At 45.2% G+C, this 138,087-nt stretch overlaps 16 protein-coding genes and 1 long non-coding RNA gene across 25 annotated transcripts; 7 read left to right on the top strand and 10 right to left on the bottom strand.

Moving 5' to 3' along the window:
• The first annotated feature begins 19,664 nt into the window (after positions 1–19,664).
• LOC4331386 (AAA-ATPase At2g46620) lies at positions 19,665–21,492 on the top strand. Its single transcript, XM_015772919.2, has one exon. The coding sequence runs from the start codon at positions 19,742–19,744 to the stop codon at positions 21,311–21,313; it is 1,572 nt and encodes a 523-aa protein (XP_015628405.1). The 5' UTR covers positions 19,665–19,741; the 3' UTR covers positions 21,314–21,492.
• Positions 21,493–25,110: 3,618 nt separating this feature from the next.
• On the bottom strand, positions 25,111–34,341 carry LOC4331385 (uncharacterized). Of its 6 annotated transcripts, none has more exons than XR_010739983.1 (22): positions 34,002–34,341; positions 32,963–33,217; positions 32,768–32,892; positions 32,630–32,674; positions 32,107–32,188; positions 31,579–31,647; positions 31,293–31,463; positions 31,140–31,205; positions 30,335–30,403; positions 30,137–30,205; positions 29,678–29,745; positions 29,149–29,430; positions 28,510–28,643; positions 28,232–28,326; positions 28,094–28,138; positions 27,924–28,013; positions 27,296–27,397; positions 27,139–27,190; positions 27,024–27,064; positions 26,817–26,881; positions 25,983–26,034; positions 25,111–25,717 (listed from the first exon to the last, which is right to left on the bottom strand). XR_010739983.1 is itself a non-coding variant. In XM_066308537.1 (22 exons), exons 2-22 carry the CDS (start codon positions 33,284–33,286, stop codon positions 25,646–25,648), a joined length of 2,088 nt encoding a protein of 695 aa, XP_066164634.1. In that variant the 5' UTR covers positions 33,287–33,307; positions 34,002–34,341; the 3' UTR covers positions 25,111–25,645. The 6 variants fall into 6 exon arrangements, 3 of the variants coding, with proteins under 3 accessions (XP_066164634.1, XP_015631563.1, XP_015631564.1); XR_010739982.1 differs by having other exon boundaries at positions 26,703–26,881; positions 27,924–27,983; XR_010739984.1 differs by having other exon boundaries at positions 29,687–29,745.
• A 1,935-nt stretch (positions 34,342–36,276) lies between these two features.
• On the top strand, positions 36,277–39,012 carry LOC4331384 (uncharacterized). Its single transcript, XM_015776080.3, has 4 exons — positions 36,277–36,530; positions 36,650–36,725; positions 36,836–36,962; positions 38,594–39,012. Exons 1-4 carry the CDS (start codon positions 36,417–36,419, stop codon positions 38,778–38,780), a joined length of 504 nt encoding a protein of 167 aa, XP_015631566.1. The 5' UTR covers positions 36,277–36,416; the 3' UTR covers positions 38,781–39,012.
• Positions 39,013–39,901: 889 nt separating this feature from the next.
• LOC4331383 (uncharacterized) lies at positions 39,902–40,841 on the bottom strand. Its single transcript, XM_015773949.3, has one exon. It carries the CDS (start codon positions 40,778–40,780, stop codon positions 40,064–40,066), a length of 717 nt encoding a protein of 238 aa, XP_015629435.1. The 5' UTR covers positions 40,781–40,841; the 3' UTR covers positions 39,902–40,063.
• Positions 40,842–42,689: 1,848 nt separating this feature from the next.
• On the bottom strand, positions 42,690–49,107 carry LOC4331382 (kinesin-like protein KIN-14E). Of its 2 annotated transcripts, NM_001417163.1 has the most exons (21): positions 48,711–49,107; positions 47,567–47,865; positions 47,305–47,476; positions 47,152–47,225; positions 46,903–47,080; positions 46,712–46,821; positions 46,517–46,616; positions 46,347–46,433; positions 46,057–46,233; positions 45,618–45,891; positions 45,376–45,537; positions 45,073–45,288; positions 44,957–44,994; positions 44,636–44,799; positions 44,399–44,524; positions 44,198–44,323; positions 44,043–44,096; positions 43,887–43,949; positions 43,752–43,814; positions 43,597–43,659; positions 42,690–43,506 (listed from the first exon to the last, which is right to left on the bottom strand). In NM_001417163.1, the coding sequence occupies exons 1-21, from the start codon at positions 48,928–48,930 to the stop codon at positions 43,006–43,008; spliced, it is 3,267 nt and encodes a 1,088-aa protein (NP_001404092.1). In that variant the 5' UTR covers positions 48,931–49,107; the 3' UTR covers positions 42,690–43,005. The 2 variants fall into 2 exon arrangements, with proteins under 2 accessions (NP_001404092.1, NP_001404093.1); NM_001417164.1 differs by lacking the exon at positions 43,752–43,814 and having other exon boundaries at positions 42,824–43,506.
• A 3,363-nt stretch (positions 49,108–52,470) lies between these two features.
• Positions 52,471–53,317, bottom strand: LOC4331381 (protein S40-7). The gene has a single exon (XM_015773849.3). It carries the CDS (start codon positions 53,206–53,208, stop codon positions 52,615–52,617), a length of 594 nt encoding a protein of 197 aa, XP_015629335.1. The 5' UTR covers positions 53,209–53,317; the 3' UTR covers positions 52,471–52,614.
• A 4,090-nt stretch (positions 53,318–57,407) lies between these two features.
• On the bottom strand, positions 57,408–62,961 carry LOC4331380 (protein HLB1). The gene is made up of 14 exons (XM_015777794.3): positions 62,535–62,961; positions 61,381–61,500; positions 61,217–61,286; positions 60,927–61,037; positions 60,619–60,702; positions 59,968–60,018; positions 59,775–59,804; positions 59,612–59,674; positions 59,439–59,504; positions 59,222–59,338; positions 58,747–58,782; positions 58,232–58,351; positions 57,924–58,094; positions 57,408–57,755 (listed from the first exon to the last, which is right to left on the bottom strand). Exons 1-14 carry the CDS (start codon positions 62,831–62,833, stop codon positions 57,645–57,647), a joined length of 1,449 nt encoding a protein of 482 aa, XP_015633280.1. The 5' UTR covers positions 62,834–62,961; the 3' UTR covers positions 57,408–57,644.
• Positions 62,962–63,195: 234 nt separating this feature from the next.
• On the top strand, positions 63,196–67,630 carry LOC4331379 (heat shock 70 kDa protein, mitochondrial). Its single transcript, XM_015776732.3, has 6 exons — positions 63,196–63,323; positions 64,408–64,481; positions 64,791–64,869; positions 64,948–65,517; positions 65,627–66,247; positions 66,682–67,630. The coding sequence occupies exons 1-6, from the start codon at positions 63,261–63,263 to the stop codon at positions 67,303–67,305; spliced, it is 2,031 nt and encodes a 676-aa protein (XP_015632218.1). The 5' UTR covers positions 63,196–63,260; the 3' UTR covers positions 67,306–67,630.
• A 9,872-nt stretch (positions 67,631–77,502) lies between these two features.
• Positions 77,503–89,572, bottom strand: LOC136355707 (uncharacterized). The gene is made up of 8 exons (XR_010739981.1): positions 89,337–89,572; positions 88,438–88,537; positions 87,551–87,708; positions 86,446–86,578; positions 85,236–85,330; positions 84,694–84,923; positions 83,273–83,379; positions 77,503–77,682 (listed from the first exon to the last, which is right to left on the bottom strand). It is a non-coding gene; the product is annotated as an uncharacterized lncRNA (long non-coding RNA).
• On the top strand, positions 78,130–82,371 carry LOC4331378 (trihelix transcription factor GTL1). Its single transcript, XM_015772592.3, has 3 exons — positions 78,130–78,945; positions 79,646–81,170; positions 81,305–82,371. Exons 1-3 carry the CDS (start codon positions 78,644–78,646, stop codon positions 81,668–81,670), a joined length of 2,193 nt encoding a protein of 730 aa, XP_015628078.1. The 5' UTR covers positions 78,130–78,643; the 3' UTR covers positions 81,671–82,371.
• A 1,667-nt stretch (positions 89,573–91,239) lies between the features above and the next one.
• Positions 91,240–94,093, bottom strand: LOC4331377 (uncharacterized). The gene is made up of 3 exons (XM_015773948.3): positions 92,741–94,093; positions 92,578–92,650; positions 91,240–91,610 (listed from the first exon to the last, which is right to left on the bottom strand). Exons 1-3 carry the CDS (start codon positions 93,991–93,993, stop codon positions 91,605–91,607), a joined length of 1,332 nt encoding a protein of 443 aa, XP_015629434.1. The 5' UTR covers positions 93,994–94,093; the 3' UTR covers positions 91,240–91,604.
• A 512-nt stretch (positions 94,094–94,605) lies between these two features.
• LOC4331376 (thymidine kinase-like) lies at positions 94,606–98,211 on the bottom strand. Of its 2 annotated transcripts, none has more exons than NM_001402022.1 (4): positions 97,650–98,211; positions 96,654–96,798; positions 95,447–95,568; positions 94,606–95,079 (listed from the first exon to the last, which is right to left on the bottom strand). In NM_001402022.1, exons 1-4 carry the CDS (start codon positions 97,952–97,954, stop codon positions 94,821–94,823), a joined length of 831 nt encoding a protein of 276 aa, NP_001388951.1. In that variant the 5' UTR covers positions 97,955–98,211; the 3' UTR covers positions 94,606–94,820. The 2 variants fall into 2 exon arrangements, with proteins under 2 accessions (NP_001388951.1, NP_001388950.1); NM_001402021.1 differs by having other exon boundaries at positions 94,629–95,079; positions 96,654–96,801.
• Positions 98,212–100,073: 1,862 nt separating this feature from the next.
• Positions 100,074–101,849, top strand: LOC4331375 (salt tolerance receptor-like cytoplasmic kinase 1). The gene is made up of 2 exons (XM_015773503.3): positions 100,074–100,635; positions 100,729–101,849. The coding sequence occupies exons 1-2, from the start codon at positions 100,257–100,259 to the stop codon at positions 101,379–101,381; spliced, it is 1,032 nt and encodes a 343-aa protein (XP_015628989.1). The 5' UTR covers positions 100,074–100,256; the 3' UTR covers positions 101,382–101,849.
• A 4,425-nt stretch (positions 101,850–106,274) lies between these two features.
• Positions 106,275–108,181, top strand: LOC9270922 (cytochrome P450 84A1). The gene is made up of 2 exons (XM_026024141.2): positions 106,275–107,316; positions 107,392–108,181. The coding sequence occupies exons 1-2, from the start codon at positions 106,390–106,392 to the stop codon at positions 108,022–108,024; spliced, it is 1,560 nt and encodes a 519-aa protein (XP_025879926.1). The 5' UTR covers positions 106,275–106,389; the 3' UTR covers positions 108,025–108,181.
• Positions 108,182–109,169: 988 nt separating this feature from the next.
• On the top strand, positions 109,170–113,279 carry LOC4331373 (transmembrane and coiled-coil domain-containing protein 4). The gene is made up of 15 exons (NM_001417162.1): positions 109,170–109,494; positions 109,582–109,663; positions 109,854–110,282; positions 110,428–110,593; positions 110,696–110,848; positions 111,188–111,285; positions 111,400–111,491; positions 111,613–111,683; positions 111,756–111,891; positions 112,135–112,194; positions 112,273–112,355; positions 112,453–112,529; positions 112,671–112,741; positions 112,831–112,888; positions 112,973–113,279. The coding sequence occupies exons 1-15, from the start codon at positions 109,235–109,237 to the stop codon at positions 113,120–113,122; spliced, it is 1,986 nt and encodes a 661-aa protein (NP_001404091.1). The 5' UTR covers positions 109,170–109,234; the 3' UTR covers positions 113,123–113,279.
• Positions 113,280–113,459: 180 nt separating this feature from the next.
• Positions 113,460–122,292, bottom strand: LOC4331372 (zinc finger CCCH domain-containing protein 44). 2 transcript variants are annotated; one of them, NM_001417160.1, is made up of 12 exons: positions 121,727–122,292; positions 121,546–121,625; positions 120,780–120,964; positions 119,419–120,376; positions 119,221–119,348; positions 118,729–118,788; positions 118,576–118,626; positions 118,402–118,472; positions 117,918–118,063; positions 115,032–117,749; positions 114,796–114,932; positions 113,460–114,710 (listed from the first exon to the last, which is right to left on the bottom strand). In NM_001417160.1, the coding sequence occupies exons 1-12, from the start codon at positions 122,119–122,121 to the stop codon at positions 114,213–114,215; spliced, it is 5,427 nt and encodes a 1,808-aa protein (NP_001404089.1). In that variant the 5' UTR covers positions 122,122–122,292; the 3' UTR covers positions 113,460–114,212. The 2 variants fall into 2 exon arrangements, with proteins under 2 accessions (NP_001404089.1, NP_001404090.1); NM_001417161.1 differs by having other exon boundaries at positions 114,796–114,929.
• Positions 122,293–125,772: 3,480 nt separating this feature from the next.
• LOC4331370 (AP-2 complex subunit alpha-2) lies at positions 125,773–136,431 on the bottom strand. Its single transcript, XM_015776334.3, has 27 exons — positions 136,070–136,431; positions 134,780–134,911; positions 134,529–134,654; positions 133,857–133,919; positions 133,678–133,775; positions 133,399–133,606; positions 132,809–132,880; positions 132,631–132,723; positions 132,341–132,442; positions 132,074–132,171; positions 131,599–131,680; positions 131,377–131,465; positions 130,674–130,779; positions 130,529–130,594; positions 130,106–130,212; positions 129,918–130,022; positions 129,712–129,832; positions 129,328–129,513; positions 128,950–129,249; positions 128,772–128,852; positions 128,514–128,678; positions 128,356–128,442; positions 128,138–128,263; positions 127,909–127,989; positions 127,751–127,822; positions 126,451–126,530; positions 125,773–126,363 (listed from the first exon to the last, which is right to left on the bottom strand). The coding sequence occupies exons 1-27, from the start codon at positions 136,199–136,201 to the stop codon at positions 126,216–126,218; spliced, it is 3,126 nt and encodes a 1,041-aa protein (XP_015631820.1). The 5' UTR covers positions 136,202–136,431; the 3' UTR covers positions 125,773–126,215.
• Between the last annotated feature and the right edge of the window lie 1,656 nt (positions 136,432–138,087).

Raw genomic sequence — 138,087 nt, 5'->3', positions numbered from 1 at the left:
TCCATTCTGCTTCTTCTTCCCCCCTTGCCCCTGCTCAATGTTCAGTGGAATGCCAAACAGCTGCTGCACTTGTGCATGCCATCCAGGAGTCTCTGTCCTGCCCGTCACGGCATGCCCCCGTAATGGGAGGGCCAAGATCATAGCCACATCCTGTAGAGTGATGGTCATCTCACCACTGGGGAGGTGGAAGCTGTGTGTCTCAGGCCTCCATCTGTCCACAAGTGCTGTCAACGCAGGAGCGTTGAACACTGGCATTCCTCTGCTCACGACCAAGGCCACCCCGAGCAACCCGGCAGCCCTTAGGTACGGGATGTACCTATCGTCGAACACTAGGGGAGCATGAGCTCTGACTCGGAGCGGTTGAAGTACCTGCATTAGCAATTGTAAATCAATTAGTTAATATAATGTCAAATACACGCTACCGATACTTATTGACGGAGCGTGGGGCTCCTCACCGGGAGACCGCGTAGGCCCCCCTTTGCCGGTTCGGCCGGGGACTCAGGGTGAGATTCTAAGCTCTCTGTATGTGGAAGGTTCGCGAGACAGGAAACACACAAGACACGGGCGATGTATACAGGTTCGGGCCGCTGAGAAGCGTAATACCCTACTCCTGTGTTTTGGGAGATCTGTGTATGAAGGAGCTACAAAGTATGAGCCAGCCGCTCCCTTGTTCTGGGTTCCCTATCTGGAAAAATCAGTCCCCTCTCTCAGTGGGCTAGGTCCTCCTTTTATATCTTAAGGGGATACCACATGCACCATTTCTCTCTTTTTTGTGGGGACTTACCCTACCTTTTCATAAATGGACGGAGATTTGTATAGTTGCCGTCCGAGTCATCTTCTGATGAGACGACCCACAACTACCTCCACTTTCGCCGGGAGCAGGTGCGACGTGGAATCGTGGCTGTCTGCTGACGACATGACCGGTGTCAGACCCGTCACGTCGGTCATTCTTGTGCACCACGTGTCAGCTTAGCAATCTACATGTTCGCCCTTCTTCACACAACATCTTGCCTGTAATGGTTAGGATGAAGCCTGGCATATATCTGACCAGGACTAACGTGCCATCTCTGGGAGGTAACACGCTAGCTCCAGCTGGGGACGAGCGCCTAGAAGCCCTCGTCCTGACGGGATGGGGCGAGGCGTGCGTCAGATCGCCTGTCGCCACCTAACCCGCGATCTGACCGGTCTGTGACTGGTCATAGACCGGATAAACGAGTGCACTGCACTGTGTTACATGCGGCGTGACACGCTCAGCCAAACCGCAATAAATGTGGTTAGGTGAGCCCCACTGTGCTCACCTAACCCATACACGCGGAGCAAAAACCCACGAGGGGTCGGGGTGCCTCGGCCCTCGGGGCCGAGGCGGGTGTGGCCCGACCCCCTCGGGGGGACTAAGAGGAGGGCGAACACATCACCCTCGGGCCCGACGTCCCTCGGGGGTGCCAGGCCACGTGTGCGATTGTGTCTGCCTCAAACCTCTAGTCATGATACTCCTGATCCCATGTTACCGACAGTAGCCCCCGGCGTTATGCCAGGGCGATCGCCCTCTTTAAGGGAAACGGTCGGGCGTGACGCCACTCCTAAGGCCTGGTGACAGGTGGGACCGGTCTCCACAATTGGGCAGAAACCCAACGGTCACAAACCACGCACATCGGCAATGGTAACTCGGCTGTCAACAATGAGCAGTCTCTTCAAGACTGCCACATTACTTGAGTAGCACACGAATCTTGACATGGCGATTCGTTTCGTCTGGAGATATGGTAACGTCGCTTCGGTCGGCGAGCGTAATTAACGCGCGCACGATATGATCTATCTCGACTGCCACAACCGCATATCCACCTCATGCGCCGCAAGCGGGCGAATGGGATTAGTGGAAGCGTGGGCGCGAGAAACGAGGGGGCGAAATAGTGGGCGCGAGAAGCGAGGAGCCGGGCACAGCGTTGGCAAGAGTATAAAGGCACTGAGGAAGGGATCTGTTTCCTTCCTTTCGCCATTATTCCCCTTGTCTTCGCCGCTTGCGCCCTAACTCCTTCTTTCCTGTGCCCTACCTTCGCCACACGCGCTCGCTCTTAATCTTCTCTTTCTCCGGCGCCATGGCACGGGGCTCCGCTCTGCTTGATGGTAGCGTGCTGCCGCCTTCCCGCATCGTGAGTGAGAGGCAGGCTGGGCTGTCGCGCCGCTTCATGCCGGAATCTGCCACCGGCCGGGAGATAGTCACGCTGGGCGAGGGACGCCCGGCGCCAGACTACCCGGGGCGGTCCGTCTTCTTTCTCCCCTTTGCAATGGCAGGGCTGGTTCCGCCATTTTCTTCTTTCTTCATGGATGTTCTGGAGTTCTACGATCTCCAGATGGCGCACCTCACCCCCAACGCGGTGATGACATTGGCCATCTTCGCGCATCTGTGCGAGATGTTCATTGGGGTGCGCCCATCTCTTCGGCTGTTCCGGTGGTTCTTCACCGTGCAGTCGGTGTCGCCGCCATCGGTAGTCGGTGGCTGCTACTTCCAGCCACGGGGGCCGGTGCTGAACCGCTACATCCCCTGCGCCCTCCGCAAGAAGTGGGACGACTGGAAGAGCGACTGGTTCTACACTCCCCTCGCCGACGAAGCGCGCCTCCGACTTCCGAGCCAGCCCCCGGCGCAGGCCTCCAGCTGGCGGGCGCCGGTAGATCTGGGGGATGGCTATGACGCCGTCCTCGACCGCCTGGCGGGCCTGCGATCCCAGGGGCTCACAGGGGCCATGGTGTACGGCGACTACCTCTGTCGTCGGATTGCGCCGCTCCAGCGACGCGCTCGGGGCGCCTGGGAGTACACCGGGTCCGAAGACTTCACAAGGACCCACCAGGGAGTGAGATGGGACTGGGCTCCTGAGGACTTCAAGATATTGGTCCAACGGGTGCTGAATCTCAACTCCGTAGAGGCGGCCCTCATTCCCCGAGGAATCCTCCCCCTCTGCAGCGATCCAGACCGCGCCTCCATCCTGACCATTATGATGGCGGTTGGGGCCTCAGAGGAGCGAGCTCCAAAGGGCCACGACGGCGCGGGCGGGAGCCGCAGGGGGGAACAATCTACCCCGAGAGGGGGTCGTGCTTCTGGGTCCCGCGACAGGGGCCCGGGGAGCAGCCGCCCTGCCGACGCCCGGGGGAAGAGGAAGCAGGGAGGAACACCTCCCCCATCTCCTCCCCGAGGGGGCGGGGCGGCGCGTGCCAGCAGCAGGCGCCCGGAGGGGGCCGCGCCAACATCGCAGCCCGAGGGGGAGCGCAAGAAGAAGCGGCCCCGTAAGATGGGGGAGACAGAACCATCTCGGGGAAACCTCATTTCCCCTCCAAAGTGGTCGTTTAACCGACCTCCTCGCAGGTTCATCTCTCACCCATCGTGGCTGTATTCATTCTCTCAACGCGAGTTTTCACTCACCCACCTTGTTCGTCTTCTGGTTTTTTTTCTTTTGTTTCAGCGAGATCCCGTCGCGTCCCTCCCGCCATTCCAAGTCCGGCCAGTCTGAGGCCGAGGATCCGGCGGCCGCAGAGGCCCTCAGGCGGGAATCTGACCGGCGAGAGGCCGTGGATCGCCTACGGGAAGCCAAGGAGGCCGCCCAGGAGGCCGCCCGGGCTCGCCAGGCCGAGGAAACCGCTCGGGAGGAGGCCGCCCGGGCCCGCCAGGCCGGGGAAGCCGCTCGGGAGGAGGCCGGATTTCGCCAGGACGAGGCGATGGCGACTTCCGAGGCAACTCGTGACGAGGCCGCGGGCGCGTCGCTTGGGCCCACTCCCTCGGGCGACGCTCAGGCGACAACTTCCGGGGCAGCTGGCGACGAGGCTGCGGGCGCGTCGCTTGGGCCCACTCCCTCGGGCGACGCTCAGGACCAAACGGGTCCGGGGGACATCCCCGAGTCCGGCACTTCCATCGGCGGCCCGAGCCGCGTGGCATCCTCTCCAAGGCGGCTCTTCCCCACGCCTTCTATCGCCCCACTGAACGCAGAGCCCCTTCTGCAGGCCTTGGCCGCCGCAAACACCACGGTGTTGGATGGGTTAAGTGCCCAGGTAGAGGTCCTACAGGCAGAGCGGGCGGAGCTCGACGCCGCGTGGGCGCGTGTCGAAGAGGGGCGACGCTCGGTGGAGGCCATGGTGGAGGTGGGCCGTAAGGCTCACCGCCGACACGTCTCGGAGCTTGAAACTCGTAAGAAGGTGCTGGCGGAGATCGCCAAGGAAGTGGAGGAGGAGCGGGGGGCTGCCCTCATTGCCACCACCGTGATGAACGAGGCGCAGGACACCCTCCGCCTTCAATACGGGAGCTGGGAGGCGGAGCTAGGGAAGAAGCTCGACGCCGCCCAGGGGGTGCTTGACGCTGCCGCTGCCCGAGAACAGCGGGCGGCGGAGACCGAAGCGGCGTCCCGGCGGCGTGAAGAGGCCCTTGAGGCGCGCGCCATGGCGCTGGAAGAGCGCGCCTGCGTCGTGGAGAGGGATCTGGCGGACCGCGAGGCCGCCGTCACCATCCGGGAAGCAACGCTGGCGGCGCACGAGGCTACCTGCGCCGAAGAAGAGTTCACGCTCCGCCTCCGCGAGGACGCGCTCACTGAGCGGGAGCGAGCTCTCGAGGGGGCCGAGGCCGCGGCGCAACAGCTGGCGGTCAGCCTGTCCCTCCGCGAGGCAGCGCAGGAGGAGCAGGCGCGTCGCAATCTGGAAGGTGCCCGCGCCGAGAGGGCCGTACTGAACCAACGGGCCGCTGAGCTCGAGGCCCGGGCGAAGGAGCTGGACGCGAGGGCGCGCAGCGGCGGGGCGGCCACGGGCGAAAGCGACTTAGCCGCCCGCCTCGCAGCTGCCGAACGCACCATCGCCGATCTGCAGGGCGCGCTGGACTCGTCCGCCGGGGAGGTCGAAGCCCTCCGCTTGGCAGGCGAGGTAGGGCCCAGCATGCTTTGGGACGCCGTCTCCCGCCTAGATCGCGCCGGTCGGCAAGTGGGCCTCTGGAGAGGGCGGACCGTAAAGTATGCCGCCAACCAGGGAGGCCTCGCCCAGCGCCTCTCGAAGATGGCCGGGGCTCTCCAACGGCTCCCCGAGGAGCTCGAGAAGACAATTAAGTCATCCTCGAGGGACCTCGCCCAAGGAGCGGTGGAGCTCGTCCTGGCGAGTTACCAGGCCAGGGACCCCAATTTCTCTCCATGGATGGCGTTGGATGAGTTCCCTCCTGGGACCGAGGACCGCGCACGCGCGCAGGTCCGGGATGCCGCCGACCATATCGTCGACAGCTTCGAGGGCTCGGCCCCTCGGCTCGCGTTCGCCCCCAACTCCGACGAGGAGGGCAATGCCGGTGGTGCAGACGACAGTGACGACGAGGCCGGCGATCCAGGCGCATCGGATTGAGCCCCCAGACCCCCGCCATTCTTCAGTTTTTTCTTCTTTTCTTTCTTCTAAGGCCTTCGGGCCTCTTTTTTGTATAGATCAACTTAATCTGTAATCAAAAATGAAGAAATTTTTGTGTTAATTTCATCTTGCTGTGAGTATGAGATGAGGATGATCTGTGCCGTGGTCCTTTTGTGTCTTAGCTTGAATAAGGGCTTGTGCCCAGGTTCTGGTCCTCAAAAGGCGCGGGTCGGGGCTAGTGCCTGGGGAGATCCACATGTCGAGACTGGCTAGGCCGGGAACGTGGTGACCGAGGGTTATGGGTGACCCGATTGTGGGTTTTTGCCGATTCCCCCCCGGAGTTCACCACGCCTCGGGGCACGGCTCGGTTCTAGGCCCCGTTTGGCGATTTTAGCCGACCCGAGCCTCCGAGGGCAGGATTGAGGACGAGTGACCTATTTCAAGTCAAGATTTTTCAAAAGGAAAAAACAGCACAGATACAGCCTTTAGGAAATTGAAACTGCTTTTATTGAAGTACTGAGAAAAAAAAAAGGAAATAAGAATGTGCATGTGTGGCAGCCCCCGGCCAACCCTACACGCCCGAGGGGGTGCGGGGTTGGCCCGAGCCCAAAACCTGACACCCGACCCCCCCCTCAGGGGTAGAAGCGACGAAGGTGTTCGATGTTCCACGGGTTAGGCAGCTCAGTGCCGTCGCCCGTGGCCAGCCGTATGGAGCCCGGCCGGGGGACGCCGACCACTCGATACGGACCCTCCCACATTGGTGAAAGCTTGCTCAATCCAGCACGCGTTTGGACGCGGCGTAGGACGAGGTCGTCGACGCAGAGTGATCGGGCCCGGACGTGACGCTGATGGTAGCGCCGCAGGCTCTGCTGGTAGCGCGCGGCTCGGAGGGCCGCGCGCCGCCTTCGCTCTTCCAAGTAGTCGAGGTCATCTCTGCGAAGCTGATCTTGATCAGCCTCGCAATACATGGTAGCCCGAGGAGACCTCAGAGTGAGCTCGGATGGGAGAACCGCTTCCGCGCCGTAGACGAGGAAGAAAGGCGTTTCCCCGGTTGCTCGGCTTGGTGTAGTTCGGTTTGCCCAGAGCACTGCTGGCAACTCCTCGATCCATGAATCGCCGTGCTTCTTGAGTATGTTGAAGGTCTTGGTTTTAAGGCCTTTGAGGATTTCCGCATTGGCGCGCTCCACTTGGCCATTGCTTCTGGGGTGGGCAGGTGAGGCGAAGCAGAGCTTGATGCCCATGTCTTCGCAGTAGTCGCCGAAGAGTTCACTAGTGAATTGGGTGCCATTATCCGTAATAATACGGTTAGGCACTCCAAACCGGGCCGTGATGCCCTTAATGAATTTAAGTGCGGAGTGCTTATCGATCTTGACGACCGGATAAGCCTCGGGCCACTTAGTGAACCTGTCGATCGCGACATACAGATACTCAAACCCACCTGGGGCCCGCCTAAACGGTCCCAGGATATCGAGTCCCCAGACAGCAAACGGCCACGAAAGTGGTATGGTCTGCAGGGCCTGGGCCAGCTGATGGATTTGCTTGGCGTGGAATTGACACGCTCTACATCGCCGGACCAGGTCGACCGCATCATTAAGAGCTGTCGGCCAATAGATATCCTGGCGAAAAGCTTTACCAACCAAGGTGCGCGAGGCGGAGTGGGCTCCGCATTCTCCTTCATGGATATCGGCAAGAAGCACAACGCCTTGTTCCCGAGGAATGCACTTCAGGAGGATTCCATTAGCCGCGCGCCGATAGAGGGTCCCTTCTACCAGCACGTAGCGTTTGGAGATGCGATGGACGCGTTCACTCCCTTCGCGGTCCTCGGGTAGAGTCTTATCTGTGAGGTATGCTTGGATCTCGGCGATCCAAGCAATCAATCTAAGGGAGTTGGGAGCACTCCCCTCGGGTCCCGAGGCCTGGACTCCGACGGGCCTCGGGGGCCGGTCAGGCGCATCCGTCTCCCCTAAGGGGTCGGGTCGCGCCGACGGCTGGGTAAGCCTTTCTTCAAAGGCACCCGGTGGGGTCTGGGCTCGCGAGGACGCGAGCCGTGAGAGTTCGTCGGCAATCATGTTATCCCGTCTGGGCACATGCCGAAGCTCAATCCCGTCAAAATGGCGCTCCATACGCCGTACTTGGCGCACGTAGGCGTCCATCTGCGGGTCAGAGCACCGGTACTCCTTACAGACTTGGTTAACGACCAGCTGGGAGTCGCCTAACACCAGGAGGCGGCGGATCCCCAGTCCAGCTGCCACTCTTAGTCCGGCAAGGAGTCCCTCGTATTCTGCCATATTATTGGTCGCTCGAAAGTCGAGGCGGACCAAGTATCTGAGGACGTCTCCGCTCGGAGAGGTCAACGTGACCCCCGCACCGGCGCCCTGAAGAAACAGGGATCCGTCGAACTGCATCACCCAGTGGACGGTGTGAGGCAGCTGCGAGGGGTCCGTGCTGGCCTCGGGGATCGAGATGGGCTCGGGAGCCGGGGTCCACTCTGCCACAAAATCGGCGAGGGCCTGGCTCTTGATAGCGTGGCGTGGTTCAAAGTGCAAATCGAACTCAGAAAGTTCGATTGCCCATTTCACCACCCGTCCTGTACCCTCTCGATTATGCAAGATTTGACCGAGGGGGTAAGACGTAACTACTGTGACCCGATGCGCCTGGAAATAATGGCGCAGTTTCCTCGAGGCAATCAGAATAGCGCAAAGCATCTTCTGGGCCTGAGGGTATCGGGTTTTGGCGTCCCGGAGGGCCTCACTAACAAAGTAGACGGGCCGCTGCACCTTTCGGTGGGGCCGATCCTCTTCGCTAGGGGCCGCATCCCTGGGGCACTCTTCGTCCAAGCAGCCTCGCGGGGCGCACTTGTCTTCTGTGCTGATGACCTCGGGGTCGGAGGATAACAGGGGCGGCCTTCCCATAGTGGCTTCGGGGCCGTCCTGGGGGTCGGGGGCTCCTGGCGTCGTCGGACAAGCGGGCAAAGGGCCAACTCCGGTCGTCAGGGGCCTTAGGCCTCCGTTCGGCTCGGGGGCCTCTTCTCCCTGCTCTTTCCCGGGTCGAGTCAGCACAGGGTTAGCCTCGGGGTCAAAGGGCGATAGGTGCGGCCTTCCCACAGTGGCCTCAGGGCCTTCCTGGGGGTCGGGGGCTCCTAGCACCGTCTGACAAGCGCGCAGAGGGTCAACTCCGGTCGTCGGGGGCCCTGGGCCACCGTTCAGCTCGGGAGCCTCTCCTCCCTGCTCTCTCCCGGGCCAAGTCGGCACAGGGTGGGGAGGCGTGAAATGAGAATTGTCCTCATCGCGCTCCACAACCAATGCCGCACTAACTACTTGCGGGGTCGCCGCTAAGTAGAGTAACAAGGGCTCGTCTGGCTCCGGGGCGACCAGAACTGGGGGAGAGCTTAGACATGCCTTCAACTGAGTGAGGGCATTTTCGGCTTCCTCCGTCCAGGTAAACGGTCCGGAGCGTTTGAGAAGCTTAAATAAGGGTAACGCCTTCTCTCCCAGCCTCGATATGAACCGACTTAGGGCGGCCATGCAACCGGTGACGCATTGCACATCCCTAAGTTTGCTGGGGGGGCGCATCCGCTCTATAGCCCGTATCTTCTCGGGGTTGGCCTCAATGCCTCGGGCAGAGACCAAGAACCCGAGAAGCTTGCCCGCAGGTACACCGAACACACACTTATCGGGGTTTAGTTTTATGCGGGCGGAGCGGAGACTCTCAAAAGTTTCCGCTAGATCTGAGAGTAAAGTTTCCTGGTTGCGCGTCTTTACAATCAAGTCATCGACATAAGCCTCAACATTACGTCCTAATTGGCTACCCAAAGAAATTCGAGTAGTACGTTGAAAAGTAGGACCTGCATTTTTTAACCCGAAGGGCATTGTCGTATAACAATAGGTTCCTATGGGGGTAATGAACGCAGTTTTTTCCTCATCCTCCCTAGCCATGCGAATCTGATGGTAACCAGAGTATGCATCTAGAAAACACAAAAGGTCGCACCCCGCAGTGGAGTCGACAATCTGATCTATGCGAGGCAGGGGGTAAGGATCCTTAGGACATGCCTTGTTAAGGTCGGTGTAGTCGATGCACATCCGAAGCTTGCCGTTCGCCTTGGGAACGACCACCGGGTTCGCCAGCCACTCCGGATGGAAGACCTCACGGATGAATCCGGCCTCCAGAAGTCGCGCCACCTCCTCGCGGATGAAGGCTTGACGTTCCGGGGCCTGCCGCCGCACTTTCTGCCGGACCGGCCTTGCACCCGGCCGCACGGCGAGACGGTGCTCAATCACCTCCCTGGGGACCCCGGGCATATCCGCCGGTCTCCATGCGAAGACGTCAGCGTTTGCCCGCAGGAAGGAGACGAGCGCGTCTTCCTATTTGCCGTCCAGAAGACCACCGATCCGTGTGGTCTTGGACGGGCCGTCGCCCAGGGCAACCTCCTTGACCGGGACCTCGTCGCCTGTGATCATCCGCTGCCTCGGGGTGGCGGGGGCGGAGGCGCCAAGCCTCTCGTCGCCACCCTCGGGCTTGGACGCAGCGACGAGGTGGTCCGCGCGCTGCTCCAGACAAGCGAGCGCGACTTTGAGGTCGCCATGGACAGAGATGGGGCCACCGGGGCCCGGCATCTTCATCTGTAGGTAGGCGTAGTGGACCGCCGCCATGAACTTCACCAACGCGGGCCTCCCCAGGACCGCGTTGTAGGGCAGACTGAGGTCCGCCACATCGAAGTTCACCCGCTCCGTGCGGAAGTTGGCGGATCCACCGAAGGTGACCGGTAGGTCGATGTGACCTAACGGCCACGTGTGCCCCGGCGTCACACCGATAATTGGCTGGGACGGCCGGAGCACCATCCCCGGGGCCTTGATGGCGTCAAAGGCCGCAGGGGAAAGGATGTTGAGGGCCGCTCCCCCATCAATGAGGATACGCCCCAACTTCACGTTGCAAACGGTGGGAGAAACCACCATCGCAATCTGCCCTCCCCGGGCAACGCACGGTGGGTGGTCGGTCTGGTCGAAGGTGAGGGCAACCTCCGACCACCGCGCCCGACACGTCGCCTCATGAGTAGGGGCCGCGGCCAGAAGCTCTCGCTTCATGGCCTTGAAGCTCCGGCGAGAAACGTGAGCACACGCTCCCCCATCGACGGTGGCAATGGTGGCCCCAGGCTCTTGGAAACCTAGGTCATCATCGCCGTCATCGATGTCCTCGGCGGGGGCCTTCTGCTTGGCCTCACTTCGCCGATTACCGGAAGGAAACGCCGGGGATTTGCCCTCTCGGCGCTCCTGCCTCCTCTCCTCCTCCCACTTCCTCGTCCGCTCAGCCAAACTTTTGACTGCACGGCAGTCCGCGAGGTCGTGAAGGGAAGTGTTGTGGACGGTGCACCACTTGCCGGTTGGGCGCTCCCTGTTGGGAGCGCCGGCCTCGTTCTTTTTGCCTCCCGCAGGCCTCCCCTTTCGGGTGGCCCGCGAAGCGCCCTCGACGGCGAGGACATGACCCTCGTCGTCGGTATGGGCTGACCTCTTCTTCCTCCTCCTGTCACGCCGCCCTATCTGAGCGGCGGATCCGGGGGCGGCCGAAGCTGCCACACCGGAACCGGAGGGGTTCCAGGTCCATGCCTCCTCCTTACGAGCCACTCGGTCCGCGAGCTGAAAAAGCTCCGCGGTAGTCTGGGGCTCTTTGGAGGCGATCTTTTCGAGCATGCGGTTGTGCCGCACACCCCCCCTGAACGCGTAAATCACCGCGTGTGCAGGGATGCATGGTATGGTGTTGCGGACTTGACAGAACCGCTGAATGTACGAGCGAAGTGACTCATCATCCCTTCGCTGTACTGCGTGCAAGTCCGCTTCCTCACCTGGGCGCGGATATGTGCCTTGGAAGTTCATGGTGAACTGTTGGCACAAATCCTCCCAAGAGTGGACAGACGCGGGTGGCAAGTTCATTAGCCAACCCCGCGCCTGTCCTTTCAGGGCCATGGGAAAGAAATTCGCCATGACCCTGTCGTCACCCCCGGCGGCCTCGATCCCGGTCGTGTAGACCTGGAGAAACTCGGCGGGGTTGACGCTCCCGTCATATTTTTCGGCGATGGTGGGCCGGAACCTTGGGGGCCAACGGACATTCCGAAGGCTCGCCACAAAGGCTCTACAGCCGACACCACCAACCGGGGGCACGGAGGGCTGATCCCCGCGTCCGTGGTGAGGTGACACTCCGGACGAGGAGGCGCCCTCCGTTGCGTGGGGAGCACGTCGGCCATTACGCCGGCGCTCGATACTGATGCGGGCATCCGGTTCCCCACGCAGATCTTCCCGGGTCGGAGGCGTTGACGAAGGAGTGGCGGCCGAATGGCGAACAGCGGCTGCCGCTCGCCGCGCCCTCCGTCTTGACGACGCGGAGCCGGTGGTAGCAGCACCAGAGGCCTTGGTGGCGGAGGACCGCCCACCAGCATCTAGGCGCTGCCGTGCAGTCATGACCAATTTGGCCACATCGTCCAGCCAACGTTGGGCTGGAGACTCCGGGTCATGGGCGACGGGCGGGTGACGTAGGAGCGCGCCCGCAGCTTGGAGCGCGCCCTGGGGCGTGCTGCCGTCGCCGTAGACGAGGAGGCGACGCTCCCCATCTCGCCGCCCTTCTCCACCTCCTGTGGGCGTCGAAGTCGCGGATCCTTCGGCCCTCTCGAGCGCCTTCTCCCGCCTAGGACTTTGGCGTGGAGGGGGCGGTGGAGTACGAGCTCGACGGCGTGGGTTTGGCTCCCCGTCGTCACCGCTCATACTCGGGGAGAGGTCGTGCGCCTTTGCCGGCTCGGCCATTGGGCTGAACAGGAAAAGCTTGGCGCACACGAAAGAGTGCGAGAGCTCAGAAAATCCCTCGCAGAGCCCCCTACCTGGCGCGCCAGATGACGGAGCGTGGGGCTCCTCACCGGGAGACCGCGTAGGCCCCCCTTTGCCGGTTCGGCCGGGGACTCAGGGTGAGATTCTAAGCTCTCTATATGTGGAAGGTTCGCGAGACAGGAAACACACAAGACACGGGCGATGTATACAGGTTCGGGCCGCTGAGAAGCGTAATACCCTACTCCTGTGTTTTGGGAGATCTGTGTATGAAGGAGCTACAAAGTATGAGCCAGCCGCTCCCTTGTTCTGGGTTCCCTATCTGGAAAAATCAGTCCCCTCTCTCAGTGGGCTAGGTCCTCCTTTTATATCTTAAGGGGATACCACATGCACCATTTCTCTCTTTTTTGTGGGGACTTACCCCACCTTTTCATAAATGGACGGAGATTTGTATAGTTGCCGTCCGAGTCATCTTCTGATGAGACGGCCCACAACTACCTCCACTTTCGCCGGGAGCAGGTGCGACGTGGAATCGTGGCTGTCTGCTGACGACATGACCGGTGTCAGACCCGTCACGTCGGTCATTCTTGTCCACCACGTGTCAGCTTAGCAATCTACATGTTCGCCCTTCTTCACACAACATCTTGCCTGTAATGGTTAGGATGAAGCCTGGCATATATCTGACCAGGACTAACGTGCCATCTCTGGGAGGTAACACGCTAGCTCCAGCTGGGGACGAGCGCCTAGAAGCCCTCGTCCTGACGGGATGGGGCGAGGCGTGCGTCAGATCGCCTGTCGCCACCTAACCCGCGATCTGACCGGTCTGTGACTGGTCACAGACCGGATAAACGAGTGCACTGCACTGTGTTACATGCGGCGTGACACGCTCAGCCAAACCGCAATAAATGTGGTTAGGTGAGCCCCACTGTGCTCACCTAACCCATACACGCGGAGCAAAAACCCACGAGGGGTCGGGGTGCCTCGGCCCTCGGGGCCGAGGCGGGTGCGGCCCGACCCCCTCGGGGGGACTAAGAGGAGGGCGAACACATCACCCTCGGGCCCGATGTCCCTCGGGGGTGCCAGGCCACGTGTGCGATTGTGTCTGCCTCAAACCTCTAGTCATGATACTCCTGATCTCATGTTACCGACACTTATGCACAAGTGAATCAATGCCGATTCATACCCTCCCCGCCTCGATCGCAGCCCCACGATGACGGGCCTCGTAGTACGCCTCCAAGGCTGGGTAAGTCGGCGGTTGTCCCTCCTCAGCCATCCTATATGAAAAAGTAATAAATTCACCGTTAGTTACCAATGTGACATATATTAAAAGAAAATGAATGCAAGAACATGAGTAGGACAACTATGTTCCTTACCTACCCGTGATATCCTCCACGTACCACTAGACCTCTTAGTTGCATGGACCTTCCATTTGCACCGTGGGTTTTCACATTTAACAGTGTACCTCCTATTTGCGGCAGAATTGACAACACGGTATGGACGATGGTGCACGATGGCGTACTCCTGGAGCCATAGCTTCAATGCGACCATGGATGGGAACTCTAAACCCTTTCTGAGACCATCCACCTGGAATGGTTCTGGCAACTGATCTAGGTTGATGCCGCCATCTAGTAGTGCACCATGGGCATGTGTTAGGTCCCTAAACTCAGGAATGTCCGGCTTTCTCCTAAACACCTTCTCAAACGCACGACATTCCTCTAATGCTAACTTGTCATTATTAGTAAGTGGAGGGAATGGACGGTCATCATCAGAGTCTTCAGCAAATTCAACATCATATTGCTCAACACTTGCCTCCTCGTCAACATCATCTCTATTGACTTCTACTGAGACAGAATCGTGACCACCACTCAATTCGACATCAAAGTAATCATCTGTATTCATATATTGGCCTGCTACTTCTGTCGGGTATTCAGGGTTGACTCCGTACGACGACCAATGAACACTCGCCGACAAATGTTCACTTAGATCAAGCCCCTCTTGTACTAACTCCCTTTTCATCACCCTCGCTGCATCCACATCATCAGTACCGCAATGTCTCTTTGATGGTCCTGCCTCCCATAAATCATTTCCAAGCAAAGGTCTCTTCTTCTCTCCTTCCCCCTCCAAGTCTTCTCGTACCAACTCAGTCTTACTTGCACCCCCTCCACGACGAGAATAATGTCACAAAATTCTTCTCAACGTAATGATAAGAAGGAGATTTGTTTAGATCCAAATTTTCTACGGTACGAACTAACTTTGATGCAAACACCTCTAGAGATCTAAACTGAGACTCTTTTACCAAATCAAAGTAAACTTCCCATTCCAACTGACCTATCACATTTAATATATACTTATGCCCTTGACCAACATCGTATCTCCCATAAAAACGAATCTCCACATTATCCTCGGTCCATCCAAGAACTTCTTTCACTCGTGACTTTAGTTCATCTAGAGTTGGGTGGGTGGGAAACAAAATGGTCTTCAATGACATATCCTCAAACTCAACATGTGCACCAACATAAGGTTCCACCACTCTACCACCGTAGTAAACACGAACAAGTCTATCCATCTACACCAAAAAATCAAATGTAACTTTGCAACAAAAATTAAATCTTCATTCCTAAACGTAGTCCAAACCGACATATTATAACCAATGCACAACTTAAATTGTCCCAAAGCTACTACTCCAAAAAAATATTTAATCCACCTACAACTATCAATAAGTTTACTAGTGCATTACACATCGAAATATTACAAATACTCCGTCATACAACCCAAACCTCCGTCATGCCTCAACCATAATTTTTCATCCATCCATCCAACCAAACCATCCAAAAATTAACATTACCACATATATGGTTAAAAAAATCATGACACCAATGAGTACATTGCAAACATGTAGCACTACAACAAGCCAATCCTAAGAACAAATGCTAAAAATCATAAATTTGGGTAAAAAAGGGGTTCTAGGGTTACCCACCGATCTACAAATTCAACCAATAAAAACGAAAAAAAAAGAGGGGGGAATGAAGGAGTCTACCTTTCTCTTCGATTTCCACAAAAAATCCCGCGAAAAACGGCTTTAAATTGAGTGGATTTGAGGTGGAGAGGTGAGGGGGAGAGAGAGGGGAAGAACTCCTGCGCTGCTGCTCGGGCTGGGACTTGGCGAAAATGGGAGTGGGGAGGAGAAAGGTGGTGGGGCCCACGGGGTTTAAGGGTCGGCCCACAGAGGAGGGGCGCGCCAGCCGTGCTGGCGCCGTGGTATGAGGGGCGGCGCCAGTGTGGCTGGCGCCCCCATTCTGCCCAGTCAGCACCTCCACGACAGCCCTAGTGCCACGGTGGCACGGGCACGGCGCCAGTGTGGCTGGCGCCGCCATGTTGGGGTACGGCGCCAGCCACTCTGGCACCCCAAAAAGGACCATTTCCGGTTTAAGTTTTCCCAGGAGTCTATTTGTAAAATAAGTTTTCAAAAAGGACCAAATTGTAAAAATTTTAGATTCCAACACAGCAATGTAAAAGTCCAAGCATTGGCTTTTATTCTAGATGAGAAAACGAATGGCGTGTTAAGAGATGTTTTGTCTTGATAACAACTCCTGTTAATGTTGTCGACATATTTAGTCAATCGATGGCTTAGTTTCCTATTCGTAGAGGTCGCAGTTGTAATTGGCGCTTTCATGACTAGAAACAGGCCGGCGCCGCGACGAAGGTTCTAATTTGATTTCTGACCCTTTTTTTTCTGATCGAAACGCCGTTGATCGATCACTTTGCTTTATCTGACCACGCGCACGACCTGCACGGCAAAGCTCCTGCCTATAGCTGTTTATTATTCCCTGTGTGTCGAGTTCCAGTCCAAACACGCGAGCGAGAAAATTCCCTTGCTCTGACTCGTGGCAAGGAATTCACGAGTGTCGATGATCATTTCGTTGTCACGGCGTACGTTAATCTGGAAGAGAATACCGTAACTCTGTAAGAGACGAGAGTACATGCTACGGGAGTGTTTGAGAGCAGAGGAAAAGGTGAGATCGAGAAAGATATGTAAAACGAGCTAATCTATTAGCATATGAATAATAGAGTATTAGTGTATAATTAATAGAGTAGTTTGAAAAGCGTGCACGTGAAAAACGACTTACTACCGAACGCAGCCCCGGCAGGTACTCCAAAGTATCAGTAGCATGTATACATCGCCTGACCGACCACCGCCGTGTAATGACTACTGTAATGAATTGAGGCACAGTTAGCAAAAGAGCTCAATATATACATCGGGTATGGACGGAGACGTGGTACGTACTGTATACAAGTTATAAGACTGCTTGTGCGCAAAACGCCATGGCTGGCAGTTAAGGCCGTGCAGCTCCCGCGGAGATGGCCAGCAAAAACGCGCGTTGACACGCAGCAGCAGCAGAAGCAGGAGGAGGTACGTACGCTGATGGGGGGTGGTGAATGATGGTCCCGATCGATCGAGGCGAGGCGGACATGCGTAAATCCGCCCCGATTCCCCGTGATCGTATCGCGCGGCGGATACGTAGTACGGTGCAGTGCAGGTGGCGGCGAAAGCGACCCGAATTCAGCGTGGCGGATGCCGGATGGGACATCGCGCGCAGTGCATATACGGCTGAATTGTTTCGCGTTGACATGCAGATGCAGGTGATCGATGCGGTGCGACTTCGTCGTCGAGATCGATCGGTGTGGGCTTGGGCTTGTCGGTTCGATCGCTTTGCATCATGCTGTACCCCAACCAGGGTTCCCTTTTACCATTTTCGGTGCGACACCGTGGTAACCCGAAAACTGCATGATAACCACGAGACATAACTGATTTTAAAAACTAAAAAGATCACAATACATGATAACCACGATAATCATATGATAACCACGTGGTTTTGTAAACCTGACACCAACTGGAAGCTTAAGTAACTAATTTGGATCGCACCCCGATTCCGGCCGAGTCCGATTGATATGGTCCAGAGAGAGACGCCGCCGTGCGAGCGTGACCACCACCACTGCATGCGTCGCATGATTGGTGCGTGGTTCCGTCGAAAATGTCAGCAGAGGAATGCTCGCCGAGATCCAACTTCTCACAAGCAGAGCAACCCTCCTCCATGCTGTGTTGACCGTCGAGTCGATATATAGTACACACAAGAAAATGTTCGGATCCCTTGTGGTTTCGATCGTTTTCACCACTTGCTTTCTGTGAGACTGTGACGGCGGCAATCCTGTTCTTTTGAGATCTTTTACATTGCTCCAACTAAATTGCCTCCATGAGGTAAGAGCCCATAATAAATCCTAACTGTTCAATACTAGTTATATGTTAATTGACGTTTTGGACAAGATTAAGATTAAACTTTTACAACTTTGACCATCAATAACTTTAAAAATATTTAGTTTAAAGAAACTAGAAAAAACATATATAGATTTGTCTTTCAAAACACTATAATAAAAGTAAACATGTATTTATTTATTGTATATATTATAATAGAAAATTAATTAAGGTTAAAGTTATATCTTGTAGAGCGTGTCATTGTCCAAAGCGTCAATTAAAATGAAACCGAAGGGAGTAAACATCTTTTTTATCTAATAAAATATACTGTCTCCTTATTAATAAATCGGAGCTACTCCAACAATCATTGTCCTTCCTAATTAATCACCCATGACCCATTCATCCGTAACCTAGCTACCAAAAATCAAGGAAGAACCAAACATTCTGAGTTTCCATATTCCAAATATCTAAGTGAAAACAGAGAAAAACTATATTGTTAGAACTAAATATAAATGTAAAAATAAGTTTTCTAAATTGGCAGTGTATTCTAAAGCCTCAAACTGAGGCTATGTGAAGCATAACCTGTATCTATTTTAAAGTTTTTGAACCTGTTTTTTAAAAAAACAACTGAAACTTTGTTTTTCAAATTATAATTTGGATACTCAAATTTCAATTTGAAATCGGAACATGTCTTTTATATTTAATATTATTTCGAATTTTATATTCAGTTAAATAAATATTAAGATATTCCTTATTAGGCTGTAATAATTATCTTTAATAAAATTTGCATGGCAATAAATTATGTCTCCTATGAGGTATAAGACCAATATTAGCCATGGGATCATGGAACAATGGACGATGCATAGTAAATTGGTGTAGGATAAAAAAGTCCGTTTGTTTTTTGTTGCACTCATGCGGTTGCTTATAAGCTTATTAACATCATATAATCCCAGGTGCTTTCGAGAAGAAAAAAACATCATATAAATCCCAGGTGAGGTAAGGTTACGTGTGTGGTGGTTTGTAATGTAGCGTTTTCACCTTGCGAGAGGTTGCAGTGTGATGCAACACAAATATATATTTTTAAAACATTTTCTGGCAAGTGTGCTGCTCAGGAAATCTTCTCTTTTCTCCATCCCGTGCTGCCGTGCAACGTATGTCAACGGACGGTGTCAAGACAAAGATTAATTAGATTATGACATGCCCATACCCGATACCAAGAGGCACTCGCTTGACCTCTTTAATCGACTTGTCTTTTCTCACTTGTCCTATACTGCAATTTACGCAAGATGGAAGGTCGTTGTAACGTCCATTGTACTTGATTTTCAGTGCTGTTTGCAGAAAGCCGGGTCGATAAAATGGCTGATTTCTCTCTTAAGGATAAAAAGAAGCTAGTAAATACTATATAATGGAAAGGAATCGATGTTAATTTTGTTACAGTATAAGAGGACGGTAAGCAAATGTTCTGAAGAGTCGAACGCGAGACTGCCATTTGCACCGTGCGCGGTCTCTTGATCTCTCTTTTTCATGTCGTTAATTTCGTCAATAGATTATGACACCCGTGCCATTTCAGCGTTGACAGCTGCCGACATGTGCCATTTGGTTGTACCAGTTTAATTTCGCAGCTGGTTGGCAGCTGTAAATTTTGCTGTCACCATAAAGTCCAACCGAATAACTGATCGAAACTACAATATGGAGACATCTCACATCCTCTTGTAGAGGGGTAGAAATGCACGGCCAACTCAGAACATCCGTGCAGCCTCAACGAGAGGCGCCGCTGCTGCACCGGAGAGAATTCAGTAGTGTGTGGTTTTGTTGCATTTAACTACTCCAAAGACTAATCCTCTCTTGCATGCAATTAGTACAATTAAGTCAATAGTGATTCAGGCAACAGCTAGCTAGCAGATATAAAGACGGTTCTCTGTTCTTGGCTGTTTTCTTCCAACCGTCTCATCCCGCTGTTATGCTAATCCAGGAATAGACCGAAATTAATTAAGGCAGTAATCACCCAGATGTGAAAAAGAAACCAACTGTTCCAACTTCCAAGTGGTCTGTTTTGGATCGAACAGTGATTGGATCATGAGCTATGACCCTTTGAAAACTTAATCATTAAAAATAATTAAAAAAGAAAAAAAACACAAGTGTCAAGGAATTCAGATTTGGCGCCTCTTTTCATCGCCATCTTTGACCGCGCAAACGCCGTCGTTCGCGAACTCCCCCCTCTTAAAGCCCCCAACCCCCTCGTCTCGCCACTCGCCACGACGCGACGCGACGCGACACGGGAGCAAGCAGCGCGCGCGCGCTACTCCGAACCGAAGGCCCACGCGGCGCCATGCTGCTGGGTGCCATGAGCGGCGGCGGCGTCGTCGTCGCCGTCGCCGTCGCCTACGCCGCCCTGGCCGTGGTGGCGCTGCGGATGGCGCTGTCGTACAAGTCGGCGCTGTACGCGGTGCGGCGGCTGTGGCGGTGGGCCGACGAGTGGGCGCAGGCGTACCAGTACCACGAGGTGCCACGCTTCGCGTGCGACGGCGGCGGCGCCGAGAACCCGCTGTTCCGCAAGGCGGCGCAGTACGTGGCGGTGCTGCCGTCGCTCGAGGACGCCGACGCCGCCTCCGTGCTGTCGTCCGCGTCGAGGACCAACGGCGGCTTCTCCCTGCAGCTTGGGCCAGGCCACACCGCGCGCGACGCCTTCCTCGGCGCGCGCCTCGCGTGGACAAACCGGGGCGACGTGCTGGTTCTGCGCGTGCGCCGCCATGACCGGACGCGCGTGCTGCGGCCCTACCTGCAGCACGTCGAGTCCGTTGCCGATGAGATGGAGCTCCGGCGACGCGAGCTGCGGCTGTTCGCCAACACCGGCGTGGACGGGAGCACCGGGACGCCGAGGTGGGCGTCGGCGCCGTTCACCCACCCGGCGACGCTTGACACGGTGGCCATGGACCCCGACCTCAAGGCTCGCGTCCGCGCCGACCTCGAGAACTTCCTCAAGGGCCGCGCCTACTACCACCGCCTCGGGCGGGTGTGGCGCCGGAGCTACCTCCTCTACGGCCCGCTGGGCACCGGCAAGTCGACCTTCGCGGCGGCCATGGCTCGGTTCTTGGGCTACGACATCTACGACGTCGATCTCTCCCGCGCCGGCAGCGACGACCTCCGCGCGCTGCTCCTGCACACCACCCCGCGGTCCCTCATCCTCGTGGAGGACCTCGACCGGTTCCTCCAGGGCGGCGGGGCCGGGGACGCGGAGGCGAGGGCGGCGAGGGTGCTGAGCTTCATGGACGGCGTCGCGTCGTGCTGTGGCGAGGAGCGGGTGATGGTGTTCACGATGCGCGGCGGCAAGGAGGGCGTGGACGCGGCGGTGGTGCGGCCGGGGAGGCTGGACGTGCACATCCACTTCACGCTCTGCGACTTCGAGGCGTTCAAGGCGCTGGCCAGCAACTACCTCGGCCTCAAGGACCACAAGCTGTACCCGCAGGTGGAGGAGAGCTTCCATGGCGGCGCGCGCCTCAGCCCCGCCGAGCTCGGCGAGATCATGCTCGCCAACCGCTCGTCGCCGAGCCGCGCGCTGCGCAACGTCATCACGAAGCTCCAGCACGTGTCCGGGGCGGCGGCGGCGCCGCGGCCGCCGCACAGGCGGAACACGAGCTGGTCCGGCGCGGGCGGGCCATGGGAGGAGCAGGCCGCGCGCGCCAGCGCGGACGCGGCGGACGGCGGCGAGGAGGCGATCACGGCGACGGCGGCGTGCGGGGTGTTCGCGAAGGACGCGCCGATGAGGGAGTTCAAGAAGCTGTACGGGCTGATCAAGATCAGGAGCCGGAAGGAGGGCTCCAGCGGGTTCATGCCCTTGCACGGCGGCGAAGCGCCGTCGCCGGCAAACGGGCGGGGCAGCGAGCACGACAAGGAGCGGTGATTAATTAGGCGATGGTAGTAGACCCCGTCAAACAAGAAAAATATTTTTGATTTTTTGTCCGTGCTTTTTTACTTCGTGTTAGGCTAGTAGGAGTACTACGTAGTTGTAGTTAGTTCACTTTTTAATTGTGGATGGAAGAAATCAAACACGAAATGGAGGATGATAATGGGATTGGGTGATGTACAATTGTACATGAGGATTGTTTGGTTTTAACAGGGTATAAAACAAAAGAGATGGGCAAGTTGAAATTCTTGAAAATTGCATGTGAAATATGTCTAGTTGGAATGCAAACTCCCAACTCCCAAAGTGCTCGCAATCGCGGCACCCGCGCGGCTCCGGCGTAGTCAGCTCTGTCCTGGCGCGCGGGAGACAGCGACTCGTCGTCGGCGTCCAGCCAGGGCGAGCGGCAGCAGCTATCATGGAGTGCGTGCCATTTGAAATTAGGCCCTCTTTATTTCCCAAAACAAAAATTTTCATGCTGTCATATCGAATATTTGGACACATATATGTAGTATTAAATATAGACGAAAAAAAATAATTACACAGATTATATGTAAATTGTGAGATGAATCTTTTAAACCTAATTACGTCATGATTTGATAATGTGGGACTATAGTAAACATTTGCTAATGACAGATTAATTAGGTTTAATAAATTCATTTTCCTGGCGGAATCTGTAATTTGCTTTGTTTTAATGCTTCAAATGTATATCCATATATCCGATGTGATAATTAAAACCAAAAATTTTCCTCAACCAAAAAATAGTGCGTCTCCAGCCAAGCCAACCAAGCCAGCGCCCTGCTGCTATAGCTTACAAGGTGATAGCTGCGGCTGCGGGCAACGCTATGTCGCTCGCCAACCAGGTCCAGGTCGGGGGATGATGGGTGGGCGTCCCACTACTGCACCTGCTAAACACTATTGTGCCAATCTTGGCCAGCTTGTTGCTTGTTAGGCACAGGCGCCGCCGTTTATATGATGAGACCTTTTATAGTGTTTGCATTTCTAAAATGGCATAGATCTAATGGCTCATAATAAAAGATACCTTATGAAAGGTATCAGAGATAGAAAGGTACTAAGGATTAAAAGGTAATTGATAATAGGGCAATTATGTTTAACAACGTATGGACGTACCGAAAGGTACGGTGTAAGTGGATTTGAAGGTACCACAAGGTACCGCGCAAGTAGTTTTTAAAGGCAACGTAAAATATGATTTATGTGGTGGGGACAAAAATTACATTCTCTTCTATTCGGTTTCCAATCTTCGGCGTTCTGTTTGCGTCGGTTTCCAAACTTTGGTCCGATTTACGTGGTACATATCATATTCGCATGATCTTGATAATTATTTCCAATTAGTCATTAATTTACATAGCAATTTGGTGATCCATCGTTTGATGAATGTAATCAAAGATCAAAAGGACAACAAAATGAGAAGATTTACGCACCTAACAAGAACAAAACAAGTTCAATGAGAAAGATTTGCGAAAAAAACTAAACCAATCGTCTGACAGATCGAGACCGTGCGGCCGCTTCTAGCTCCGGCGAACATAGGCAGTCCTGGACCACTTCCTCCGGGTCCTCTTCTTCCGCCGCCCCTCCCTCCAACCACCGCCTCCGGCCACACGTCCACCGCCGGCCCTCAATTCTCCACCTTTCAACTTATCAAAGAACACGTAAACCTTACATACGAACAGAACGTATCTAAGAACGATGCAACGCAACAGGCTACGAGCTAATTCCTTCGATACCTTCTCATACCTTTTCATATGTGTAAAAGACACATTTGTCATTCTAATATCATCATATTTACATTAATGCCACCTATTACAATATTTTCTTTCCATACCTTGCCCCTCGCAGATCAACGGCTCACGTCGCCCCACCTCCTTGTACCTCGCAAACATCGTAAAATCCCTCTTATATGATAGGGAAAGAAATTCACTTCCTATTGGCGGCGATTGAATTGTTTCTTAGGAGTACTAAATTCTTGAGAAATTTCTACTTACATTCAAAACGGCATTACTCTCTCTCTCTCTCTCTCTCTCTGAATAGGAGTATTAGGAGTAGGACAGTAGGAGTACTGATGAATGCGAATCATGCCTGGCTCGATGCTGGACTGATGATGATGAGTTTAGGTGTCGGGTTGAAAGACAATGATAGCCGCTAATTGCCGCTGGCCTGTACAATTCCCTGTTTTGATTACGAGATCTCTTTGTATTATTGTGCGGCTGACAGGAAGATCGATGCACGAGTGTATGGTCCTTCTGCCTTTGGGTTCTTGGCTACCATTTGTTTCGCTTCATTCTTCCTACGGAGATCACGCGTGTCAGCACAGCTGTTCCAGCTCGCGCTCGGGAGGTTTTCGTCTGGTGATCTGGAAAGCTCACTGCCTAATTGATGTACTCGCAGTTTTCCTTTTTCTTTTTCTAATGCATTTTAAGGGACATATCGCGTATGGTCCTTCGTAATGGATCAAATGCTAATGCTAGAAGTAGCAGGAGTACTGGAGTAGTAAATCACAGCAACATGAGGTATGCTACTACAGTAAAAAAACATTAAGAGAGTGCTCCAATATAATGATTTCTTAAAATAAATTTATTTTTGAATAAATGTGAGTTAAAACTGAACTTCAACAAGCGAACTCCAATGTTGGGCTTTGGGGAACCTTACCATGATGTGGAAACACTGAAACAGAGGTCCTGTCAGTGCAAACTGGACAATCGCAAGAGGCTTTTTCCCCGGTTATACCGGAGGAGCCACCCGGTGGCCATATGGATTTCCTGGCAGTAGTTACCATGCAGTCCTAGTAGCTACGGAGTACTGCATTTGATCTCAATCCGGATTTCCTTCGGACAAACCTGAAAAGCCGTGAGTGCAAGATTGCTTGTCAGGCACATACTGACCTGTCCTTCTCCGTTTTTTATCCTGAATTACACAGCATAGGCCCTAGGGTCAGACCACTCCAGGCCTACCTAGTTTTATCCCACCGTTACATTCTAAAGTGCAGATATGATTTTCCATGCACAATTTTAACCGTCTGTTTTATTTAAAATATTTTTTAAAAAATAAAATATAGGTTACGTATAAAACACTATTTATATTTTATCATCTCATAATAATAAAAATACTAATTATAAAAAAATTTAAATAAGACGAATAATTAAAGTTGGACACGTAAACTTATGGTTGTACTTAAAATGGGATAAAGGGAGTACTCCACTCCTAAGACTACGAATCTGGACAAACTTCTGTCCAAATTTATAGTCTTATGTCACATCTCTTAAAATCCCTTATATTATGGGACAGAGAGAGTATTACGAGTAGGTTTTCACTTGTTTGCATGTACTCCTGGGCACTTGGCCAGGAAGGCAGGAACTCAGGATGCAATGCAGTCACGGACATGATGAGCTGATGAATCTAATGCCTTGCTGCTGGGCTGGACAGTGTTAGGTGTTGACGGTGAGGCTTGACCGCTTCCCCCATTTATAGTTGGTTCACACGGCCATCCAGCTTTCATAAGGCATCGCATTCATACAGGTCAGCTGGGGGCGTATTTAGTTCCAAAATAATTTTTTAAACTTCTAACTTTTCTATCACATCAAAATTTTCCTACACATATAAACTTCTAACTTTTCCATCACATCGTTCTAATTTCAATCAAACTTCCAGTTTTAATGTGAACTAAACACAGCCTGGGTGCAAATGGCACTCCAGCAAACCACAATGGTGAACGCTCGGCAGGTATATGCCATGACAATACCAGATGATAAAACGGCAAAATCTTTTGAAGAAAGGGCAAATTTAGCTATAATACTGACACTGTACTAATTAACAACATATAAACAATATATTCTGGTGGTCTATAAATACAATAATCCAGTCTCGCAGCTCATTGGTTCTATACTATATTGGCCAAGATTGGCATCCATGGCCATCTCAATTCTTAATGATAAGTGCGGCCCGAAATACTATATGGATACCGCAGTCTCTCATAACCACCTTACACTAGTCCCCCGAATAAATAAATATAATCCCAAGTAATTAAGTAGATCGAACAAATATACACAAACATACATAAACCCAAGCTGGCCATCATCGAGCAGCCTTTGTTGCTATGCATCTCAAAGAGCTCTCATCTCCTCAACAGTTCGATGCAGATTCCCAAGTCGAATCCATGGCACCTCTCAGTTTTCCTCCCTTCCTAAAAGCGCACCTCAAACACCTTGTTGGAATCCGATTAGCCAAGCCTCCAGGCATGAGCCAGTGCAGGCAAAACTTTTAGTCGCCTGAATACTGCTTGTACTAATAAAAAGAATCTGGCTCAACCTTAACATGTCAAGCATTGTCCACCTCCCTAGTGTCGATTATTTCTTCGTGACAGTACAGTATTTTTAGCTCTTCTTGTAGCTGAAAGTGATGATAGAGATCCATCATATATAATGATTATCAAATGTACATGGTGTCCATGTTAGGATTAAAATTGACTAACTTCATGGGTGCCATGTTTAATGTTCACTATTGTCCTATATATTTATAAAATAGGTTTTGCCCCCTCCCCCACAATTTGGCATTTTTAGTAAAGTACCATATGGTCTAAATAGAATGATCCTTATTGTAGGTGACCTCAGGTGTCAATACAGTGAAGAAAACTAAACAGACATGACTTACTGACCTGGACATGTTGCAGTTTTGTTGTGATCAGTTCATCGGTTAATGAAATCATTCTGCAAGGTAGAAAGGTATGTTACTGCATTGATCATCAGGCAACCATTGGCATGAAAAATAGATGTTTTAATAACACGCGCCATTTTTTCTTTCGCCAGGCCAGCGGAATAAATGCCGATCAATTTTTATTAAGATGGAAGGAGAGCCATGTTACGAACAACAACAGAGTTGTTGAGGCAACTTGCCCTGGTCGGTCATCCTACAGACTAAGGACCTGCACATTTTACAGCTCGCCGCGATTTACACCGGCGGCGCTAAAGCGAGCATCACTATCTAGACTACTCCCACTGCCTTAAACGTGTCATGTTCAAGTCTTGATTTGAGCATAAAACAGAGCATAAACATAATACTATGGCAGCTATATCCAATAGTTTGAGGTTTGCCAGTTTGGTTGAGTTATGAATACAAGGCAATGTTTTGGTAGCTGGTAACATTGAATACCAGGTTGGAAATTCATCCAAAAGATTAAACTGATGGAGAACAATGAACTCTTCACAAATGCTTCAATCCATGCACCCCTCTCTAACGTGGAGGCTCCCTTTGGATTCACACATGTTGAGTTGCATATGACTTATGAGTTGCATGCACCAGCCAGCTTAATATAAAGCTTAAGTTGATGAGGAAAACTAAGAAATTCACTTGTACTTCAATGGTACAAGGTGGTGACCTGAGTCCGTGACGACTGGGAAAGCATGGTTACGGTAGAGGAATGGGCATAAGCACCACGGATGTAAGGATGCAATTACCACCCCTAAATATCAGTTGCAAGTAACAAACCTACCTAGATTGCAATTCAAATATTTTGACAAGTAATGACCGTTCTCCCTCGGAAATAGACGTTTCAACCTGCCAAATGATTGTGAGCAAACTTTGAGTTAATGAACATTTGGTAGCAGTATTGAGAATTCTTTGTACAGACTATGTACAGACTAATAGAAAAGAATGATATGTGGGAAAAATTTTGACACCAAGCTAATAAGCTTCTTACCTCTGTATCACCATCCATATTACCAAGTCTATACTGTGTTGCTGGAGAAAACAAACGATTTAATCGTAAATAAAGGCGAAAAAAACTTTCAGCAAATACAGAGGAAAGTATTTACCGTCAGCTTTCTCATTCTGTTGCAAGCTACTTAGGAGGTTTGTGATGAGATCCTAAGTGAAGGAAATGGAGAATGTTTAGTTTGCCAAAAACTCAAAATACTGCAATTAATTATACTGCCCATACTTAGAGGTCACTAGATTAAGCTACTCCCATACTTGCTGAAATGTGGTCTGCTGTACAAGATTCCGTAGATGGGGAATCAGAACGGACGCAGATACTGAACCATTGCAGAGTTCCTTCCGCTGATGACTATTCGACTGCAGCATCGATGGGGGAAAAATGTTATCTATTGTGAACAATCTTAAAGCATGGAGAAGGCACAAGGGCAGTGGAAACTGTATAAGAACAAGAAGGCCATTGCAATTGCATGAGCTGCACTAGCCAGAGATATATAGTTCTGTAGCAAGTGTCACTGAAAAGAAAATACTAAAATGATATGTTAAAAGGGTTGAACCTTGGTTGCCTTTCTAAATCATCTAGTGGCTCAAAAATCGGAGATAAGTGTCTTAAATGATATGAAGAATATACTACTAGTATTTTCAGAAAACATTAAGATCCAGACAATGACATGACAATAGAAACAGAAGTACAGAACAATGCCCTTAATCAAACCCTAGTATTCAAAACTTGTAAGGTTTTATTCAGATGCAGGAAACATTTCACTAAGAAATTCCCAACCAGCATTCTCTCCAAGAAAAAAAAAACAGTTTTTGTCTGAATATCAAATCACAGTAAGTAATTAGTTTCTACAAGTTGGTACATTATTGACATTGAAAAGCTTACCATTGGCTTAGCATCCACCGGCCAATGACCAACGCTGGCTGATTTTCTCAGTGAAGATCCCTGAGCAACTCAAGTCATGACACTTGATGGCTGGATGTGGGTTTTGAAGTAGTGTAGACTGTAGAGTACAACAGAGCTTTCAATAAAATGGATAGGGCACAAATTCTTACCTCCTGTAATTTGCGTGAAATGCCGCTTGTTGGAACTTCCTGAACCTGTCAAGTAAGATTTTAATTAGTATCCCTTGTAGTGATCTTGCTCAGTCTGGAGCACAACCTATTGAAGTGTATGCTCAGAACGAAACCTACCTTTGCAAGATCCACATTCTCAGATGTCACTGAAAAACGTCCTTTTATCTCCACCACACTACGCTTAGACTTATCTCCCAAGGAGCCCACATAGCCTGCAAATAACAGGCAGATAATCATATACTTTCCTTCAGTTCATAACCACAGTGAATTCAAATGATCTAATTTATGTTACAAAAGTCTGTAAACCTTAAATGTGGTCATTTGCTATGTTAATAATATTAACACGTGACTGCTGTTTATCATGTGCATCCAAAAAAGTACTGGCTGCTTCCTACCTCCAGAAGACCGAATAGGAGCAGACAGACTATTTGCAGAAGCACGAGTAGGGAGTGCAAGAGGACCACTGAGATTTGTGGTTCTTTTTGTACAACTCTTTTGTTTATCAGATGCCAACTTAACTGCCGCTTCCCTGCAGCAAGGAATAACAATAACCAAAAGTGCTTTTAAAATGCAAATGCCTTTTTGAGCAATTTGTTTCAGCAAAAAAATTATGAAACCTCCTAACTTCATAACAGTACTCACAGGAAACTCAGGTATGCAAATGCCTTTTTGAGCAATTTGTTTCAGCAAAAAAATTATGAAACCTCCTAACTTCATAACAGTACTCACAGGAAACTCAGGTATACAAATTCAAGAAGAATAACTACTAATTTGTTTCTATAAAATCAATTATTGCATGACCTAAGTCAAACATTTAAGAACTAACGACACTTGAAAGCTCAAATATTAGCCGATTTTAAGGGGGAAAAAAGCATCTTAAACTGTACCGTTTCATTTCTGAGGCATATTCATATGTAATATTTCAAACAGGAAAGTCCAAAAAAAACATGCATTAAATTATTGGTATGCACAACATTGTAGCAGCCAAGTAATATTAAAATTGGAATAGGAAAAAAAAACAGTGAAAGGCTTACCTATCAAAAATGCGACTGCTTTCAGTTATTGATTTATTATGTACACCAGAACACAGAATTGGGCCAGAGCAAGTCCTTTCTTTTTGTTTAACTTCACTACTACTGTTTTGTCCTTCAGAATCATGTTTTGATGTAGAGGGTAACGATTCGTTTTCTGACCCTTGTTTTCTATATCCATCAACTTTCCTTTCACTATCAGCATCACCAGGTTCAGAAACCAATCCTCTGCTTGTCTCATGCATATTCCCCCCTGGACTTACTGCAGTGACACAAGTTTGTTCACTGAAATGTAACAAAAGAGTGGAACATTATGAACACACTACCAGTAACACAGAAAAGCATGCATCAAGGCTCACTGAATCTTTCGCTTGTTTTAATTTATAAGACCAAAATTTCACCCTACACCACATAAAATAAAACTTGAATCCTATATACTTCGATTGGTGATGTTGAGAATCACAAGCTAGGGAACAATATAGAACATCTATATCTTTTAAAGAAAACATTGCCACAAAAAAATATTGCATACTGATTCAACCTGAAGTGCTTTCCACTCAAAATTTTTGGTTGTCCAAAATGATTGCCAGAAAACGGCTCCTGCAAACAGAGCAATCATAAATGACTTGAAACAGAATCATATTTGGTACATAATTTTGTCTTACTTACAAGAAATCAATAAGCTATGACAACATGGTGTGCAAATGTTTCTGCAGCACTCAGAATTAGCGAGAAACAATAACAGGATCAGAACATAAGCATCTTCCAGATTTAAACAGAAGCATTTGTGGCATTACAAATGACCCTGACTTTTCAAATTTGATAAACGGCAAGCTCTTTTCTGTGCTTTGAAGTTAAACATGTGTGATACTTCTTCTATTTGACACACTAGATAAAGTTTTCTCATGATCCCATCTAGCTACAGTTATTACCCTGTCTTACCAGAACGCAAGCCTACGTCTGAAACAAAATCAAGTCGAGAGCAGCTAACCTTATCAGCTTCATTTATTCTATCATTGTCAACATCTTCCTTTATTTCAGGTGGATCATCATCATGAATCTGCAAAAAGGTTGGAAATCTCACTTATAAGACTAAATTACAGTCATTTTACATCTTAGCAATGTAACAGAATGAATCAGAGAGCAATGTAGCATTTCGATATAGAACTAAAGAAACTGGTTGTTTTACCAATGATGCTTGAGCCTTTAAATCCTCAATATCGAAGTTCCATGCGCTTACGCCTCTTTGGTACTCACTCTATTAGATAATTCAGATGATAAGGAAACTATCATGTAAGTGAAATAAAAGTGCAAACATATCTATAATAAACCAAACTATGTTTATCATGAATATTAGTTTGTATGTGGAACAGAAGTGCAAAAATCATTAGGGTATTACGTCCATGGAGCTAACAAGTGAAAGAAAAATAGAAGTTAGCTACTGCCTGTAAGGTGGACTAGCTAAAGTGATCTCTCGTACAAATCATTGCGTTGGCTGAAATGTGTCTTAGACATCATATTCTTAGCATAAATATAGTGACACCATAGCATACAAGTGATAAAAAAATTTAACGTCATTTTAATTTTTAAATTAAAAAAGCATCAAACATAGTCTAATATGCTGGGATCTTAAATCATTCTGTGCTAGTCCTTGTTCAACCAATAACATATCCATGCATGAAAGTAATACCACAGTTCTAACTTCATTTTGCAAGGGCTGGGATTTGTGTTACTGCAAATTGACCCTGGCCCTCTACAAATTTGTTTTTAAGCTGCATCTACTGACCAAAATCATTAAGACTGGTATGGTCAGTGATAATAAATTAAAAACAAAGCAGAAGATTTGCCTGTAAAATGAATATATATAATACCACCATAAAGCCTATTTCAGAAGTTTGTGGGTAAAATAAACTAGCTAGCATATTTTCATGAACTCAAATGAAAGAACAGCACAAAACAAAGTGGAACTTAAAAGAAACATCAAAATCACAAACCATAGAAAGTGCCTCCTGTTCAGAAGAAGGCATTTTCTTCAAAGCTAATTGTGCTGCATCTTTTAGCTGCAAATGCACAGGATAACAGGAATTAATTAAGGCATAATGTTTCCATCATTAAGTAAAAACAAAAGGAAAGTAAACTAGCAAAACCTGGAGCGCTTTTACACGATCCCACAGAGGGGGCAAATCAGTTAAAATACTCTTAACAGTCAGCTCTGGAGGTTTTGCGTTCTTGAAAAATGAGTGCTTTAGTAACTTTTCAGCCGTTGGCCTCTTTGTTTGATCTTTGACCAGGCACATTGCAACCATTTCCTTGAAAGACTGATAACAACTGAAAAGCCTTCATTAGGAGGTAAACATTGAGGCTAAAACAAGCAGATACTGCCATAAAACATAGACTCGCTAGCCAAGAATTAGCTGAAAGGACTAGTACTACCTTTGAGAATCTTTTATCACGGTCATAGTCAAGGCCTGGTGGTGCATTTTGAAGGGTCATGAGAAGAACCTACAGACCACATAAACATCCTCAGATTCTGGCAAAACATAAACATCCTCAGTTCAGCAGAAAGTTTGTATTTGTAGGATCCTAAACCCAAGATTGTTTTCTATGAACAAGAATGTTCTACAGGCATATTGCTAACTGCATGGATAACGCTGTTCATCGGCAGTAACTTTAAAGTCCAAACAAGTAATTTCACGAGAAGAATGTATGTGCATGTAGTATATGGAATTGTATACAAATGACAGAACATGTATTGCAAGTGCAAAGTACATATGTTTTCTAGCCCAACATGACATACAAAAATCACAAAAACATCATCCCTGGCAGCAAACACTAACCATGTGAAAATTTGAATATAAGACACATAGATATTTGGCTGACCATGCACTTGTTAATTAGACTGTCACTCTTTTTCTTTTAATAAAAAGGTTTCAATTTGCAAAAGATAAAATAATTCATTGCCTTCATGGGAGGATACTTCGAGAAGGGAGCATGGCCATGTGCTAGCTCCAGTGCAGTTATTCCAAAAGACCATATGTCAGCTCTGTACAAGGACAAATAGTTGTGAGCGCACTGTGCACCTCAACAGTACAATAGCAACCAAGTAAAATATAAAGACATATATAGTAGAAAATACAGAATGTTTGAACACAAGCAGCACTGCAGTTACATGTTGAGTGCAACGACAGAAGAAAAAAAGAATGTTTTAGTTATCTGCCAATGGTTCACTGAAGCATTTGATACCAAAATATACCTTATTCCCAGTATTTTTATGGTAGTTAGAGTTCTTACCCTTAAGGAAATTTTAAATAACCAAATTAAGTTGGTAAACAAATGGTTTGAAACATATTTCCTGGTAAAATATTTTAAGAAACACAATTTTATCTAAATATTGAAATTAATATCTAAATATTGAAATTAACTTTTTCAAAATAACCAGGATACTGGTAGCTAACGGAACAAGGTTATGCTATTACCAACGTACTTGAAATTATATCCTGCTCCAGGCTGGAGAACTTCTGGAGCCATCCTAAAGACCAAATGACAGCAGAAAACACGTTTAAAGGTTTGCAGAACACTTATTGTACATACAACAGAGAAAACGTAAGAAAACTCCAGTTACCAGCATGGTGTTCCCACGAATGTATTCCTGGATCTTTGTCTATCACCTCTATCAAACATACAAGCAGAGACACCAAAGTCCCCAAGTTTCACTATACCAGGACTGTCCATAAGGATATTACCCGCCTGTATAATATTACGCTGAGCAAAGCAACTGACAAAGTTAGCTAAAATGAATACTACTGTAGAAGCTAACCTTGACATCCCTATGGATATGTCCTTGCCGATGGAGGTACTCTAGAGCCTTAAGTGTTTCCTTTAGGATAGAGGCGATAACAGGCTCCTCAAAACCATCAGGATATGCAACCTTCATCAGGTGTAAACATGAACCCTCTGACATGAATGGCATTATCACCCAGAGGTTATGATCCACAACAAATGAGCAGTAAGCCCTGATGACATTAGGGTGATCTATCAAGCTCATCGTTTGTGCCTCTTTTCTTATATCATCCTGGGTACAATATGTATATATACCACTATGAGATGCTAAATACATTATTGAACTTGGGGAGAGGATCATTAAGAGACCTCAAACATCAGCCTATAACAGTAAATGTATATAATTAATTTACTGCAGGTAATATTCATGAATCCTACTACTTAGCATTAAGATAGAAAGAAAAATAGACGCATTCATGATCCAATGCAACAAAGGTGAAAAGTACTACAAGCAAACAAGCTATACCACAACGTCCTATACATCTAATTTACTGGATCAGTAACCCAAGACAACTGCATGTCATCCTATAAGCCGCAAATGCACTGCCCGGAAGAATTAAATGTAGGCCTTTGTGAAGTTAACCATCCACTATCTATGAAGTTAGGCCGAGGATGAATTAAAGTGCCCATGGATAAGGAACCCCACGTTGTCTCGATATAGCCACAAAACCTAATAAAAAGTAACCGACAAAATGAACAATACGAACGATCGAACTAAAAATTTGCTAAAATGAATAGCATAAGTGAGTGGAGCTAAATCCCGACTCCGCAAAGCACAGTTACCACAACCTAATTCTTAAGTTGGTACCACGTCAATACTGATCAATAGAATAAACAACTTTAATTGGATCAAATTGTCCCAACTTGACACAACACACACAGCTCAACTGCATCGAATCCTCCCCTGCACGACCGCATATCCCCCGATCAAAACAGCGATCACCACCGGAATCCCTAGGACACGAACGAGTGAGGGAGTTTCGATCGAGAGAGAGAGAGGGGGAGAGAAAGCTCACGAGGTTACTGTTGACACGATCGAGATCCAGGCACTTGACGGCGACGGTCCGGTTGGATGGCAGGAACACCGCCCGGTACACGACGGCGTTCGCGCCGTAGCCGACCTCCTCCAGAAGGCGGTAGTCGCCGGGCGAGGCGGTGAAGGCCGTCGGCACCGCCGCCGCGGCGGGCGACGACGACGCGGCCGTCCGCCGCACACTCCCGCTCCTCACCATGGTGGCCCCACCCCCCACGCTGAGCAGAGACCCCCCGCCGTGCCGCCCCCCACCTCCGGCGATCGCCGTCGGTCGTTGACTCGTGTCGCGCGTACGAGACCGCGGGTGGACTGGTGACTGAAACGAGGAAGAGAAGAGAGAGAGACGATGGGGAGAAAAGGGTGGGTGGATTTTGGGAAAGGGAGGAAGTAATTATTTTGGCGTGACGTGGCGGGCATGGGGCCCGAGAGGCGGGGGCCGTATGAGTGGGCGTGATTGGTGGATAGGCTATGACATGTGGACCCGAAGGCGTGGGTCCCGTTTGGCAGTGGGAGTGAAGAGATGGTGGCTGTGGGGTAGCGGAGTGACATGGGGCGGCAGATGCCGCCGACTGTCTGAGAGATCTCCGCCTCCCGATGTTGGTCTGTGACTAGGATCGTCTGCAGGGGCTTCCCTGTGGCTGATAACGTTTGTTGAGACAAACATGGCATATCCGGATGCACATCCTCTGCAGTGGGTTCACACATCAGTGTCTGCTACTGTATCAGCAGTACTGCAGGCAATCCCCGCTAGACATATCTATATCATTGGGTCAATTAGGTTTTTAAGGAGTATACTTATTTTGTAATAGAGGTAGTAGTACAAGCTACATCCCTATCAAACCAGACTTGCTAACTATGTGGTGAAAGTTTCTCCTTTATGCATTCGTAGTAATATATTTTAAGGATATCTGTATCGTATAATTTATATCATTACGTTGTATCTTAGTATACTATTTTATCTCTGTGGTATGTTGGGAATAAGGTTCAAATAAAAGTTTATGTGTCTTTTCAAGTGTTAACCACCCCGTAGCATGTCTTCGTCATTTCTTTGTGTGGTTGTACTGCATACATATGTATCCCCACTGTTCATGACAAAAGGCATCTTGGTTTTTTTTCACAATTTTGCAGCCCAATGATTGTCTTAGTACCTGTGCTAAGGACGAATTATCAAGTAAATATAGTAGTTATCATATGACATTCAAATAAGAAAGATAATATATGCAATTGATAATTGTATTACATCTTGACTCTGAGACTAAGATAAAGAAAATCCCCTTGTAACCCATTTGTAACCCATTTACTTATGCCTCTCTATATACTCGTGTTGCACACCATCTTCACATGAAGGTCCTTATTGGTTGGCAATATCTCATTAATTATTAGCTCCTAACAAATAATTTGAAAGTAAAACTTTTATCTATATGTGAGTATGTCCTTAACGACCTTAAAACTAATGTTGAAAACGAACTACGCTGAAAGTATTCTAAAAACAACCTCAAAATCAAGTACTAAATTTTAAATTTTGGCAATGCTTTATTTTTTATAAGGGAAACAATAAGATCATAGAACTATTAAAAACACATACAACTCGACGGCCACATAAATAACAGACGCATCGTCTTCTCCGAATGCAAATGTTCTGCATTCAAGGCATTCAAGCCAACCAGACTTTCTCTGCATGCAACCAAACTTCCTCTGCATGCAATGTTTTGCACTAATTATTTATGAAATTTCTTCAAATCAATTATGCGCTTATCAATTATAAATTAGAGGAAATACATATTTTTAAAAAAGTAATTCGATAGGTGGCCAATATTCTTGGATCAACTAGTAAATTACTTATACACAGAAATATCCTTTTTAAGGTACACGGAAAATATTTGACACTGAAAAGAGAAAAGGGGTAGTAAGGCAACGAACCCACAAAGCCGATGGGCACAGAGGATCCGCGGTCGTCGGGAGCAGAGCAGGCTAGCGTGTGCCGCTGCGGCTACCAAGCCGGTACCACGGCCGAGGACGGCTCGTACAAAAACGGACGGACTCGCCGCTTCGCGGGCCCACCTTCAGCCACCGTACGATCCAAACCAGCCTCATTTACTACCACCCTCGCTGGGGTTGGTTTGCTGCCGACATACGTGGGCCTACGATCCTAGATGGGCCGGCCCCACTTTGACAGCTACTCCTACTCTCATGGGCCTAGTACCCAACCAGGCCACCAGCCCAACTTATATCAGAAGACAAGTCCACCCCATAGCATCATCGTCTCCGCGGAACCACGCCTCGTCGCCGCCGCCGCCGCCGCCGCCGCCGCGCGACGTCCTAGCTTCCCGGACCGCCTCCGCGTGGTTGGATCCGGCGAGAGGGGAGAACTGTTGTGTTCCTTGGAAGCGGGAGCTGGATGAAAGCTGGGAGGAAGAACCTACGGCGGGCGTGCAGCGAGGGCGCCGTCACGCTGGGGGAGGGCGAGAGCATCATGCAGGTCCTCGCGCTGCGCGGCTCCAACGTCATCGAGGTAGGACAAGCTCTCTCTCTCTCTCTCTCTCTCTCCCACCTCCAGGTCTCCCCTGATCGTGAATTCCCTTGCACTCCATTCGTATGTGTTCCTTATCGCCGTGGCTTGCTGGGTGTTAGGTGATGGACGCCAAGGGAGTGAAGTCTCTGGCCTTGTTCCCGGCCAAGTTCCAGAAGAGCTTTTGGATCAAGAATGGTGAGTGGTCGCCGGACTTTAGCATAGCTGGTCACTGCTCCCGTAGTGAACCGAGCTGTCTTTTGCCGCCGGTTTATGACGGTTTGGTTGTGGGTTATGTGAATTTGCAGGGAATTTTGTGGTTGTGGATGCTAGTGGCCGGGATCAGGCGCTCGAATCAGGGAGCAAGATAGCCTGTGTTGTGTCCCAAGTCCTCTTCCATGACCAAGTCCGGGCTATGGAGAAATCTGAGGAATGGTGAGTTGCTTGGTTCTTTGATCGCTGAGAGTTCCCTAGTAGTACTAACAATCAGGGTTCAGGGCTTCCGAGTGTATACAAGTTGTAGGAAAGGCTGGTACTGGATATCAATCTGTGACCAGGGGTAACTTTTGAAATTGTTTGCCAGTAGCTGCAGATTCTGCATTTAATATGCAAAATGGCAACAAGAAATTCTTGTGCAACTTTGGTTGAGGTATTTTGCCTCATGAGTCAAGAAATTGTCACCGATGTATTTGTTGGTGTAACCAGCATGAATAACCTCGGTTATGGTATTTTGACTCATGAGTCAAGAAATGTCACCAATGTATTTGTTGTTAACGGCATGAATAGTTTTCTTCAAGCTATGCTCTGTGTTGTGACCTTAGGTCACGAACAAGATCGGGTATAGGCCGGAAAGAAGTGTTTTCCCGCCTATCCTTAGAAATGAGCTCAAACAGCAAACACAACCTTTGAGGATTACTTTTGTATTAAAAATGTCTTGTTGTGCTACAGGGATTTGACCGGCTTTTATAGCCTACGGTCTTACATGTGATGTTACGTTTCTACCCTCATGGGCTTTAGTGAACTTCCTATAATGCCCTTGCCATGTCAGCAACCCTAGGGGTACTACAGTACATTCTCGGGGTCATTATAGTCTTTTGGCTCCAGCTGGCAAGGGTGGTTGAGAAGTGGCCCCCACAGAATCTTCCATTCGACTGGATCTTAACTCGAATAGGTTTTTCCTTCGAGTTCTCTTAGCCGAATGTCTTCTATGCTTGAGGGTTCGCACATCCTTCATCAACTTCCCGATCGCCAGATTCACCTGCCATGTACTTAGAATTCATCCCCAATCAAGATGAGTTACATATAAGTGATAAGAAGCCACTCGAGGGTGCTTTCCCACTCGAGAGTATTTTCCAACTCGAAAGTGTTTTCCCACTCGAGAGTGTTTTCCCACTCGAGAGTGTTTTCCTACTCGAGAGCGTTTTCCCACTGGAGAGTGTTTTCCTTGTTTTACACTTAGGAACTTTCCATAAACCATCTTAGGTGTTTCGACCGGATAAGAGGGAGGGCGTTGTCCCCCTGTTACAACACTCTGATGCTCATACAAAACAATCAGATTTAAGTGCAATATTTGCTCCTTGGTTTCAAAAGCATTTGTGTTGAGCTGCGAAATACAAAGTAACGTATACTGTTTTTATCCCTAGTTTCATCTAGGGTCCAGTGTTAGTGACATTGGTTTATAGATTGTCATGGAACTAAAATATCCTTGCTGTAGTAAATGCTTGTGAAGAGTTCTGCAGACCATTGTTTTAAATATTTGAATTCTCTGGCAACTTTGGATTAAAGTCAGTTGCCTGATGTCACCTTTGCATTTCAACAGCCTGAATAGTTTGCTCAGGTTTTTTCTTGATCAAATATCCATGAAAATGATGTGAGGAATCTATAACAATACCACAGCAAAACTAAGACTTCAACTTATTGAATTCATCAGTCCCCGTTTATCATGTAAACCGTCAGGTTCTCTAAGAACTGGAACTATAGGTTTAATTATATGTTAGTCAAAGGGTGGCTTTACTGACATCTTCAAACTGGCTCTCTGATGAATTCATTATTTTCGTACATACTAGGCCAGCTATCTTCAAGTCAACTTCTAAGGAAGGTTCAGAAGCTGGAACACAAGAAGGAACAAGGCCACAGATTGAGGAGGAACCGGATTCTGATGAAGATGATGATCTGCCACCGCTTGAGGCGAACACGAATAGACAAAGACCATTTGAACTGTATGCCGACTCAGAGAGTGATTCTGACTCTTAGACTAGTTTACATTTGAACACGCCATTGATGATGTTGTGGTTTGTGATGGAAAAATACACCCGGTGTACTTATGGTCAAGTCTTACATTCTGCCAAAAACTGCTGAGTGTCAAAATATTCTGAAGAAGTTCGATGTCATTCAGTAGCAGGCACAAGGCCTTTCACTTGAAACTATGATCAACTCCATATGTTGCTTTTTATTGTTCTCAATGATGGTGCATTAATTGTCTGGACACAGCCTGATCAACATACTGCATTTTCTATCACCGGTTCGGAATTATTCAAGCTTGTTGTGTGTCAGCTGTTTGGCTCCAAAGCTTGGCCTGTTTCTCAATTCTGCAGATACTGCTAGCTGTCGGAACTCCTAAGCTAGAGCTGACTGGCCAAATCGAATGAGGAGTTGAAGTATCAAAGTCATTAGTCATAAGCGTGGAAAATAATCCTTCTTGTGACGACCTTCTGGATGAAGCGACGGCGTGGTAAGATCCAGCTTCGAATTAAATTGTTGATTTGCTTATGCTGCAATTTATGTTCACGATCATGTCTGCTACTAGCAGGATAAGGCCCCAAAGAGAATTTGATTTTATTATGGGTTTATATATTCCATCAAGTCTAATTATTAGTCAGGGAGTGCGTCTGTATCGGATGAGTTGTGTCAATGTTGAGTTCTTAATAAAGAATAAAGGAGTTCTTTTTATTAATAAAGAACAATTGACACTGGCAACTTGGCAAGCACAGATGAGTTCTTTTTATTAAAAAAAAAAATTAGGACTGGAGCATTATTACTGGTAAGCATGTACTCCTGGGTGGTACCGTGGTAGTAGTCAATTACGAGAAAGTTTCAAAGAAGTGAAATTTGCAACCAGCAGTGTGGACCGGCTCCTTTTCTATTACGCGGATTTGGTTGAGATTTCGGGGCTTTTTGGACTTTTGTATTGCACTGCAGATTTCCCTACTTGCTTCACAGTGGTTTCCCAGATTTTGCAACCAAACCATCCCGATATTTTTGGATCACCCGTATAATATTCAGTCAATCTTTCGGCGAAATTTGCTTTGGCAACTTGGTCTCTGCTGTTGTTCACGATTCTATTATCTATGCAAAGATCAGTGTCACAAAATTCGTTGGAGAAGGCAATTTCGTTGATCGATCATATGTACACACTCTTTGAGAAGATGATGTGAAATCTTGAACTAAAAATCTACAAAATTTGGACATTTTACACTTGAAAGGTGAAAGAAAAAAAACGAAAGGGCGTCCTCTTGGTGGCCGTCGCGGCGAGCGGGTCACCAGAACGCCCGTTTCCGCCGGAATCGCCTCGCCGTGGCGAGAAGTCCGACTCCGACGCAGACAGCCCATGCTCCCATCTCCAGCGCCCACGTCAACGTCTCCGCCTCCATCTCCGGCGTGTCGAGCTCGCCGTCGTCTCCGACCACCTCCCACTCGTCATCCCCGCACGTCCCGCACTCGCAGTCGCACCCCCACCCTTCCTCCGGTATCCCCTCCAGCCTCGTGCCGCCGCACCCGAGCCCCCTCGCCGACGCCTTCGCCGTGGCCCTCATCAGCGCGCCGCCCTCCTCGAGCACCACAACCTCGGCCACCGCCGCCGCCGCAGCCGCACGGCGGCACTCGACGCGCCACCCTCCTCCCCCGCCGCGGCGGCGCGAGAAGACGCCGTCCGCCACCAGATCCTTCCCGGCGGCGTACACCTCGAAGCGCGCCCCCTCGGCGACGCAGACGCGGTCGGCGCTCGCGTACGCCGCCGCGTCGGTGCCGCCGGCGCCCACCCTCCGGAGCGGCACCTCGGCGGGCGCGGCCGGCGGGAGCGCCCGCCCGCCGAGCTCCAGCGCGGCGCCGCCGATGGCCGGGAGGTAGACGAGCGTGAGCTCGGCCGGCGCCGGGGACGAGAGGCGGAGGTAGAAGGCGCGGACACCGAGGCGCGCGCGCGCGCGGATGGAGGCCGCCATGGCGTGGCGGCCGTCGTCCACCGTGGCTAAGCACATTGCTGCTGCCGTGTGCTGGATGCGATTGATTCGCGGAATTCCGTGGGTGTGTCTGTGTGTTGTGTCGCGTGGGCGCGAGGTGGAGAGATAATAAAGCGAGGCGGGCGGGAGGAGGAGGCGGGAGATGGAGATGGGGATGCGGCGGATGCGGAGGGTGGATCGGTGGGCAGAGCGGCTCGCGGTTTTGGGCGGTGCGCACGGGGTTTTGTGGGGGAATCAGTGGTGTGCGCGTGCAGGAGCACACGGGTTTGGGACTTGGGGTGCTCAGGTGGGCGCGCGTGGGGAGATGTCCCTGGGTTGGCTTGGATTTGTCATTTTCCGGTTGCTACTAGTTGTGCTAGACTACAGTGTTTAGGAAGCGACCCGCCGACTTGGCTGTCAACCACGCCGAAGAATTGGTGGCTGTTAGCTGACGCAAATGGGGGGTCGGAAACGTGTCGCGATCTGCAATGGGTTCGTGCGTACATACGCGAGGGCGAGGCACCACGCATCAGTCCATGGGATCGCGCTCCTACGTGGGTTCTACGTGTACCCACGTCCCTCTGGCTTTACGTTAAGTCAGAGGAGACTCATCTCAGTACATGCGCATGACATTTTTTCTTGCAGTAACTCGGTAACTTTCTACCAGTTTCATGTGAACCGAGTTAACCGTGGTAGTACCATCTTTTTTAACTAGTCGTGCTGATTGTAATACACCCCCTTTTGAAACGCACTGTAGGAAACAGTAAGAGGAGCTCTCCAATTACTCCATCACATCAAAAATCTATTTATATTATTAAAGGAATAGAAAAAAAAGCCTCCACGTTCGCTCTCATGGTCTAGAAATTCTCACATTAATCAGAGAAAAAGAAAAAGCAGAGTTCATATAGAAATACAATTTAGAAATAGCTGAAATTCGGAATTAAAAAAAAGGAATATTAGAAGAGGAGACTAGAGTACACATAGAAATAATTTAGAAATAGTTGAAATTCGGAATTAAAAAATAATGAATATTAGAAGAGTAGACTAGAGTCCATATAGAAATACAATTAGGAAATAATAGAAATTCGGAATTAAAAATAAAGAATATTAGAAGTAGAGTATAGAGTCTATATAGAAATACAATTAAGAAAAAAAAATAAAAATTCGGAATTAAAAAATAAGGAATATTAGAAGTAGAGTATAGAGTCCATATAGAAATACAATTAAGAAAAAAAAATAGAAATTAGGAATTAAAAGATAAGGAATATTAGAAGTAGAGTATAGAGTCCATGTAGGAATTTAAAATTAACTAAAATTCGAAATAAATATAATAAAATTAAAAGTATAGTTTAGAGTCCGTATAAAAATACAATTTACAAATAACTAAAATTCGAGATTAAGAAAAATATGGGAAGAAGAGTTTAGAGAATATTGAAAGATGAGTTTAGAATCACATAGAAATACAATTTAAAATAATAAAAATTCAGAAATAAAAATAAATATTATTAAAAGAAGAGCATAAAGTCTATATAGAAATACAAGTTACAGAAAATTCGGAATTAAAAATATATATTAAAAGTCGAGTCTAGAGTTTATATAGGAATATATATAATTTACAAATAATTAAAATTTGATATTAAAAATAATTAATAACTAACACGTATATAAAATACATTATGAATATTACCCATTAGTAGTTCGTAAAGTTATTGCAAAATTTAAAATTATGTTGTCATTTTAATATATTTGAATAATATATTGAGAAAACATATATGCTATTATATGAGAGAAAATATAATGATTCGCCACCATGCTAGTTGAACTAAAGAAAAGTTCTCCAAAAGGTCTAACATCTTAATTACCTTTTGAATTAATCTAGAAATGCAATACTAGGAAAATTTTCATATCCTCTTATTACTACGTATAGAACGGTTCTACAGGTAAGAAGTCCTTAGCAAATCGAATCCTCCATTTGAATAGTACTCGTATCAATAATTTCGTGGTCAAGAACACGAAATGATACTCCTATAAATCATTTTAGGTCAGAAAAGAGCCTATGCAGTCAACAGTGCGATTCCTGTTGAATCTGCAAGATAGTATAGTAGTCAATAATAGATTACACAGGAGCGCAGCACTCCACGTTACAATGCGTGCTCTACTATCCACTGCGAAGGACGCAGCGCGACTCAGCTAAAAGTTTGAGCCTCTACCATACTACAAGCCATATTGGGTGCAATGGCAATGTCAGGTTCAGAAGCAGCTGCCTACCTGACCCAACCTCTCGTCTTGTTCACGGCTGGTTGCTGCCTTGTGGCTCTGGTAACAGGACCCGTCTTGTGTGTGGCAGCGGCCGTCTTTGAAGTTGCCGTCACCCGTCCTGGGTTCTTCAGCGGCTCGGTCGATTTTCTCTTCAGCCTTGGCTCACCTTGCAGGCTCCTCTTCCTTGAAGCATTCTGGCTTCCAACAGGCTGGTTCTCCAATTCCCCACCAATCGATGAATTCCTTGCATCTCCTTTCCTCTTCTTCTCATTGACAACTTCTGGAGCCCCAACAATGGAAGAATTGTTGGTGACTTTCTTGTTCATAGAATCTGAGCTTCTCAGAATGTGCTGCTCCTTCTCGCTCATTGCTTCCTCTCTTGTCAAGAGGTGCGCCTTTGCCTCTCCAGGAGTACTAGCAACTCTCATACAGTTGGTCGAGTCAAGTATCATGTTTGTGTCCTGAAGTGTTGTCCTTTCTTGCAAGTTATTCTCAAGATCTCTTGGCTGAAATGTGGAGAGGTTAAAGTCCACATTATTTTCACCCCTTTACTGTAAGAATGGGCACAATGTAGCAGTTCTGAGAAAAGAGCTTACCTTGATCTGAAGCATAGCCTCTGTTCTCTGTGTTTCCAGGAGCTCCTGTCCTATTTCCATTGCCTACAAAAAAAATTCAGGATGATACAAGTGTCAGGTAGGTTAGGAAATATGTATATTAGGGTCAGAGACACTAGCCACATGTTACAAATCACCTTAGATTCTGCAACTGATCGATGGTGTTCTTGTTCCTTCAACTTGAGCTCCAGCTCCTTTATCTGAAAATAATAATATAACAATAAAGCTATGTATATTAGGGTCAGAGACACTAGCCACATGTTACAAATCACCTTAGATTCTGCAACTGATCGATGGTGTTCTTGTTCCTTCAACTTGAGCTCCAGCTCCTTTATCTGAAAATAATAATATAACAATAAAGCCAATCCAAACCTGGACCTTTTCAATTAATAGCCACTAACAGTTTAATGTTAAATTTGAACTGCAACCTCAGATTCTGATTGCTGCTGGAGTCTAAGTTTATGCTCTGATTCCTCCGCTATCTGGAAAATAAAAAAAGAATGGGTATATGTCTAGAGTTTAGTACCCTGTGCACTACAGTAGCTACTAACAGGCAACAGTAATAACCACTTTTGATCAATACCTTCTGCTGAAGGGTAGTACACATTTCTTCTTTCTCCTTGAGTTTCCCAAAAAGCTCATTCTGCTGTTTCTCTGATGTAATTTGAGAATGCATCTTAGAATCCAGCTGGCTTTCAAGCTCTTTTACCTATATCGATTACAAAAATGTAGTCAAGTACATATGAAGAACAACGATTGAAGTGTTGCCCTGAACTATATGTACCTTTTCTTGTAAATTTTTGTAGAATTGTTCTTTCCCTTTGGCTTTGTTCTCTAGATTTTGGCAGTTATCTTCCAGCTTTCTCAAGGAATCATCCTTAAGTCTGATATCCTGTTTAGCCCTTTCAAGCTGGCATACATTCACAGAAGGAAAAGTGTGGAGGAGTTTATGTCATTGGCTCAGTTTCAAGGAGGTTCAGATAGCCAGCTTGAAAGGAAAGGCAGTATTATTGACACTTACCATCTGTTTGACCTTTTGAAGTTCTGCAGTGTCAACCTGCTTCTTTGCTGGACCCAATTCTATACGACGAACACGACTTGCAAAGTTCAATGAGCTCAAAGTTTCTGACACATCGTTGTTGGATGGGCTAATTTGCACAAACATTAAAGCTTTTGAGTCCCCTCCTATTATCAGTATGAAGAAGCACCAAAAGAGCAAATTAATGATGTAGCTAAGTGAAAGACACACACGATAATTGCTCAAAAAATACATAGAAGATTGGAAATATTGAAGTGATAAATTATGAAGATGGTTCTCTTCCAGAAGAACAGGTCAGGTTACCTAGAGAATCTTGCAGCAAGTGCGTCAACTTTGAATTCCTGCCCAGAAAAGGAATATAAACAGTGAGAAACATAAACTGATGGGTTAAACAATATTCCTTTATGAAGACCACAAACCTGTAGGGAATGTGGGAATTTTTCGTTGCAAGAGCTGAAATCACATCACCCAAAGCAGAAAGTGATCTGTTAATGTTTTGTGCTTCCTTAAGCCTTTCACCTTGCACATCGGTCTTAGCTAATCGTTCACTTCCAGCCAAATCTACAAGCCAAAGCTTACTTCTTGTACATTCTCCATTCATCAGGTTCTCCGCTCTCACCATGATGCAAAGCATACTGAGGTACAGATATAAAGGTCAAAACATTTTGACCAGAAGCAAGTACTCTAGAAAAGAAAAGAATAATAATAAAATTTTGACCAACCAGTGGGAGCGACTGCTGTGCTCATTCACATTGTTTGATCCTACAGCCCTTGCATTGCTTCCAGCTTGCAAGACATCCCAAACCTCCTTGATGTTCTCAACTTTGGCCTCCACAATGCCAGGGACATGATGGGACCCTTCACTTGCCTGTTTGATTTCCAACCTAAAATACCAAGATTACAAGTTATCACAGGATGGCAATATTATGGAACCCAGCACAGATCCTAAAAGAAACGGTCATACTTCTTAGACGAAGGGGATGATGCAAGCAGGTCTCTGATTTGCTCATTGTAGACCTCAAGCACGCTGACAGAAATGCTGTATGTGACAGTCTCTTTTCTCTCTTCTGCGATTTTGAACAACTCCTCCAGAGTTCTATAATTTACTCCCCTGTTCCTCTCAGTTCCTTCCATGGTAAAAGTCTTCCCTGTTCCTGTTTGTCCGTACGCAAATATGCACACATTGTAGCCATCCAAGACCGAAGTAACCAGTGGAGATGCATCGGCATACACATCAGCTGCACATTATTGGAAATTTACAGATTAGATGTTATAATGCACCATTGCTTTAATTACTAGCTGCACATTATAGAGCTACCATTTTGATCTTTCATGTCTAAAAAAACACAAGAACTGTAAAGGACAAAGAGGCCCAATAGAAACTCCAGCATAGTTAGAAATACCTTGATTGTCTGTCGGCATGTAGACTCTGTCAAACTTGAATGTCTTCTTAGCTGCTCCACCGTTCACAATAGCAATGTCTCCATCTTTTGCTCCATCAAAATCCACTGCACATTTGTAACCTGATGATGTCTCATCTTTACTTAATGGGCGGCAACGACAGAAAACCCTGATATTTCCTGGAATGGCATGTACAGCCAGTCAGTAGAAAGAAAATAATTATATATGGCAGACTAGAAAAAAAATGTGAAAGCACCATAATACAGAGGAGAAGATCAGAAGAGGCAGGCACCTTTGGTCTCCTCAACAATATTATGAAGTTTCTTTCTCTTGGCCATCTCTTCATAGTACTTCAGTTTAAGATCTTCACACTGTGCAACTGCAGCAGAAAAAAAATGCTTACAAACTTTTTCATTTTAAATGCTCTGAAACCTTTACAACAATGCAACTGATGGATATTACCTAATGTTTGAACAGCTCCTATCATCTTACTCAGATCAGGAACAGCGTTTGCACAGTCATGTGCTTCAAGAGATAACAGTGTTTGCTCTTGTTTCATAGCCTGAAAATTAATAAGTGATATAATCAGTAAAACTTGGCACGTATTGTATTTATCAATTCTTGTTGTAGCATTGCAGACAGTAAATCTGCTTTTACCTTGATTTTATTTTCCAAGTTAGATATGGCAGCTGCCCATAATTTCTTGGCATTTTCATACTTCTGGGAAACACTTCTCAGTTGATCAGCTTGTCTATCAACGACTTGTTCTGTCAGGAATGTAGAACAGCGGTGAGCATATATAAACATTTAGGAAACAAAGTTGATTATCCTGATAGCTTAGTTCATACCAATATTATCACTTTGCATGACCTTCTGATGAAGCTCTATCTTAAGTCTCTCAAGCTCCTGATTGGTAGATTCCACTGAAGACCACGCCATATAACATTCATCAGACTTCATGTTGCACTGGTTGGTTAGCTCCTCAATCTGTTTCTCATACTTTGAGATTAATTTACTTGTCCTGGTCTGCATTGTAGATTGATATGTATCAGTATTACACCAAATATGATTCTGTAACTGTTTGTGAAAATACTGACCTGTAAAGGTGAATTCCCTGTATGAGCTGAACATCTTTTGCATAAGACATTCCCTTCTGTAACCATGTCTGTCACTGCAAGTTCATGATTAAGGTTATCATGCTGAAAATTAGACCTTGAAGGAGCAAGTTGCATCTAATATCAATGTCTTACCTGCCATTGCTACCCTTTTTCGAATACAGATGCCACAAACCATGGGACTTCCCCTTACTCCTTTGAAGTTTATGACAATGGCACTGTCACTCTCAACTGTCACTCTAATATCACGCACCTGAAGGGGTCTGTTACCTCCAACCACCGCGTACACATCAAGTTCAGACAAAATCTGCACATCAATCAAAAGTCAAATTGTTTAGCTAGACATGAAAATAAATCGTGATACAAAACTAAGAGTCACATGAGTCAGTGTGTTTGCCTTTTCTTCTTGGACAAGGACATCAAATGCTCTAATTCCTTTTGGCCCATAAGTGTTCACTATCTCAGCAAAATGCAGATCTAAGAAATAGTCTCCAGGAGCAAGACCATCGATTTTGTAGCTGAAATTTCCATATCGAGCTGAGTGGTAAAGTGAAGGATAGTCACCACCTTCAACTATATCCTCAGATGTCTCTATTGCATCCCCTCCTTCAAAGAAAGAATCCTCAGAAAGCTTTGAAGAGGGTTCACAACCTTCAGTTGCACTGCCACCGGCATTAATGAACAGAACAGAGTCATCTGTTTCATCACAGGCACAAGAAGGATAATAAGAAGCACTGTGGAACTACGATGACATGACCAATTAACATTTCGACAAGGTACTTCCAATTTTCAATTTAGAATTCAAGATTATGAAATATCCATTTTGAAAGCACATGACTGATGATGGCTATCGAAGCCCCTTCTACTTGATATTACTACAGCACCACAGTCGATGCAACCTTGTACTCTGACATAGAAACAATCTTATTTTCTTCAACCAATCCAATGCCCATGACTTTAGTACTACATGATGTATTATTCATTCACTCTGAGAGTATCAAATGTGGCCAGCACACTGATCCACTTGAAAATAGGCTAACATGGCAGAGAATCAAGTCAATGAAGAACCCACAATTTTAAGCAGAGAAACAGTACTCTATCAAATATTCAAATATACTCCAAAGAGCCTAAATCGACGCACAAAAACTAGAGCATTATGTGAATGATTCCACACATAGCTGATTCCTGTTACATGGAGAACCTTATTAAGCTCCTAGCACAGCACAACACCTGAAGGCCTCAAAATTGGGATTGCAACTTTGATACCAACACAGGTAACACACCAGAAAATCCCAAATCTGGGCACATCCAGCCTCCTAAATTTCCTCCTCCACACGCACACGTGCACACACACAAGAAAAAATAAGAGCAAATTTGGAAGCATACTTTCTAGGGTTTTCTGCCCGAGCCAAATCGAGTACTCTAATTCGACCATCCTATACGCTCATATCCCAAGAACCCCCACGCGGAGTTGAGAGAAACCTAAGCACAAGATCTGCACCCTGGAAATCTAATCACAAACCAAAGGGGGAAAAAACCACCTGCACGGCAGTCGCCCCGCATCAGCCCGGACAGAACCACGCGTGGCCCGGGCACCAGGATCATGGACTCCGCCGCCTCCTGCGGCGAAGGGGCCGGCGGTGCGGGCGCGGGCGCCGACTCCGCCTCATCGTCGTCGGCGGCCGCCTTCTCCCAGCCCGTGGTCCACGAGAAGTCCATGGGGGTGGGCTCCCCCGGGCACCGCTCCTCCTCGCCTTCCATCGGATCCGCGAGTTGCTGCTGCTGCTGCTTCGGCTGCGGCGGCGGCGGCGAGCGAGCGAGCTAGGCTAGGGTGGCGATTTGGTTGGGGGAGAGATGGATGGAAATGGGGATCGATTTGGTGTGCTTCTTCTTCTTGTTGCCTCTTTGTGCCCCGCGGTCCGAATTCGAACTGCGGATAGCAACGGCGACCGTTGTGTGCTTTTGTTTGTGTGTGGGCATCCTACCGTTGCATACGGTGCGCTGCGCGGGCCGGCCTACCCGCACATATGAGGCCCAATTAATCTGCTTTTCACCGGATGTAATAAGTCTATTTTGTGCTCCTCGTTTTCTTGCTCGTGATTGAATCGTTTCCCTCACAACCGCAATACCAGGTATAACATCTTCATTTTCGAAAACTGGTGTAAATCGCCTCCTTTGATGATTTGAGAAGTGGTTTTTTTTCTGATGTAGCAAGTTGACTACACTTGACTCGTTTAGATGTGAGGAGAAAGATGAGATGAGGTGAAGGTCACTAACATGTGGGTCCCACCCAACTTGTCACGTCAACATAAACCATTTCCTAATCCATTGAAGGAGGTGATTTATGCCGGTTTATGAAGATGGAGGAGGGTGTTATACCGCGTTTGGTTGAGGAAGATGAATCAGTCAGGAGCAAGGCATGACGGACTCGAATAGACTTATACCTCGCCATATTGGATGGCCCAAGAGGCCAAGATTGCCCACGGGGCTCATCTTTTTGGCCCAACAAAATGTGCACATTTGCTCATCTCTCCTTAATAAGGCCACGTTCTTCGGCTTGGTTTGGAAGAAAATTTTTCATAATTAAATATTAACAAATATAAACTTGAAAAAGGGTTAAGTTGCTTTTTAAAACAACTTATATATAAATTTTTTTTTGCAAAAAACATCATTTAACAATTTAAAAAAACGTGCTAACAGGACCTTAGTAGCTGCATGTCTTTTTCTACTTGTAACATACAAATTGATGAATAACCACTCTACCTAAAATTCCAAAAGGTACATTTTTAAATAAAATTTTCTATATACGTTTTTTTATTAAAAACTATTTTAAATATATTTTTCTTAATTAATTCATTTGTACCAAAGGTTGTGGGTCTTATATATAGACAAGGCCAGGATGTAAAATATTTTCATTATTTAAAAAAACAATTTTTATTATTCAATGATTCATTCAGCTATTTAATCATTTATTTACATACGTAGACATGGATTTCTGCACACGACGCACGAACGGAACCACACCTCTGTTGCCATGTTGATTGCTCACGGCTATTGCAGTGTGTGTTCTCACGCTGCCTACTTTTATATTGGCAGATGAGTTTAGAGTTTACTCCAGACTTTAGAGTGATGCTGTACAGCCAGTACTTTATGCAGAATCCAATCATCAGAGAATGGACCAAATTTGATCAGAGGCAGCTATCCTTCGAAAGCATAAAGGGAAGGCTAGCTACAAATCACACTTGTCATTTGCCAAGTTGGTAGCTGTCACATACTTATAATGTAGGAGTACGTACTCCTAGGCCTAGGTAAGTGATCGATGCCGGCAGATGGAGTGAATGTGATTTTTTTTTTCTCTGAAAGAATAATTAGGGATTCTTTTGAAACGTAGCATTGAAAAAACGAAGAAATAAAACATACGAGATATCAATTAAAATGCAAGTGCAAATTACAGAATTGCATAACGCACGAAAAAAATATACAGGAGCAATAGTTTGAGTAGACCGCAGAAAAAATACAAGAATCACTTGAAAGAGATAGACTCAATGGATTTTTCCCAAGAGTTTGGAACTTTGACTAACTTCCTTCAAAATATGCATTATTCCATGAATTTTTGGAGGAAATGATAGGATTTACTCCTTTGTTTTAAATTCCTTCCTAGATTTTTTTGCTATAGGATTAGAATTCACCAAAATTCCTATGATTTTCATACAAATCAAAAGAGGTCCTTAATCTGCAAACCATTATACTACCTTTTATGTGAAAATTATCTACCTTTCTGTGAACAATTCCAATGATTTTTGGATTGTGTGCCTCACCACATAGGAGTAGAAAGTAGCTGACGATGACATCATGTTATCTATCAGGAAATGCAAGTTCCGTAAAGAAAGCTAAGCACATCGTTTTTGTTTTGTTCTCGTATGTGGAGGTGACCTCTTCTCTCCTTCGACGTAATTACCATTGTCTATGCGAGTGACGAACAATTACTTTGTAATGTCCTAGATAAGTAGAGTCACTGTCATGGCGCATGCAGTTGCAGTGTAGATTGCCATTGACGCCGTATAAAAATACAATCAACCACGCTTCCATCACTCGTGGCATCGACTCATCAGCCCCCAGAATCAAACCCAGTAAAAAAAAACTGGATTAAGCTCGATGGATTAGATGATTAACATGGCCATCAGTAAAAAAGTTAAAAAAAATAAAGATGAACACGACCGATAGGATAGGCATTAGGCAGAATGTATCCATCTATCCATCGTCCACTCGTGACAATGACAGCCCAAACTAAAAAAAGGCACAAAACTGAAGAAGAAGAAGAAGAAGAAGAAGAAGAGGAGGAGGAGGAGGAGATCAGAGACATGAGGCATCATCTTTTCGCTTATGTTTATACTTATTAGCAAAATTTGAATTTTTTAACTTTAAGTTTGAAGTTAATTTTAAATTTTTTTTCATCATAATTTATTTTTTGGGTTTTGCTTTTAGAACGTTAAACATGTATATAAAAGTTTTTTTTTCAGCAAATACGCCGTCGATGGGCTGCAGAGTTGCAAAAAAGGACTAGACACGGAAGCACACAGAAAAATACACTGCAAACTTGAGAGGAGGCTGAAATCGAGATGCAGACAAGCACAGCATTGGGATCTGAATTTCTGAACTTCTGACGAGAGCACACGAGCCGTCAATTGACACGCAACTTGTCGACAAAAAAAAATACTCCTCCTCCCTCCACTGATGCAATACGTACGTGCACCACCAACCCACCAATGCGTTTGCAACGGAGAGGAAAAGAAAGCTAGTAGAACTAGTAGAATGATTGGAATATACTCCTACCTGAGCTGAGCTGAGCTGAATGGCCTATTGGGTTCCATGTTACTGCCATGTTTAATTAAGATTTAAGAGTAGAGAAATGGAGAGAGATCAGGGAACTGAATCCTGATTGAATGAATAAGTACAAAAGTTAGCTGCATCATGCATGCAATGGCAAATGCAATGCTGGTGCTAAACAACCACCTAGCTACAGATGCTGCCAGATTATAGCTAAACAACCACCTAGCCCCATGTCAAGATCATAGCTTGTTTAGTGGCAATGAACCAAGTTTTATCATAGAGTATGAACACACTATGTTAGTATATTTATGACGTAACGACTTTACACTAAACTAGTAGAGAATATACGGCGCATTTTATTTTATTTTATTTTATCGGTATTGTTCGTGCGGTTGCTCTTGATCCCAATCATTCGGTTGTCGATAAAGAATTCGGAGATGTTTGATCTCTAATTCCCAGAGACCAATCAAATTGAATGAACTAATGAATTCAATTCAGGTGTTGAGACATTCATAAATGAAATGACAAAGTTTTTTTTTTTAGTCACACCGGAAAACTGATGATGAGAAATGGCTAATCAAGATATGATGATGGCGATGGGATGCTTTGGATTCTTCAGAGGTCGAGGAATCCGGTCTGCCGGAGCACGGCGTTGCGGACGCGGCGGAGGTCGCGCCCCTTGAGCGTCCTCCCGGCGCCCTCCAGCACCGACGACGACCGCGCGTGCCGCCGCGCCGCCACCACGTGCGGCGGCACCATCTCGTCGTCCTCGTTGTCGTCGGACTCCTCGCCGCCGACGACGTTGTTGGCGGCGGCGCCCTTGCCCGGCCACATCGGGACCCTCACCGGTGCCGACCGCCTCGGTGCCGCGGCGCCTCCACCCGGCGCCGCCGCGGCCCTCACGGGCACGGCCACTCCATCCTGACGCCCGTCGTCGCTGCCGCCGCCGCGCCCCCCGTTGGCGAGCAGCGACGACAGCCCGAAGCTCTGCGGCACCGTGTGGGCGCGGCGGGGCGCGCGCGGTGGGCCCTCCGGGTGTGGCGGCGCCGGGCAGCAGTAACCGTCGTCCCCGACACCGCCGGCCGGCCACACCACGTCGCTCTCGTCGAGCTCGAACGGCGGCGCCGCGCCGTCGGGCCCCGACTCCGGCTGCTTCAGGAGGCCAAGAAACCGGAGCGAGCCCGCGCCCGGCGACCGCGGCATCGCCATCGCCCCCCACGGAGCAGCCACGGATCAATCCTTTGGCTCTGATCTCCCCTTCGCCGTCGACGGCTGCGGCGGCGGCGGCGACCAGCGATTGCAACGAGGTGTTTGTGTTGGTTTCGGATGCCGCGAGGTGCGCGTTATATACAGGGGAGAGAGGAAGGGGAGGAGGAGGGGGCGATGATGAGTCACTGGAGGTGGGGCCCACACTGTGGGGGAATCTCCAGATAGATGCAGTGGGATTCCTGTGTGGTTTTGGAATGCTACAGCAAACACAAGAACTGATCCTTCCCGTGGTTAATTCGGGGGCGCTTTGCGCTTTGCTTTACTGTACTATTCCTAGTTCATACGCCCTCCGTTTCATTAAAAAAATACTCTAATTCTAGACAATATAATACAATGAATCTAGACAACACAATCTAACGCAATGAATCTGGACAATCTATCTAATTTTGTTGTAGATTATGTCAAATCCAATTGTAGATTGTTTTTATTTTTTAAAACGAAGAGAGTTGGGAGTAGTGTGACGAGCTAGCTGTTTCCCATGACGAAATGGCGTAAAATGCTTTATAGGATAGGTGTTCGTTTGCGGATTGATGTATCTGATTCCGCATCACCGTGATCCCGTGATACTATTCTTTTCAATCAGGATCACTCATAATGGTTACTAAGTACTACCTTTGCGAGTTTGGATCTGTTTTAAGGCATTTGTTGGGGAGTGTCTTATAAAGCGAAAATAGTTTTAGAACAAAACTTGTTTGTCCAGTTTTATTATACTAAAATGTGCCACATCCACTCATTATCTCTTGTATTATGGGACAGAGAGAGTATATAACAAGTAAAGATGAAGAATTAAGGAGTCTATCTAGACCATCCAATTACCAACCAATGTCTAGGATTCATTGAACCTTCCCTGCTAGCCTCATCAAGAACCAAACTCGATCAGCTGCGAGCTGTTAGTATATATGAACAATTGAGAGGACCTGCGAGACTGTGAGGTCGCCGTCGATGGCGGTCACTGGGAGTGACTCAGGTGGTGCTCTAAGAGATTGTCATTTAATTGATCTCTTTTGGATGATTTAGATGGGTCTACTGTTAAAATTGTTGAGCTATAGCGACTACACCATTTATTGTATCGTCCTCTCTACATTTTTCTCTAGTAACGAAGATATTTACTAGCCAGTGGAAGTTTCAGTGTGAATAGCTAGGCGAATTGTTTAAAATGAAATCCACATGATGTTTACTTTAAGACTGTGATTAATGCTCAAAGAGCCAACGTACAGTGAAGTATACTGTTTTACTGAGAAAAAAAAATATTGGGTGCAACGTACTAGCAGTAGCTTGACGATGATGGATGCATGGTGACACCGGCCGGGTCAATTCAGAGGTTTTCTTGCCTGCGGTTAAGACGAGAGTAATTGGGGGAGTAGAAGACAAGATGTGGTGGCTAACAAGTAACCAGGGGCTACTGTTTCAGTTCGATGGTGATAGTGGCCTATATGGAACGTTCCAAACCATCTTTCGACCGTGCAGTGTACCTGGCATATATGTTTATTCTTTGTAATCAAGAGATAGTCATATAGCGCGTATCTTGTACAATTGCGAGCCGGAAATTAATTACTTATTTGGTCGAAGAGATAAATACGAGCTTACGAGGTGACACTCAAACGTACTACACCTTTTATGCGTGGTTGATGTGCAGCACACGAGAAAACTGCGTTCTCGTGGTGAATTAGACGCGGAAAGCTAGCTAGGGCAGTTAATTGGTTGTATACACCATCCGTTTCAAAAAAAAATTAATATAATACTCTCTCCGTGATAAAATATAAAATATAGTACTCCCTCCGTTTCTAAATATTTGGTAACGTTGACTTTTTAAGTACATGTTTAACCGTTTGTCTTATTCAAAAATTTTTGTGAAATATGTAAAACTATATGTATACATATATATTTAACAATAAATCAAATGATAGGAAAAGAATTAATAATTACTTAATTTTTTTTAATAAGAGAAATGATCAAACATATTTTAAAAAAATTAACGGCGTTAAATATTTAGAAACGGAGGGAGTAAGAGATTTTAGGGAAATGTAACTTATCATAGTCTATCCAGATTCATATATCATATCCATCTAAAATCCCTTATATTAAACATGACACGTTCTAATCGTGGTTATTATGCTAAATATTGCTTTATGTTACCCGCGCGTGTGTGCGCGAGGCGTGAATGAATGATTGGTGGCGCGCGGGTGGTGGCCGGCGCCGATCATTGGGCGCTGGGCGACACGTACGACAGATTGATGATTTTACAACGTGACCCCGGCCGCCTGCCTGCGGGATGTGCGGCCCACCCCCGCACGTACGTACGGTTAATTTGCGCGATCGAGCGGCGGGGGCACACACGACCAGACACGCACGCCGTGTGCTCGGCGATCCCAAGCGCGCACCGATCGATCCGCGCACGTCGCGCGGCCGCGGAGATTCACTGTGCCGATCGATCCACCGCGGGTGGCGGGGTCCGGGGCCATGGCCAGCGCCTCACACGAACCCAGCACAGTACCAATCCTTGCATGATTGCGCGTGCATGAACGCCACAGTTGTAACAGATGAAAGGACAGCAGATGAGAGAACCTTTTTTTTCCTGGGAACTAATACATTCGTTCCAAAATATAGCAACGTATAATATAATAAGACTCATCATAATATTATGATATTACGAATCTAGATATATATCCATCTATCGATTCTAGAACTATAAATTTAAATATAAGACATGTTTCTATGAGTAAATTGTTACATTTTGAGAGGGGAGTTAGCATACGGTCCTCGCTCACTCTCCTCTCCGCCGTGTTTGTAGCAGTAGCACTACACTGCGGCCACTCCGTGCAAAGCTTGTCCGACGTGAAAAGATGGGAGAAACTACCCTACAAAGGCTGACGCGAGAGGGCCTTTCGGGCGGCAGCTAGCATTGCCGGTTTTGTGCACGCACGGCCACGGTCATACACATTGCTGCCAACCTGGATGGATTTTCTCTCACTGTGCACAGCACAGCAAACACCACACTGGCTCTCAGTCTCAGCAGCCTTGTAGTACTACTGTCACAGATCTCACAAGCACAGCTTCTTTGTCGTTGTCGACCAGAAGCATCCACACGAAGAAATTTTCAAATTAGTAGTAACTGAGCCATGTCCGGCGGCATTTTACGTTATAGTAAGACCTAGTATTACTACCGGTGATAGGACTAATTAAAGATTGTTCTTAGATTACCCTGAGAATGAGAGAGGCTTGGAGATGGAACCTGCCTAGCCAATGGCCCATGCTAGTGCTACCTACACCAAGTCACCAACAAAGATGGAAGAGATCCGTGACTAGAAACGACCCCACGTTAACCTACGCATCACTGTGCCATCCCCTGAATCGGGAAAGATGCACTGCACTGCCACTAACTACGGCACCACTATACGCGAGTCATCAGCGAGTGAGAGTGACAGTGTACTACTGGTAGGGCAGGGACCTCCTCCAATTAGGCGACTAATAGAAACAAAAGTGCTAATGCTACTACTAGTACGAGTTTTGTTGTGTGATGAGTAGTACTGATGTGGCCAACACGTCGGTCCCGCCTCCCCCTGCACTGCATGGGAACATATACTATCGTGTGGTGTGGTGTGGCTGGAGATGGAGGTGTCGCGTCATGTCAGCTTCGCCTTCACACACGCGCCGCAAGACGCCAGTCGGGCGCGTTGCATCACTTGTCATCGCCGGCTCACAGGCTTTCCTGCCTGGATGCAGCTTTGGCTCGGCTGTGTATGCAAAGGCGATTTTACATCGATCGATCTTCACGGGAAAAGCCATGTTAGTAGCAGTACAGTACGTCACGGCGTCAGATGCATCACCGGGGGATTGAGATCTTGAGATCGATGTAAAACTGCCCAGTTGCGGAGGTCAGATATCAGGAATGAAACTACTCCTATTTTGATTCGGCGGCTATCTGGAAAAAACATACTCCAACATCGCAGGTGTCGTTAGGAACCATTATTCAGCACCAGTCCTCCGAAACGATGTAAATAATGAGTTTATGGAAGAAGGGACAACTGTTTTACTTGGGCTTACGACCTCGATGCCCGCATGGTTCACTCGATAAACTTGAGATACAGTGCAAGGAATTCAATCATTTGAACTAGATGACAATCGATACTCATCTCATCTAGTATAATGTAGTCGTACTTCAATGACATTGACATGTTTTACACATACAAAGATACAAAAAATGTGTCGGACGTAGCCTATGATTGGTACTTTGGTAGGGACCTACAGATCAACTTGTACTCTACAGATGCGAGATAAGGAAGAAAACACTCGGAGCAATCAAGCTGATTAAAAGAATATGGGTGGTTAAAATGGACATATCTGTTGCTCGACGCACTCGTACATACAACAATAGATCAACCAGTAATGATACCTGCCAATACATCACTTTTTCCTCGTGCAAATATGGTGTACACTAAGCGTATAGCATCTAACCAACCATCAAGAGACTCCCAGGTATCAGCAACCTGAAAAACGAGTTAAAAATCACAGGCTGAGAATTGAGGTGATAATGACAGAGGGAGGGCCTAGGGAGGAGCAACAAGAATAAACAGTGCCCTGAAATGTCAAGAAGGCGGTACAGTACATGTAAACTTAACTCCTGAACAACAAGCATCAAATGAGTATGTACTTACCAAGAACAAAGGCCCGTGAATTGTTTCTATACAAAGGCCAGCACCAGGTGGCAGTGTTAGATCGGAGCATGCAGACACTGAAACGATATCTTCAACAGCTACTTTAATATATTTTTTGCTTCTCCCCATATGTCCAAGGGGTTTGCTAGAAGGGCTTTCAGAGGCATCGACCTAACATTTGCAACAAAAATAATGAGACTCAAATCCTGGTGAAATGCACATGGGTAGAAACATCTCCGGCTAAAAGAAACCGTCTGAAAACTCCAGGTACTCTAGAAGTATGCTCATGTTAAAGTAGAAGAACTTACCTGCTGGAGTCCCTCATGGTTTAAGACAAATTCTGACCTTTCCCAATGTTTATGTGGTGCAATGGTGTTGTCTGCTGGAGGAGCAGTTAGATACCCAGCTTTTAGATATGGTAAAGGTAGCTGCAAAGCATAGCATAACAATAAGTATGCCAACCACAGAATAATTTAAGACATGCAGATTACCTGGTGTATGAATAATTGAATAGTTGCTGAAAATTCAAAACGAGATAAAATAAAAATGATAAAAAACCAAGCTAGTGATAAAACTAGGACATATATACATATCACTTAAACACTGAGGACACACAAGTTCACAATCTTTACCCTAATTTTCTCGATCATATTAATTGTTCCGGTGCATTTCAATATACGATTTTGTTTCCTTGTGAATCATCATTTGTACTCAATAAAAAAACCAATTACATTTAAAAAACGAAGTCCAATACAGGAGATGAATTGCTTAAAGACAAACTTCAAACAAAGAAATACTGAAAGCATAGAGCATGCTAACATACCATTGATCGAACCAGACGTAGAGCACTGCGATAAACCTGCATTATCCACAACAACATTTCAGTACATCTACATAACGCCTAAAGATTCATGAAATGTCCTATGGAATTTCAAGCTTATAACCACATCATGATGCGAGGCATAAAATGCTAACTCTGCCAAAATAGTCAGTTCACTCATCCAAGTAACATGGAAATGCTACTATAAGATAATATCAAAACCCACAAACTGCTGAAAGCTAGCAGAATATACATACAGGAAAGAGAAAAATATTGCTGAATTAACAAACGTTTCTACAATACTGAATCGTATTTGTTGAATTAAAATATCACTTCAGTGACTTCAGTTAAGCAGGAAGAATACAATGACTGACTGACTATGAAACTCTTCTTGCTTTGTTTTCACATCTCTACCTTCCAGGGCATCCCAATAAGGAAATTTAAAGGCAGAGTAGTCAAAGAGAGGAAAAACACATACTGAATAATTTGGCTTCAATGCATGAGCAGCTGCGACATAAATGGCGGACTGACTGTACAAGTCATTTGGAGAGACATCTGGACCTGCAGACCTCATTGTATCCTCTGCTAACCCATACTGTGACATCAAATATATGAAAGTTGGTGAATTGTTGTTAGCAAAAAATGCAGTCAGCTAGCATGTACGAATATTGACAAAGTGCTGTAAAAAAACATACCAGGACAGTTCCAAGATTGTAAATAGCCCGGTGGAAATCAAATTGCAACTGGATTGCAGATCGAAACTGCAACAGAAAAAAAATACAGGTTTTGAGTTTCAGAATTTTCTTGTAGATACATTTGCTCAGAAGTAATTTCCCTGACACTTAATTAGGAGGTACCATATAACTACCTTGCTTATAGCTGTTTTTATGATTGTTTGTTTATCTCGGGCTGGAACAATTGCGCTCAGCTCCTACATTATAAGATAATAATATTGACAATGAATGAAAATCAGTGTGATTACGAAGATATGTTAAGTCAGACATAAGTAACAAAGTCACAAAGTCGTGTACCTGTAGTCCCAAACCCCAGTTGTTGAGGGCCTGCAGTAGAATAGTGACAAATGAAATCAATCAAAATGATGATTGATGAAAAATAAAAGGCAAGCACACAAGATAATGGGATTTGGATGCAAAGGTCTAACAAACGTTCAATTGAGTATTAGTTATATTGCCCATTAAATCAGCCAATTGAGACCATCCTAACCTGGGGGCTGTTCCAATTTAACTGGACTGCCTTGTCATAATTCATTATAGCCTGTAGAAGAAATAGACAGAAACGATCAATTAGTAAGACATGATCTCCAACAAGTTGAAAACAATATAATAAAAGTATTATCCATAAAATTCAAGTAAATAACTTCAAGGCATTTTTTCCAAAGTAAATGTAAGTCAGGCTAACCAAATTATAATAAATCCTTACTCTCAATAAAATATACTATCTAACCAAAAGGAACAATGATAGAAAAAGAAATCAGATATTATGTTTGGTTCAGTGCTGCTAGAGTGCTAAGAATTGCACGCCCACTATTTACCGTGGACAGTATTACTAGTTTACATGTCAATGACAGCAAAAGAAGACAACCATTTTACAAACCGTACTTGAACCAAAACACTTCAACAAATGCAGGCATATTCCTATTTCATCAGCTCACATTTGGGTTTGCAATTCAAATTGTTCAATTTTCACAAGCTTAACAATGTAACTATTGCATATTGGGAATTGAATCACTTTATGAGAAATTAAATTCTAGAAGTGCAGAAAAGATTAGAAAGCAATTTTCCTTTGGATACTAGCAAAAGAAAGAAAGATTAGTCTTTGTGAAATACATGCGCAACTATTAACATTGTTTATGACCTGCTTCCAGAGTTCTTCAGCCTCTTTGGTACGTCCACGCATTTTGGCTCGATCAGCAATAGCAATAGCCCAGTTGTAATATGCCTAAAATGATTAAAGAGAGGAATGAGGTGTAAGTTTGGTCAAACAAATTATTCTGAAGCAGAAAATTATTCACAAATGACAGCTTAGTCAAAATTAAGAATTCTCAGAGTGCCCATAGAGTACCAATTTGGGCCATTTGGCACAGTGCTTTAAGGAAAAACAAAATACAATCTCTAATCCAGTCTAGCAACTCATAGTAGTGAAATTACAATAAACAAACCTACATCATATAGCGTTGGGCAGAGTCGTGTAGCTTCAGCGTACTTTTTGCAAGCCTCCTCGAGTAATGAATCTTTTGAAGAACTAGAATCAGGATCCACATTATCTGCACTTTCCTGAAATTATAACTAGTGATTAGAATTACAAGATATTAGTATTGCAGAACCCTTCTACATTCTTTTTATCAGCAATTCTGTTTTGTCTACATGGTTTAAGGAACAGAATGAAGTAATGCAGCGTTCTATTCAATCAACACAACAGCTGTTACATACTTCTATAAGGAACACAGTTCTACCTGGAGGACTAGGGCCCAATTATAGTATGCATCTGGATCTTCCGGATTTCTTTCGATGGCACTAACATATCTGCAGAACATATGTTTAAAGCACAATCGTGAACTAATTATAAGTTCATAACGTCAGCACAGGATTAAGTTAATCAAGTCAGACAAACAATAACCTTTTGGCAGCAAAGGAAAGAATGCGTTGACGAGAACGACCTTCCTCGTCAACTCCAGTGACACTATTTATCAAGTCCATGGCAACATCATGATGGGATGAGAACTGTAGGCTGTCCTGGCTGAAATGGAGCAAAGAAAGTGCTGCGATTCGTAACATGGTAGCTAGTTTCGAGATAATTTGGAGAATTGAGGATTAAAAAATCTATCTACGATCTCATCAGTGGTAATAGAAAAAACAATTCTAACAAATAAAATAGTGTTGATATAATCATATAAATAATAATATTGATAATGAAAACCCACGAAACTGCATGGTGGTGACTTGTTGAAATGAAACATTTATTGACTAGATAACTGCAAGTGTTTACATTTAAGTACAAACCAGGCTCTTAGGATATAGTTGGTAGGAATATTTGTCATGTACAGGTCAGGGGGAAATCCAGATGGTTTTTCCAGAGTTTAGCACTGTCGCGACAGCCAATGTTAAACAGGACAAGACAGCCTTTAGTGCTCAAGCCCTGAATCCAATTGGGAAGCTAAGCACGGTACAATTTACTAGTTTTTTCCCCCTTCCTGCATACCAGACACAACTATTGCACTATGCAAGCATCCACGATATGTTAGGTTTGCTAAAAAAAATCAGAGTGCCGAATGACTAATAATAACAGTCATCTGATTCAGCATGTTATTTTAGCCACATCCTAAAAAATGGATCCGCACGTAGCAACTTGAAAACTTCACACGATCAGTAAGCTAGTTCATCGGTACAGGGTGAAGTAGGAATACGGCATTACAACCCCTGGAAGAGACTACGTGGGACTTGAATTGGCTCGAAAAATAATATAACTGACGCAATCTCAGACATATCTAGAAGCCATTAGGACGAGCAAAGCCACTAACCAATCAGATCACCAGCGCCTTCCTACGAAATGTCAAGCACTAAACAATTCGACGAAAAAAACTATCGAAATGTACCACCACGCAGTTCACGCAAATGGCAGATCTGAGGGAAGGTGTACAGCTGAGCAAGCAGCGAAAGCTGAGACGCAGCTGCACAGCTCCAATGGCTTCTTCCCCCCCCCCCCCCCCCCCCCCCGAGTCCCGAGATCCGAATAGCTTCGTAGAAACCCAAAGCGAGAGCATAGAAACTGACCTGGCGCGCTCCGCACCGGCAGATCCGATCCCATTGCCCTCCGAAAGCGTGGATCTCCCCGACGAGGGCTCCCCGCTGTCCTTGAGCTCCCCAAGCAGCTCCCGCATGGTGAGCGCCCGCGAGGGCTCGCCCTCTGCGCCCAGAGCCGCGTTCGTCTCCGAATCGTTCGCAATTCCCGATTCCTCCCCCTCCTCCGGAGCCTCCCCCGCGTCGGGCGCCACCACCGCATCCTCCGCCATCCCCGCGCCGTTGGGGAGCTCCCCGGAGTCAGCGGGCGTCGGCCGCGCAGAATCCTCCATGACTCGAGTCTCTCCTCGGATTAGGATCTAACTCGGCGGGAGATCTGGGCGATGCGATGCGATGCGATGCGAGGAGGAAGAGGACGCGAGCCGAGCCGAGCCACTAGTGGTCGCTCCCGCTGTGAAGCGGATCGTTCACTGGAAAGAAAAGAAAAAAAAGGGTTTACGTGTGCGACCACTGGGGCCCACCCGTCAGAGTCTCATTGGTGTAGTTGGGCCGGGCCGTGGCAAACCTGGGCCGGCCCAAAAGTGGAAGGGGTCCGTACCTTCCAGAGGCTTCTTCGCCACCAAATCCCAGAGTCCAGACTCCAGAGCATTCCACGGCCTCCCTACAAGTCGCGGCCGCGCCGCCGTCGTCCGCCGCTCATCGAATCCAGCGGAAGCGGAAGCCTCGCAAACCCTCGTGCTGTCTCCGGCCAGGCCAGCCATGGCGGCGTCGCTGCTTCTCCGCGCCGTGCGCCGGCGAGACCTCGCGTCTCCTCTCGGGACCGTACGCTCCTTCCCCTCATTTCATCACTTCCATAGTTGCTGCCCTCCTTGGCGTAATAATCATCTGCGTAGCGTAGCGGTGCGCGCGTTTTTTTTCCTTTTTTTTTACCCTTTTATGCTCCGATCCGTGCCAGCGTGATGTATATTGCTACCCGATTCTGTGTTAGGTTGGTTGAATCGAGGTTGATTGTGTGTGCTTATGCGGAATTTGTTTGATCCACGGCTGCTTTAGTGTCCCGGATGGCTTGTGTTAGTGACGGAATTATGCAAACGTCGCGGTTCCTTCTCTAGCGGCCTGAAATCTGACGATTTAGAGTCCGATTTTCTATGTCTGTTCTATGATCGGATTGGTGCCTCACTACTGACTGCTGTAGTGGTGGCTGGACTAAGCTCTCCACTTGTACTGTTTACATCATGATTTGGTTCCTGCTGATGTTGTTCGTAGTATGCTTTGTTTCTTGCTTCAATTTTTAGTAATATTTCTTGAAAACAATCTGTAACCTGCTGGAGCTGGGAAATGATATGTGCACTACCATTCTTAGGCATCTGTGGAACAGATCAGCATCGAGGAGCAGTAGAGATAATGGTGGAGTGTTTTTTTTTCCCATCTGCTCTTATCCTTTGTCAAAGATCTAAAACACATGCATAAATGTGCGGTAGTACTGACTGTAGAGGTGTAGGATCTTTTGAGTTAGCATTAGATGCATTGAAGTACTGATAGGCTTGGATTCTTTGCAATCATGCCCATGGTTGCATGGAAAGAAAAAAAAAAGAACTGAACAAATGGAATATTGAATAACTTCTTTTGTTTGAAATTTTGGATTGTAATGAGCTTCTGCTACTTGTTATGGCCGGAGCTACCTGACTTTATGTGATTATGTTTGCTGGCTCTTTGGTGATCATGCTTTTGATGCTTGTGCTTATATCTTCCCTCCCTGGCAATCTGCCCTTCTGGTGATGCTCTCATTCGAACAGATGATTTCCTTTTTTCACTATTTTTGATAATGTCTTCTTTTATGAACCCATACAATGGTTTGTGTCATGTTGACTCATCTCCCTCTTCATTAAACTCATTCCTGTTTCAGTTGACCGCGAACGTCCAGTCAAAGTGTGCTGCAAATGTGTGTTCAAGATGGGCTGGTTTTGCAAGAACTTTCAGGTAATTATTATTATACACTCGCATTGTTTATTCTTCAGCTTATAAGCCGCAGCCAAAATTTGAATTTTAAAACTTAACTTTGGAGTTGTTTTGGTTTTTTTTTTCATCATAGTTTATTTTCTAGCATTTCCTTTTAAATTGCCAAAAACACATATGTAAAAGTTTTACTCCCAAATTATTTTTTGGTTGTTGATAAGCTGTTACAGCTTATAATCAGCACAAGCGAAACGATGACAGTATATCTTCCTTCAGACATTTGACTGAGGTTATTTTGGTGTGCATTTAACCATTTATGTTTATATTTTGCAGTGCAAAAGCAACTGGAAATGAGGTTATTGGAATTGATTTAGGAACAACTAACTCATGTGTTTCAGTTATGGAAGGAAAGGTTAGTTGCGTGCTAGATTCTGCGTGCTGTGTTAGTATGTTCGCTGTCTTGTTTAATGGATCTTTTTACTGACTGCAGAACCCAAAAGTAATAGAGAATTCAGAAGGAACCAGGACAACACCGTCAGTAGTTGCTTTCAATCAGAAGGGAGAGCTACTTGTTGGAACACCAGCCAAGCGTCAAGCAGTGACCAACCCACAGAACACTTTCTTTGGTACAAAGCGTCTGATAGGGCGGCGCTTTGATGACCCGCAAACTCAGAAAGAGATGAAAATGGTACCATATAAAATTGTGAAGGCTCTGAATGGTGATGCTTGGCTAGAGACAACAGATGGCAAGCAGTACTCACCGAGCCAGATTGGTGCCTTTGTTTTGACCAAGATGAAGGAGACAGCTGAATCTTACCTTGGAAAATCTGTTTCCAAGGCTGTGATTACTGTTCCAGCTTATTTCAATGATGCTCAGCGTCAGGCTACCAAGGATGCTGGTCGCATCGCTGGACTTGATGTCCAAAGAATCATCAATGAACCCACTGCTGCTGCTCTGTCTTATGGAACAAACAACAAGGAGGGTTTGATCGCTGTGTTTGACCTTGGAGGAGGAACATTTGATGTGTCCATTCTAGAAATATCCAATGGAGTTTTTGAGGTATGTTGTTGTATAACTTAGAATTCCTTGTTGTTACTTCCAGTTGTTTTTAAAATTGCTATAAAATACTTATTTTCTTTCCTGATGAGTGATTATGCTGTTGTCTCAGGTCAAAGCAACAAATGGTGACACTTTTCTGGGTGGAGAAGACTTTGATAATACTCTTTTGGAGTTTTTAGTAAGTGAGTTCAAAAGAACTGAAGGTATTGATCTGTCAAAAGACAGACTGGCTCTGCAGAGGCTACGCGAAGCAGCTGAGAAAGCAAAAATTGAACTCTCATCAACAGCCCAGACCGAGATTAATCTTCCATTCATCACAGCTGATTCCTCTGGAGCAAAGCATCTAAATATCACATTGACAAGATCGAAGTTTGAAAGTTTGGTGAATAGTCTGATTGAGAGGACTAGAGACCCATGCAAGAGCTGCTTGAAGGATGCTGGTATAACTACTAAAGATGTTGATGAGGTCCTTCTTGTTGGTGGCATGACAAGGGTTCCAAAAGTGCAGGAAGTTGTTTCTGAAATCTTTGGTAAGGCCCCTAGCAAAGGAGTAAACCCAGATGAAGCTGTGGCCATGGGTGCTGCTATTCAGGGCGGCATTCTCCGTGGAGATGTAAAGGATCTTCTCCTCCTTGATGTAACCCCTCTATCGCTTGGTATCGAGACTCTTGGTGGTATCTTCACCAGACTAATCAACAGGAACACTACAGTCCCCACGAAGAAAAGTCAGGTCAGTATGGTTTTACTCCTGGAACTAGTACAGCAGTTCTTCTGTATTATACTCTCTGCATTATACGCTAGAAATTTGAAAGTTATAACCCTTAATTTTGTGGAACCTATTGTAATGATCTGGATCTGTTAGTTTTCTTGGTGATATAGTACTGGTAGATATTAGTATTCCGTTGGCATCTGGTTGCATTATGCCTATGTATTTTCATATTTGCACAGCTATAGCATAGCCACACTTTGTTTTGTGTCGTACCTTTCTGTGATGATCTTACGGTGGCTTCATGTTTGTTGTCTCATGCAGTGCATGGCACAGCTTACTCCTCTGTTCTAGTTATTGTTCTTTGTACAATAGGACCTTAATTTACCTGTCAAGTCAATACAGAATTCTATGGTTTGTTTGCATGATCTAACACTGGCTGTGCCCATCTTCTACAGGTGTTCTCAACTGCTGCTGACAACCAGACGCAAGTGGGTATTAAGGTGTTGCAAGGTGAGCGTGAGATGGCAGCAGACAACAAACTTCTTGGTGAGTTTGACCTTGTTGGCATTCCACCAGCGCCAAGAGGTATGCCACAGATTGAGGTCACATTCGACATCGATGCCAATGGAATCGTGACGGTCTCAGCAAAGGATAAGGCAACTGGAAAGGAGCAGCAGATCACAATTCGATCCTCTGGTGGGCTTTCTGAGGCTGAGATCCAGAAGATGGTCCATGAGGCTGAGCTGCACTCCCAGAAGGATCAAGAACGGAAAGCCCTCATCGACATCAGAAACACCGCAGACACAACCATCTACAGCATAGAGAAAAGTCTGGGTGAGTACAGGGACAAGATACCTGCAGAGGTTGCCTCCGAGATCGAGACGGCGATTGCCGATCTCCGCAATGAGATGGCCTCGGATGACATTGAGAAGATAAAGAGCAAGATCGAAGCGGCCAACAAGGCTGTCTCAAAGATTGGGCAACACATGTCTGGTGGTGGGTCTGGTGGCTCGCAAGCAGGATCACAGGGCGGAGGTGACCAGGCTCCTGAGGCTGAGTATGAGGAGGTCAAGAAGTGAAATTGACCGTTGCCCTGCATTTAGGAGTAGTAGTAGCTAATTTTGTAAGAACTTCGAGATGCTAGAGCTGTGCACGGTGTAATAATGTTCTGGGGATTTTGTTCTCCTATGACACGTCTTCAATTCCCAAGGGCGTCCAATAGTGATGTACTCCTATAACTTTGGTTGCATGTGTTCCCTTGCTCGAGAGGAACATGGGCAACACAAGCTGGGCGTGATCCTCTACTCCTGTTAACTTGGATATCTTGTTCCTCTAATTCTGTATGTAAATTGCACTATCGACCTGGGTTTCAATGAAGCGGCGGGGTCGTTAGTTCTGTGTTTCCATGATGTTTACGGTTTACTGCGTCGATCATTTAATCTCCAGGTCTACTGCTTATCAGCAAGATCTTTTTGTGCTCCACATCCACAGAAAGTAATCATAAGCTCGCTACATCAGAATGTCCTAATTTTCTTCTGATATAACTATATTGTCGATCATAAGTTCCTAATTTTCTTCTGATTGACTATTTTGTCGTCAAAAGTAATGTAAATCTGAATCAGCCGGCCCTCGATTGAATAGGTGAATCAAGATCAAACATAAGAGGCATGGGATTTGCATCTATATCGATGGGAATGAGCACAATGGCTGTGTAATGTTAGGATACAGCCTCGTTGTGGGGATCGGAGATTTCTCCACCGAACCCCTTCGCCGAAAATGGACGTCGCACGCTACAGATGGTGGTTTAGAAGAAGCACCTCAAATTAAGAGGTACCATCCGAACGAAATGGACGAGAACCAGATGCCATGGAACCAACATTCATGGCCAGATCGAGAGAGAATGTTTGGATATGCATGCGAAAGCAGGAAAGCAATTGGAGATATGCAGTTCAGGTCAGTTCAGAAAACCTTGGACTTGGCCAGGTTACTATGCAGAAACCAATGCAGCCATTTGCTAGCCTCCTTCCCAAAGAGAGAAAGAGAGAGATGAAAGAGCCAATGACAAGGCAATGATGAAAACCTTTTCGCCTGTCAGACCAGCCAGAGAGAGCAGCCAAAGCTCTTCATGATTGCACACCGATCTTCCACAGTTTACGCCAACTCATCACCCATCAGGAGGAACACAAAGGATTTACATACCTTGATTTATATACCCCTGCATTGAATCTCCCCTTCTTCCAATAGACGAGACCACTACAAAAATAAAACTAAAAAAATGCTGATAAAACGAAAGACTCATGGAAAAGCTATCTCTGAGGGGAATGAAGCCTGGTTCGAGAACCCAAAGATCCGAGATAGATGTTCGCATCAAGATGAATGCATAAACCATCAAAAATCACACATCCTAAGGGGCCTTGAACCAGACAACATTCCACCCAGAAACAATAGCTTCCTTCAATCCCCTCTATCACTAGCATTGTGTCATTTGTTTCCCTTCCCGTCTATGCCAAAGAAGCAGAGAGGCAATGGAGCTATGTATAGATTAAGGCTGCGTTCGTTCGGGTAACATTGAGGGAGATAATACCTCGTTTTCCGCGCGCACTCTTTCCAAACGACTAAACGGTGTGTTTTTTATAAAAATTTTCTATAGAAAAGTTGCTTTAAAAATCATATTAATCCAATTTTAAAATTTAAAATAATTAATACTCAATTAATCATGAGCTAATGACTCACCTCGTTTGGCATATATTCCCAATCTCCTCAATCACCTTCTCCTCAAACTCACACCTAAGAGAGGCACACACAAGGAGTAGGGGAGACACACCCTGTACACTCTGGTGCTGAAGTGATGATGGTTTAAATGATTAGTACTCCTGTACATCGTAGGAGTATGCAAGATTAAACAGTGATGAACCATGAGCCACATTTTGACCTCGCTGTAGTACATAGCCACTGACAAAACAGGCCATATAGTACTTACCGGGCCCACTAGCCAGTTGCAGTAAGGTAGATATAGCCCTGTACACCCAGTGGCTGACAGTTGGGGTCCTAGCACAGTAGAAATATTACATGGCGAGGAGAAGGCATTGAAGAGCTATGAATAGAGGGATTCAATGGAGAAATACAAGGCAGCTAGTGCTTGTCCAGGGAGCCGTAAATGGTGGCCAGGTGAGATGCCATCCGACTATCCGAGCCGTCTGTTTTGATCTGGAAAACCCTAGGCGATCGAAAGAGGGCGGCGGGGTTGTTGCGGTTGGATGCGTGCCTCGAGATTCTCGATTTCTGCGCTTGGCTGCTTGCTCTTGTTCTGTTCCTCGCTCTCCCTACACAACAACGAGAAGGTGTGTTAGATCGATTTGGTGTTTACTGTTTAATTACGCAGATTATCATACTTGATCACTCAAGTACTCCTATAAGATATAATCAATCGACGTATGTACCGCGCTAAGTCACCAACACGTACATTTTGCTTACTGCCTCCTGTTCATAAAATACTGCTCCAGCTTTAATCTAAAAATTTGTCATATGAAAACTATATTTTCAAGTAGACCCTGCTAGCTAAATATTTTTATAGCAGTACTTTATTATTTTTCTTCTCATTTTAGTCATCAAACCAGTACTACTCTCATCTACTGCTCATTTTTCTCACCCTTATAGTTTTCTCTCCGTATTAATAAAGTACATAGTAAAATTTTAGTTTACTGTCTAATTTGTCTTTGATTACATGTCTTTTAGGAACGAAGAAGAGAGCTAGTACGTTTGAATTTGGAAAGGATTAGTGGCATTGGGCCATGGATTTTATCGTCCATGTTAACTGGAAGACAGAGCCAAATATTGTAGCTTTAAGAAATTTATTGTTGCATATCGATTTGTCGTTACTCGTTTCATTATTGATTTAGCGAATCGGGGCAACGCGATTATAGTACACGATAAATCTTGATCTTTCAAGGGAATTAATTCGGCCAAATCTATATCCTATCCGAAACAGAATGTAACTGAAGCTGTTAAACAGGGGAAAGCTCTCGATTTGCAAATATGCATTGGGAGACATAGACCAGAAAATAGTAGTGCACAGAGTGTTCAGACAACTGGCTAGTCCATTAGTGCCACTTATATGTTCCTTGTTCTTCATATATAGCGATATATATAGTTAAGCTGGGAATCAGTATAAAAGTGAGGGCAACATGCGGCGAAAAGATTGGCATAGAAGAAAAAAAAGGAGGTAAAAGAATATATGATAGTAATTATATTTTCCAACTCCCAATTATAAATGAAGGCCAGAAAATATGTAGAGCAAGCATGCATGCACAGTAGTACAGTGACTTTCTTATTTAAGGATCATTTATATTATTCCCTTTGTCTTTAAATATTTACACCACCATTAATTTTTAAACATATATTTAATTATTTATGTATAATAACTTTTTTAAGCATAAAGAAATATCTTTATTAGTGATAAAATAGGAATTACATTCATGCTTTAACAAGTCCATGCATGGTATACGCAGGGACACACAATCTCCCCTCTGCGCGCGACCTTGAACTCATCATGCCCAATTGACCAAGAATACATGAGCTACCCTTTCGCTTCTCTATCTTATGTACTTGTAGGCATGTGAATATATTCCACCGCCGCACGGAGATAAATAATAAAATATGTGTTTAATAGGTTGAAAAGATTTACTGGTATTGTTTTTTATTGTGCTTATAGAGGTATGATGTCCATGTGTACGTTTATAGAAGTCTGCATATGTTTATATGAGCATATGGATGTGTGTACTGTGTTTAAATTTTCTTTTACACAGAGACAAGTAAAAATTTGCGATCGGAAAAGGAAAAGGCAAAGCTAAAACAAGAAGTACGCTGCTTATCACCAGCGGCATCAATTAGTGCAATATGTACATGCCAATTTTACACCATGACACCGTGAAATATGGAGTACTGTAGTCAAGCGTTAAATGGTAAGAAACAGAGATGAGATCGATATATATATGTCAATTTTCCATGATAGTATATTATTATATCAATCAATTAATTCGCACCACATTAAAGAGTAGACATACATATCACAACCTCTCGTTCCTATAAATACTGAGCACTACACACCTGCCTGTACTATATGAGCTGATCACCTTGGATTGAAACACACCGAAAATGGGCAGGAGATACACCAAGAAATCGTCTCTGATGATACCTCTCCTGCTTATCATCCTTGTCGTCGCCGCTGCATCCACTACTGTTGCGAGTAAGCAAAATTAAGCCTGAGATGTATTGTACATGCGTTTTATTTGGTCGTTGTTCCTTGGGGTTTTGTCAGTAATATATTTGGATTTGGGTGATACGTACGTACGTAGGGTCGGCGTGGGTGGGGGACTACGCGTCGAACCACGGGTGCGGGGAGACGGCGGCGGCGGAGCTGTGCGATCCCCGCGACCCGGCGGCGAACCGCGCGTGCGACGACGCCTGCCACTACAACGGCTGCAGGGGCGGCCGCTGCATACTACTCTACCGAGGGCACCTGGACGGCGGCGACGGCGGCGGCGGCGGCCGCCGAGGCATCGGCCGGGGTTGCCACTGCCGTTGAGGGTGTGAGATCGATGCGATGACCGATCATGATGAGGAACAACTTGAATTGACAGCCGATGGATGAATCAATCGATCGATCGAAGTTGAGACGACATCGATGCGTGATTTGTTGCATGCATAATTTGGTAATGTGGAATTACTACATTTATTTCATACCTTGTTCGTAATCGTATACTATTAATTTGGACTTGAAAAGGGCAAGTAGGAAACTATTTCCATAGTTCAATTTCTCATGTCCATGGATGTGAAAATGCTCAAAATCGTGGATAAGTAAGAGAGATAAAACGGCAGGAATTAAACCGGTCGGGGCGTATGCACGCGTGAAATACGCGAGAACGTTGCGCGCGTGTCTCTGGGCCGTCCGTCGAAAAGGCTTCAAGGCCGGCCTCATGGGAGAAACGCGAGACACCACCGAGATGGGCTGAACTGGATCGGATATTGGGCTTTACGTTTTTTGGCCCGCGTAGCGTGCGTCTTGTCTTTCTCCAGATGTTGGGCCACAGCGCGAGGAGGCAGATGTGTGTAGGGCGCTGTGCGGCCCGACCGGATGCGGCCCAGCACTAGGGTCTTTTTTTTTAATCTTTGCATCACTAATTACATACTACTCCTCCGTCCAAAAAAATAATAAATTTCTACATGTGTCCAGATTCGTAGTTAGAATTGGTCTTTTTTTTTTGACGGAGGGGTACTTCTTCCATCTCATAAAAAAGAGACATTTAACTATTTGCCCCTTTTTAATATATGGCAATTAAGATTTTTTATGATATATATTATGATATATAGGCTCTCATATGTCTATGACACGTGAGTTCAGTGATAAATTCTTTAGAACTACCTGTAAGAGTGGCAAATAGTTAGTTATTCACATAAAATTGAATATAGTATAGGATGTAATGTATCATATTACTACGAATCTAAACCATTTTTAGATTCGTATTATTAGGACGTGTCACATTTAATACTAGATTTATTTTTTATTGGACGGAGGGAGTAATAGTTTTGCAAACAAAAGTTTTCACGACGAAAAAAAGAAGGGTGCGTTGGGTAGTAAACCCCAGCGCGGTGCAGTGCAGGGTGGGGGCAACCAACTTGGCAGCGCGGCGTAAAGGCAAACAGTTGCAATGCAAATGCAACGCCACGTTTGTAATGTACGCCCGCGCGGCGCGCCGCCGATGGTTGAAACCTGTCCTGCTCCTGCTCTTCTCCTGCCCGTGCTCTCACAACCTGTCAAGCTTAACTAATAGTACTTCATATAAGAGCTTGTTTAGCAGCTTGATTAAGCGGCTAGTTATTACTATGATTAGGCACCTCTCATGCATTATCGATGAACCCATGATTGGATCCGATATACACACACACACACACACTCCTATCTGGGTTAGATTTAATTTGGACTGCACAAGCAATCAGCAATCAGCAGTGCAAGCAGTAACTCGATCAGATCAGTTTCAATTCCTGGCACGCACACGCATTCAGGGAGGGATAGGAGGACCACACGGTTAGCATACGAGATCCAACTCCACCTGCCACTGCTCTCTCTGCACATCTCGTACTTGCTCTGATCAAACTGTCTCTCCATGGATGGGTATATGATATAATCCCCCTTTTTTATCACGCACGCATGGATTAATTTCGCACGATCCAGTTAATTTCAGCCCAAAGCTAGGCCCACACAATATTGCAAGCAGCTGGCATTGGCCATTACCTACCGGAGGCGCACGTACGTACAACATGCCTGCCTTTACGTTTTCTGCCGTATGAAAACGGTAACGTACTCTCTATCTAATTAACAACCTAGCTACTCCTGAATACTCTCAGAGAGAGAGAGAGAGAGAGAGAGAGAGATTGTTCTAAAAAAGAAAAAGAAAGAGAAATATATACAAGGAAGCTAGAAAATTAATAATTTAGCGAAGACTGCAGTCTGTACGTACATACGTACACATCCTAGCTAGCATAAGTAGCAAAGGTACACTGCATACATTGTCTTCGATCAGCAATGTACACTGTGCACAGTTTTCAGCCACCCAACTGTTCCGTGTAATTACAAATACAACGACGCATGAACGGTCAGTACATTAGTACTCCTCCTAAATGTGTATACTTACTTACAACAAGTTGCAACTGACCAGAGCTGTGGGTGATAATAATAATAATAGTGAGTACTTAGCTACTTCGTCCGTTTTATATTATAAGTTATTTTAACCTTTTTCCGAATTAAACTTCTTTAGTTCTGACTAATAAGTTTACAGAAAAATTTAGCAACATCAATAAAACCAAATTAGTTTTATTAAATATAAATTCAATATATTTGATAATATATTTGTTTTGTATTGAAAATGTTGTTATATTTTTCTACAAACTTGATCAAATTTTTAAAAAAGTTAGCTAAAAAAGTTAAAAAAACGATTTATAATATGAAACGGAGGTACTAGCAGGCTATCAAATATATATATCAGTAATAACGGCACTTAATTCATGCCACTAGCTATGCGAGGGTGAAGAAATAATTTAGGCAGTTGGAACTAACTTCTCTAGCTGCCAGGAAGATCGATGCATGGATAGGTAGATGGAGATATATTGGATGTGTGGGCGACAGCAAAAAAAGCTTCTTTCTATCACCTATTCTTTCGGATCAAAAGGATAGATAGATCAGTACCTTTAATTACATCATTTAGCTGTGGGCATTCAAAGCCGTATGTATAATATCCAGCTATAACACGCTGCCTGTATACTCCTGTTGGTTGTCAATTAAAAATACGATGTTTTAGAAAACGCAGTCATCAAACACAAAATCTTATAAATCATTAATATGAAAAGAGTATACGTTAAGATATTTTATGTAAAATGTCATGAAAAAGACTTATTATTTACTTAGTAGATTTTAAATGACTCATAGTATTACTAACAATGTCGGTGCTGTAATAACGTTAAGTAATTAAACAAACGAAGTATATACGTACCGGCCTTGTGTTTGTGTGAGCAGAGAACATTAATTTGATCCAGTTTGACCGACCGGCACATCTTATCGCAGTTAATCCTTTCTGGTATTAGTTCAGTACCCTTCTATTTCATATAAATCAACGTACCTCGTATTAGAATGTAACATACTCCCTCCATTTTTTAATATATGACGCCGTTGATTTTTTCTCACATGTTTAATCATTCGTCTTATTCAAAAAATTTACGTAATTATAATTTATTTCGTTATGAGTTGTTTTATCACTCATAGTACTTTAAGTGTGATTTATATCTTATACATTTATATAAAATTTTTGAATAAGACGAATGGTCAAACATGTGAGAAAAAGTCAACGGCGTTATCTATTAAAAAACGGAGGTAGTATATTATTATTGTGAATCTGACTATATATACTGCTCAGATTTATAGTAATATGATGTGCGATGTTGGTTTATTTTATTACTAATTAGCACCTGCACCAACAGCAGTGAAATGATATGATCGATCAATCCCGATCATTAACCGCATGCATGCCACTGTTTTACCAACCTACGTAGGAGTACGAGCTAGGCTCGAAATGTACGTGTCCAGTACTAAAAGGAACATTCACACACATGAGTGCACAGTTACACAGGAGTCTATAACTACATGCTCTGATAAAATGGTAAAAAATATAAGGGAGAGAAAAAAAATGCAGTAAACAACACAGTTTTTGACAGTTTGGACATACTACGGTACATACGTACCACAATAATTTTGAGAGTTCTAGCACGCAACAGATCACTGTTGCCTTCACCTGGAAAACTTAAATAAACATATATATATATATATATATAAATATAATTTCAGTTAACTAATTTGATGCCAGTAGCCTTTGAGGATCTTCTGATTTGTATTGATTCCTTATGTTTCAGACGTCTGTACATTCTCAAATAATTTAGTAGTTCACTACTGAGGACTTAATTAACAAATATACAACTTGATAATAGTATACTGTTTTAGAGAGGGGTTAATTAATTTAATTGGATCTCAGCTTGTAGCTAGGAGTTGTCCATACCCTATTAGAGATCAAGAAGTACCATATGCAGCAGCTAGCTGAGATGCTTGTTTTTCTTGTTGGATGTTCATGCACAAAACTTTGTGTAGTACCAATTCATTCTTTCACCCTAGCTTTTCCCCTTTGTTTTTCTTCTTTTTAAAAAGCATGTTCATGCATGCAAGCGTGAAGCTAGCTAGCGTTAGCATAAAGGAAAAGTCAATCAACAGGAGAACATGTAAAAAAGTACATGGTTTTTGTTGCTAGATACTCTGGCTATGTGGACAAGTGCATGTGCATTTCATTTCATTGCCGTAAACTTTACTATTTTTCTCAAGATGACATGATGGTTCCATCGTATAAATTAGCTAGTTGTCGCTCTCTTTTTTTTATTATGGAGATGAACAACATTCCGGCTAGCTAATTAAGGGGGTATCTTTAACAACAACATGCAGCTTAATTAAGGATGTTAGTTCCATTGTTTAATACTGAACTACCTTATTTTGGACCAGCTGCTATATATATGAATTCATCATCCCCACGCAGCTGTGTTCACTAATGTTTGCATTATTGCATTTTATATATATCAACCATACGTACACAAAGCATTCATTTTTCTTTTGTTTAGATATTTTTTAAGAGTAAATTGCATATTGTACTGGGTAAAGCACACCTTGTTTATTCACTTTACACCAGGGTATATTGAAATAAGTTTCACTTTACATTAATTAGGTGTTGTATCATATACTCACTCCGTTTCATATTATAAGATTATCCAGTATTATATTGCCCACATTTATATATGTGCTAATGAATCTAGACATATAACTTGCAAAATATAATTAAAAAATATAAAATATTTTTGAATTTAGACCATGTTGGATGAAAATTTATCAAAAAATGATGAAATGTCATGAAAATTCTATATATCTGATGATGTATCGATCCTAGTGTTAAGTAAAACTTAAATTGTTAAACCCTAGTATAAAGCGAAAGCGTGTGCTAAAAACCTGATACCGAGCAAAACAAGATGCACTTTACCTGATGCAATGTACAATACTCCCTTCATCCCAAAAATAAATGCAACCCTGTAGTTTAAATTTGGATGCACTTATTTTGGAAGGAAGTATTATCTATTTCTAAGCACATAGAGAGAGAGAGAGAGAGAGTTTCTTTTATTCTTGATGAAGGACTAGTACTTAATTATCTATGCCATGCTTGTCACAACTTTTCTACTACTATACCATTTGATTAATTAGCAGTAAAAATGAATAAGTTCAGGAATCAAAAACATGTGGATGCATGCATGCATGTTACTAGCAACTAGCACTAGTACCTAATCAAGCTTAGCTGAGCTAGAATGGGAGTGACCTGTGTGGTACGCAACGTGGGGCGTGTGGGGTTAGCGAGAGGGGGTCCGCGTTCGCGTTTATACTCACTCACATCCCTCTCTGGATGCACGTTGCGCGCCACCACCACCATCTCTCTCTCTCTACCCCTGCCCTGCCGGGCCCACCACACAGGCTGTTACAGTGTGGCCTTGTCTGGCCACTCTCGTCCACCCTCCTACCGCTTAATTCTCCTCTATCTCTCTCTCTCTCTCTCTCTCTCTTTTTTGTTTTCTTTTGTCTTTCTTATAATTAATTGATCTCTCTCTCTCTCTATCAATAATTCATTGTGATCATCTAGCTACAGTGCTGTGTTTGATGTGTTGCATTGCAATGCCTCCCCCTTGTGATTTTACAGTGAATTTGTGAAAAAACAAAGAGGGGCAACAACGTACAGCAAGGACGGCCTGTTGTTGTGCAGGAATCAGAGCATCGTGGGATCCAAAATGTAGGGTCCAGATTCCCCGGCCACTCTGCACCATCAAACCTGAAAATCACACATGAGCTTAGCTAGCTTACCAGTACTAGTATAGCTACAAAGTGACATACAGTTAATAGTATAGTAAAACATTGAGTTAATTAGGTAGTTTTAGTGACTTGATTAAATTAACCCTGGAAGGAGTACTATTACAGGGCAGGAGGGGGGAGGGTGGCCGTACGTAGCCATCCTGACAGCGCATGCAGCATCTGGTTTGTTCTGTCCATCTATCTATCACCTCCTTCATCTCTCACATCATCATCGTCATCTTCACCTTCGATCCGCAGAAGCATTTCTTTCCTCGCCTTCTTCTTCTTCTTCACAGCACAGTGCCTTTCTTTCTTTCTTTCTTCTCCACCGCCCTAGTATTATATTTAGTACAGCCCTATCGCTGCTGCTGCTACAGTAGTGACCAGTACTAGTACTACTAGTATACTGCTCTCTCTTGCTAGCTTTGCCTCCTCTTCTTCTTCCTCCTCGCCTTCTCCCTGGCCTTGCAGTTGCAGCAACCACCATATCTCTGCCAGCCTAGTACTATCTCACTCTTCTCTTCTCTCTCTTTCTGCTTAGCTAGCTCGAGGGTTAGCTAAGCTTAGCTTCTCCTCTCTTTTTCTTTCCTCTTTTCCTCACTGGCTTCTTTCCAGTTAGTACTACTACTGGTAGCTGGTAAAGCTTATTAGGTCGTCGTTGTGGATGGATATGGATGCCATGGCTCCGTCTCTCTCATAGTCCACACTACGAGCTAGTTAGCCACTCAGCAAGAGAGAGGAGACCGATCGAGCTCTCCATCTCCTTCAAGCTCATGCATGCACTAGTGTTGCTGCTGCTGCTCGTCGCATCGCAATCTCATCATCATCCCCACCTCAACACCTCAATTCCACCACTGTCACGCCGGGTCTAAGCTAGCAATCGATCGATCGATCGACAGCGAAAGATTAGTCCGTCTTTTTCTTTTTGTTAATTTGTTGGCATGCAGCAGCCGGGGATGCCGCCATTCTCGGCAGCCGGCGGCGAGGGGGCGCCGTCGCCGATCAGCAGCCGGCCGCCGCCGCCGGAGCAGGCGGCGGCGGCGGCGGCGGAGGAGCAGCTCAACGGGAGCTCACTGGAGCACGACGGGGTGCTGGGCGGCGAGGAGGGCGACCGGGGCGGGTCGTCGGCGGGCAACCGGTGGCCGCGGCAGGAGACGCTGGCGCTGCTCAAGATCCGGTCGGAGATGGACGCCGCCTTCCGGGAAGCCGCCCTCAAGGGCCCCCTCTGGGAGGAAGTCTCCAGGTTAGCTAGCTACCTAATTAACTTCTTCTTAATCCCAAGAATTAATTACTCATAATCCATCTGATGAGCATGAGCATGGCCAGCATGGTCAAAATTCGAGCTCAATTTTGGTTAGATTTGCATGATATATCGGAGAATTAAGCTTGCTCGGCGCGCGGCAATAAGGTACTAGCAGCTTAATTGCGGCGACGACGAGACGAGCACAGTGAATTTCCCAATTAAAAATGACACACATATCGCTCTCCCTCCTCCGCTTTTCGGTTCCCTTTTGCCCTTTGCGTCACTTCATGTATCCAGCGCCACACTGCTGATGATGCTGTTCGTATCAGTAATTACCCTTTAGCATTATATAAATATATACATGCTTCTTCAGATCCGATGTAATTAAGCATGCAGCATCAATCCCAAGTCCAACAATTCCAAAGGGGTAAATTATCTTTCGCTCTCTACCACCCACATGCAGTAAAAAAATTCTGTGCAAATGGATATGATATAGGGTAATTAAGTGCTAGATAAATAGATTGTTCTTTTCAGTGAGAGCAACATGCATGTAGATGTAGCTAGGTAGTAGTAGAATGTTACTAGCTTAGATGCATGCATGTGTCGTCGTTGCTGCGAACAAGTTGTGATGGCAACATGAAGGGGAGATGATGAGTTGATGACGAGGTTTAATTTGTGGCTGCCATGGCGTGGCGTGCAGGAAGCTCGCGGAGATGGGGTACAAGAGGAGCGCCAAGAAGTGCCGCGAGAAGTTCGAGAACGTCGACAAGTACTACAAGCGCACCAAGGACGGCCGCGCCGGCCGCGGCGACGGCAAGACCTACCGCTTCTTCACCGAGCTCGAGGCCCTCCACGGCGCCGCCGCCGCCACCGCGCGCCCGCCGCCGGTGTCCCTCGCGCCGGCGCCCGTGGCCGTGGCGCCGCCGGCCACCCCTGCGGGTCTCTCGGCGTTGCGCGTCCACGCCTCGCCGCCGCCGCCGCCTGTCAAGCAGCACGCCGCTCCGCCGCCGCCTGTCATGGATGTGGCGGCGTGCGTGATGACGATGGACGACGTGAGCTTCTCGTCGGGGTCGGACACGGAGGAGACGGCGGAGGAGGGCGGGAAGCGGAAGCGGAGGGGCGGCGGAGGCATCGGCGGCGGCGGCGGCGGCGGGAAGGCGATGAGGATGTTCGAGGGGCTGATGCGGCAGGTGATGGAGCGGCAGGAGGCGATGCAGCAGAGGCTTCTGGAGGCGATCGAGCGGCGCGACCAGGAGAGGATGATCCGCGAGGAGGCGTGGCGGCGGCAGGAGGTGGCGCGCCTCGCCCGCGAGCAGGACGCCCTCGCCCAGGAGCGCGCCATTGCCGCCTCCCGCGACGCCGCCGTCATCTCCTTCATACAGAGGGTCACCGGCCAGTCCATCGCCGCCGTGCCACCGCCGCCGCTGCAGCCCACGCCGGTGGCTTCCGCTGCACCACCACCACCACCGCAGCATCATCATCAGCAAACACCACCACCGATTCAGGTTCAGCCGCACCACATAATGCCGATGACGCCGCAGCCCCAGCTGCAACCACCGCAGCCGCAGAGCAAGGAGGCCAACACCGTCGTCCGGGCGGCGCCGCCGCCGCAAGAGCAGCACGACACGGCGGCGTCCGGCGGCGGCGGCGGCGCGTCGTCGTCGAGGTGGCCGAAGGCGGAGGTGCACGCGCTGATCCAGCTGCGCACAGAGCTGGAGACGAGGTACCAGGACTCGGGGCCCAAGGGGCCTCTCTGGGAGGACATCTCGGCGGGGATGCGGCGGCTGGGGTACAGCCGGAGCTCCAAGAGATGCAAGGAGAAGTGGGAGAACATCAACAAGTACTTCAAGAAGGTGAAGGAGAGCAACAAGAAGCGCCCCGAGGACTCCAAGACATGCCCCTACTACCACCAGCTCGACGCGCTCTACCGCACCAAGGCGGCCAACGCCGCCGCCGCCGCCTCAGCCTCGCCGGCTCCGGCGACCACCACCGTGCTTGCCCCGGTGCCGCTCTCCCAGACGCCGCCGCACGTCGACCACGGCGGCAGCAACGGCAATGGGAATGGGTGGGCGAGTGCCAACAACGGCGGCGGCGGCAGCAGCTCCGGGGGCATGCAAACGAAGGCTAGCAACAATGGCACGGCGACGGCCGGCGGGCTGCCCGTCGTTTCGGTCGCCGGCGGCAACGGCAACGGCAACGGCGTGGCGGCGACGACGGATAACAAGGTAATTAGTTAAAAACGCATTGCATTTAACTCGTGCAGTGTACTTGTGCGTGCACAGGCACATGCATGTACGCATCGTTGCCTGTACGATTCGTTCTGATCGATCGATGTCACGTATCAAATCTGTAAATTTAGGGATCGAAGCAGGTGCCCGTCGCGAAGGAGACGGCGGGGCAGAGGCAGCCACAGCCGTTGGCCATGAACCACAACTACGGCAACGACAGAATGGCCGACGACATGGACAGCGACAGCATGGACGACGACGACGACGACGACGAATTTGACGACGACGAAAACGACGACGACATCGGCGGTGGCAAGATGCAGGTGCAGTACGAGACGTCGTCCCATTTCCAACGGCCGCAGCTGCAGAACCAGAACGTCGTCGTCGGCCGGCCAAACGCGAGCGGCGGCGGCGGCGGTGGCGCTCCGACGACACCGGCGGGCCCTCCGCCGCCTGCGGCAACAAGTGGGACGTCATTCTTGGCCTGCGTCCAGTGACGACGACGACGACGACACGACGACATATATACACCAAGAGAAATATGCTCAGGTGGTGGCGATCTCGATCTCGATCTACTATCTCCTGTACCATATGGACCTAGCTAGCTAGCCATCCACTTGCATTCTTTAACTCCTACAACTACACTATATCGATCCCTAGTTAGCATAAGCTCGTTAAAACCTGAAGGCCAAAATTTACTGTTCCTTGCCTAGATTCCAAGTTCCAACAACCTGATCTTTTCCGTATATTTCTTCTCCTTTCCTGCACATAACATTATTTATCGTCGTATACACCTTGTACATGTCACACACTCACCATGTCCATACAAACATAAATGGTATTGGGGGACCTCCTGGAGGGAGAGATCTAGCTAGAGAGAAGATAAAAAGGAGGTGAGATATCTTTGTACATGTGAAGGGTTTTGCGTACGTAGGTACATGTCTGTTTTTCTCTTTAGTGCTGTATTAACAGTCCAGTGCTCAAGTACTACAAGCTACGGCAACCGAGAGAAAGGCATGCATGATCATGCTTCTTTTTTTTGGGTATACTTTCGGATGTTCTTTTTTTTTTCTTTTTAGAAATTTTACTGTCTGTTATGTGTTATGCAAGTTTTCTTTGTCATACTGTTGGTGAATTGTACACTTGGTAATTGTAAAATCATTGAGGTTAATATATATGCGGGCATATTACATCCTTAGTGTGTAGCAGCTGCTCGATCCATTATTACCTGATACACGGCATGGCCATATATCTATGTATGTAGTATTGTAGGCGTCAGATCGAGATGCCCGGTACTTGCAGTAAAATATGTCAAGTTCTGGTTATTCTCTAGGATCCAAAGTTTTGTTTATTATTCTGAACTGTTTTAGTTTAGATCTACTCCAGTATGCTGAGTTACGTTGTGCTAGCTACCTGTTGTGCAACCTCTCTCAATCCAGTACAGAAACCACATGAAAATAATTAAACATGGAACATGCATACAGGGAACATGCTAAGTTCCGCTTAGATCTAGTAGCTAGTGGATCTAATTAACATAGCAAATGTAAATGTTTTCATGGCAACAAATTAAATCGGTAATACTGTACATAATTTCTCCAATCTTAAACACATATAGGGTTGCAGTTTCCAGATTCTTTCAAATATCAGTTTTTACAGTCTTCGAAGGGTATTTAGAGGTATTTCTTCCATGTTAAATCTGTGTACTACCTAGATTGATAACTCTTCTTAGCTCAAGTTTAAACACGATAATATATATCACGATATATATACCTCTTATCTTCTATTAATTGTGCGTACGCCCACGATCTAATTAAGCAAAACTTTTAGCACTCACTTAAGTGCTTCCTTTGGTAGCCACTAGCCAGCAGGAATTGTCCGACGACGTACGTGAGTTGAACCGTGCCATGTATTACTAGTTGATTTAGAAATACCCATGAAATCCCGGTGTTCGAGACAGGTCATTTAGAACACTAAATTTTACAGTGTTTTTTTTCCTTTTTGCAAGACTAATCTATAGAAAATTTCACACCAAACCAACCAGAACTTACAAACTAAAATCCAAAAAATACCGAGTAAGAAATTTCATGCATGCGAGTCACCTGACTGGAGCGATGACGTGCAATATATATGTATGTACGTAGCCGCAGGAGGAAATGGTGCGGATAGAGAGGCGGAAGCTTGGAGTTTAGAGCCAGGAGTAGCAACCCTACAAAATTAGTTTGGACATCAGTGGCGGATCCAGCCGCATAAACGGTTGCAGGGCATTCAGCGTATAGCGAGGTGAGGTCAGTACTAAAGTAGCGTGTCACAGACAGATATATATACTTAGAAAGATTAATTTTCATTTCTTATACGGAAGAAAAAGGGAGCTTGCTGCAAACATCTACTACGGATCTAAGTTTGCTGTACTAACTTTCATGCGAGCGAGGTATATGTAGTACGTACGGAGTATACATCTTCTTTTTTTTTTTTGCAGGCATCAGCACGTGTAGAAACTCCACTCTGCACGAGCTAGTCACTGTTTTTTTTTTACCCCACTCCATCTACCTACTCGTACCAACATCTTGTTCTGTAGAAGCACTACTTATGCACAGTTGCACACACCATAGGCCGGTAGCTTAATTAATTGTTGGAATAGAAAAACTGAACAGCTGGGAATTAATTCTACAGAAATATGTAAAGTTAACACCATTTGAACATATTCTATGGAGCTGCAAAATTAAAGTAGCAGATTAATTATGTTCTCAAACTGACTGATTAATTGATATACAATTATACAATACAAGCATTGGCACTGGGGTTGCATACAAGACCACATGGGGCCAATTTGTCTTGAATGCCTTATGTCGGGTTGCCATTTTGTTAGCTTGGCACTGTTGCCATTGCTGATGGCTTAATTAGGTGGGGAAGATGAATTAAACGGGGCAGACGCTGCGTGCGTGCGAGTTTAAGTGCCCACTCGCTCGGGCACCCTCACGCTTATACGCTCACACAGCTCTCATCTCATCCACACGTGCGTGTGACTGCTGATGTTGTGACTGTGGCAGTAGCTACCTAGTAGCAACTCTGCAGCTAAATTAAATTAGCTTCCTTAAAATTTTGGTTTGTCTGATCACCTTGTGTAAAACTGTTTCGTTAAATGGCATTCAGTTAAGTGAAAACGACTTCCATTAATAGCATTAATTAGCCTAAGTTGGCACATAAAACTACCCCATCGGGCTAGACTATTCCCTCAATTAATTGTCACAAACAGTAGCGGGAGCAGTTCTATTTCCCATCAAATTTTGCACACGTATATATATACTGTATTAGCCAGGAGGGTAAAAGAAATATGCGCGCATCTACAGTTAAATTCTGGAGTACGTTACATGTATATATATGTCAGCAAGCAGACAGCACACAAAATTAACAACTCGGAGAGAAAAGATGTATATATCGGCGTGAAAATCATCAAACAAAGGGATAAATATTATCTAAAAGACAAGATACATAAATGGTTAGAGAGGAGCATCTTGCATACCTAAGGCGACAAACTGGTAAAGGGGAAAAGCCATCCATCCCTCCATCCACCACAGGCGCGAGAAAAGGTGATGCCAAAATGATGGGGTCACAGCGCAAATGATAAGAGGAACGAGGGGGAAGCCCTCGCGTTGATTCGGCAGCGTGTAAAATTGTACGAACCTGACTAGTGGATTAATATGCCGCCTGACAACGACACCATTATGCATGCATGAGCTGGTTTCTTTTGATCTGTTTCAGGATTCAGATTGTTACTGGATTGTACTGTACTTGCCCATGAAAGATCAAATTAAGAATTAAGGTGATTGCTTCTTTACTACAGCGATTCAGTCAAGAAGCTATGCTGAGCAATATACATGTTGCCTGTAGAGAAGTTAAAAGAGAGGGGAAAAAACATGGCGCTAATATATAGAAAAACAAAGTATAGTGCTATACAGTAGCAAAGAGGGGCACAATACATATGAAGATGCTATACAATTGCAACACATGTGGTACATTAAGATCAGGCGGTTATACATCTAATGGAGTGAAAAGGGACTGTACCTGATTGCAATGTGCCCATACTGTAGATAAGCCATGGCGACCATTCACTTCCAAACATTTGTGGTCCATTTGGGTGCTCATTGACACAATACAGCCTAACAAGTGAATCATCAGTATGGTCCCATCATGCTGGAAGGAGAGCTGAATTATAAGGGACGATCTAAGCATATCTTTCTTTTCTTGTCTTGTATCAGTGAGGAAGTAAATTCACATTCTCACAATAAAAATCTAGCAAGTTTTTGATGGACCACTTCAGAAAAAAAAAAGAATCTTGTATCCATGAGATTTTCACATATATATGTACACGCTTCTGAGATTAAAAGAATTCTATCATCTCTAACTCTAGACTTGATGATGCTAGGGTAATCTTTAAGTATGTACTCCCTCCGTCCCAAAATAAGTGCAGTTTTACACTATTCACGTTCAACGTTTGACCGTCCGTCTTATTTGAAAATTTTTTATGATTAGTATTTTTATTGCTATTAGATGATAAAACATGAATAGTACTTTATGTGTGACTAAATGTTTTTAATTTTTTCACAAATTTTTCAAATAAGACGGACGGTCAAACGTTGAACGTGAATAGTGCAAAACTGCACTTATTTTGGGACGGAGGTAGTAGAATACTACAACCATAAAAGCTTGCCTATAAGAGAACTTTAATGACAACTATTGACACCAGTAAATTTCCTTTCTTTCTTTTTTTTCCACCTTTACAAAGTGTTAGGTGCCAGCGCCACTCTGTTACCTTTTCAAGTTTCAACACTAAAAGCTTAACAAAATAACAAGTGAAGTTAGGACCAATTGTTGACAGGGATGCTTCATCAACAAGTATGACTACAACTAGTCCTGGGCTCATGGCAGCCTGGCCAGCATATGTAGTTTTCTTGAATATAATTAAACTGCTGCTATAGTGAAAATATATATCGAAAAATGTATTGTTGTATCTAATAAATATACTTGAAAATATTCATGTTACTGTCTCACAATGTACACACTTGTGAATGCGCCATTTACATGCACCACGCAATTTAAGTGGTAAAAGCATATTTTCAAGGGCATCTTTTACCACTCAGTGGCCCAAAAGGGTGGGGTTCCAATCCAATCCGTGTGGATCTTAGTGCTCTATATGGATGGGCTGGTTCTACTCTTTCGAATGAGGCCTCAGTGAAAAGATAAAAGTAAAGCTTCCGAGGAAAATTATGCGCACCTCGGTATTTCATTTGATACCACATCTGGATACTCCCATGTTTTATTGGGCATTGACAGGCATGGCCATGGATATCAACCATTGACCTGTATAGAGAGCATCCAAATCTTTATGCAAGTGGCCCACTATACACCTGCAAGAAATCATTGATGCATTTTGCTAAGTTATTTATCAATAATATAACTGTAATAAGGTTCTGCCTGAACAATTTTCTTCAAAAGTAATTTCCACAAGGAAAAGAGAGCCACATAACCTCACCAGCTTAAATATATTTTTATTGGCTACATAACCTTAAGTGCAGAAATTACTGGTTTCAAAAAGAAACAACAAAAACTGCAAGTATACTGCAGAATATTAAATACTGCTACTTTACGAAAGAGTAATATAATGCAATAAGAAAATAGGAAATCCAACCCTGAGCATTCCTGATCTTCTATGAAGATACCTAAGACGCACAAACCTTGATCGTTTAAGCTTAACAATGAGCTGTTCCGTGGTTGTCTACAACAATTAAGTCCTTCCAAGGTGACAGGAGTTGTCCATGCCACAACAATTGCCTAATCATGTGGATAGCCACAAACACTTCCATTTCTGAAGGTCAAAGTGCAAAAATGTTGATCCATTTTATCTTCATCGTATTGTGACCCATCCCTTACAGCACACACACTAGCATTGTCATGCCATATGTATCACAAAACCACAGAAAGTGGCCCATCCATATCATTACCTAAAAGGCTAGGTCATCTTATTCTTTTGCAGGAGTTATAGTTAACAGTGATTCAAAACTATTAAGGGCTTGGCTGCTGGTTGCTCATTTGAATTCCATCCAATATTGTTTGAATACCCACTTGATACTTGTTCTCTTTGCTACAAAATAGTTTTATTGAATAAGGGAATGAAAAATGAAAAGGACTACTGAATGTTTAAAGCCACAATGTTATCTTAAAATGCTGACCTGGTGCAATGGTAAAGAGATGTAAACTAGAAACGGGAAAATTAAGACCTTGGTGGTTATTCCTCTGCCAGAGAAGTCCAGCCAAGACCAAAAGTTATACAGAATATACACCAGGTAATATGGAGAGACATTGTTCGCATCCCATGTTACCTCATCCAACTGTTGTTCCCCACTGGTGCGGTTGTGCTCTCCCTTTACACATGGCCTCATAACTAACCCATTCCCTCTTCTGCCTTTGTTAACATAGCATGGGCCATCCTGCCTCTACAGATTAATCATCATTATTGTTCTCCCCCCTCAATTGTACCCTGCATGTCCACAATAGAACACTATTCTATAAGGCCTGCGTAGTACACCAATACAGTAAATATAATACAACAAATTGTTTGAAAGTGCATCCACCACACATATAGTGAATTATTGTGTGCACTAACTGGTTAGTCTGTATGGGAACAGGAGCTAACTACAGGATGAGAATTATCTTTGAGAAGATTTATGCAAACATAGTTCCATCTGCAAAAGTTAACCTATATCACAAACCCATACTCAAAAAAATTGGTAATTGAAAGCTGACGGAGATGCAAGATATTCCATATGGGTGGAAGTTCCCATTCTCATCAAAGTGCCATGATTTATCACTTCACATTGATGCCCAACTGCACTAACCTTCGTTTTCAGGGCAATCTCTGAGAAGTTGTCATCATGTCACCCGTTAAGATGTGACATAAGTATTTGAGCAAGTGGGTCAGTACTTTAGATAGATAACTACGAAAATAGGTTTTAAGAGCGGATCACACGCCACAGCTGTAACTAGGAAAAGAATCCTGCAGCCTTAAAATATGGTAACCTTACTGTTGAACAATAAAAACATATGAACAAAAGTTCAGACACTTTTCCAAAGATGTGAGTGGATTATACTTTTTTGAGGTTATTTCAATAGATAGGCCAACAATTCTCATAGCTTCAATGGAGAAAATGAAAACTATATTAGCCAAAAAGGAAAAAATTGTACGGGACCTCATCAGTTAGCATCGTACCCGAAATAGAAATATTATCACCAAGCCATCTTGAAATCTCCAGATTTGCAATGCATACAACTTATTAATCATTTAGCACATCCCATCTTAGGTTTTACACCTGCAATGAATTCTCAGAAAATCAAATCACCAAACGAAGTATGAATCTAGTTCATGACAGCAGAGATGTACTAACAAAATTGGTCCAGAGTACAAACTGCTAATCACGTGTTAGATTTTTTTTTTTAAAAAAAACTTGCATTTGCTAGATGTTTTATAAAACTTGGTGCATCATTTAGCACATCTCCAAACTGTATCACCTTTGTATGAGACTATGACACTATGAAGTAAGGAAGATTAAAGCGTTGTACAAATTTTATACCTCTAAAACTTAAATCAGGCCATCAGAAGAGAACTCAACTTCAGAGACTCAATGGTATGCGATGGCTACTGAACCAATGATGTCACTAACGCATACTGATATTTATACACTAATAGCTTGAAACTGTTGTGGAGGAGTGGTACTCAATCTATAAAATAATGTGAGCATCATGGGGAGGATACAGTGAGAACATAGTGGCACAAGCAAACACAGCATAAACAGGCTAGTGACGTGCTTCAGCCTCACTTGGAATTCGACCACTGATGGTGGCGCAAATGTCAAGCAGCATTGCTCCGTAGTCTAAACCATATCCTACATAGTGCATGTACTTCACCGATGCTTAACTGGACATGCCGATGTAGCAATCATTAGCACTTTACACATATCTGGTTCAGGTTCAGACAGTAGCAGCAATTGTACCCCAAAAAAAAAACCATCAAGCGACGGGGAAATCCGCATCAAAAACCTTGCTCATACAAGCTAATCATGGTGAGAATACAAATTCAGCGCGCAAAAGCATCATGGATCAGTGGATTACCGTTACTTCCCCGCAGGCAGCCGTTGCGACCTAGTGGGGAGACCCCTCCTCTGCCCCCTCCAACCGCGACGCACTTCGTACCGGATGGAGTTAGAGGGGATCGCGAGGGGGATGAATGCACGGAGCCGCCTCACGAGCAGCCGCGATACCTAGCCCCGGCTGAAACCCTAGACCTCGCGGCGGCCTCCATCTCCATGGGCACCGCGAGGGAGAAAATTGCATATCTACCATCCCATAAGAATGGCTTCGCTAGAATACCATTATGAAAACGGGCTTCGCTGGAATACCATCCTCAACCAGAGTGTCTTCGCCAAAATGCCATCCTGGACGGAAATGCCCCTGGCTCTTCTTCTTCCTCCATCCCGCGCGTGAAGAGCTCGCCGGCGGCCATGGCCATCTCCACCGCCGCGCCGATGCTGCCTTGCCGACGGCGATTGGGGCGCTGCCCTCCCCTGCCATCCCCACCTGCGCCTGTGCAGCTGAGGTCGTCGCGGAAGGACTCCGGCGACGACGCGTGGATCCCGCCGACGCGCGTGAGCCGGTGGCGCAGCTCCTGGCCATCGCCGCCTCCTCGTTGCCACCACGTAGCCAGCCGCCGTCGACCGCGCCAGTCGCCACCGCACCACCCTCCGCCGGAGCCCACGGCCGCCGTCGTCGACCGTGCCAGCCGCCACCGCGCCGCCCTACGCCGGAGCCCGCATCTGCCGCCGTCGACCGCGCTAGCCGCCACCACGCCGCCCTCCGCCGGAGCCCGTGGCCGCCGCCGTCGACCGCGCCTGCCGCCACCGCGCAGCCCTCCGCCGGAGCCCGTGGCGAGCTAGCCATGGCAGGGAGGGAGCTAGCCATGGCCGCCGGCGAGCTCTTCACGCGCGAGATGGAGGAAGAAGAAGAGCCAGGGGCATTTCTGTCCGGGATGGCATTTTGGCGAAGACACTCTGGTTGAGGAAGGTATTCCAGCGAAGCCCGTTTTCATAATGGTATTCTAGCGAAGCCATTCTTATGGGATGGTAGATATGCAATTTTCTCACCGCGAGGCGGCGATGTCGCCGGCGAGCAGAGGCGACGAGGCGTTCGGAAGAAGCCACTCTTGTGACATGGCAATTAACGATTTGCCACACCCTGTCAATGACATGTGGGCCCTCATGTGTCTATGACATGTGGGCCTAGTGGCAAATCATTAAGCAACATCCGTAAGAGTGGCAAATAGTTAAAAGCCCCCTTCAGGTTGACGTTGGGCCTCTCGAGGGAAGAGACGGACGATGCAGCTCAGGCCCATAACTAGTCCTGGGCCTCTGAGATTTTCGACGTGAAACGCGTAGATATTGGGTCGGCCCATTGAAAGGCCTGTCAGTTGCGGCCCAATCAAGCCCCCAGCAGGGGTTTTTTTTTTTCTAATTTGAATTTTGAAATTTCTGCATTTGAAAATTCAAACGGATTGTATTGTACGCTCGAAAGGGGAACAGGCGAGGAGGAAGCAGTGCCATGCATCGGGACACATTTCAAATCCCACTAGAAGCCTCCATTTTTTTTTTTTAGATAAAGCCTCCAATTTTTTAGCTTCCCATCTATCCCTCATCCAGGAACCAAACACTATAAAAGCCCTAGCAGTCATCTCCCATCCAATCTCATCCACCTAACAAAACACCCTATTACTCAATGTACTACTACCATCTTAACTAACAAAAAGCCACATTTACCAATAAAATTAAGTAAATTACGCATCGATATCTCGTGAAAAAAAGAGAGAAGCAATTACTCCATTTTAAAACACAGAAGTAAAGGTATGACCGTACAAGTCAGTATTCATATAGATTGCTGGCACTCTGAAGATATAGAATGAGCGAAATTCGCCAGGTGTTCCAGAATAAAGAGATGGCATTTCAAGAGCAGGTTCGTAAAATCATTGAGGGGATGAAACTCTGGACTTAATTTGCGTGGTGCAAAATCTTTAGCAAGCATACATATCCCCTTAAATAGCATCCAGGCTGTAGAGTGCTTCTCTTTCCTGTTCTAAACTGACGACACATTGTACATATGTGTCCTTAATACAGCACCAGCTGTGCTGGCTAGGTTTCAAAAGAACAATGTTGTTCGAACATGAAAAGGTTGCCTAACAAACATACTCCTGGAGTACATAGGAGTAATAATTTAAAAGTGCAGGAAAGCATCTCTGTCATAGCGACAGAGCAAGGATAACAAGATGGATAGAGCTGTAGAGGAAGGAAAACCAGGCACCACCTACGTACTCCACCATGGTACATGACCCGTTTACGCCTAGCATGATACAAGTAGAAAAGCAGGCGTCAGGTCAGTGATCGTAACAACTGAACCAATCTGATCAAATATATATAATAGTAGAAAACACATCCACAAGCGGTTTAAAAACATGCACAATGAGAGACAGAATCTGTGAAATCCTAAATGTGCAGAAAACGAAAGGAAAATGAGTGAAATCAGCATAACTATTTTGGCTTGCTTTGGTGGACAAACTAGCATCTCCAATGAACATACTAACACTATCCTCTTATTACAACTTCTGGATGCAAAATGTCAGCAGTGTGTGTTTGACCTCCCCTCCCCCACAACAATTCAATAACCTCCAACAATCCATGTAGTAGATCCTAGCAAAAATACCTTTCCTTTCTCTTTGCTAGTTCAGTGCTATCGGACCAAAATATAGACAAATTAACTTTGCAATCACAAATGACGACCGTAACTAAATTTTAACTGGCTCTAATTGTGGTTTCGATGCTTGGAGAAGATAGAGCGTTAGATGCTCTCTATGCTCAAGTCCTTTTGTAGCTCTGTACTACTACTACCAGCTGTGAGATCATTTCAATCCTGCATCCACAGATGGGTGCAATAGTCCATATGTTCGGATAAGCGCAAATGCAAAGCTAAACCAGGTAAATTTTATTTTCCTCATGGGATATGTTTCTTTTCTAGCCCAAAAAACACTACATGTAAATAATGTAACCTAATAATACATCTTGTGGCATTAAACCAATACTTGTAACTAATAAACACAAAACTTTTTTAAGTATTTCCTGAGAAAATAGCCAATCACCACTAATAGCCACCCTGTTAATTTGGGATTGCGAACAGTTTCACTTCACTTTAATACTAGAAAAACATCCCAAGAAATTGATCAATCAGCTGTGATGAGCCTTGGGTGAATAAGTCGAGAGGCCAAAAAATGCATACACTGAAACAGAAACATTGCACAGGAGGGAAGACTTACCCCAGATCTCCATTTTCGCTTCACCCGCCAGTTAATCGTTAATAACCCCTGAAACCTTATATGTCCCTTGTTCCTACAGGCAGAGGGGAAAACAATGAGCTTAAGCAACAGTTATTATCAGGGAGAACAATGATGAAAAACAACAAAAGAACAGGTCACCGACCATTGTTCACGAAAGCAACATGTGTAGATATGGTAAATGATGCAAGTAGGGCTTGGTATAGCATATTCTGCAATCGTTCCATCTGATGCTGGCTCCAATGTGCCGCTGCGGAGGTGGTATTGAGCAAGATAACCTTGCTGGTAATGGTGAAAGACAATGGTGTCACCCACAACGGTAGGGAACGCCTTGGAGCTGACACACAGATTCCTCTGGCCAATGAAGAGAGCATTGCCACCGATGCATGTCACCCGGAGAGTCCTTCTTCCCAGCATAAAGTCAGCTAGTCTGTAAACTGAGATTTTCCTATGAATGCCAGCGCTTAAGGCGATCACCAGAACCTCCGAGTCGCATTCTACCAGATGGTAGAACCGGCTGTCGGATGTGTTTACTGTGTTTGCTGGACATTTGGCAATCAACGTTGGTGGTGGCAGCCAGGGTTCCATCCCTTCCAGCTCAGGTGGATCGAGCTGTAGAATCTCTGGTTCACCATAAGTTAGTTCATGCCGCACCATGTATAGCTTGCCTTGGAATGCCAATGGACTGAAAATTTGGTTGAAGTACCAGCTAGAAGCCCTCCATTGCTGTTCCCCGGAGGTCGCAAATGCTACCTGGACCATACCGGGTGACCACATCATGAGCGACACGACTTGATCGGCGCTCACGTTGATGGATGCAGCACCGATGCGTCTGAGATAGTTCCACTTGTCTCCCACCAGCTTGGAGCTCACGTACCTGAGGAGGGTCTCCAATGGCGGCAAGTCCAGGATGTCGCCGGTGAAGGGGTGGAGGAGGCGGATGGCGGTGTCGTGGTCGCGCTGGAGGAGGAGGATGCCGTCGACGGAGTCGAGGACGCAGTGGTCCCTGAAGAGCGGGAGGTGGACGCGGACGAAGGCGCCGGTGGAGAGGTTGAAGAAGCGGACGAAACCGCGCAGCTTGCCGTGGCCCGGGTAGAGGCCGTGGCCCTCGGGGAGCAGCATCCACCGCCGCGGGTGGAATCGCCGGTCTACGATGCCGCGGCCGCGCGGGCAGGACGTGCTGGACCGCCAGTGGGGGCAGACGGCGCGGAAGCGGACGTAGTCCAGCAGGTCGCCGTCGCCGGCCAGCACCCGCCACGCGATCAGCTCCAGTAGATCCTCGTGCAGAGACTCCCACGGTGATGGATCATCGCGGGTGGCGGCAGAGGCGTCAGCGGGCGTCCGCCGCCGGCGCTTGCTGCTGCGCACTGGCCGATTCTGAGACCTCGACGAAGACATGGCGGTGTACCGGATGGTAGATCGATCCGGAGGGGAAGGTGAGGAGGAGTTGGATTGGTTTGGTTTGGTTTAGTGTCAATTTGGAATCCTTCCTTTGATAATTGAGCCGGCCCATTGAAAGTCTGATACGACGTTTGGAAATCCTTCTTTTGATAATTGGGCCGGCCCATTGAAAGTCTGTCATTGCAGCGATGCCAACCAAGCCGGCCTAAAACGCAGGTTTTCTTTTCTGGTAATATATACTGTAATTTCTCTGAGAAAATTCCGTGAGCACCATGAAATTTCCGCATTTCAAAATTCAAATGGACCATTTTGTATGATTGGGCCAGCCCATCGAAAGGAAAGTTTCTTGCAACTGCATTTCAAAATTCAAATGGACCGTTCTGTATGATTGGGCCCGCCCATCGAAAGGCAAGTTTCTTGCCGCCCGAGCAAGCTTTGTTACTACTCCCACTGTCCCAAAATAAGAAAAAATTTTAGATGCATACTAGTATGACTCATAGGACCATGAATCTGAATCTGGACAAGGAGGACAGAGGGAGTATACTAGTGCTACAATATTTGTGATGGTGTAATTATGTACTTCCTCCGATGACCTTATTAACAACATTTGATGTCGATGTAATTCCTCCATCCACAAACCAAGATAAAATTCATTCCCAACAGAATCTGGACTGATACATATTTACAATCGTTTAATGGAGAGTCTCTGAATATTGTGGTCTTTCCATCATCTTCTACGATAACTAGATGGATTGCATGGTTGATGATGATAGTGTTACACATGGTAAGCCTTGCAAGTAAAAAGGATACAATGAGCTATTCACTCACTTGAAAGCATGGATAACCTTGGATTTTTCAAGATCCAGCACAATCCTTGTGGCCTCAATGACAATCTGACCATCCAGGTAGTGTTGCCTACATACAGGCATGTACACATCAGCTCCTCCAATGAGCTCGGTCTTAGTTTCCCGTGTCTTCCTCAGCGTGAAGAATGCACGGCGACCGCACAACTCACAGCGTGCGGTGAGCTTGGTGACCGAGTCAGCCAAGGGTATAATGTCCAGAACTGACCCAAATTTGTTCCTGCCAGTATCACAATCATCAAATGCTAGCACAATATTCACTGGAAAATGTTGGGTTTTGCATCCAAATATCCTATTTACCACGAGTTTAGTGCTAATATTCAGATAAAGAACATGCCTAGTCCTAGCTTATTGTTTGATGCTGTACCAAACTTTGCTAGTGCTTGGGTAATTTTGATAGGTTGTAAATGGAAAGGATGTGTTATTTTGTGCCAAAATTGCAATACGGTGACATGAACAGGTGTGTATATTACCAAAATTTTGGTAATGTGGAATTTTTGATACAGTTATTGTCTACCATATTTTGGTATGGTAGAGATCTAAACTCACCCTCGGTTTAGATTTGAAATAAATCATCCAGTAAGTACCTTTTGTAGTCACCATCTAGCCCTGCGACTACAACAATTTTTCCATCACGGTCAGCAGCTTTGCAGCAGAAATCATGAAGATCGTCAAAAAACTGTGCTTCATCAATACCTATGACATCAACCTGCAAGAGTTATTTCAGTGACTACCATATTTTCATCTTTATGTTGGCTCTAACACTACCTTGTTACACCATGTAAGATGACATCCAACTGTACTGTAAATAAAATACCTATCACTGGCCCCTAATGGGAGAATTCCCCACCAGGTATCAGGGGTCAGGGCCCCATTGCAATCCCTACTTCCAACAAACTAGCAAGATGATTGGTTTGAGAAACAAGATAGTCAAGGACAATCCTACCCTAACTCCTCATTTGGTTTGAGCATTAGAACGGATTGTGCTACCACTCCTCATTTATTTCCCCGAATAGCACATGCGTGGTAGAAAATTGAGGAATGAGGCATTGTAATGACTGACTCATCGTATAATAGTTTGATCCTCATACCAAATACTAGCATATATGTGTCCACTGAATCATTTAAAAAGATGGCAATTTGCATAAAAGACAGACCTAGATGAAGGCTGAGAAAAGAGGTGAAGATTATCAGGATTTTTATCTTTCTAGCTTCTAAAATGATATTAAGCCTGCCATCAACAATACCATGGTGAAAAAGGGCTACCAAATAGGGATTGAACAAGAGTATCTAGCAAAATCATCTAATTAAGGGAGACAGCTTGCTCCTAAAATGCAGCCAAAATAGCTTGTGTGCTGGGCATGTGGGGCATGGCAACTGCCAAGTGCCAGCAGCTGTACATGCAACCCACATGACAAAACCTTTTGCCAAGTTCTCAAAATGTTCTCGTATAATGTTAGGCACACATGGAAAATGAAACAGATAATCATCTATTTTCTACTTAGAGGGCAAGCTAAATCTAAGATATATCCAAGTATAGTCAACTTGTGATGGTGTCCTTGCTTTGATTCAGATGGACAGATTGTGCAAACATTTCTTCTGAAGGCCAGGGATATCAAGCATGAGTCAAATCTCATTACATGATATTTCAATATACTGCTACAGTACCTGACTTACCATGTGCAACATTAAACACTCAAGTCTCTATAGCATTCATAATTCTTATCAGCATATGCTTTCTAATTCTTTATACTAACGGTTTGGTGAAAGAAAAAAATATAAAATATTGATTACCTTATCGTAAGCCTCTGTTCCTAATTTATCTTGGAAACTTGAAAGCTCAGGTAGAGCCCAGCATGGCATCTTTGTGCCATCATGAGTTACGACAGAATCCAATCCATACCTATTGTCCTTGTCAGACTTGATGAGTGCCACGTTCCTGCTTTTCAAGGGATGAAAAATGTCAAAATGTGCATAACCCACTCAAGAAACAAAGTTCCTTAGGCATTCAAGGGGCTGTTTGGTTTGGTGCCACACATTGCCACACCACATGTTAGGCATGCCACAGATTGTTAGCTTAGCGTTTGGTTGCTTGTTTCAGTTGTGGCAAGCCACACTTTCTTGTTTCATGGGCCTACATGTCATATACTCATTTTCTAGCTAAACATTGCCACACTTGTGACCAACAAATTGTTGGCCACACTTTGTTTGCCATGCCACATCTATGGCAAATTGAGTTATGGCAATGTTAGGCAACAACCAAACAGACCCTCAATTCTTCACGCATGCCGTGTTAGAGCTCCATTTAACATAAAACTTTGTACCACAAAGCAGACACCCTAATCAAAATTCAAAGCACATCCATCTGCAACAAGGCATCAAAACATTCACAGAGACTCTTGTTTATGAGCCTGTTCAGATTGATGTCATTTTAAATCATACCATTATTTAGTTTAGTAAAATTGGCAATCATGTGGCTGCATTTAGTTTGTTACCAAATATTGGTAATGTCTATGGAATTTTAGCAACATTATATTGAGTCTATTCTACCAAAACTTGACAGTGTTGTCAATTTACCAAAATTTTGGCATCAATCTGAACAGACCCTATATGTTAAAGTATTTTCTGTACTCTTTACATTGATACCATGGATCAGGACATCACTAGATAACGAGCACCTTTAACATAAGAACATGTAATAGAGTTGTTAGATGTAAGATTTTGGGTGAGGGATGTCACTAGCCAGTAAGTAGCCCTACCATTTGTGAGGAAACAGCGAAGAAGGAATACCTGCCAGTGCCGGCCTCGACCTGCACGCGTCGGAGAAGGGCAGTGGTCTTCCCGGCGAACATGGGGCCCACGATGACGTGAATCTCACCGGGATACGACGGCTGGGCCTCCATCGCGGAGCCGCCTCCGCCTCGAGACTTGTCCGCCGCCGCCGCCGCCGCAGAGACCGGCCTCACCGGACCGAATCGGGAAAGATTCAGGCGGGAAGGGAGAGGACGGGAAAGGGGCCGCAGCAGAGGGGAAGCGCCGGAGCGGAGGAAGGTGGAGGCGGCGAGGAGGGATCTCATGGCGCAAATGGAGCTCATGCGGGAGGTATTTGTAGAGCTAGCTGATTGTGGGGAGGCGCCGGGAATATCTTTTTCAACCTAAATTTGAGGAGGAGGAGACAATTGGGTAGGTGAGAATGAGATGGCGGGAATAAAGCGTGGCAGATTTCGAATCGAGTTTTGAAATTTGGGGAGGGAAAGGTGGAGCGCCGCCGCTGCTCGCAGGATGGAGATCGGCGGGTGCGGCGGCGGCGGCGGCGGGAGAGGAGAAGAGAGGAGAGGAGACTGGACTGGACGGGGCGGCGATTTCTTCCAGGTTGCGAGTTGGGCCTCTCGATTGGGCTTCTGATGGGCCTCCGTGTTTTCCGTCGTGAGATGTGTAGCCTTTCCCATTGGCCGGCCCATCAAAGGTCAGCTTCCTACAGCCCAAGACAGCTCAGCCCGGAAAAATGAACTTTTTTTTTTTGTTTCCTGGGAAAATTCTGTGAGCCCTATTAAATTTCTGCATTTCAAAATTCAAATGGATCGTACGATACTCTTCGAAAAGAAGAAGGAGAGGGCGAAACAGTTGAGTGCAAATGTGCAATGGATCGGGTCACATTTCCAAATCCCACTGGATGCTCCATTTTTCCTAGCGCTATCCACTTGCAATTGCCAGGCCTCCTAACATTTTTGTCAGATCGTGCTTTCGTTATAATAAAGTAGTGGACTAACAACTAAACCTGATCACCCCTCTCCTTTTGTTTCTTTAATTAATTAATTAATCTGCATGCTAATCAATGGTCAAGCAGCCGCTCGCTCTCGTGATTGGAAACCGACATGAATTCAGAGTGGATACGTGACGCGATTGCAAACTAGAAATCGTGATATTCCCTTCACTTTGGATAGTATCATTTTCTTGAAAAAAAAAGTTTATTGATTTGTGTATTAGAGTGGACGAAACGGCTGCAATTAAAACTTGGTCATCTCATTTCGTTAAGACGTCCTCGTCTCCCTTTCTATCTCACGCTTGTACCGGGATGGGCCAGTGTCTGAATAGCACGGGCTTGGCCTTCCCCTGATGCTGATTAGTGGAGTTTAATTTGTACACGTTGGATGGCGACGTATGGCCCGAACCACACCGATCAATCAGGTCATGGCCCTCATCGATGGCTTAGCTTTATCCCTTTCCTTAATATTAATTAGACGTAGCAACGGCCAGCAGCAGCAGAAGCACTCTCGTCTGAAAAATATTTGGCATGATCCCCACATTCTCAAAGATGATACCCACTAGTTCAGTTAAGTTTAAGCTTAAGTTCAGTTCAGTTCAGACTTTGTTTATACACGCACTAGCAGCTTTTCTTCAGAGTCTAGCAGACTTGTTAATGGCGGTTGTGTGTACCTAACAGAGATTTGCAAGATGCTGTCTTGTGACGGCTAGTGAAGCTGATTAATACAAGACGGAATCGGAACAATTCAGAATGCCAAAAGTTTATGTCGTCTGAAACGCACTGTCTGCTCGATCGCTGGCTAGTATGTGCAAACAGGATACAGTCGATGGAAGGCAGCGACCAACCAGCATCAGAGTGGAATTATTCTGCACAGCATACTAGACAGTGGCAAACATCTGAAAACATGTGATCCAGAACATATATATATATATTTAGCAGCTGTAAACACGGCCTTTCCAATGTTCAGACTGCATGGGTTAATTCTGTGCAAAACTTGGGATTATAGTAATATTGCCTGATACTCCAGCTAGCTAGTTCTTCAGGATCATGCATGCAAGAATGTCATTATTGAGCTAAGAAAGCAAGCTTACTTCTGCAATGCAGGTATAGTTATATACTCCAGTACAGAGATGAATCCTTTTGCTGATTCCCGTTGTCAGAAGGATCCAAACCTTTATGATCCAACTGACGACGACGTGGTTTCTAACTGATTCGATGGAGCTCGCTGGCAAAAATGCTAATTAAGCGAATCTGCTGGTGAGTGCTGCAGTAGTCGTCGTGTGAGTACGTCACCCACAGTTATGTTATGCCTGCTCTTCTCCAGAACGAGGAATTTATATTGTCAATCATATACAAGATTAATAATAAGAAAAGGGGAAAAAAATAAACATGTCACTCACGATGAAATTATGTACACTAAAATCGCCTTTGTTTATTCAAAACATGCATGTTTTGTTTTGTTTTTTTTAATAGCTGCTACTGCTAAATCTGAAATTAATTTGGTGCACCTGAACTTGAAGCGGCTATATATACGAACACCAGACGATGCGGCCCAAAAAAGCAACACGCGTCTCGCGGAGGGAAACCCGCTTTTGCCGGGAACAAACGAAACCAAGCGAAGCGAGGAGAAGATGTTGCTGCACCGGCACCGGCACAGGCTGCTCTGCTGCGGCGGCGGCGTCGCCACCGCCCCCGGCCGGTTCGCCGGCGATGCCATCGCGGACCATCAGCAGGCAGCCGCCGGCGCCAAGAACGCGGCGGCCACGTCGTCCGCGAGGCAGCTGTCGTGGGCGCAGGTGGAGGCCATGACGCGTGGGTTCACGTCGGCCGTCGTCGGCGAGGGCGGCTTCAGCACCGTCTACCTCGGCCGCGTCGCCGGCTCCCTCGCGGCCGTCAAGGTCCACCGCAGCAGCGAGCGCCTCCAGCGCGCCTTCCGCCAGGAGCTCGACGCCCTCCTCCGCGTCCGCCACCCCCACATCGTCCGCCTCCTCGCGTTCTGCGACCAGCGAGGTATAGCACTCGCTCGCTCTGTAAGCTAGGCGTCCGTACGTCGCCGGCGACCATGTCGACCTCACTGACAATCTGTGACGTCGACGCATGCAGACGAGGGCGTGCTGGTGCTGGAGTTCGCGCCGAACGGGAACCTGCACGAACAGCTCCACGGCGGCGGCGGCGGCGGCGCGATGCCGTGGGCGCGGCGGGTGGCGGTGGCGCTGCAGGTGGCGCGGGCGCTCGAGTACCTGCACGACCGGTGCGAGCCGCAGGTGGTGCACGGCGACGTCAAGTCGTCCAACGTCCTGCTCGACGCCGCCATGGGCGCGAGGCTCTGCGACTTCGGCTCGGCGCGCGCGGGGTTCTCGGCGGCCGTCCACTGCCCGCGCCCGCGTCCGTCGGCGCTCGCCGTGCTCGGCTCGCCGGGCTACGTCGACCCGCACTACCTCCGCTCCGGCGTGGTCACCAAGAAGAGCGATGTCTACAGCTTCGGCGTGCTGCTGCTCGAGCTGCTCACCGGCACGCAGGCGTTCCGCGACGGCATGCTGCTGACGGCGGCCGTCGCGCCCAAGCTCAAGGGCGCCGCCGCCGGCGACGTGGAGAAGCTCGTCGACGAGAGGCTAGGGTGCCAGTACAACGCCGCCGAGGCGGCGACCGTGGCGGCGCTGGCGGCGGCGTGCATCGGCGACAACCCGAGCCTCCGCCCGTCGATGGCCGACGTTGTACGGACCCTGGAGAAGCCCGCGCAAAAGGCCGGACGGTGACGTGCAATGTTGTGCGCCGTAGGATGGTTAGATATGACGTGGCAAGTATCAGGACCGTAGGATTGGATGCTGCTCCCGCGCGTGGAACCCCTTGCCGCGATTGGGTTGGTGAGGAGCAAGAAAGCAATAGAGACGAAGCGTATCAAAATTCAAAAGCAACCAAGCAAGCAACGATCGAGGGTTTGGTTCGGACAAGGACTTTTTGGAGGATGTTTGTGCAGTTTTTTCATAGTATTTTGGTGGCCGATCCCGATCATTGTTGTTCATCTTCTACTAGGTCGTTGGCACACAAGTGCATGCAGCAACTGTAAGAGAGGATTCAATCCACATCCACTGCATGCATATTAAATTTTTAGATGTTTTTTGCACGCCTTCTTCCTGCTTCAGCAAGCACCAGCACGTAAAATAAACGTGCACAAAATCTGTAAATACATTTGTTCAGAGAATCATATGTTTCCAATTCTCTCATTTTCTTTTATTTCTTGATGATTGTACTATATATGTTGCCAACTCATTAATTGCTTACATAGCACTCCACAATTGAGTAGTAGTATCATCATTCAGTACCATGTCTGTCAATGGCGTTATCACTCTGAAATAACTGGACTTTTTTCTGACGGAAAGCTGTGCTTGGCCAACGCCAACGACTCATCGAATGCTAGGCACTAGCTATAGCTCCACCAATCCAGTGGCGTATTCTTCATCACCCACAAACCGCCGTACTGTCATCTTCCTCCAGAAAGAGACCGGGCTTATATTAACTTGTTCCTGAACAAAATCTCATAATCCATCACAATTCACATAGACAATGATGTCCTCTGGCCATGCCCGTCTGGCCGGTTGCATCATGCAACTAAACTCTGCCATCTTCTAATATACTAAATGTGTAACCCGTTTACGCATTCGCGAAAAATTCACATTGACAATGAACAGTAAGCTTGTACATCCAAGGACGAACTGTTCTGGGCGCCGAAGGCCGACGGGACGGATGGACGGCGGGGAAGAGGAGAGGAGAATAGAGGAGGTAAGTATGTGTAGCTCTCGGCGAGGCAGGGCGCCGGTGAGGCGTCCCGGTCGTTGATTGCACAGCCAAACCACCAGAAAATTGCCGCCACATCTCTTTCAGCAGCGACCTCTCTCGCGGTCAGGCCATGGCACATAGAACTTTAGCTAGCTAGAATCCAATGTATAAATACCGTCTATAATATCATCCAATCCTGCTTAATTAATCACATGATGGGAGATGTTTGAAAATAAGCAGATGCTGTAGGCCAGTGCTGCTTTGCTTTGTCTCTTGGGCGGCGTCCGTATCCTGTCATGACGTTGGCACATCGAATCTTCAAGTATTTATACTAGTATAAAACTAGTACTTGAATTGCATTTCTGAATGTTTGTGGCATTGAAACAATTTGTGCTTATGTGCTTGGGTGTGAGGACCGCATGAGCATGACAGGGGAGTATGACAAAAATATAGAACTTGGCTAGATTTCGCTTACTTACGTCTCAACCACTCTGCTCTCTCTGATGAATGGATTATGGATGAATTGGCGCACAACGACCAAATTGGCTTTCTCTCTGAATGGAGGAGGGACTGCTTCTTCGTTGCAAATCTTTATTCATGCCAACAAGGCAAAACACACTCTTTCTATATTGTATTTGTACTTTGGTCCAAAACCTCAAATCTTCAGTGCAGCAATAATTTGATCTTGGGGGGGAATGGCTTTAGAGTTTAGACTTATCTTTAATCAGATGGTTGCGGCTAGCCTCTTTCATTAGTGCAATTGCGCTGTTTGCTTTTGGTAATGCTAACAGCTTTCTGCTTTAACTATCTCCTCGGCTTTTTCTGAAGCAAGTGCGTGCCATTTTCTGAACTACAACTTGTAGAACAGAGAAGTGCAAGTTGCCTCTCTCTCTAAGATCTCTGCCATTTTTTACACATGCATGGTCATGGAGGAGAAGAGCATGCATAGGGATGCACATGTGAGAGGAAATCGATCGCTCCGTGGTTGTGCGTAGCCAGAGAGAATGTTGGTGTTCGAATCAATCAGCTGCTAGGAAGTTAGAACAGGATAATGCCAACTTGTCCATCCATGTACATGATCCATTCCAATCTGGCACTGCTTCCGTGGCCAAACGGGTGTGCACGATGTGTCGTTGGGATCTCTGTGCTGTGATGAAATGATCGCACCATGTGGCGGTGATTGGGTGAATCAGCATGGCCATTCGTATGCAGCAGCACATGCGTTGATTGATTCATGGCGCTAAGCTTAGCTTAGCTTAGCTTGACAGTTTGCAATTTGCCAAAAAAAAAATAATGCCAATCAGCAACCAGTCCATTCAGCCCAGCACGCATGCAGCACACAGCGGTTGGTCTCTCTCTCTCTCTCTCTCTCTCTCTCTCCGGTGGCAATGGATATCCAGTTCGATCGAGAAAGCACGCAAGCTCCACCTCGCGAGAGAACATCTCTCGAGTCTCAATTCGATTCCTCAGCATCGTGCGCTGGCTTACGGGCCGCCACGAAGCCCTGTTCTTTTCGTTTGGGCCCGTAAGTTCGTTCGAACCAATCAGTTGGCCCATGTCCTAACTCATTCAGATAGGCACCCCTTCTTTCTTGGGCCGAAATTGATTAACCAGTTGGCTTAGGTTGGTTTGTGATTGAAGGGAGTTGTGGTCTGCGGTTTGCTATCTGGGGAGGTGGCTATGTCTATGTCTATGTGGTTAGATATTGACATGGGCACAAAGCAAACTAAACCTTATGCCAAGTACATCTGATCCACATCATTGAACAGGTCAAAATACAGTATGTGTCTAAACGGATATAGTTTCTACCATTTATAAATTGATAGTTATTCATTCATTACAATATGTAATGAGTAGAAAACCACTAGATATCGTAACAAACTAATCCTACATGCACATGTACAATTTCGACTCAAAACAACCTAGTGAACCAAACCCGGTACACTTTTGACCTAAAACGTGCGGTTTACGTGTTGTTAGGTCACATACCACATGGTATTACATGGCACGTCAATTATAATTTAGGCATTTCGAGATGAACATGACGTACACACTTGTAAGATGAAGATGTTCTCTCCACACAACCATAACCAGCCCATTACCCCTCACTATATATACTACCAACTTCTTCATCGGTCGTGCATTGTTGTATTCTTTCGCCAACTCGTTTCTTGTTTTCAAAGTTGTGTTTGAGTCTGTTCAAGACGAAGATGAAGTGCAGGTATGTAAAACCAGAAAGTCGTTAGCGTATGATTAATTGGGTTATAATTATTACAAACTTGGAAAACATATTTATTTGATATTTCTAAAAACAACTTCCATATAAAAATTTCCGCATAAAATGTACCGTTTATCAGTTTAAAAAACGTGCTAACAAAAACCAAGATAAATTTTGTATCTTAATCAAGTTAGAACGTATACCCACCAATGTTTGATCCGTCAATTTCATATTGTATTGCTGATTAAGTTTGGTATAATTTGCCATTCTATTTGCTCTTAAGGCTATGGTAACCACTGTACATCTCTTTGCATGTTTAATCACTAAATTCATGATTTTATTTGCTGATCTTGCGCATATTACTGTGTTGTAGTTGATATTTTATTTGTATTCATTTGCTCTGTTTTGGATCCAAGAGAATTTAATGTGTATGTACTTTCTGTTTAGTTTCAGGTAGGATAATTGAAGTTGGATGATCCTACACCTCCCTTTAAGTATTTCATTCACTCCCACAACAACTGAATTATTTGTTTGGTGGCTGGGTGTCCTTCTTCAACCGTGCATATTTTCATTGTGCTAAAAATGTTATATTTCCTCTTGAGTTAAAGTGGTCTCAAATATGAAATACCTAATAATGTTTTCCCTTTCTAATCCTAAATAAATTAAATTCCTGAATATTTCTTTGAAAATGTTTTTTTAGTACATATGAAGTATACTGTATACCACATATGCTTCAGTATGTATATGTGTAAAGCGGCATATTAATTGGATATGAAGTGTATGGCGTAAAATCGGGTTAGATTATAATTGTAAATTTCAGTTCAATTTGCAGGTTTAAGCTGGTTATCCTTAGATTGAGAGTTTTTAATCAGTTCCATGAATATAGAAATTATTGCTGTTTTTTCCCGGTTGTAATAAATCCACAGACAAGGTTATCTGAACCTTGCATGAACATACTCTTTAATACTATCTCCATTTTAAATACATAGTATTGTTTACTTTTAAACATATATGTCCATTCGTCTTATTTAAAACAAATATGCTAATATGCAAAAATATAAACTGTATTTAAAGTAACTTTAATAATAAAATAAATGATGTTAGCATATTTTCTAAATAACATGAATGATCAAATATATGTCTAAAAATCAACGGCATTATATACTAAAGAAAATGGAGGGAGTAGGAATCAGCGTATCTGCTAAAATTAAGTCGGATACAACCTTATAATCTCAATATAACCTCGTAACCATTTTTCCTCTTTGAGTGCCAGGCTATCTAACAACACTAGCTCCAAAAGTTCTTGATGTGGCATGGTGGACATGAATTTGTAACTGCATGCAGGATTCCAGCTCAGAGAATTGCAGGCTGTTGATATCTCATCCCTGATTTCTGGTGCCCGTTATTGTATCATCTAGCACATTTAGAGCTGATGCTTTTGATAATTAAATTAAGGAGAAAAAAAAGAGAGGAACTGATGTTTTTTATCCTAATCTGAGGAGAAAAATAAATAACAGTTGCTTTTAAGTCACTAATCTAAGGAGAAAATAAAGAACTGATCTAACCACTAATCCAAGGATGAAAAAAATAACAGAGATGAACTGATCCTTTTGCCAAGAAACCCGGAAGAAATGATCCAGGAATGAAATAATCTTCCCCAAACTTTCGTTGAGCAATTTATACTACGAAATTTCTACCTATATAAATAGGCGCATTGCCCCTCTCCCATTTCTCACCAGCTTCGATCACATTCCGATCAAGCTGCAACAATGGCGAACGGCGTGGCAGAGTACTTGCTGATGGACCCGTGGCTTGTTCTATGGCTCGTCCTGGCCTCCATGGCGTTCGCATTGCTGCACCTGCGGCGGCGCGCACGCCGTGGGGCGCCGCCGCTGCCGCCGGGTCCGCGGCCGCTGCCGATCATCGGAAACATGCTCATGATGGACCAGCTGACGCACCGCGGGCTGGCGGCCATGGCGGCCAGGTACGGCGGGTTGCTGCACCTCCGCCTCGGCCGCGTCCACATGGTGGTGGTGTCGAGCCCGGAGCACGCGCGCGAGGTGCTCCAGGTCCAGGACGGCGACTTCTCCAACCGGCCGGCGAGCATCGCCATCGCCTACCTCACCTACGGCCGCGCCGACATGGCCTTCTCCCACTACGGCCACTTCTGGCGACAGGTGCGCAAGCTCAGCGCCGTGCGGCTCTTCAGCCGGCGGCGCGCCCAGTCGTGGCGCGCCGTCCGCGACGAGTCGGCCAAGCTGGTCGGCGCCATTGCCAGGAGAGCCGGCGAGGCCGTCGACCTCGGTGAGCTCATCTTCGGGCTCACCAAGGACGTCATCTTTCGCGCCGCCTTCGGCACGCGCGACGGCGGCGGCCACGGCGAGCTGGAGGTTCTCCTGCAGGAGTTCTCCAAGCTGTTCGGCGCGTTCAACGTCGGGGACTTCATCCCCTGGCTCGCGTGGCTCGACCCGCACGGCATCAACCGACGGCTCCGCGCGGCGCGCGCCGCCCTCGACAGCGTCATCGACAGGATCATCGACGAGCACGTCAGCAACCCCGCCGGCGACGAGGACGCCGACATGGTGGACGACATGCTCGCGTTCCTCGACGAGGCCGGACGAGACCAAACCGGCGGCGGCGGCGAGCTGCAGGGCACGCTCCGGCTGACGCGCGACAACATCAAGGCCATCATAATGGTACGTGCCATTCTGACACCACTGCCATGGCATGCACGTCGCGTTGCTTGATGGAGTTGGCGACGACAAGTGCAGGACTTCGTCTTCGGCGGGACGGAGACGGTGGCGTCGGCGATCGAGTGGGCGATGGCGGAGTTGCTGCACAGCCCCGGCGATCTCCGGCGGCTGCAGGCGGAGCTCGCCGACGTGGTGGGGCTCGGGCGCGGCGTGGAGGAGGGCGACCTGGAGAAGCTCCCCTTCCTCAGGTGCGTCGCCATGGAGACGCTGCGTCTCCACCCGCCGATCCCGCTGCTCCTCCACGAGGCGGCGGCGGACTGCGTCGTCGGCGGGTACTCCGTGCCGAGGGGCGCCCGCGTGGTGGTCAACGTGTGGAGCGTCGGCCGCGACGCCGGCGCGTGGAAGGGCGACGCCGGCGCGTTCCGGCCGGCGAGGTTCATGGCGGGCGGCGAGGCGGCGGGGATGGACCTCAGGGGCGGATGCTTCGAGCTCCTGCCGTTCGGGTCGGGGCGGAGGGCGTGCCCCGCCATCGTGCTCGGGATGTACGAGCTGGAGCTCGTCGTCGCGCGCCTCGTCCACGCGTTCGGGTGGGCGCCGCCGGGCGGCGTGGCGCCGGAGGAGCTCGACATGGCGGACGGCTTCGGCCTCACCGCGCCGCGCGCCGCGAGGCTCCGCGCCGTGCCGACGCCCCGGCTCACCTGCCCGATGTGACGCGCGTTCTCGATTTGGCGCGAGAGATGCGCAACGCAGCTCGAAGTGTGACTGTGACAGTGTGAGCGTGTAATCTGGTGTGGACATCGTATGCATCATGTGTGCTTATGGATAATTAAATATATAAATAATATTTGGATGTGGATTTCGGCTGAAATTTTCTGTCATTTCGAAAAAAATTCGTCCTAGAATTCAAATAGAATATTTTTTTTCTCATTATTTTTTATAGTTGCACATTGGCTACATTATCTGTAGAAGCTTCTTGATTCACGAGATCTAGCGGGCGTGACAATATGGTCAAAGAATTCTTTACCCTAGACATGGGCGTCGATATGGTCGTAAAGCTGCTCTTCAGCTTAGTAGCCACATCCATAATTTAATCTTAGGATTATTTTTACAGTTGATTCCGATATTTTTTCATCGTAAACATGGGGTTTTACATCATTAAAAACCCACATATAAAATCCTTTCCCTTAAAAGAATGATGGTCTTTGAAGCCCTTATTTCTTTTTTTAATCTTCGAGTATGTATGAATAGTTTGATTACGTGCATTTTAATTATGTAGAGATTTGGAATGCTATTCGACAATTATATTATCTTAATGTTACATTAAGTGAGATGCTTTTATTATTTAAAAATCGATTATATTTTAAAACAAAATCTGAAGCACTCCGTGGACCGTGGTTACACGTGCCAGGTCGACGTGTTCTTCTGGAAGAAATCTATGTCTACTTTTGAAATGGAATATACTACCTCCGTTAAAAATAAGTACAAACGTAAATAAATAAGTACAAACGTAAATATCCGTATGAACGTTCGTCTTATTCCAAAAATTTATAAAAATAAATTATAAAAAAACAGTCACATATAAAATATTATTTATGTTTTATAATCTAATAGTAACAAAAAAATATTAATCATAAAAGATAAAGAAAAATTTAAATAAGATAAACGCTGAATATAAATAATATTTTATAAAGCTGTACTTATTTTAAGACGGAAAGAGTAAAAAATTTTGGAAAAATTTCTAGTGCAGCATGCTGCTCATTTGGGAGGTGTGTGCTGCTGCTCTCCAGTCTCCCCCAACCAAAATTTGACCGAGTTTGGCACGAAAGAAACCGCCTCGACGCCGTCCAACGGAAGCCAGCCGAGGCGACCAACCCAAGGGTAGGCCTAGGCGTAAACCCTGCACCTGAATCGATCGCCGGCGATGGCCACGACGCTGACGCCGACGCAGCGCTACGCGGCGGGGGCGCTGCTGGCGCTCGCGCTCCGCCAGGCCCAGATCCACCAGTCCGTCCTCCTCGGCGCCCACCACCACCACGACGACGACGACGAGGAACAGGGGCGCACCAGCACCAGCAGCGGCGGCGGCGGCGGCAGCTCCTCCTCCTCCTCCAACTCCGGCGCCGGCGCCGACGCCGACCTCTGGACACACGACTCCCACGGCCTCCTCCGCCCCGTCTTCAGGTGTTTTCTCGCTCCTCTCCGCTTGTAAATTTGGGGGGTTTGAGATGAATGCTTCCGCTTTACTTGGCGATCGGGGGGCTCTGCTAGGTTCCTGGAGATCGATCCCAAGGCGTGGTCGGGGCTGGAGGAGACGGCGGCGTCGTCCGAGGCCAAGCATCACATCGGCGCGGTACGGCACTCACTGCATTTTCTGCCCTCGTATTGTAATTGGCCGTGCGTTTTGGTCAGTGTTGCAGTGATGGTTTGGGGCTTAGGTGTTTGATTATATGCCTACAAGACTGTTCAACTTCAATTTCCGCGTGTGCTTGACCAGTGAAATTTGTGTTTTCGTAGCATCTCATATCACTCTCATTTTGTAGTTTCTAAGGATAATATTCGAAGAAGATGGCGAAAGCTCCTCAGACAGATCCGTTCAGGAGCTTGCCTTGGCAAAAGGAGTTGATGTGATGGTAATGAGTTTGGGCAATGACAGTGAAGTGGGTAACACAATTAAAGGTGGGGATCAAGATGCTTTGCCTAGCAGCTCTGGAACAGATAAATCCCCAGGGGAAAGCTCTCATGATGACCAGTTAGGAATCAATAAATTGACCTTAGATGATATTCCTGCTAACAATCACCGGAAGATGGCATTGCTGTTTGCTCTTCTCTCGGCTTGTGTTGCTGATAAACCTGTATCACAAGAGGAAGAGGACAGAAAATCAACCCGCTTCAGAAAGGGTTATGATGCTCGGCATCGTGTTGCTCTTCGGCTGCTATCTACATGGCTTGATGTGAAGTGGATCAAAATGGTTTGTACAGACTAAACTTTTTTGGATTCAGCAGAGTAATCACTATGGGTACCAAACAATATCCTAAGGCAATTAAAGAAAAAAGAACCCCCAATGTTTTTCATGTTTCACCAAATTTGTCACCAACCATGCTTTTTCGCTGCAGGAAGCAATTGAGGTTATGGTTGCATGCTCTGCCATGGCAGCAGCGAAAGAACAAGAACAATCACAAGAAAGCGCATCACCCAAAAGTAAATGGGAAAAATGGAAGCGTGGAGGAATAATTGGTGCAGCTGCTTTGACTGGAGGAGCACTGTTGGCTATTACTGGGGGTATGAAAAAACTTCAGAAATTCTGCTGGACGCTGAACATCTGAACTAGTTTCTGTCGCTCATATTACTCTAAACGGTTGATATTCTCTTCCAACTTGACAGGTTTAGCTGCTCCAGCAATTGCTGCAGGGTTTGGTGCTCTTGCTCCAACCCTGGGCACACTTGTCCCTGTTATAGGAGCTAGCGGATTTGCTGCTATGGCTACCGCTGCAGGATCTGTTGCTGGCTCTGTGGCAGTTGCTGCATCATTTGGAGGTGTGTCTACATGTTCTTCAAAACCCTTCTGGTGATGTTGTTTTGAGCTTTCGTTTCGTCATGCTACATTACTATCAGCTGCAGTCTCCCTTTCCTTTTGTCATGAGGGTTGCAATATTGTTTAGTGAACTTACCCAAGAATATGCACACAACACTTTTAGGGGTGCATTTTACAATTAGATAATAGTTCGATGGATTACCAGAAGAAGGATAAGACTTATACAATGTATGACCCAAAATTGTGAGAAACATATGGATGAAAGCGTAATGAGAATAGTTGTGGTGTGGAAATTTTCTATTTATTCATGCTTATCCTTTGAAATGATATTTTTCAATTAGCTGCTGGAGCTGGCTTGACGGGGAGCAAAATGGCCAGAAGAATTGGGAGCGTGAAAGAATTTGAGTTCAAACCTATTGGTGAAAACCATAATCAGGGTGTGAGTTCCTTTTCTCTTTCTGATGTCACAACAAATTTCATTCTACTAGATTTTTGTTCACCCTTTTAGTAGTCAAACTGATCTGGTCTGGTTAAATGTTCTCAACACTTTCAGCGGCTTGCAGTTGGCATCTTAATTTCCGGATTTGCTTTTGATGAGGATGACTTTTGTAGACCTTGGGAAGGATGGCAGGATAACCTAGAGAGGTATAGAGTGGTTTTTTTGACATGTTCTTTTTGCTGATCACTATTCTAGTACTTTGTCATGTGTTACCAGCTAAGAGCATCCTTAAAAATATAATTTCAAGAGTTGAATAATGTCTGGCAGGTACATCCTTCAATGGGAGTCTAAGCATATAATTGCAGTGAGTACAGCAATACAGGATTGGCTGACATCAAGTAATATTTGTAGTTTTGCCCATTTACACTATCAGCAAAAACTTCTAATTTACACTGTTATTTATGATTCAGGACTTGCTATGGAATTGATGAAGCAAGGTGCAATGAGAACCGTATTAAGTGGTCTTCTTGCAGCATTTGCATGGCCAGCTACACTGCTTGCGGCTACAGACTTTATTGATAGTAAATGGTCTGTTGCTATTGACAGGTAATTGCAAACTCTCCCATTTCTCTTATGTTGCTTGCAGAGTTGCAGTGCACACTGACTATCTACAGTATTGGTATTCTTCTGTTGATCGACACATAAGTTTGTGTATTCAAATTTATGAAGATTATGACGTAACATTTAGACAAACTTTTAATGTATATATCCCACAGTACATATATTGCAGTTAAAGACATCCTAGCAATTTGTTAACTTAGCCAATCAAAATCAACTGTATCTTCTCAGATCAGATAAGGCAGGAAAAATGCTTGCTGAAGTGCTTCTCAAGGGATTGCAAGGAAATAGGTAACTCCATATGCATTTATTTCATTAGCGATGTTGGCCGCTCAGAAATATGCCCCCCTAATGCCAATTTTTTCCCAGGCCTGTGACTCTCATTGGGTTTTCACTAGGTGCACGTGTTATATTTAAGTGTTTACAGGAACTTGCTTTATCGAGTGATAATGGTACCTGTTCTGTAACCATCTCCTTCATCCATAAGATTTTCCTTTCTTGGTGGCAAATTATCAGTTTTAACCATCTCCATCTCTTGTTTGCAACCAGAGGGACTTGTTGAGAGGGTGGTTCTTCTTGGTGCTCCAGTTTCTGTGAAAGGCGAGCGGTGGGAGGCTGCAAGGAAGGTAATGGCGATGAAATCATTTTTTTCTCTATTATCTCTGTAGGAATGGTGCAACGTAACAACAAGAAACAGTGAAGTTGCTGTTCATTTTATCCCAGCTTCTTCCCTCGGCGCTTAATTCACTCACTTGTCCTCATGGCAGATGGTTGCTGGAAGATTTGTGAATGTGTACTCCACAGATGACTGGATTCTTGGTGTTACTTTTCGTGCGAGGTAAACAGATTTATGATTTCAGAGCTCCTAGAAAGCTCATATCACCATTCCCCCATGTGAGCTATGACTTAAGTAATCTTCTCGTGCAGTCTGCTAACACAAGGGTTGGCTGGCATCCAGGCCATTGATGTCCCTGGTGTTGAAAATGTAAGCATCTGGGGTGCCATTCTTGTGTTCTTACGTGATTTTCATCTATCTTTTACACGTCTTTGTGTACAATGCAATTTACAGGTCGATGTTACGGAGCTTGTCGATGGCCATTCGTCTTACCTGTCGGCAGCACAACAGATACTGGAGCATCTTGAACTAAATACCTACTATCCGGTTTTTGTTCCCCTGAGCGCAGCCAACGAAGAAACAGATGGAACAGTTGCACAGTAACGTGTGGGCAGGATTCGATGAAAATCGTATGTAGACAACCAAATGTAACAGACTATATATACAACCAAATGTAACAGACTAACTCGTTCAAACTGTAAACCAGTCTCAGCCTGAGGCGAATGTGTCTGGTTGGTGAGGCTTGCTGTTTCTGGCCGTGTCAAACAATCTGTGTTCGTGAATCGCGATTCCGTTCCTTGGCTTGAAGAGAGATGCTTATGGTTAAACTTAGACCCAACTGTATCTGGGCCAAATCAGGAATTTAGACCAGAAAAGGCCCAAAGAGAACGCTACCTTATTGCAAATACATTTAGTACGGCAGTGATTTCGCTCAAAAAAGAAAACAAAATAGTACAGCAGTGGTACGTTGCCGCACAACTGTCCATTGAGAATGGAAATGGATACAGGAGAGACACAAAATGGATCTGGCTACAAGAGAGCCACGAAATGGACACTGGATACAGGAGTAATGACGACAACCGATAAACTATTCCACAAGTCCCTTAATACAAATTCAGTAATCAGCTGCCTAACTTGTACTGTTGTATATCTGACCTTCGACAAGCCATCCTCTACCAAATTTCGGTGCACAGTATCAGCATGTTAATATCACAATCACATCATGTATACTGTTAAGTAGTAGTATCATTTATAACTAGTCAAAATGCTAAATAACTATCCTAACCCAGTGTACTAATACCGAATACATTCTGTCAACATAAGACAAATCAGAAACTAAACCGATGGGTTACATATCGCTATTTTCCGATACATCTGGCGGATGCGGGTCAGGCCTCAGGCCTCGAAGAAACAAAAGCGGGGAACAATAGGGATAGGGATACACAGATGCAGTTCAATTGAACCAAGCAAAACGAAAATAGGCCGTGTCCCCAAAAGAGTGGAATCTGCTTGGGCAGTACATTCAGTCATCCTCCTATGCTAGAGCTAGACATATACTCCGTCCTTGCTACGGTTGAATGAAACCAAGAAAAGGTTGTGTAGGCTCTATGTTGACTACCACTGTAATTAGGCTATACAAAAAAGTCAAAAGATATGGGCAAAGAATGCAAACCCTCGTTATCTATTGCAGAGATCAGGGGTGCAGGTAGTTACAAGATGCACCCTTCCTGCAGTAGCCATTCTCATGAAATTTACATATCCCCCTCTGAGTTTGTCCCCTTGGGGTTGATCTCGACGATCCACCAGTGCCAAATCCATCAGACCTACTCCTAGAGTAGTTTGAGCTAAGAAGCCAAGATTCGCTTATTTGAGAGTACCTGTCACGGTGATGATTCCGCTGGCTGCCCCGATTAGCATTACCAGCATATGGATTCCAGTTCTTGGTGTTCCCTAACGCCTCCTCTGAAGTAGCAACATTCAAGTCAGTAATAAATCCGTGTTTTCTTGATGCTTCTCCAGAACTTCTACTCAAGGGTACCGCTGTTTCATGGTTGAGGGACAAGTTAGTATTATGGTTAGTGTTCCGTGCAGTACCCACATCTGAGCCATCATTTGCTGATGGTTGAGAATCTACTAATCCTGAGTTCTTGTCTATCATTGATACCGATGCATCATTTGTTTCTGGATTCACCTATTGTAGTGAGAACCCAATGTCAAATGGAATGTCATACACAAAGCAAATGTCAAAGGCTGACATGATGTTGGAATATCATTACCTGCTCAACCAATCCCCAATCTGTGCAAACACCTGAGTTTGGTAAACCCACCTCCTCCCCTGGCGTGCTACTTAGAACAACTCCATTATTTCCATGGGTGACAGTTGCTTCATCAATAAAATGAGCAGTGCTACCTGCTGGAGAGAGAATTTTACAATGCAAAATTAGTAGGTGTAAGCTAAACACCACAAACTGTTTAGGACTAATGGATGCATGCTAAACATCAACAGACTAACCAGATGAATACTGGAGAGCCGGTGCTTGTGAGGATAATGGCCAAATATTACCGATTGGATCATCGTCCTGGACACCCCATAAAGAAGAACCAACAGAATCTCCTTGATAGTAGCCATGTTCACCCCAAGGGGATAATGCAATGGGGCTAGAGCATGTGGATAAAGCAATGGGGCTAGAACATTGCGGTTCTTCCTTCGTTGAACCAGACAGAAAACCTTCTAAGGCTGTTGTACCATCCATGTAAAAAGTTCCACAACTTTGCTCCATCAAAGATTCCAAGAGATTTTCAGACATGTCTATGGACTCAACTCCAGAGGCAGGATTAACAACCATGTCATCTCTTATAACAACAGTTGATTCAACATACAGTTCTTCTTTAACCTTTGAATCTTCACATTCTAAATGCGCCTTTGCCATATCAAATACTGATTTCAAAGCATCATCCCCAGCCAGAGTAGATTTTGGAAAAATAAAAGCAAGTGAAGAGTTTTCACCTACATCAGTAGAAGCTGTTTTTTCAGGTGCTAATGATATTGATCCAGGGAGGTCCACAGCAAGCTCTTTACTCTCAGTTATCAGAATGGAACTAGGACACTCACGTTCAACATCTTGGTTATCAAGATAAGATTCAGAGAGAATCTTAGATTGCGGAGACACCTCTTTACTCTTAGATATCGGAGTTGGGCTAGGATCTTCACACTTAATATCTTGGTTATCAGAAGAAGATTCAGGGAGAATCTTAGACTGCAGAGATAGCTCTTTACTCTCGGGTATCGGAGTTGGACTGGAATATTCACATTTAATATCGTGGTTATCAGGAGAGGATTCAGGGAGAATCTTAGACTGCTGAGATAGCTCTTTACTCTCAGGTATTTGCGGTGGACTAGGGCATTCAGGTTCAATATCTTGGTTACCAGGAGATGATTCAGGGAGAATCTTAGACTGCCGAGATAGCTCTTTACTCTCGGGTATTTGAGGTGGACTAGGGCATTCAGGTTCAATATCTTGGTTATCAGGAGAAGATTCAGGGAGAGCCTTAGAATGCGGAGATAGCTCTATACTCTCCGGTATCGGAGGTGGACTAGGATATTCATGTCCATTATCTTGGTTATCAGGAGAAGATTCAAGGATAGTCCTTGACTGTGGGGATATCTCTTTACTCCCAGATATTGGAGGCGGGCTAGGATATTCACGTTCAGTATCTTGGTTATCAGGAGAAGATCCAGGGGTAGTCCTTGACTGTGGGGATAACTCTTTACTCTCAGATATTGGAGGTGGACTACGATATTCATGTTCAGCATCTTGGTTATCAGGAGAAGATTCAGGGAGAATCTTAGACTGTGGAGACTGATTAACTGACGTGTTTGATATATCAGCTTCAAGTGTTTTTTGTTGATTCATGTTCTCCTCCATCTTGCATGTATCAGAAGCAGACGCAGAAGGAGCTGACTGTGGACTGCAGATTGGTGCTCTTTCCGAGAGACTCAGCATACCAGAGGGTGAGCTTGAACCTCTGTCTTCAACAGGAGTTGCTGGAGCAAAGCTTTTAGCCTTTGCAGAAGCAATTGAAGAATGAAGTTCATCATGAGTGCATAGATTGGTTGTTGAACTCAAGCAAGAACCTTCATGTTGACTGGAAGCAGTCCTGGACTCAGATGGACTCCAGGCAAATACAGGGCTGGGAACATCTCTCGTGATCCGTTGACTAGGAAGTTTCTGCGCAATATCATACCTCGAATTCAGATCCTTCCCAGAACCTGCTTGTAAACTATTTTTAGGATCATGTTGAACCTGTGACCACGAAGGATAATGATCGTGATGAGATTCCACGTTACTGTGTGCACTAGAACTTGTCTGCGGCATGGATGGACTCCACAGTTCACTGTTGTGTTGATTGTTCCATTCACCAGAGCGTCCTCCCTGTACTTCATCATGGTGCAAGTCTGATCGTTGATGTGGACTTCCAGGAGATGGAAGAGAGCCTGAATGCTTGATCTGACACATTGCTTGACTATTTGAAGCGTTAGCGTCCTTTGGTGGAACTGAGTCAGTCGAGTGTGATAACCTGTCATCTAAAGAGTTCACGCTTTCCCTTTCTGGAGCAGAATGCTTAGTAGACTGAACAGTGGTTTCAAAAGAATTAAGCATACTATAACCAACAGGAGAAGGAGCTTTGTTGAGATCAACAATTTCAGTGTTTCTGTTTTGTCCAGTGTCTGCTACTGTCGACTTACTACTTGTAGTAACAGATGCAGGTTGACCAAAATCTTTTGGTTGCTTTGAGAGCACTTCAGTCAACAGCAATGATCTCTCTTCACTCTCAAATGTAAGCCATACTCTCATATCACGTGGGAAGTAACTTGTCCATTTGGATAGCTGCACAAGAGTAAATGGGCCCTGAACATTTCCAGAAGGATCCTTGTAGTGCCAGACTTTTTCTGGTTCCATGTCACTTGATACAACCCCATGAGATGAAGGTGACGTAGTTTCACACCTGGTACTCTTTACATTAGTGCCAGATTTTGGAATATCCATACCAACTGGTGAATGGGAATTCTCAAAGTTTCTTGCTGCTCCTGATTTACGCTCTGTATTTTGTTTAGACAGGTTTTTGAGATGGCGGGTAGCATCACCATTCTTTTGTGAACTGTTCGAATATTTAACTTTAACGGGTGAAACGAACGGATCTGATCTTGCCCAATTTACACTACGTTCAACTGCACATAGCAAATAACCAATGTTACCAAACGTTAAATGTGTTTAATGCTAAAAACTGCAATAAATATAAACTAGTGCAAGAAGTTACTATCCTACAGATGCCAGATGACTAACTGCAGCATAATATTCAAAATTTTAGAGCATTAACATCTCAAGGATAAAAGTACCAGCTTTCTTGTTGCCAAATTCATCATCAGATTCATAATCAGGATCCATATGCGAGTCAACATGCACGTCAAGAACTTCATTAATTCTGCGTGCTCTTTCCTCAGGAGTGTTGAGAAGCTGAAGCTTTTCCACACATTCTCTAAGCGTAAGATGCAGTTAAGGATAAAAAACAAGCAAACTCAAGCTGCTTGGCTCAAATAGTGTCCTAACATGGGCAGAACGAAGAGGTCTCTCTGCCTTCTCCATAACAAACAGAAAAACAACAAAATAAAAGGCCAGCCGGCCCAAGATTTTCGTAACAGATTATGAATGATCTGTGTATGTTAAAAGAGTTCCTCAACACTAAAAACTTTTTAAGAATCTTCAATTATATGGTTTGGACTCTTCGAAGAGAAACACCACGCCTAGCCAGCCAAAGAAAAAAACCCAGACGAAGTAAGAAATGCAAAAGTAGCAGATGATAATAAAGGTCAAAAAGGATATTCCTTTCTACGCCCAGTTTCACTTGCACGGTCACGAAGATGGCACAGCTTCTGCTTTTCGTTTTCAAACCACTGTAAGAATTTAAACAGTAGCAGATAAATATATCTTTTGAAGAAAACAAATATTAATGGAAAAGCTAGAAACATAATTTTCCTTTAGTAGGATTGTGCTCACATCATTCACTCTTACAAATTGGAAGATCTTGGCTTTCTCTTGGATATCACCCTGAATTAACAAGACAGAATATAACACAGATCAAACCTATACATATCTTGTTAACATGAAAATCAATTAGATCATTGGGTGTTTAATTTCATCTAGCAGTACCACTTTCAGTCGGCTAATTAGATCATACTTCATGCTCTGCCTTAGGCGCTTGCATTCCTCCTACACAAATAAATATGAACAATCCATTGAGCCAGAAGGAGATGACAAGGAAATCCAATGGTAGCTCAGCTAGATGCACATTTAGAACACACAAAACCAAATATTATACCCCACAGACCGAAAGAGAATTTCTGATATGCAAGAAACGATGAGGCACATATAACACAAATCCTTTTCTTCAAAGGCTGAGAGAGGGAAAGTCCCATATTTCCAATAATCTTAGCATTTGTAATAAATAAATCAATATGCGCCATCAAAATATATATGTTATTATTATAAAAAAAGTAGAAGTTAGCTTAATTATCTTCACTGCAAACAACACAAAATTGTAAAATAAGGAATGAAATTGCATATCAATTCATGTTCCAACATAGACACCAGAAGTGCTATATGACATTCATTGAGAGAAGAGAACAAAATAAAAGACTTGACCTCTGTAAAATCCTGATTTGATACTGTGTCCATCGTGATAATCTCCTTTTTGTTTAAGTTCATTATCTCAAGTGCAAAATTTGTCATCTTCTTCCCGATGCTGTATTTTTCTGAAACCTTATGTGTCCCTGCACAAAAAACTTATATTCAATTAAATGAATAACTGTATAGATAGATGTTAGAGGTTAAATATCTTACCGACAACTTTCACCAGACGATACATATCTTGCTTCTGACCAAGTCCCGAAATTCTTATCCTGACAAAAGCACCAGAAATTTTGTCTGACAATGTGGGATCATCAATAAGATCCTCCATCAAGCTACGGCGCAGGTAAATTAGGTTAATATTATGCATATCAATTGCTGCGTAATCTTCAGGATTAGCCTGTGGTTCTCTTTCCATCTTTCTATGCATCCTTCGTCTCCTATCAGGAGAGAACTTTGCTGCCATGTCATTATATCCACTGGCATGATCTATTTGAGCTGAATCAGGATTGATAATCCCTTGGCTACCATCATTTACTGCAGAAGGCTCACTTACAATAAAGTGCATCTCCAAAAGCTTCAACATCTCAAAATGAGCGACGCGTGTTTTCCTGAATAAACGGTGAAGCCTTGAGTCACAGATAATTTGACTCTTTCTTTGAGGGTCACGGAGGTTGTTCTGTTTTATATAGTCAAGCAAAAGAGCCTGAACATCAAACTGGGAAATAAAAGATTGATCGCCATCTCTCATGTGCCCTACAAACTCCAGTAGCTCTGGCGAAGCCCATTTGGTGTCTACCGGCAAGGACGCCTCTTCAGTTGGTACCTTGTTGGGCAGGGTTCCATCATCTCTAGTAACAGTCTCAACCTTTTTTGTGGCAATGCTACAATCAGAATTTGGTTTCCGACGTTTTCGACCCTTTTTTCTCGAAGAATTTCTCTTTCGCTTTCCTGAGGAGCAGTCAGAACCAGCATCATCGTCATTATTAGCATCATAAAGGTCATCAGATGACTCATCCTTTTCTTTCCTAGTGTAAGTAGTAGGTGCATTCCATCGAGCCTTGGCGCTAGTTAGTTCTTCCAATGTTAATGAAAGCTTCCCTTTCAGATCCACCCAATATAGCTTGAACAGGTATTCCCAACTATTTTGATCATCAAAATCAACAACAATCTGCAATGAACTCAACACACACATGAAAAGGCGTGAAACTTTTAGAATTTGAAGCGCAAAGCTATAAACTGTGAAAAAGCTGAGATGCAAGAACATGAAATCGAAGGAAACATATAGCAGAGCTTGAGCAAAGATGCAACTTGAACAGGACCTGATATCAAAATCACTTTCAAATAGTGCAACCGCACAAATCATGTAGTGTGCTAACATGTTGCTGTTGTTATTTTGTGTGTGTAATTATTTCCTCTTTTTTTAAGGGGAGGGGAGGAGGAGGGGGGTTACGATTAAAGGAGGCCGCGCAATATACATGCCGCATACAATTTCTTCCGAAGAAGGAATGACCAAAAACAGATGTTTTGAGAAAAAAAAAGCAGAATATTTTTGTGGTTGGTAATAGGCATACCTTTGTATCACCTTCATCTTTGGATTCTATCAACAGTATAGTTGAATAACAGGTATCGCAGAAGCCCTTGGTCCCCCTGACACTGAAAAATTTACCTTGCTTGATGCATACTTTGCAAAGGGAGTATGTACACGTATAGCACATGTAGTGCACTGCCTTTTCACAGCTGCTGCATATGTGCCAACCTGGCGCAAAATGTCAGAAGTGCAATTTTAGTATGTTTTCGTCAATTGCGGAGTCTATAATTTTCCCTATGCGAAATTGTAGATACTACCAAAACTTTACTGCAAAACTATGGAAGCCATTAAAAGAACCATCATGAGCAAAAGTTTGGAAATAATAATAAGATCATTTTTCCCCTTTTGCTCTCGGATTTGGATTTATGTGAAATATCAGTCCATGATTTCTCGGATGAGGAAGAACCTTGTTCATTCAATCATGAAAAGGTAGTGTTTCTTCTAGCATCCCACAATAAGACAGCAACAGCAGTGTAGCATGCAAAGCTAGCTAGAGCAGTTCTCAAGGCGCGCATCTGACAGCTCTAATCGATTCTAACACTGATTGGGCGGCGAATCATCTCCCCCAAGCTACACGGCAAACACGCGTGCGAGTTATCTATTATTATCCACCTTCATTTTTCCATCTGGTGCCTTTGGCTATTATTGGTAACAACGAGCCAATAAATATGTTAGCACATTTATGCTCAGCTTGCTAGTTAGCAGTGAGCAGCAGGAGAGCAAAACAATGGCGAGCAGGATGAGCTCACCGCAATTCCACTTGCTGCGAGATTGGAAGAATGCCTCATCGCGCTTGATGCAGGCCGGATGGTAGACCTTAGGGCATCCCCTACATGGAGGCAAAAACACAGGCGCGCGTCTCAGTTGAATTTTTCCGAGGTATCCAAAAAAACGCAAGCAGCAATCCACCCACCCAACCCACCCACCCACCTCCGATCGCACACGACGAGGTTGCCCCCGTCGAAGCAGATGAAGCAGACGACCTCCTCCTCGTCCTCCCTCCTCCTCGCAGGCCTCGCCGCGGGAACAACCGCCGTCGCCGCCGCCGCCCCGTCCCTCTTCTTCGGCGGCCTCCCTCTCCTCCTCTTGACCCCGACCACCGCGAGCGCCTCGGCCGTGGCCTGCGGCGGCTGGGCGGGCAAGCCGATGATCGATCCGAGGAACTGCGAGTCATCCATCCCCACCGCGGCCCGCGCGGGCGGCGGCTCCCCCTCCGATGCGGCGGAGGGCGGGGGCGGCGGTGGGAGCCGCAGCTCGGGAGGCCAGTCCGCCTCACCTGGGGATAGCATCTCCCCGCCGCCGGCGGCGGCGGCTGCTCCCTCCATGGATCGGCGATGGGTTCAGCGGCGGTCGTCGCGGAGGCGGTCCAATCCGGCGGTCGGTCGCCACCTCCTCCTCCTCCTCCTCCCCCCCTTCCTATGGGCCGCGTCAAGCGTGTGAGAGGGGAACAAGAGAGAGAGCGACGGGGGAGAGGAGGAGGAGACCAGAAGAGAGAGAGAGAGTGGAATACTACTACTAGTCTAGTGGGAATCACATAAAATACAATAAATGAATACTAGTAGTAGTAATTCCGGGTTTTGCGAGGGGGTTTTGGGGAAAAAGGAAGGCAGCCACGCCTGCCTCTCCTCTGCAGGAGGTGCAGGTCGCACACGCAAGGGGAGGTGACAACACATGCGGCGGTCAGGTCAGGTTAGTCAGTGGCTGCTCCTGTACTCGTAGTACTTGATGGGGAGGGGGGGGGGGTAATTTGGCGGTTTGGCCCCTGCACTTGTGTTGTCTTGTGTTGTGTTGTGTTGGTGCGGTTGGAGAGGTGGACTGGGACGGCGTTGGCTGGTTGGTTAGGTGCGCTTCATAAAGACGCACGCACGCTCCAACGCTACGCTGCGGGGCGGCGCTTTTGCGCTTGTGTTTGCGTACTACTGGGCCGCAACGAAACGCGAGCCCACACTGTTCCCTCTCCCTCGTATTCATATATGCGCCTTTTGACCCACCCAAGCGGCTTTGGCTTGGAAACACAGAGCACTACACAAGATGAGATGCTTGAGGGCATCCACAATGGTTATCTATAGGCTCTCTATAAGAGATCCATGTCAGCATATTTTCCTATTTAGAAGAGATTAAATGAAGAGAGAAAGCAAAGCTATCTACTAACCTGAAGATAGTCTATAGAGAAAAACGAGACAATGGATTAGAGAGCTATAGATACCCATGTAGACATACCATTGAAGTGATTTACTATTAATCTAGTCTATTGCTGAGATGTATATGTTTTGTAGATGGCACGTTACTTTATCATTGCGGATGCTCTGATGCCCATATTCTGCCTGGGTTTCACGTGTGGTTTCGAGGGAGCGAGGCCAGCCAGAACTCTTCTTTCCGGCGCTGGCTGTCCCTTCGTTTTCAGTTTAACGCGCGTGCGACAAGCACAATACGTACTCCGTTTCATTTGTTCCATTTGAAGCGTAGTTGTATGTTTCTAAGTCTAACATTTGATCATCCGTTTCATAATGTAAAACTTTACAGCACTGTCTATATTCATATCAAATTTATATAAATGCGGACAGTGCTATAAAGTATTACATAATAAAATGGAGGAAATAATAACAATAAAAATATTAATCATATTTTTTTAAAATAAAACGAATGGTCAAACACTGGATATAAATAGTGCAAAACCACGGTCTCTCTGTACCTCCGTCCTACCCCCTCCCTCCGTCAAAAAAACAAAGTAGTAGAATGCAAAAAATTTTAGACAGATAAGATACATCATAGTATTACGAATTTTTCATGTCTAGATTCGTAGTAGCAGGATATTTCGTATCCATCGAAAATCTCTTATATTTTTATAAGGCAGGAATAGTAGGCTGCTACAGTTGATAGATTTTATTTTTTGCGCCGTCGTATCGGATGGAAGTGAGAATCACTGCTCATCCCTCTCAAAGCTGTCCTTATCTGACGGTGGCCTCACGTACGTACACTCGTACAGTACGTAGCATGTATTGTGAGCATGACGTATAGGTAGAGGTGCGTCGGCTTTGCGGGGTGTGGCTACGCCAACGCACGCAGCAGCAGCAGGAAGCCAAGTAGTACATGGGTCGCGTCAAGATCGTGCGTCGCCACGTAAGACGCGGCACGTTGAGCACGACATAAAACCCACATGTTCCGTTCCCACCACGCGAGCGAGAGTGATATTACGATACGATTGGAGTGTTTTCTCTCCTTTTTCTTTCTCCCCGTACGTCGTCGTGTGACTAACTCACCCTTACCGCTTCGCTTTGATTCAGCACGCTATGCCTCGGAACGGAGAAAGCGTGAACACTGACATAGGCCCTGTTATTTTCTCCAACGAAAAATGAATAAACTTTTGATAAAAATGACACATTTTTCAAATTGTTAAACGGTGTATTTCGTACGAAAATATTCTAAATATGAGATTAATTCATTTTTTAAGTTTGTAATAATTAAAACTCAATTAATCACACGTTATTATTGTCTCGTTTTACGTGAAACACTTAAACACTTAATCTTTATCTTTATTTTTAGGAGATCCAAACAACACCATAGTATAGCGTTGCAATCTTTGAGACAGACTGTTCATGGGATTCTTGTTGTGATTATTTACATTTTGTTATAAAGGTAAATTAAATATTTTAAGAAAAAAACCTAACAAATATATTTAACACATGCTGTGTAAGCAATACCACAGTACAAGAAAAATAGTAGTAGTTTTCAAAGAAAGTACTATTTTTTTACCCCCTCCGTCCCAAAATAAGTGCAGTTTTACACTGTTCATATCTAATGTTTGACCATTCGTCTTATTTGAAATTTTTTTACGATTAATATTTTTATTGTTACTAGATGATAAAACATGAATAGTACTTTATGTGTGACTAACTTTTTTTAATTTTCTCATAAATTTTTCAAATAAGACGGACGGTTAAATGTTGAACACAGATTTCCACGGCTGCACTTATTTTGGGCGGAGGTAGTAGATTGGAGGCGTTGAATAATCTGATGGACTGACCAAAAAGAACAAGAGTGCATGTCTATTCCGCCGCCTTGTGGTCAGTAATTCACAGTATGTCAGGACACAACTTACAGTGACGCACTGTGATTTTCAGGGAGTACGAGAGCTGCCTTAGCGGTACACATCTCCCCTTCTACAATCTCGACTCTGTAACTAAGAGCAGGCTAGCAGGGTATAAGCTGGCTGCAAACATATTTTAAGAAGATAAATGATGAGAGAGAAAAATAACGGGTTATAATCTGATGGACTGACCAAAAAGAACAAGAGTGCATGTCTATTCCGCCGCCTTGTGGTCAGTAATTCACAGTATGTCAGGACACAACTTACAGTGACGCACTGTGATTTTCAGGGAGTACGAGAGCTGCCTTAGCGGTACACATTTCCCCTTCTACAATCTCGACTCTGTAACTAAGAGCAGGCTAGCAGGGTATAAGCTGGCTGCAAACATATTTTAAGAAGATAAATGATGAGAGAGAAAAATAGCGGGTTATAGATTTATAGCTAGCTGTAGCATGGACTCCAAGACGCAGTGTGTATAACACGTGGGACCAGACATTAATAGTGTAATATGTAACTATTATATAAATGAGCTATTAGATTAGCTATAGATGAATTAGAGCTAATAGTTCGCTAATACTATTAAACTTGCTCTAATACATGCCGACCAGGGACAGGCGGACAGCTCGCATTTGACCATTCCACGCAGCCCTGCTGCCTTCTCGGATCGCTATTAGAATCTTTAAGAGCGTACGAACGCAATCCGGGATTACAAATGAAGCCTAGCCCAACCACACATCGCACGATTAGGAACAAAAGGAAGAGAGAAACAACACGTAACAACGTGCAAAAAATCATTACAATGATGAACTAATTAACCAATCAATCAATCAAGCCACCCAAGACGACAACGGATGGAGAATGCTGCCCGGTCACACGATATTCCATGCGATTAACAAAAACCTATATGAATTTCTTTTGCCTATTCCAACATTATTGGTACAGTAGTACAAATCGTAGTAATGCAATGCGCATACATGGCAACTTTACAATCGGTTTGGTGGAAAAACCTAGCAACTTATATAAACACACAAAAACTACTCAATGTTCACCACCACACCTAGGGCAACGCGGGTATACAAGATGGCAGGGTGGTGGAAATGACGGAGCAAAACGAACCTTACACACTATGGCGATGAAGGGGCCTTACAAGGGCCCAAAAAATCTAGTGCTTTCCCGGAGAAGAATCTGAGCTGAGGGGACTACTCCGCCAGCCCTCTCTTCATTGACCTTCATCCACACGTCGTCTTGGCAGCAGCAAGATGCTTGTGGTGATGTTAGATCCTCACATTAAACAACTGTCATGTACACCAAGATGCTATTTGTTTCAACTTTTTATAGCAACCCAGCTAGCATTGCACCAGGGTCATTGTATGTGGCAGGTACTGCCGCCGGAGGCAACTGTGGCTGCACCGGAACGGGAGGTGAGGCTGTTTGTACCCTTGGGATATCAATTAAATGTTCCTTGATGTACTCTTTCAACCTGTTTGGTAAAATCCCGAGATCAACTTTGGTTTTCCTAATAGCCATTAACCACAAGATACAATAAATATAATGGAACGATATTTACTCGAATGTCAAATACTGATCTCCTGATGCCACTGTGAGCCGGAGTTGCGTTCTATCTTGTGGATCAGTTTCGATTCTGACCTGCAAATGGTCAAATGAAGTTGGCAAATGCTGTCAGGCCAATTCTTACATGATCAGAATTCAGAAACCTACAGTACATCTAAAAGGAATACCATAATTTATGAAAAGATCACACATACAACAGAAATATGCAATGATATATGACACAAGTACTGAATTGGAAATAGATAAGCAAGATATTTCACATTTAGAGATTGATTGGTTGTTCTAGAGTTTTGCTACACTAAGTGCTCTCCAAAGAGCAACTCTTCTCGAAATCTCAAAACAAAAGGTGCTGAGTTGGAATCCCATTCTAAGGATTCTTGTGGTTCCGGGGAATCCAGCTACAGGAGAATAAGGAACTGGGAGCTCTCCCCTTTTTCCGCCCGATTCTTTGATCTTAAACTTAAGAATGCTGGTTTTAAGAACGAGTGATTGTAGATGGTATGACCAGTTGAAACTGTTGGCAAGGAGGAACAGGTGTTCTGGTAAGGAATGCCCTAACTGGACTTTGCAACATTCCATTTATCTTAACGCTACTGCTTGTTATATCCATCATGCTAGAGACAATACAAGCAGAGATACACTGAATCATGAGTAACACGAAAACACTAGGAAAACCACTGAGTACTGATTTATTTACTTTTTAGTGAAATGAAGACATGTTGCTGGGGCCCACTATCCAACCAAAGAAATAATATTCTCATGGCTGCCATTTGGCAGGTGCAAATGACCTTTCAGAAAAAAAAACAATGGTTCGGGTGTGCTACTTTGTGTAAAGAAATGGGGTTAGGTTTGAATCTGACCCAAGTGACAAGTCAAGTAGAAAATGGGTCCAACACAAAGAACAGAGTGTTCTGAATCATTAGACATTAACCTGTAAGAGTCAACAATTTACATTTGTATATGATGTTATGTTGGGCTTCCCTTGGGTTTCAATTAGTATTCTGTATTACTCCCTCCGTTTCACAATGTAAGACTTTCTAGCATTGCCCACATTCATATAAATGTTAATGAATCTACATACTTATATGTGTCTAGATTCATTAGCATCTATGTGAATGTGAGCAATACTAGAAAGTCTTACATTATGAAACGGATGAAGTAGAAGGGATTAAGACAGAAGAGCCCAGAACAAGGACATAATACGAACAAGTTGAATTCAGCATCATGATTCTTAGAGTGTGTGTTCTCATGCAACTAAACGAACAAATTAAAGGAAAGTTCACCGATATACTTACCAGACAAAGCATGGCACGGGTTGTTTCAGAAAAGAATGTAGTGCATGCAACCAGATTGTTCGGGTTATTATCCTAAAAAGGAACAAGAAGTTCAAAAGTGAAAAGGCTTGGAATTTGAACTGAAAGCTGAAAACTGAGACAAAAATCACACAACATACAAGTCCAGGAGCAACCGCCAAGTGAAGGCTCATGAAAAGACTAGCTATCTCAGGAAGAGGTAATGGTTTCACACCTTTAACCTGTTAAGCTCAATTAACAAGAAGTCCTTTAGAAAGACTGATACAACAGCTACTTCACTCAGTAATGCTAATGAACATATTTCTTTGTACTTGCATAGAAGATTTATTAACTGTTCACTGACCATCAACAACAAAAGTGAAATCTTACCACTTCTTGAACTTTTAGATTTTGAACATTCAATGCTTTCCACTGAGGGAAAAACTCTTCAGGGGAAAGAGTTATAGGTTGCAAAAATTTATTCAATACAACAGGGAGCCGGAGTTTGACATTCACCTGGATACAAGGCAGAGGCACTATTGTTACCTTGTGACAAAAAAATGCGAATGCCTGGACACTCAGGAAAAATGAAAAGATAGTGCACTTACCAGTGAAGTTCCAAATGTATATGAAAAATCAAGAACAGCGACATCTCTACTTGCACGAAGATTCACAACCTCAAGTGGAATTTGGACCTACAGAACGGAAGAAAATGAGGATTGAGCGGTAGGAAAAAACATTAAAACTGCACTGCATCACTTAGTACCTGTGCTCTTGGAGGAATAGTATCAGGAACTGATGAGAGTTCCGTTTTTAAATGGCTAGGAGGCAAAATCAGAGCCTGAACTGATAAAAGTGGTGCCGTATTTTTGTTTCCCAGGAAAAGTACGAGACGACCATGATGAGCACGCCACTCTGCTTTTAAACCAATCTAGAAACGAGGCCCAGTAAAAAAATGAATCCGTGCAGAAGGTTAAGGCATGAATACATATTTGGTTATGCAAAAAATTTGACTTATGCAAACCTGAATGTGAGGATCCTCATAAAGTACCCCACTATCTTTTGAGCATAATATATGAAACTTCTCCTCAACATTTACAATAGGCTGTACAAGGTAGGGTAGTCAGAATATATCATTCCATTGTATAAAATAAAATAAAATTAGAAGGGGGAACAAATGCTATGAGAAAGTACACATGTACCTGAACTGAGTTTGACTGATCTTCAAGGGTTGCTAGTGCCAAATCACCAACTGGACTTTGATTAGTCTCCAGTCCTTGAACAGGGTTTTGTTCTACAGCAGCAGGAGGACCCTCTATTGCAAGAGGACCCAAAAGATCTGCAAGGAGGTCTGCTTGAGAAGCAGGATGCGCTGCAGGAGGCTCAACCTTGCTCTCAATGTTGGTCTCTGGGATATTTTCGACTTTACTCTCAACTTCAACAGGAGCACCATTTTCTTTCGGAATTTCTACTGGAGGTTCTTCGTAAGCAACATTGCTCTCCTGAATATCACAAATATTAACTTTGTTAGATTCATGAATTATATCCAGTGTATGTCACAATTGAGAGGAAGATAGTACTTCAGTGATATTTTGACTTGGCATCTTCACAAGAGTGAGATGATTAGATGCTGGTACTGATCCATTTACAGGTGGCTGATCAGCTATGACAATAGCACTCGATGTTTGTTGCTGACTTCGTAATTTTATAGCACTTTGCTCTGCTGTGTCAACCTCAGCATCTTCAGCCTTCTTCAACAGAGCAGACTAAGATTCGACAAGTAAATCCATAGTAAGAAAAACAAATCATTGTTAATGGAACGAATGCAAGATAAGTTATATAGTAAATTGAGAGTACACATGTAAGATGCAGATTTCATACACTAAAGTGTGAGAATATATGTGGCTAGAAGAAGATTTAATACCGTAAACTGTGAGTATACATGCAACAGGATGAAAATTTACCTCACGTTCAGGAAATTTCGGCATTTCTGCTAACACGTCTGCCAAAGCAGCACCTTTCCTGCTTAGTTCAAAATATTCGACTGCTCTCTGCTGTATTTCAACATCAATATAACTCTCGTACCTGAAATAACGTACGCACATGTAAATAAATGATTTGACCATAGAAAAGGTTCTGCACAATCAATAGATGTAGGATAAATTAGTACTTCTTGAATATTGTCAGGATTTGTTGCTGCAGTCCCACATCAGGGGGTTGTGTGTGCATCAGTATCTTGGCATAAGTCGACAGAAGAATAGCGACAGTACTCGTCCTGATGAAAATTTCATGGTACATATATCACGCAAGGATAGAAGAAGATAGCATTAGTAAATTAAGGAGGCTTTTAAAACTTACGATACTGTTGGAAGCTTGTCATTTATTATAGCAAACAACTCCTTAGGACTGCAACCAGGTCTTCGGGCCAATAGGTGGCCATACTCCCCAAGAAGGTATGCACTCACCTGTAAAAGTACAGTGTGACATGAACAAATAAAGCATGATAAAAACAATAGAGAATAGTTGCTAGGAAAATGGATTCAATTACAAACAAACAAATACAGAAAAAGGTCCCCGTTTAATCAAAGTCATTGAATAGTGTTTATCATAACTAGGCACATTCTTTATTTTTCATTGCAAGGCTAGCACACAGCACTGCCTGGTGAAAGTGTTTGTTAGGTGTAGAGCAGAATTCATAAAATCAAAGTCACTTAGAAATACTGAAAAATTAGACCTCACAGAATCATGATACAACTGTATGAGTTCAGGTGGTGAAAATACCTTAACCATTGTTTCATGCAAAGCAGGCTTGTCGAGGTATTCTCTAGCCTTTGCTGCAGCATATGGCTGATAAAATTACAAGTCAAACTTCAAGTTCAACAAACAAAATTGAGATAGCTATCGGCAATCAGAAATATGCAAGAACCTGCAGATCTTCATTGTTGGTGACAAATTGTACCACTCGATACCATATATCATCACTTACAAAATCTCCTGCTTTGTCTATCAGCTGCAGAATAACATCGACATACCTATAGAAAAAAAAAGTTAGATATTGGTGGAAATCATCAATTTCACATAAAACTAGTCCAATGCTAGCTAGAGTTACTATCCTACAGGTAGTTCAGAACTTCTATAAAGCAACACCAGGTTGATCAAATGATCACTGCTTCTCAAGTTATTAACTAATTATTATTCTATATAAGTGCAATGTTTGCTACTGCTTTCATCCTGCGCACCAATCAATAAAACCGGATGACAAGCTGATCTATATCAAATCATCTATGACATCCATTTTAGAGCTGCACCGGATGAGATTTGGGGTTTCTCAATTTTACTATACCTGAGAAGCAAAACATCTATAAATGCTAAGATTTCAAGTCCAATACCACAAAGGCACGGTGACTCGGTGAGAACTGACAAGTAGACAAGGTATATATAGCCTAATAGATGAGTATTTTTTTTATCTATTATAGTTTCAAAATAGGTAAGGTAAGCACTATGCAAATATGTTAAGAGGTTAAATTTGTTCATTTATAAATACATCACACACTAATCATCTAAAAAATAGCTCACATTTCACAACAAAGTAACTGGAAAAATTGGCTGTATCGCAAAAAATACTTTACCATGAAAGATCTGGAGCGAATTTCTCAGCAAGGATAGCTGCCTTCAGGGACAGCTCTTCGCGCATTGCAAATTCAGCTGTGTTAAGATACTGAGAAACAAGATAATAACTAGTCTTAGGATTCACATAACAAGACCAACAGATGACATCGACAAATAACATGCCTCAATATTTTTCGAAGTTTATTTTTCATTTGAGAGACCACTATTTCAATATTATATACCTGCAATAACTCCTCGACAATTTCCTTTGCATTCGTAACATCACACATACCATATAACAGATCAAGAGCCCGCCTTCTAATACTGCAAGGTGTGATATACATATAATTATGCAGCTTAACCAAAATAATGGATGTAAAACATTTCAAAAAACAAACTGAATTACTGAAATATGGTACAGTATATAATCCAATTTTCATCCTCTATTAGTGCAGTACTAGCTATCACACTTGACCCTTTTATCACTAAGCTCCTCTTCTGGCAACAAATAGTTTGATACGAACAATAGCAGTTATTAAGTCATGCGTGGAGCACCTTGTATGAACCATGTATCAGGTGTTCAGGATTCAGGAAGTGGTTGTGAGTACAAAAAAAGGAGATTAGTCTAAATTGTGTTTTTTTGCTCAAATAATACCAAGTCCATTTGTGGCTAGTGTAATGTCTATGCAGTCACAGAAAATGTAAGGCCTCAGGTACCTGATATCTGGATCTTTCAAAGAGGTAATAATCTGGGCCTGGTGCCTTTTAATGATATCCTGTACATCTGTTACTAACAGCATCCTAGACATGTTTTCCTGTGAAGACAGATGAAATACCATCACATTATGGCAAAGTTTTCACTCACGGGGATTTAATGCGAATGAAGCATTTATAGACTATCAGGAATGTGAACGAAACATTACCAAAGTACCAAAAAAACATATATAGAATCAAACAGTATTACTGTTGCAAAGTACAACTTACCAGACCAAGATACCTAATATTTGGTTCCCGAACTGCAATAAACTTCCCAAGAAGAGCCACGCACTGGGACATCATCTCCTTTTCAGCATCAAGATGCATAACCTATAATCGGGAGAACTTAGAGAAGCATTCTAAATGCGTGATAAGCTTTATTTTACTCCAGTGGTGAAACACTGGAGACCATGAAGATAATTGTATGAATATAAAAGTAGGGAAGGTGAGGAACTGGTTGAGAAACAAATTGCTAGAAATTAAAATATATAGTAGTAGAAGTTTTCGTTTGAACTCACAAGAGCAAGAGCTTCAAAGAGAACAGCATGTGAGGCATTATTCTTGTTGACGTTTTTAACAACATCAGTACCCATTAAAATGCGCTGTAAAACCTGAAGAATGAAAGAAGTATCATTACATTCAAGAACTGTGTTGTATATGTGAAGACCAGATGTGAAATAGTCAAAATAGTTGTACCTCAAATAAAGCTCGTCTTGCGCCAGGATCTTCAATTGTAGGGAAGTACTGAAGAGCCCTCATTGTCTTAACCTGTATATAGAAAATTTAAGCTTGAAAAACAGTTGGAGACATATAGAAAATACAAATCCAATGGCCACAACAGACGCATATATTTCTTTGAACAAACCAGCAAATAATAGCTGATGTATAAAAACAATACAAGGTTCAGAAGCAAGTTCTCATGATGTCTACTGCCAAGACCATATTCATTGCTTAAAACTAGCACTGGGAAGAAAGATTTTGTTTCATCACCTAAATAACAGAAAAAACTAAACTTCCAATTATAGGAATTCTGCCAATAGTCAATAGATTTACATGCTTCTTATGCACAGCACAGAATGTATATTTGATTATATCTACTAGTAGTAAACCTATGAAACCAGCCTCAATTATTACTTGCCTTAATGGCTTAGTTGCAGTACACAAGTAATGGTGAACAACACATCAAGACCGAGGCCACACAATAATATCGACAAAGATATATGTAGCCCCAACTTTAATGATGAATCAAACATTAAAGCTAGATGATACGAAGGAAAGAAAAGCACCTGAAGCCATGGAGATGGAATTCCATAATAAGTGTATTCTTGTGGGATATCTTGGTTTCTTGCCATCCTCTCCAATATCCTTACACATTTTGGAAGGCAATTCCAATATGCTTCAGCATTATTAGATACCAGTGAAACAAAAAGGCTCATGACAGATGTCAGTACGCCCAGATCCCGCTCATCTAGAAGCTGTGCCATCCGATCAGACCTGATATATGTAATACAATTAGCAAATTGATTTAGTGGAATGAAGAATAGAACATCTTATTCTGCTAGTACCAGCCATCGATATTCACAACATCAGGGTTCTTCCTATAAAGCCGCAGAAGGCATAGTGCTGCCTTCTTTCTGACCACGGGACGGCAGCTACTAGAAATCTGACAACAGCAGGATGCTTGATCAATCCAACCACTCACATGATAATGAAACGACATGATGACTAGATACCATTCACTTACAAGAAGTTTCTGGACATCTGGGGCCAGTGACTCGGAAAATTCTTTCCCACCAATATTACCTACCTGAAACAGATTTTAGTTACAGATTAATCCATAACAATAGTTTTTCCATCTTGGAAAATAGCCATTAAGTAGTCTTTTATCTCTAGTTGCCTGGAGACCCGTATGTTCAATATCTAAAAACACTGCAAATTAATATATGTTCAGGTATATCGAATGGCTACATAAAAATAAGTCATGAACTATAACTCCTTTTATTTCAGTAGTATGTTATGATTATGAACCATAGGGAAAGTAGCACGCAGAAGACTGTAAAGAGTGAAGAAGATTTATATTTGTGGACAGAGGAAATATTAGATTCAGAATAGAAGATACTAAATAGCAGGTAAAGGTCTAAATTAAAATTTTAAAAAACCTTGATAGCTTGCCGAGGAATTTCATAATTGCTCTCAGGCTTCTTTAGTTGCTAATTTTTCCTAAGGGTAACTTAATGCATGTTGAAGGTGTGACTATCTAATAGGTTCTTTCTCACAGTAAAACAAGAGGTACTTTCCATCATAATGTATTTTATGGTTGGAGAAAGGAAGCTTATTAATATAGTGGATAAGTCATCAGAAAAAACATGCATAAGATTAAAAAAGAAAATTAAAAAGGTAAAGCAGAATTCCATACCATTGTCAATGCTAAGCACTGATAAGTCTCATTCCGTCCTATTATGTCATTGCGTACTGTATTTATAACCATCCGTAGGAAATCATTATTTTCATTCAATAAGCAAGATGTCACAATGTACCCAACCTGCAGCATGGGTGATACAGTACCAATTAGGAAACAAACATGTGCCGTCTTCATAATTTTACACCAATGTGCATACCATTATTGGAAAAGGATGTGGCAATTAGGATTAAAGCTGCAGTTTTCACCTGTTTCTCAGGATACTTCGGAGCAGATATCAAAGAAACAGTTTCCATGTGCCCAAAGTCAACATCATAACCCAGCATATATATGTAAAGCATTTTCCATACGTACTTTTTCTTCTCATAAGGCGATAGTCCCTGCAAGACGGTAGATCATGGTGATTTTCAGTAAGGTTTAAATTTCCTGTCAGTGGTTTGAGCCTCTGGAACGCAGGAATTTTCTCCGTTTCCTGAGGGCATTGCACTGATTCCTTCAAAAAATCCCATAGAATTCCTATGTTCCAAAGGATGGCTTGAGGATTTCAGTCACTTTCAGGGTTGTAAATAATGCTTAACACCATTAATACAAGGGAAATACATGGCCCTTGATTGACATTATATATTGACTTGTGGAAAGGGAAACGGCTATCTTCGGTACTCTAACTAAATTAGTATGAACTTTTCACTAGGGTCGATATAACTGTTGAGGTATAGTGGTTATAATATGCAGATAATGCCTTATAAAACAAAAACAAATATGGAATTTGTGCTAATAAGATCAATATCTCTTGTTTTCCTGACGAGTTAAGTTTGTATTTTTCTTAATACACAAGTAAAGCACCTGACATAATGTAAGGCAGTAGGCCAAACTGGAGTATCAAGGTAAGATAAATTTCTATTTAATCTGACTCCACTGAGCTCCTCTATGCACATGGAGGCATATAGGCATATGATCAACATTACACAGATGCAGCAGGCTCACGTGCCAAACATCAAGCCATTGGCACGGCACATTTAACTCATACTATCTTGTGGATAATTAATTTGGGAGTAGACTTTTAGTATTGTGTCCCAGTTATATATTGTTCACCATCCATTATTAATGTCGTTTTTTATAGTGATAATTAATTTGGGATGCTTGGCGTCATGAAGGTTTCTGCTAGTGGATTCGTAATAAGGAAACTAAATATTTGAAGGAGTTAATTACGTCCATTTTGCAATTACGACTCAGCATTTTGCAATTACGGCTCATTACACCGGATATAGCTGAGAGCTCAACTGAAACACTAACTATAAGCACCAGGCATCATCAAACAGCTTGCGAGTTGCAACTACAGGTTGGACGAAATTCGCAGGCCAAGCCAACATCGCTACAGAGCTCCTCCCTGACACGAGCTTGCTACAGGATAGCCGCCCCTAGGCCTCGCCAAGCGGGTCAATTCGACCAAAAATCCCGAACACCTGAATTCGGCAAATGCGCTCGCGCACATCTCTACGGCGAGGGGAGGGAGGGAGACGGGGGAGAGCGTGTGTGACCTTCTCGTTTTTGAAGCGCGTGCGGATGTTGCCGAGCTCCTTGTCGACGCGGAGGCGCTCCTGCTCCTTGTTGTGGCAGTTGCGGATGTCGCTGATGAAGACGGAGAGCCCCCGCATCCCGGAGAGCGCCATCTCGTCGAGAAGCCCAGATCCGCGCGCCGCCCCGCGAGATCTGGCCGCGGAGCAGCGGCCCCCGCGATCGTAGCGGGAGGAGCCAAAAACCCTACGCGGCGGCGGGGGGTGGATGGATCGGCGAGCGAGGTGGGTGGGCGCGCGCGGCGGCGGCGGCGGCGGCGAGGAGGAGGAGGAGGAGGGGTCTTGATTTGATTCAGTCTTCGCCTCGTCTTCTTCCTTGGTTTCGTAGGGGGGTGGTGGTGGTGGTGGGGAAGAGGAGGAAGGGAAGGGAGGGAGCTCTCTGATCTGTCTCGCTCGCTCGGCTCGGCTCGGGCTCGCCTGCTGGAATGAGCCGCTTTTTCGCTGGTTTCTCGAAGGTTTCTCTCGTCTACGCATGGGAAAAGAAAAAAAAAGGGGGAAATGGGTGGTTGGTCGGGTTGAAGTTTAAACTGCTTCCCAGGGGTGACGTGTCTCTTGGCTGCACGAGATTTGGAGTTGACCTTCAATTTCTGTTTAGCATCAGCACTGGGGGGAATTTTTTTGAGAATTAATATTATTTTTATGGAAAATCGCAAAAGTAGTGGCCAACCGGGGAAAATCGCGAAAGTAGGTCCCTGTCGAACGGGTGCAATTCGATAGGGCACCTATCGAACGACGGGCAGTCGACAAAACCCTATCGAACGGCTGGCGTTCGACACGCCACCTGTCGAACGGAGGGAGTTCGACAGGGCCCACCACCCGGCGCCGCGAGGCCTGTCGAACCGGGGGCGTTCGACAGGGCCCTCCACCGACCCTGTCGAACAATGGGCGTTCGACAGGCCGGTTTAAAGCCCCGTCCACCCAGCCGCGAGTTCGATTTGTTTTGAGGACCACATCGCCAGCCGCCGCCGAGAGTCGCCAGATCGTCGCCGTGAGCGCCGGATGGAGCAAGGGGAGGGGATAGCAGGCCGGAGAGGAGGCCGAGGAGGCGCCGGCCGGGAGGAAAGGGTTGGCGACGCCCTCCAGCAGTGAAGTTAAGGTATACATTAGTAATCCCTAAGTACAATGCATATGAAAGTTTAATAAAAAATTGGTTTAAGAGTTGTTAATTGTTTCGCATTGTTCGATGTTAGTATGTATGGTTAGCACATATTTGTTATTGCTAAATGTTGGTAGAGGTATTTAAGTAATTGTACGGTTAAATTAGTTCTTAGTTAGTACATATTATTGATATGTTGTGTGTTAAAATAGGTACAAAGGTGTTATATTTTATTTGGATTATTAAACTAGTTGTTTGTTACTAATAGTTGTAAATTAGTACACGGCAATATAGTATAAGTTGTACTAGGGTAATTATCGAATGATTAAATGATTAAACGTGAGACTATTTGTCATGTTTTATCAGGATGTCAGGTGATATGCCTATTCGTCTGTATTATGGCGATGCTCCTATACAAATATGTGATAGCGGGGTGGATTTGACTGTATATGCCTTCCATGATACTAGTCTGAATGCACCGGAGCATATGGGTTTGAACGACGTGTTAGGGTGGTTGTATAATATGTTTGGGGTAGATCCAGTGCACGATAAATTTGTCATAAATGCCGTGTGGCCAGTGAGGGGTCAACATGGATGGCAGTGGAGAGTAGTGGAGGTTGCGTCAACTAGGAGTTGGAGGAAGTTTGTTAGTAAAGTAAGGGAGAAAGGCTATAGCCTGGCAATAGTGGTGCAGAAGACAACATGTGTTGATCGATCGGGGGAATCAAGTCATGCCGTGGTGGAAGAAACTCCGTTGGAAGGTGGACAAGCTGAAAATGTTTGGCAGACTGAGCAAGGTCGAGGGGAAGAAGTAGTAGAGGGTAATACACAAGGAGAGGTCATTGTTCGTGGTACTAATCGTGAGGCTAACGACTCGGACGATGAA

Source organism: Oryza sativa, chromosome 3 (assembly GCF_034140825.1).
Source record: "Oryza sativa Japonica Group chromosome 3, ASM3414082v1".
Lineage (NCBI taxonomy): Eukaryota > Viridiplantae > Streptophyta > Magnoliopsida > Poales > Poaceae > Oryza > Oryza sativa.
This window is presented reverse-complemented; position numbering and strand designations above follow the sequence as displayed.

Excerpts from the sequence above, each read along its gene's own strand:
- LOC4331376 (NM_001402021.1), bottom strand. The coding sequence starts at position 97,954 with ATGAGCTCCATTTGCGCCATGAGATCCCTCCTCGCCGCCTCCACCTTC. Across the intron at positions 95,569-96,653 it reads GAACAGAGGCTTACGATAAG|GTTGATGTCATAGGTATTGA; the intron begins GTAATCAATATT and ends TAACTCTTGCAG. Across the intron at positions 95,080-95,446 it reads CTAGATGGTGACTACAAAAG|GAACAAATTTGGGTCAGTTC; the intron begins GTACTTACTGGA and ends TGATACTGGCAG.
- LOC4331370 (XM_015776334.3), bottom strand. The coding sequence starts at position 136,201 with ATGGCGCTCTCCGGGATGCGGGGGCTCTCCGTCTTCATCAGCGACATC. Across the intron at positions 133,920-134,528 it reads AGTGCTTAGCATTGACAATG|GTAGGTAATATTGGTGGGAA; the intron begins GTATGGAATTCT and ends AATCTGTTTCAG. Across the intron at positions 128,443-128,513 it reads CTATTCCTCCAAGAGCACAG|GTCCAAATTCCACTTGAGGT; the intron begins GTACTAAGTGAT and ends TCCGTTCTGTAG.
- LOC4331382 (NM_001417163.1), bottom strand. The coding sequence starts at position 48,930 with ATGGAAGGCGAGGAGGAGCGGTGCCCGGGGGAGCCCACCCCCATGGAC. Across the intron at positions 44,995-45,072 it reads AATTCCCACATTCCCTACAG|GAATTCAAAGTTGACGCACT; the intron begins GTTTGTGGTCTT and ends TTTTCTGGGCAG. Across the intron at positions 43,660-43,751 it reads GATCAGTTGCAGAATCTAAG|GCAATGGAAATAGGACAGGA; the intron begins GTGATTTGTAAC and ends TTTTTTTTGTAG.
- LOC4331375 (XM_015773503.3), top strand. The coding sequence starts at position 100,257 with ATGTTGCTGCACCGGCACCGGCACAGGCTGCTCTGCTGCGGCGGCGGC. Across the intron at positions 100,636-100,728 it reads CGCGTTCTGCGACCAGCGAG|ACGAGGGCGTGCTGGTGCTG; the intron begins GTATAGCACTCG and ends CGACGCATGCAG.
- LOC4331377 (XM_015773948.3), bottom strand. The coding sequence starts at position 93,993 with ATGTCTTCGTCGAGGTCTCAGAATCGGCCAGTGCGCAGCAGCAAGCGC. Across the intron at positions 92,651-92,740 it reads TGTTGCTTTCGTGAACAATG|GAACAAGGGACATATAAGGT; the intron begins GTCGGTGACCTG and ends CTCTGCCTGTAG.
- LOC4331383 (XM_015773949.3), bottom strand. The coding sequence starts at position 40,780 with ATGTGCTTAGCCACGGTGGACGACGGCCGCCACGCCATGGCGGCCTCC.
- LOC4331373 (NM_001417162.1), top strand. The coding sequence starts at position 109,235 with ATGGCCACGACGCTGACGCCGACGCAGCGCTACGCGGCGGGGGCGCTG. Across the intron at positions 109,495-109,581 it reads CTCCTCCGCCCCGTCTTCAG|GTTCCTGGAGATCGATCCCA; the intron begins GTGTTTTCTCGC and ends GGGCTCTGCTAG. Across the intron at positions 112,742-112,830 it reads GGTGTTACTTTTCGTGCGAG|TCTGCTAACACAAGGGTTGG; the intron begins GTAAACAGATTT and ends CTTCTCGTGCAG.
- LOC9270922 (XM_026024141.2), top strand. The coding sequence starts at position 106,390 with ATGGCGAACGGCGTGGCAGAGTACTTGCTGATGGACCCGTGGCTTGTT. Across the intron at positions 107,317-107,391 it reads ACATCAAGGCCATCATAATG|GACTTCGTCTTCGGCGGGAC; the intron begins GTACGTGCCATT and ends CGACAAGTGCAG.
- LOC4331381 (XM_015773849.3), bottom strand. The coding sequence starts at position 53,208 with ATGGCGATGCCGCGGTCGCCGGGCGCGGGCTCGCTCCGGTTTCTTGGC.
- LOC4331379 (XM_015776732.3), top strand. The coding sequence starts at position 63,261 with ATGGCGGCGTCGCTGCTTCTCCGCGCCGTGCGCCGGCGAGACCTCGCG. Across the intron at positions 64,870-64,947 it reads TTTCAGTTATGGAAGGAAAG|AACCCAAAAGTAATAGAGAA; the intron begins GTTAGTTGCGTG and ends TACTGACTGCAG. Across the intron at positions 65,518-65,626 it reads TATCCAATGGAGTTTTTGAG|GTCAAAGCAACAAATGGTGA; the intron begins GTATGTTGTTGT and ends CTGTTGTCTCAG.
- LOC4331372 (NM_001417160.1), bottom strand. The coding sequence starts at position 122,121 with ATGGAGGGAGCAGCCGCCGCCGCCGGCGGCGGGGAGATGCTATCCCCA. Across the intron at positions 121,626-121,726 it reads CTCGTCGTGTGCGATCGGAG|GGGATGCCCTAAGGTCTACC; the intron begins GTGGGTGGGTGG and ends GCCTCCATGTAG. Across the intron at positions 120,965-121,545 it reads TCGCAGCAAGTGGAATTGCG|GTTGGCACATATGCAGCAGC; the intron begins GTGAGCTCATCC and ends ATTTTGCGCCAG.
- LOC4331384 (XM_015776080.3), top strand. The coding sequence starts at position 36,417 with ATGAAAGCTGGGAGGAAGAACCTACGGCGGGCGTGCAGCGAGGGCGCC. Across the intron at positions 36,726-36,835 it reads GAGCTTTTGGATCAAGAATG|GGAATTTTGTGGTTGTGGAT; the intron begins GTGAGTGGTCGC and ends GTGAATTTGCAG. Across the intron at positions 36,963-38,593 it reads ATGGAGAAATCTGAGGAATG|GCCAGCTATCTTCAAGTCAA; the intron begins GTGAGTTGCTTG and ends CGTACATACTAG.
- LOC4331385 (XM_015776077.2), bottom strand. The coding sequence starts at position 34,217 with ATGGTGAGGAGCGGGAGTGTGCGGCGGACGGCCGCGTCGTCGTCGCCC. Across the intron at positions 29,746-30,136 it reads GAATAAATGAAGCTGATAAG|GAGCCGTTTTCTGGCAATCA; the intron begins GTTAGCTGCTCT and ends CTCTGTTTGCAG. Across the intron at positions 29,431-29,677 it reads AAGCACTTCAGGTTGAATCA|TGAACAAACTTGTGTCACTG; the intron begins GTATGCAATATT and ends GTTACATTTCAG.
- LOC4331380 (XM_015777794.3), bottom strand. The coding sequence starts at position 62,833 with ATGGAGGATTCTGCGCGGCCGACGCCCGCTGACTCCGGGGAGCTCCCC. Across the intron at positions 60,019-60,618 it reads CTGAAGAACTCTGGAAGCAG|GCTATAATGAATTATGACAA; the intron begins GTCATAAACAAT and ends TTTCTTCTACAG. Across the intron at positions 59,805-59,967 it reads TAAATTGGAACAGCCCCCAG|GCCCTCAACAACTGGGGTTT; the intron begins GTTAGGATGGTC and ends ATTCTACTGCAG.
- LOC4331378 (XM_015772592.3), top strand. The coding sequence starts at position 78,644 with ATGCAGCAGCCGGGGATGCCGCCATTCTCGGCAGCCGGCGGCGAGGGG. Across the intron at positions 78,946-79,645 it reads CTCTGGGAGGAAGTCTCCAG|GAAGCTCGCGGAGATGGGGT; the intron begins GTTAGCTAGCTA and ends CGTGGCGTGCAG. Across the intron at positions 81,171-81,304 it reads CGGCGACGACGGATAACAAG|GGATCGAAGCAGGTGCCCGT; the intron begins GTAATTAGTTAA and ends CTGTAAATTTAG.
- LOC4331386 (XM_015772919.2), top strand. The coding sequence starts at position 19,742 with ATGCTGCTGGGTGCCATGAGCGGCGGCGGCGTCGTCGTCGCCGTCGCC.